The sequence below is a fragment of the Perognathus longimembris genome, chromosome 2 (genome assembly GCF_023159225.1).
Source record: "Perognathus longimembris pacificus isolate PPM17 chromosome 2, ASM2315922v1, whole genome shotgun sequence".
Lineage (NCBI taxonomy): Eukaryota > Metazoa > Chordata > Mammalia > Rodentia > Heteromyidae > Perognathus > Perognathus longimembris.
The window spans coordinates 153,266,804-153,410,982 of NC_063162.1; the positions used below are offsets into that span (position 1 = coordinate 153,266,804).

The window sequence follows — 144,179 nt, forward strand, 5'->3', positions numbered from 1 at the left end:
AACCGACGCATGGCGAGCACTGCCCAGGCGCCCTCGGTCCACTCCAGAGCGGGGTGGGAGCCGAGGCGGGCGAGGGCGGCCCTGGTGCCTCGCTGGGGGGGGGGGGGTCCCGCCGGGGTCGGCAGAGCCCCTCGGACGCCGCCCGGGCCCCGGCCCACCCCTCCCTCCCCGGCAGCCCGCGGCCCACCCGCCTCGCCCGGCCAGGGCCGCCGCGCGTGTCCCAGCCCCGGCCTCAGTCCTTGCGTGGACACCGGCGTTCAAATGAACAGAAACAGAGGCTGAAAAGTTCAATCGTTTACTAAAAATTTCCGGACCACATACAAAGGTTCAGGAGCCGTTTCTTGGGACGCGTCCTGCAAAGGGCGTGAGTTGGAGGTGGCGGGCTCACTCCCGGGCTGCGCTCGCCCGTGGCGGGGCCGCTCCGTTACTGCTACGGCGGGCATGGCGGACAGCGGCAGCGACGGCCGCCGACTCCCCTGCGTTAGGGAGGGGTCCGCAGGGAGATCACAGACCAAGAACCCGCCACGGGGCTGGCGTGGGTGCCAGGCGGCGCTCAGAACCAAAACCTGAATGAATGTTCATTTAAAATGAGCTGCGCTTTCATAAAGAAGCCCAGAAGGAAATGCAGAGGTGCAGAGAAATCAGGGGAAGACAGACTCAGCAGAGCTCAGAAGTAGACTCGGTTTGGGTTTTTTTTTTTCCTATTTTGCTTCTAAGTAGAAATTGTATACCAAATAGACACAGGCTATTTTTATAAGTTTCTTCTCCCCCTAAAAATAAAGACCTCTATCTTCAACGATGCGGATGTGGAGGACACGTCTCACGCCCGTCTGAGCACAGACGGTCATGGCCGCACACGGGGCGTGGAGACAGACCCACGGGTGGCCGTGCCCCGTGCTGGGGTGCTGGCGGTCACCACCTACCGCCCAGCTCCCCCCCCCCCCACACACAGCCCATTGTTGGGTTCTGAGCGCCGGCCTCCGCGTGGCAGTGCAGGCCATCGGCCGTCTTGGGACTGAGCGATCACCTACCACCCAGCCCGCCCCCCTCCCCCTCCCCCCCCCCCCCCCCCCCCCCCGCAGCCCATTCGCCGGCCTCGGCCTCTGGGGCTGAGCTGATGCTTCAACTGTCAAATCGAGACGCAGCTGGAGCCTAAAGCAGGGAGGGGAGGGGGGTTTCTACCACTCGCGGCTTGTGTTTGTCATGGGCACCGCGGAAGCGTGGGGACTTGGGTCATCTTTGCAATCCGTAGAGCCTAGAAGGCAACATCTGAGTTGCCAGGGCACCAAACGGCGGCCAGTGTTAGGAGAGGTCGGCTGGGTGACGCGCCCTGGACCCCAGGTCCCCACCTCGCATCCGGAGGCCTCCCCGGGCTCTCCTCCAAGGCCCAGGTCCTAAACAATTAGTAGTTTCCCCATGGCTCAGTCTACTGACTATTATCTAAGGAAATAAAAAATATCCTTTCTATTCATTCAGCTTCACTGCGGTAGTGACCTGTCCGTGCAGTCTCTAGAGAAGGAACGCGCGACTCCCAGGAGAGGCTTCCGGGGGTGCGGCTCTCCCCCGTGGGCTTCCCCCCGCAGAGCGGAGCCCCGCGAGGTCTCGGGCGTGCGCGTCTAACCTTCCGCCGCGCATCTGCCGTGGGCTTCCCCGTGGTCGCTAGGGATCTTGGGTGCGACTGGAGGCCGTGAGGTCTATCCAGAAGTTCACCTTGAACCGTCAGGTCGGCAGCGGCCCATCCTCAGCGGCCGGGGCAGGCCCAGGCTCCGCGCGGGGCGGCCGGGCCCGCAGGGGCCTCGGCGCGTGCTTCCGGGCGGTGCCGGCTGCGGTCTCAGAGCGCTTTCTGGTGGCCGTTTGCGGAAGGCTTCGTGGTTTCCGAATCCCGTGAGGCGTTGGACAGGTGAAGTTTATGGAGCCCTGGAAGAACACGAGGAGGCTGGTGAGGGGGCGGCCTCGCTGAGTGCCGGGCGGAGGGCCGGGGCGTGGGACGAACAGGCAGCGGCTTTTCATGGGCGAGGTGGCACGCTGCTCAAACGCCCTCGGGAGTGGGAACCCCCCCCCCCCCCGGGCAGCTGACTCAGGCAGGAGGCCATGTCCCTTCCTGGACCACAGCCTCCCGGGGTTGGGAGGTGGCGGGGTCCTCTCCACTCTGGGGCAGTGCGGAGGGGTGGCCCTCCCTCTCCGCAGCCCCTCCTTCCTGGCACACAGTCAACACCAAAACGCGCTGTCCAGGTCCTGAACCCCGGGCAGAAACGCCTGCATTGGTTTCACGACACACACACACACACACACACACACACACGAGACAACGCAGGAAAAGTACAGCACACTAAAATATTAAGCGTGTAACTTAAAAAGAAAAGCAGTAACCCAAAACACCAAGGACGAAGTGAACATAAAGTTACTCCGAGCGATGTTACTGAGGAAAAAACAGAACTGTCGTTTCCAGTTACGCTGCGGCCCCGAGACATGGTCCAGCCGACGGGGAGCCCGGTCCCCCCCAGGAAGAAAGAGGACGGCGGGCGGGAAGAAGGCAAGCTCAGTGGAGGGGGCACGGAAGCTTCGCACAGTTAACCCAAATGAAACGGTGCTATAAGGGAACGCGTGAGCCGCCCCCAGCAGGGGAGACGCTCAAGAGATGGGCTCTGCGAGGCTTTCCGACACCTCAAAGCTGAGCTGGAAAACGTCCATGCCTCCGACAGTCCCCGACAGCAGCCACTCCTAAACCAGCGCAGTACTCCACAATTTAAATTTTCTGTCACTGGCGTACCTGAACAAAACCAGACTTCTCTATGATTACATGGGAAGAAAGAAAAAAAAATCAACCGAAAGAACAGTCCTGGCCTCGGGAGCAGCGAGTGACGGGGGAGCCGGGCGCCGGCATCGGAGCGCACTGCCGTGAGAAGAGCCGGGCCGCAGCCGGACGCCAGCTCGCTGCGTGAAAGGCAAACACCTCTCCCTCTCTCTCTCCCTCTCTCTGCTTTCTTCCCTCCCTCCTCTTCCTTCCTTTCCTGCTCTCTTTACCCAGGCTCCCTTCCTTCTTTTCCTCCTCCTCTCCCTCCTCCTTCCCTTTGCTTTTTGCTTTTTTGAGGTGCTGGAGGTCGGAGCCGGGGCCTTGCGCTGGGAAAGTGCCCCGCCCCTGAGCGACCTCCCCCGGCCTAGGACTGCGGAGAGGAGGAAGCGAGCGCCAGCTGCCAGGCACTCCGCGGCACTGAAACGCGGACGGCTCTAGCGCATCACCGTCACCGTGGCTACCAGACACCGACTGCTCTACACAGACACCGTCAGCAGCAGCAGGGGAGGGGACGAGGACTACCGAAAGGAAAAGGAAACGCGTCTCTTCACTGAGGGCTTAGTGGATTCATACTCCTCATACACCGCCTGTTCTTAAAGAGGACCTTTCTCCCCACACCAACTGCCCTCGCCTGATCCTGGAAGACATCTGGAAAGAAAAGTAAGACACTCAGCTGGGCACGCTGGCTCAAGCCTTGAACCCTCGCTCCTTCTGGGGTGAAGATTAGGAGATGTGCGGACAAAACGGGAGGTTCAGAGACCCCACCTCAGCCAGTGGCGGAGTGCGGTGCCACACACCTGCCACCCCCGTGACGTGGGGAGCACAAGGAGGAGAACTGACCTAGCTGGGCTAGGACACCGCGCTCGAAAATAACCAGCACGAAAGGGGGCTGGAGGCATGGCTCCAGGGGTAGAGCCCCTGCCCAGCAAGCACGAGACCCCGCACAGCAAAAAAGCTTATGGTACGGTTTCCCGTAGGTTTTCTTCCTGAGTCTGATGCGACAGCTTGAACCCAGGGCTTCGCACGTGCTACGCGGGCAGCCTTGAGCGTGCTCCCCTCCCCCGTTCCCAGGACTGACTGGCTGGCTGAGTTCTCCTAGGGCTGGAGCTCGGGGCCCGACACTGCCCCGGGCCCCTTCCGGTGGTCAGCACGCTCCCGGGCTTTCCTGCCTGGGCTGGCTTTGGCCCGCGCGCCGCAGATCTCGGCCTCGGAAGCTAGGATCGCAGGCGTGAGACTCCGGCGCCCGGTTTTCTAGGACTCTTTTTGGGGCAGGGCCTCACTGCTTGCCCATTTTACACTTCCCACCATCTCTGCGATGGCGGGCGTATGCATCATGTCCATCTTTTCCTGTGTTTGCTTGGATTGGAGCTGCGGTCCTCCCAATCTTAGCTTCTCCCGTGGCTGGGATGACTGGCACCCGTCCAGCTATTGGGTGAAGCGGGGTCTCAATCTGTCCTGGAACCCTGATTCCCCCTCTCAGCCTCCTGGACGGCGAGAGTCATACATAAGAGCCACCAGTGCCCAGCTAGCTGTATACAACTCTTGACAAGAACATTGCTTCTGATGGCTAAAACTAACACAACACATAAGACCTTTACCTCAATTGAGGTAATATTTATTACTCTAATAAAGGTTTCCAAAGCCAACCTTTAGGTATATCCAGACCACCAAAGGCAACTCATTTACGGGTGCCTGAGTTGGTACTTGGCTAGTGGGAACTGGTTTGAAATCATGCTATCTAGTCTTACTGCCATTGCAACAGGCTCGAATTAGGGCTTAACTGTACATTTGAGTGAAAAGGTTTTGATTTGACCAGCATCATAAAGTCAAAGCAGGAAAATTCACACATTATCGGGTGCTTTGCTTAAATAATAAATAAGATGTAGCTTTTTCCTTCCAGGTTATCACTTCCATCAGCCATCCCCTCAAAGGGCATATACAAAGCAAGGTACACACAGATCAATAATCCCAAAGGCCCTCTCCTTCAAAGCCCAAGACCGGGAAGGCCAGCAACATGGGAAGCATCATTGCTGCTCATGCAGTTTACGTTACCTGACAACCGGGCCAGCACTAGCTTGAGATGGCTGAAACCGTTGTGGAGTAGGGACTGCAAACGTGCAACGGGTGTTAGGACTCTGTGTGATGTTTTACAATAAATCACTGACTCTCCCTTCTTGCTATAAAAGTGACATGCCTCAAAGACTGTGCACGCTGTCCTGCTAGCCCTGAAGTTCGTTGAAACCTGAAATACTTTGAGCACTAATGTGGACATAAACATGAAAAACACACATCGCTTACAACAGCTTGTAATGTCATCCCAATGCACATGAACCAGAGGACATGACCATGAGTCTCCTCTTTCCTGTCAGTGCCAAGAACGCTAACTTTTCATCCTGATTTGGCTTTTTGAAGAGAATTTTCCGTTATCTGGACACTTGTTTTTGAGCCAAGCCGCAAAACCAAAAAACTTTAGCTAGAAAATAGTAAAAGGCACCACTGAAGACAAAACCGATCAGAACCTGCTCTCTGCACAAGCGGGAGGGAGCTCTTGGGGAAGCCCGCCCCGCCCCGCGCGGAGGCGCTCGGCACAACCGCCAAGCAGCGGGAGCACCGGCGACGGCCCAAATCACACGTGACAAGGGGCGGGTCCAGAATTGAAACTCTGCGGTTGTACGGATTTAGAAACTGGATAGACTCAAAATGAACTTAACTACAGACAAGGAGAAGCATCAAAAGCCACGGGTTACCTAGGGCCTTGAAGAGTTCTTCTCGCACGGCAGAGGTGAATTTTCTGACTAAGCACAACGTCGTAACAATGGCAAAGAGCAAATTGTAGGATAATACGATATAGAAATTTCCCAGCCAGTTAAACCTTCCGAAGTCTCCAAGTAGATCAAATCTAGTGATTCCTGTTAAAAAACGAAAAAAAATAAAAGAGTCCTTAATAAAAATCAGGCAAGACATATTCACATCTGTGACAAAATACAGCAAGCGTGAGACCTGACTCCGAGAGACACTCTGGCACCTTGGGAAACACGAGGAACAAGTGTCCCGGCTACCGGGCTGGTGCCCCGGGCCGGCCCAGGTCTACTCCATAGCCGGGCCAGTCACTGGTGCGGGAGGAGCAGGAGGCCGGAGCAGGAGGCCGGAGCAGGAGGCGGGAACCAGCCCAGAGCTGCTGCCAGCACCTCAGGCGGCTGCCCGGGGGACAGGAGGTCTCCGCCCCGCCCAGGGCCGCCGAGGCCCCTCCTCGCAGATGAGGGCGGCCCCCCTTCCCAAAGCATCCTCTGTCCCAGCCACCCCACCTTTATTATTGGTGTGTTTGTCGTCTGTTTTTTCCCACTCACTCTCTAGGGAGAGAAACACGTCAGGCAGTCCTAATATTTAATACAAGAATGAATAAGCAGGATCACTTCCTTGTACACACAACGGGGTTCGGAGAAGGGAACAAGGAGCTTCTCAGCCGGACCCTTCGATGCCATGGCAATGCAGGAATGAATTTAAAATGCTCATGTTTGTGGAGGGGGATGGGAGGGAGAAAAACAAATAAATGAAAATGCTGATGTGAAAGGGAGGATAATTTGTAAATCATGTGGCTGTAAGACTTAAGGTAATTTAAAAAATATATATAGTGTGAAACCAGGGGGAAACTACCACACATATAATAATTAAGCGACTTAAATTCACCCACACATATTTTTAACCTTTTCTTTTGGGCATTTAAAAATAATTGAAAGCCAGGTGCCAGTGGCTCATGCTTAGAATCGTAGCTACTTTAGAGGCTGAGATCTGAGTATTACGGTTCAAAGCCAGCCCAGGCAGGAAAGTCCCTGAGAACTAGAGCCGTGGCTCAAGTGAAATATTTTCCTTGTCTCGAGTTCTAAGACAGTTCAATCACAAACCATATTAATTTTCACCGCTGGGGATAAGTTATTATAAGTTAAAAGGAGTTTTGATGTTTTCTCAACTAGTGCTAACCTTGGGCAAAAAAGCTCAGGGGGCACCCAGGCCCCGAGTTCAAGCCCCAGGATCGGCACACACACAAAAAGAAAAGAACCTACAACAGTTATAAGAAATAGTACAGGGGCTGGGGATATGGCCTAGCGGCAAGAGTGCTTGTGTCCTATACATGAATCCCTGGGTTCGATTCCCCAGCACCGCATAAACAGAAAATGGCCAGAGGTGGCACTGTGGCTCAGGTGGCAGAGTGCTAGCCTTGAGCAAAAAAGAAGCCAGGGACGGTACTCAGGCCCTGAGTCCAAGCCCAGGACTGGCCAAAAAAAAAAAAAGAAATAGTAGACTTCCAGTAGGACTGTATGAACACAACTGTGTACGTCATGCGATGGGTAATGGCAGGACTTCTGGGTGATCTTGAGGACCTCTCTGACTCAATCGCACATCACCAGCTGGTGCTCAGCCCCCCACTTCCACCATCTCCTCTGGAGAGCTCACGGAGCAGCTTGTGCGGGGAAGGGCTGTCACCGTGTGACAGGGACCTACGCGCAAGGCTTTCAACAGGGCGCTGTGGTTGCTACTACCTGGCGCCGGTGGGCGTAGATTTGAAAGACAATACCAAAGTATCTGTATAAGATCAGTGAAAACATGGGGTGAAACACCCCCCACAAAGGTGAGAGCCGGCTGGGCGCCGGTGGCTCGCATCTGTGGTCCTAGCTACTCAGGAGGCTGAGACCTGAGGATCGTGGTTCAAAGCCAGACTCTTATCTCCAACGAGCCACCAGAAAACCAGAAGCGCTGTGGCTCACATCGGTAGGGAGGCAGCCTTGAGCAAGAGAGCTCAGGGACCGTGCCCAAGCCCCGAGTTCAAGCTCCACGACTGACAAAAAACCAACGGGTGGAAAGGCAGGCAGCAGAGGCCTGGGAAGCCCTCGTGGCTCTGGGCCGCCACGGCCGTGGACTCCGGGCTGGAAGACTGAGAAGCCTTCCTTCCCACCTGTCGCAGCACTTAGTAACCACACGAGGTTATCTATAGAGACAGTGCTATGAAAACCGTCTCCAAAGTTCCATCCCGGAGACCCCAGACGGGCAGCTTGCTTGATCCTTTGAGGATGGGGTGAGGCAACTGTACACCCGTGTTCCGTGCGCCTCACGTGAGGCTGGCGAACGGGGGAGCTGGAACGCCAGGACGGCGGCCCGTCTGACGCGCCGGAGTCTCCTGCTCCCAGACACTTGGGTCATAAACTGCCATCGGTGAAGACAAGGAGCGGACACGTGCACGTGTGTAATACGCGTATTTACCGCGTGCTTATGTACGTAACCAGGTGTGGTGAACAGGCGGGTTCAGGTATTCCTGAGCTCTGCATGCACCGTTTACTGACCGAGTCACAACACCACCTCAGCCGGGGCGGGAAGATGCTGTGCTTTACCTCCCGGGGCGGAGCCGGCACCACGGGACGAGGTGGGATGGGAAGGAATGGACCCCAACTCCTCGGGTGCAGAAGCCGCATGCCGGGCCACGGGGAAAGGGCCGCGGGGCTCCACGGGCGGAGGGCCAGAAGCCCAGCACGGAGAATGTCTGCCTGCCGCTGTGGCGCCACCGCCTCGACGCCCCCGGGGGAGGTCCGACGGCAGCCGAGGAGAGCGCGGCCTGGCCTGGGACCTGGCCTGGGACCTGGCCTGCGCCTCGGCAGCCCGGCAGTGTGTGAGGCCCCCAGGGAGTGAGCTGGGGTTTCGTGGACCTCCACAAAGCACGCGGAGAGCCAGCCTGGAGCTGGCAGGCTGGGAGTCGCTGGCTGCGGAGAGACAAGCGGGACAGCTACTTGCCCGGCTTCGACGGCACTTTCTGTCCGTCCGCTCCACTGTACATCAGACTGAGGCTCTTCTTACAAGTGCTGGGTGGGGACTCGGTCACTAAGCTAAATCCCCAAGCGAGACAATCTCCTTTTGTCTAACCTGCTGGACTTGAGAGAAAAAGTGCCAGAGCAGGGATTCTGTTTGCCTCTTCCACAGGGAAGAAATAAGGGGCTGGGTTTTTGTTTGTTTGGTTTTTTTTATAGCTTTCTTTCTTCCTTTCTTCACTGTTAAAGCTCTTAGTGTTGATGTGCTTTTATCTTTTCTGATGCTTCTTTCTCTGCGCATGCCTTAGCATATTCCTTCCCATTGTGATTAACAATAACATCACACATCTTCCTTCTCTATTCTCTCTCATCCTCCTCCCTTTTCCTGTGCTAGACCTGGAGCTTGAATTCGGGGCCTAGTTGCTCTCCCTGAGCTTTTCTGCGCAAGGTTAGCAGTCTACCACTTGAGCCACAGTGCCACTTCAGGCTTTCTGGCAGTTAACTGGAGATAAGAGTCTCAAGGATTTTCCTGCCTAGGCTGGCTATGAACTGAAATCCTCAGACTTCAGCCTCCAAAGTAGGTAGGATTACAGGTGTGAGCCACTGGTGCCTGACTCTCCCCTCCTTTTAAATTACATAGTATACTATTCATCTAAACCTTTCACATTTTTTTGTACGGTTACTTTATCCTACAAGTATCCTTGGTTCCTCTCTTTCAGAGACTTATTGGAGGACTAATTGTTGTCAGTAATTGGTTTTTGCTGCATCTAAAAAATAGGTTTGTTTTTGAACTGTTATGTTCTGCACAGTAGTAAAAGCAATATCCAACCTAACAGATGCACAAATCCCAAGAAAAACACAGTAACAAAAGACAGTGTGGCTCCTCCCAAAGCTTAAAACTCTGCAATAAACGAATCCAAAGACACTGAAATTACTGAAATGCAGACAAAGAATTCAAAAGTTTACTTTTATAAATGAACAGCTGAATGAACTCAAGATGTAGACCAGAAGATTGGCAACATAAATGACACACACAGCAAGGGAACCAAGATTCTGGAGGGGGAAAAAAACAGGTACAGACTTGGCAACAAAAAAGCTCAAGAAATAAAAAGTACAGTTTAAAAAACATCACCATTACACCAGACCAATAAGAAGAAAGAACACTACAGACTGAAAACAAGGATGAGGAAATATTACACTTAGCAATAAAGAAAAAAAATAAAACCTTAAAGAACTCTATAACACGATTAAGACATGAAACTTAAAACTCCTGGGGTAGAACAATAGTTGAAGACATAAAAAATGCATTCAGTGAGCTGGGAATATGGCCCAGTGGTACAGTGTTTGCCTTGCATACATGAAGCCCTGGGTTCGATTCCTCAGTACCACATAAACAAAAAACACTGGAAGTGGCGCCGTGGCTCAAGTGGTAGAGTGCTAGCTTTGAGCAAAAGGAAGCTCAGGGACAGTGCTCAGGCCCTGAGTTCAAGCCCCAGGACTGGCAAAAAAAGAAAGGAAAAAGAAAGAGGGAGGGAGGGAGGGAGGGAGGGAGGGAGGGAGGGAGGGAAGGGAGGGAGGGAGGGATCTGTTCTAGACTACATAATAATTTTTTAAATGGCAGGAAAGAATATTGAACTGCAGGAGAAAAATGCCAACTTACACAGGTGCACATCATAGTTACCTCAGACCTCTCAGCAGAAGAGCTAAAAGCCAGGAAAGTATGGGATCATCTTATTTCTTCTTAGAAAGAAAGTGACAACACACGGAAAGGGAGGGACAAAGGTGAACAAACGCAGCAGTGGTCCTCACCAGACACTATCCTGAAGACGAACCACACCACTTGTGGGTGAGAATGGGAGGGGAAAACTGGGAGAGAGCGAGGGAGGGGTGACACTGTCCCAAAAGAAACTCACTCCTTACCTGACCTAGGTGACCACAATCCCTCTATGCATCACCTTTATTATAATGGCGCTTTAAAAAAGAGAAAGGACAAGGAAACAAACTAAAATCACCACGTCCAGCAAGATTAAAAGCCAGTGGAGAAACGAGGCCTTTTAGTCTAAGCATCAGGTACAGTAATCCAGACCACCGAGCCAGCAGTGAAGAACACGACCACACATCACGACGCGCGCGGCCCCCGGCTGGCCCGGCCACCGTGCCCTCCCTCCACCTCTGCGTCCCAACGGGCTGTGCTTACAGGGATACGCCACCCCACAAAACCCTCTCACTGTGGGATTCCTAAATGCCCTCTCAAGTTTCCTCCTGGCTAAACAGTCCTAGCCGGAATCATTTTCACAAGAAATTTGTTTTATGATGTAAGGTATCTGGACATCCACGGGTGACTACATTTGGGCTCGAGTAACATTTTCTCCCAGGCCTTATCTCGCTGGGACAAGCGTAGTTGCAGAACAGTGCCAGGCCTCTGGGGTGTGGTGGGTGCCCAGCCATCGTGAGCTGCTGTCCTGACCACCTTAGACATCTGACACGCAACATTCAGGAATTCCTTACCCTTAAAACTCCTACACGCAAATTTATTGTTCAGATTCAAGAGTCATCAGTAATTCAGAATCAGCAAGTCAGAAAAATCAGTAAATTCATTCAGTCATTCAGATTCAAGAACATCAGTAATTAACCACTTGTTTATTATTTCTGTAATGTACGTGTCTTGTAAAAAATTAAAATACAGGGGCTGGGAATGTGGCTCAGTGGTAGAGTGCTTGCCTAGCATGCATGAAGCCCAGGGTTCGATTTCCCCAGCACCACATAAACAGAAAAAGCAGGAAGTGGTGCTGTGGCTCAAATGGCAGAGTGCTACCCTTGAGCAAAAGGAAGCCAGGGACAGTGCTCAGGCCCTGAGTTCAAGGCCCAGGACTGGCAAGAAAAAGAAAGGAAAGGAAAGGAAAGGAAAGGAAGGAAGGAAGGAAGGAAGGAAGGAAGGAAGGAAGGAAGGAAGGAAGGAAGGAAAGAAGGCAGGCACTCATATACATAAAGCCCAGGGTTCGATTCCCCAGCACCACATATATAGAAAACGGCCAGAAGTGGCGCTGTGGCTCAAGTGGCAGAGTGCTAGCCTTGAGCAAAAGGAAGCCAGGGACAGTGCTCAGGCCCTGAGTCCAAGCCCCAGGACTGGCCAAAAAAAAAAAAAAAAAAGAATTAAAATACATTGCTGGGAAACTTTCAACACAGGTTTGTAAACTTCTTTTATATTAGCATCATAATCAGAAATACGGCTTATACTTCACTGCACACCTGCCAGTGTGTCAAGAGTTGTGAAAATATCATTTTCCAGAAAGAAACAAGAAAAGGCAAGACAAGAAGTATCTATGAAACCCTAAGGAAAGGCCTCTTCAACAGGAGGTCGGTTTTTCCCTAAGCTCCCTCCTTCGTGGGGTTCAAAGCGTCCCCCACCCCTGCAAGGTGTCAGAGCACACAGCACAGACCGGACAGGTGGGGATAAGAAGGCTGAAGGGCCACGTTGGTTTTAACACAATGAACACTTTTTTAAATCTAAATGTGGGCCTTGTGTAGCTGATAAGCTGTAGAAAGAACTTCCAGAATGAAAAAATAAATCAGTTAGCTATAAAAGCTATTTTAAAACAGAAACTAGCAAAAGCATTTCAAAACGTTGGATATGAAAACAAAAAAAAAACAAAAAACAAATTCTCCCCTGGTTAAGGAGATTTCAAATGAAGAATGAGGAAAAAAATGCCAAACTCTCCTTTGTTTTCTTCATGAGCCATAACGAAGCGCATGCGGTGTAAGATCAAATCTGCTCCTTCAGCATACGCTGCGTCATTTACAACATTTCACTACGAAACCAGCTGCAGAGCAACAGTTGGGCCTTGTTCCGTTAGTAAAGTGCTCAGCAAAACGCAGACCTCCGACCTGCCTACGGTTTAGATTTTTAAAAACTAAAGTCTGAATATTCAAGCAAAAGGACATTTTGGAGCAGAAAAGCAGATGGAATTTCTTTTTAACACATAATTTTAAGTATCAGTTGTGTTTTTCTATATGCAGTAAAGCTACAATCTACATTCATTATATTTGACTAAAATACCTGGTCATGGTTTTCCTCACAACTTATTTCTTTGCAGTAAGTGAAATTCTTATTAAATTAATGTTGGGGTCATATTCCAATTAATACAGAGTTTTCCACATTCACTTAAAGGAATTCCTCAATTAATGTGCATTATTACGGCACACGCTTACCCCAAAGCCACAGCTCCCGAGGCCCGGGGTACAGCACGAGTAGTTGGCAAATTTTAAAAAGGAAAAAGCCATAGCACACTTCCATTCCTAAAGCAAAAATATCAGCAAATTAAATATCTTATACTGGCTGGACAAGTTATATTTTAAAGTTAGACTAAAATGATTATCTTCACTAAAAAACTCTTGGAACAAAAATGAAACTGCGCCCGTGCGACTGGACTGTTTGTTTCAGCGGCCGCGCTGGCTGGGTGCGGCTGGCTGAGCTCAGCGGCGGACGAGCCCACGCTGGGGTCGGATCTCCCTGTGAGAAGCGAGGAGAAAGAGTGAGGAATTCCACAGCGAGGAATTTGGTTGCTAAATACATCCTCTATTCTAGTCTCACAAGCTTTGCAGCTAGGAGATCGAAATCCTACTATCCACGGGATAATGTTCGCGACCATTCTCTACACTTTACCTTCTTAAAAATCAAAGGCTCAATTCTAAAGGGTTAATAGAGGAATTACAAAGTAACTTTCTAGTTTGCATTTCCCATAATACGAAAATAAAGCTTTATCTTTTAGTCTAGAAACGTGCTTTTTTAGTACTGCGAAAAGCCTCTATGAATCTGTTTAACGTATTTATTTCTTTTCATCTATTCAGCGGCCCTGGGCATGACAGGTACTGCAGTGCATGTTGATATTTTGCAAAGCACCACATGACTCACTGTACCTAATGCACCCCATTAATCCTGTTTGGACAGCTGGGTCCAGGCATTTGTTAGCTGCATTTTAATTGTTCCATCTTTCTTTCTTTTTTTTCCCCCCTCTTTTTATTTATCTCTATGGCAAGCTACTCAGGAATGTAGTTTGTCAGTCTTCAAAAAGTACATTTTGCCACTAATTTGTCTTCTTTGTATTACATCTATACTTGGCGTGTAATTTTTCCCCATAAAATCAGTATACATTAGCGATTAGCAATCAGTCTTCAACAACAAAGCACAGTCAGTAAATGAGAAATGCTGGCGTGGCAGAAGGGCTACCGTATCACTGGAATTATTTGATGAGCAGTCATACATGGTAACACTTAGCTTTAAAACAAGTTATTAACAGGCACATGTTTGGAGTTTTCAAGATTAGCACACGATAAGCAGATGTTGAAACAGTAACAAGTCCTCTAAAGCAAACACCAAAGAAATAAGACTAACAGCCTGCGAAAGAGTAGTCTCTTTTCATACTGCACTTTAATCCCCCTTCCTGTTAAAACATTGAATTATCTACTTAATTGTGAAGGGAAGGATGAAGCTGAGGGCAGGGCCAGCTCAGTGCCCTCCCACAGCCAGCAAGGTGCTAGAGTTAACGGAAAGAACTTCTGTGATCACTTTTCTAATCACCGATTTTTTTTTTTTAATCTAAGTCTATACACGGAGAACTGCGGAGTGGAGATGGTCGTTTGAAGTAAGGCTCTGTCAGCGACTAAATCAACCGTCTTCAAGAGCACTTCCTAGTGATGAAGGATGCCAAGTGACGATCGTCTCAGGCGTTCCAGTGGAAACCTGTTTTCCTTTCAAAAGATGCCCACCCCCCTCCGTACCCGGGGAGGGGACGGGGCGCTGACTGCCCGCCGGCGGACGCGGCAGCGCCGGGGGCGTCCAATCGCCTGGGCCCTGCTCCACAGCCTGCAGCTCCCCTCCGGGACGCAGAGCAGCTGCGATGAACTTACAGACGTCCAGCACTTGAAGGCACACACCGCACTGCACTCTCAAAAGGACCTTTCGTGTAAGAACGACGACCGTTCTCTAGACACTGAACACTTGTTCCGAAGTCAGTTTCCTCGCGGGAAGATTCAAAAGCCTGACTTGTGAATGTGACGGGGAAGGGGTCTATTGTGAGAAGGAATGTTTTAAGTGGGAAGAATCAATGGTCTCTATGTGATTAAAAAAAAAAAAAAAACCACATACTTGTCTGGAAAGGCCCCATACATAACTGAAGTACAGAACGGAATGTATAAAACGACGTGGAGTAAAGCGCACACTTAAAGGCGATCTTCCTGAAAGTTTAGAGAGTAAAGCACAAGAGTTTAGCAAGCACATATTTAGAGGGGAGTGCTTTAAATGAACGTTTCCCCAACTTACCCAGTGTTCTCGACATCACCGGCAAAGCAGAGCTCAAGATCAGGACGGACACACAATTCCCAATGATCTGTTGAGTCAGAAGGAACAATGGTAGTTCAACAGTGGGTGATGACCGTCCCACCGACACGCGGGCTTCCTAGGATTTTTGGCCACCTTCTTAGCGATATTATCATTTAGTACAGAATTTTAAAAGAAGAATCAACTTTTCCTATAAGTATCTAAAGTTATCTGTTATAGTACTTGGCACAAATATAAACACTTGGAATTACTTTACATGCATTCTGCGGTTAACAATGTCAAAAAGTTCTGCCTGTCAAGTAAAACAAACACATTCAGTATTTCTTGCTATACTTTTAAGCCGAATTACAGCTCAAGTTCACTTATATAATACCTACTCCTCATGTGCTTACTGATTAAGACCTAATTTTAAAAGCATCAAATTCCACACCTGAACTCAAGTAATTCACATTAAGTAAGAGCAGCTGAAAATACTGACTAATACTGCCACCACTTAAACTACACAATGGATACCACGACCACTTACTCGGTTTAAATAAGTCACGTTATTAGATATGTATAAGCATAAATATGTATATGTGTGAGTGTATGTAACCAATTGCTCCCCTTTAGCTAAACTTAAAGTTTAGGGCACATAATGAAGAGAAAACAAGCCAGCGGCCCTTATCAGCCTCTTCTCTATCCGACTGTGGGGATATCTTACAAAGATCCAGTCATTACATAACAGCCTCTATTATTCTGAAGCCAATGACATATTGTAGAAAGTCAAATTAGCCTCAAACTGCAAAATGTTTCTGAATGGGACTCTTCCTTCTTACTTTAATTATTCAAATTTAAAATACTTTGTCTCTCCTACTAGCAGCAAGGAAGTTCTCCAGATTCAGAGCCGTGTGAGGCACGGTCAGAGTCACTCATGAGCGGCGGGCTCTCTCTGGCTGAGAAGGGCCTTTCAGGAGCCGCCTTTCACGGCTGCTCGGTGAGCGCGGCAGACCCGTGCATTGACAAGGGAATGGCTGCCGTCCAAATTAAACAGAGCACATCCTTCCCGGCTCATGCCGACTGACAAACACCTGTCTGTCGCTGCTGCAGGTGAGCCACGCAGGGTGCCTACCAACAAAACATCCATCTAAGAAGGCAAAAGAAAGGCTTTAGCTCACCTTTGTCATGGTTGTGTCGTCCTTCTTGGGTGTAAAGTTTTCAAAAAATCGGAGGCTATAGAAACCGACAACAGAAGACACCATGAGATAGCTGTGAGAATCAAGGAAAACGCCTGGAGAGGGGTGCGGGGTGCGGGCTCCCCCCCCCCCCCCCCACCCCCGCCAGCTCTCAGCAGCCTCGCCAAGCCTTCGGGCCACAGGAGACACAAAACAAAACAAAGGGCGGCTCTGAGCACTCAGGGAGGACAGGCCTCTTGTCCCTGCGAGACAAGTGTCTCAGTAAATTAGCACTGTCCCAGAAACCAGACAGGAAGCTTGTTAACAGATGGAATATTCATGTAACGCAAGGATACAAAATCAAAATGATTTCAAGTGCAGCTCCCATAAAACCAAAAGTGGAGAGAGAGGCATTTCCTATTCCAGGTCCCTGCGGGGGGGAAAAGACACTTCTCAGCCTTGGGTGACACCATTGTTTGTGTTCCTAAGGTTGCTGGTTCCTAAGTGGGGAATGTGGAACACCTCTAATACGCAGCACCTCTCACAGGCTGACAAAACGTGACACTGGATTGGCCTCCTCCACTAATCCAACTGCCATGTTAATTAACAACTGCAGCAAGCTCCAATGTGATTCTAACTTTCCGATCAAAATCATAGTATGCCTATGTTACAAAATGGAATGATTCGCTACTTGAGAAAAACACTTAAATGTTTTGGGGAGAACTTTTTGTAAAGTAAACTAGTTGAAAAGGAGCAGAACATATGCCTGTCTGAATGAAGGCTGAGGCAACATGCAAAGATGATCTGCAGTATGCCAAATCTAAGCTGTGCTTCAACAGAAAGTAACTGTATTCCCTTTCCCTCTCCCTATTCTTGCTCAGTGCTCAAGGACAAAAGATGGAACTGCTAACACACTTTTAAGAAGGAAAAACATAAACTTTTCCTAAACATTATACCAATCTCAAAAGCTATCTTTACCTAAAACTTTTTAAAAATGAAAAAACAAAAGGCATTATTTATAAAATAAGAACCAACAGGCAAACTATTCTCGACTAAAGTAGGAACAGTATTTCAAAGCTTATTCATGAATGATTGAAAGAACTCTCTGAATATGAAGTACTGTCCCATTAGCCAGCTTAAGTGATAATACCAAAGATAAATATGTAGCTTTACTAATAAGAAATAACCAATAAATAATATCATATACACTAAATGTATATATGTATATATATATTAATTTTAACATAAAAAAGTAAGAATAGCCAGGGAAATTCCATATATGAACAAAGTAAGGGCACGGAGTCTATCAACTTCTTGTCAACAGTTGGAAGAGGAAATGGACTATGCTAGCGGAGAGTGGTAGAGTTCAGGACGCACCCACCCCAAACCTGGCACATCAGCATTGGGGACAGCCTAGCAAGGCCACCCTGACCTCCCGACGTCTTCTGAAGCAGCCAGAGAACTCACTGGAAGGATACCCGGCCTAACTCGAGGGAAGGAGCACTTCCTGTGCAGGACACAAAGGCTCCAGGCAGCCCCGCCCTGCCCACCTGCGCTGCCCACCACTGCCCTGCCCACATCAAGCATAAACACACACACACGCTTCCAAAGAGCTGTGTCATACAAAACTAACATTAAGTAAACCTGTCCTCTGTTTCCTTTTGATTCTGCCTTTTGATGGAACAGCTGCTACTGTGAACTTTCTATAGGGTAAGGAAAAGATGCTATTTTTTTTCTTCCCTACAAATGCATATTGGCCAGAATAGAAAATATGCTGGAGTACTCTGTCCCTTCAAGAGAAGCCCATAGCAAGATTACGATGATCTCATCTATTTCCACAAGCACAGGACGCCCCTGGATGTACAGGTTACTCTGCTGGGCGCTAGGAGGGATGGTATAAAAGGTACCTATCACATAGGGCAGACTCAGTAAGAGGTCAGCGCGGACGTGACTTCAGGGTCCATCTGTGGATCAGGGTATAAAGAAGGTTAGGGCTACTGGTGCAGGAGGAATGTCATAGGTCTGTCGGATGAGATGCCTGGGAGGCCAGTAGGCTCTCGTGGCTGAGGCAGGGCGATGGCAGATGGGGCAAGGTCCCACGCGGGTTGTTGGCCAGCTGAGTCTAGATAATGGCTGAAGGTACAGTGGATCTTCCACTCAGACCAAAGGGAGGAAATTAAGACAGAATTCTCACTTTTTTTCCATGACAGAGAAAGACACACTGTCTGACTCTTGGAAGAAGTGATACAACTCTTCCGTTCCAAAGTCATCCCTAAGTGGGAGAGTAAAGCTGCTGACTTAGAAAAATATCATTAAATGTCAAAATTCAAACACCAGAACGTGACAGAGACATGTAGAAAATGTGTGTCAAGCCAAGTACATCCACAAACCCAGCCCTCGGAAAGCTACAGCGGAAGAATGAGGCTGAGGCCAGCCCAGGCTACATGGGCAGAACCTTTCTCAAAACAAAGTCAAAACCAAGCATGTCAAATACAAAGACTTAGTGGCAACTACTCTCCAAATGGAAAATGAACTCAAACAGGCTCAGTGAATGGATTTAACACATTCTTAAATAAGAAATCGTGCGTCTGACTGCCCTCCGAGATCCACATATGCTGCTGCCATTCACAGAACATTAGACCCTGCAGCTATACCCTTGATCATTTACAAACTCATGGGTCTTCCTAATATGCTCTTCGTGGATCACTGTGAGAGCCTGCATGTTCTTAAAGAATGACAAAGACAGCCGGGCACTGGTAGCTCAACGCCTGTAATCCTAGCGACCCAGGAGGCTGAGAGCTGAAGATCGCAGTTTGAAGCCAGGCAGGGCAGAAAAGTCCCCGTATCCTCGTGAAACTATTATCTCCAATTAACCACTCAAAACCCAGAAATGGCAGTGTGGCTCAAGTGGTGTGGTAGAGAGCCAGCCTTGAACACAAAGAGGCTCAGGGAAAGTGCCCAAGCCCTGGGTTCAAACCCCACCGCCAACAAAAAAAAAAAAGAGAATTATGAAGACAAGTTTCAATAAAACCAAGATCCACTCTGCCAACTAGGTAATCCAAAAGAAAAGAATAACAACAAAAACATAGTTCATACATACTATGAAAGATCTTCCCAGAAAGACATTCACAGATCCTGAAGCACTTACATGCAGAAAGGTGAATGTCTTCACTACAGGGACACACACTTTTGCAAATGAAAGGCATCGAAAGCATTTACTTTACCCTCGCTCCCTTTGGCATGGCTGTTTCATCAACCAACAGGCAGAGAATATTGCAAGCCACCAAGAGGACCGAGATGGACTGCAATACAAAAAGGAAGCTGTCACAAGTTGTTTTGCCAACATACAGTATTACTTACCGTCTAAGTGACCAAATGCATGTCTCAAGATAGAGGAAAAGTAGACAAGATCAAAATTCTACATATAAAACCAAGCCTACCATAAACAAAATCCCTAGAGTGAGTTCAAAGTGACTTTGAAAATTATTACTATTTTTCTGTGTGTGTTTGCCAGTCCTAGGGCTTGAACTCATGGCCTGGGTGCTGTCCCTGAACTTCTGTGCTCAGGACGATCATTCTACCACTTGAGCCACAGCTCCGCTGCCAGCATTTTGGGTGATTCGTTGGTGATTAGAGTCGCAACAGACTGCTGCCTGGGCTAGCTCTGAACCACAATCCTTAGATCTCAGCTTCCTGAGTAGTTAGGATGAGAAGCCTGAGCCACCAGGGCCTGGCATGCAAATTACTGTCATTATTATTACTATGACTATTTTTAAAGACAGTAAAATAGATCTATTTACTAAGTGGTCTCCCCAACTGGCAACCCACAACCCGACAGACTTCAAAGGTATAACATTATCAGAATTTATTTCAGAGTGTAATTTATTATCTTGCCACAGAGTCTCTGTTCTAATTTTCAGTAAGACACAAGCCTGAAGTTCTTGCTTCCCCAGGAAATACTTCATCTTGATGACGTTTTCTAACTACCATCCATTTCCAGTTTGTACTACTAAATTTTCACAAATAAAGATGTGGACAGGTGTATTTTAATCCTGTGGACAGAAAATCACCTTTCTAGGAACTACTTAAATGAGGAAGCGGCTATATTCAACCACTAAAGTAAATAAAATGTAAGGCTTTGGTTAAGCAGTCGCGTAAGTTCTTACGGTCTCAATGAGGAGGAGAACCATAACAGCGGGATACACCAGGTTTCTCTCCCAGGCTGAGGCCTTTTTGCGTCTCTCTGTGTGAAAGAAAAACGAAATTAAACAAAAACCTCAGCAGGTTCCACAACTTCACTCCAGACAAATTCGTTCCATTGTGGTATAAGCAGTGTGCATTATTTTTTCTCTCATGAAAAATGTATTTTTTTCCTCTGCAAACTATTAAAAATCAGAATTTAAAATCATTTTGCTGAATTAAACCAGCTCAATCCCATGAGGCTTCAAATTTCAGCTATACACACACAAAAAAATTCAGCAGCAGTAATTCATGTCTGAGGTCTAGAGGAGCTCACTTCCAAGCCAGCCCAAGAAGCAAAGTCCTCAAGGTGCCACCTGCAAAACAAGCAGCAAAAAGCCCAGCGTGGCGGCGGCGTGGCCTGAGTGCCAGTACCAGTCAAACAAGCCAGCCCCGGGAGCACGAGGCTGCAAGTTCAAGCCTCAGTGCTGGTTTAAAAAAATCCATTTTTAAGGAAATATAGTCTTAATACATAGGTTAGTTCAAAAATCTAGATACATTGCATTTTGTGTAGATATACCTCTTTATATTAACCTATATCTGAGTGAATAAAATAGCATGAATTCAAATCTCCTCGAGACCCAATTCCCAGGGATGAACACCAGGTTTCTAAGGCCGGAAGGGGACATCAGCTTGCAATTACCATGGGTGGCCGTACACCACCCCAGCCCCCATGCTCACAGAAAAAGAGGAGCCAAAACTGTTTCTGTCAATTGTTGGCTTGAGCTTTCTTTTCATTCAAGGTTGGCACTCTACCCCATTAACCACAGCTCCACTCCTGGTTTTCTGGTGGTTACTTGTAGGTAAGAGTCTCATGGACTTTCCTGCCCCAGGCTGGCTTCAAACCGCGATCCTCGGATCTCAGCCTCCTGAGTAGCTAGGATTACAGGTGCGAACCGCGAGTGCCCAGCTGAGTCAAACTTTTACACAGGCAACCCGTATTACTATACCGGAGAGTGACCGGGCGGCAGCCATTGAGGAGCCGACCCGAGACGGGCAGAGCGTCGCCCACCCGCGTGCGTAACACCTCACCCTGCCGGCACTGTCCATAGGCCGTCAGCGCGGACCTGGGGGTCTGTGATTGAGGACAGCCGTGGTCTAGCCAACTGTGCAGCGAGGCATCCAGATCTGAGGCACATTAACTACAGACAGAAGACGCAGACATGAACCTGACACTCAGACTGCTTGCCCCTCAGCAGCTAAGCGGGTGTGGAGAGGAACGGAAAAGACACAGTAAAGCTCTACCAGGGCCAAGTCTCTTCAGAGGCAAAAATTCGAACTTACTAAACTGCACATCTACGTCAAGTGAGACTCTCCCACAAGTGTTTTTCAAGCAGAGGCTAAATAAGCACTAGGAACACAAACCAGAAATATATCCATCCACACACCAGTAATCTAGCACTGCTGGCTCACACCTTTAATCTCATGAGGCTGAGATCTGAGGACCATGGACAGAGCCAACCCTGGAGGACAAATCCCAGAGACTGTTGTCTCCAAGTAATCAGCAAAAAGCGGGAAATGGGGGTGTGGCTCAAGTGTATCAGTCGTGAGTAGAAAAGCCAAAGGGAGTGTAAGACCCTGAGTTCAAGCCCTAGAACTGGCACGCGTGTGCACGCACACACACGCACACACACACACACACACACACACACACACACAGAAAAAGAGTGGAACATTATTTCTCATTCACTAAACTGGTAAAAATTTAAAATCCCAACAGTAACAATGTCAAGACAAATGCGGGACAGTAAGGAACTCTACTTCTGCTGAGCAGGAGTAGAAATGCTGCAGACATTAGGGAAAGGAGTTCGGTGTTAGCCTAAAAAGTTGTACATGTACATATACAACAATCCTTGAATTTGATTTTAGTATGTACCCCGAAGAAAACCTATACTAAGAGATACATTCAGAATGTGTATAGCAACATTGTATTCATAAGAGCAAAAGACTAAAAACATGCCGAAAATTCATTAATAGGAGAATGACTAAAACAACCTTGGGCAATATGTTATTTACAGAAATGAAAGTAACTTGAACATATGACTTTTAAAAAACATAATTATGGGGGCTGGGAATATGAGTCCTAGTGGTAGAGTGCTCGCCTCATATACATGAAGCCCTGGGTTCAATTCCTCAGCACCACCTAAATAGAAAAAGCTAGAAGTGGCTCTGTGGCTCAAGTGGTGGAATGCTGGCCTTGAGCAGAAAGAAGCCGAGCACAGTGCTCAGGCCCTGAGTTCAAGCCCCAGGACTGGCAAAAAAAAAAAAAGGACAAAATTATGGCTTCCACTTCTGAATATGGAACAATAACAATAAACAGACTTATCAACTGGCCTGTAACAATTAAGAAGCAAGGCTGGCGTGGCTCAGCACCTGTGGCTCATGCCTGTAATCTTAGCTACTCTGGAGGCTGAGATCTGAAGATCTCAGTTCGAAGCTAATCTAGGCAGGAAAGTCTGTGAGGCTCTTATCTGCAGTTAGCCACCAAACTGCCAGAAGTGGAGCTGTGGCTCAAGTGGTGGAGTGCTAGCTTTACGCAAAGGAGCCAAGAGGGCAAAGGCCTAAGCTCAAGCCCCAGGCCTGGCACAAGAAAAAAAAAAAGAAAAAAGAAAAGAAAGAAAGCAAAGCACCTATAAGTGAAACAACAACTGGCAGGTCACAAGACACTGGACAGCTGGAGTATAATGACCCCCGAGGGACAGGACATCAATACTACAAGTCTTGTTTGACTAGCTTCCCATCTGGAACAAGAGAGAAACTCAAGCAGCCCAACTCATTCCTCAACTGAGGACGTGAATGGGAGTTTGAGACAAAATTAACTGGAAGTAACCAAAGTCTGCAGAAACGAAACGCCAGAGAGAGAGAAAGGAGCCTCGAAGACCTACCAAGGGCCGCCCTCAGGCATCTGTGATGGACACTCGGGCGTGAGAAGGAACAGCCCATAGGTGAAGAGAAAAACACAAAAGCCTGAGGGACGGTGTGCAGCAGCCGGGAAGGCCCCGGTGAGTGGCCGTTCGGCCGTGGGCCAGCAGGCCTGGGAGGCAGCGCCGCTCAGGCCCCGCCGGCCAACCTTCAAAGCAACACGCAGCCATGCCAGCTCCAGCTAAATGACCTGCACTCCACAACAACGCTCCCCACTTACAGACTACAGAAACGCCAACTCCGACAAGGGTGATCTTCCAACCAGAACTTGCCAGGCACTCAAAGAAGCTCAACACACAAAAACAATAAAGAAGAGCACCCAACAAACACTTCTTACAGACATCAGAACTAGCAGACAAAAATATATTTCAAGGTTATAGTAACTGTAGCTTCTATTTTCATAAAGGTGGAGGACACATACTAAGCCTATCGATTAGGGCCTAAGTAGAACTTCAGGCTACCAAGACAAAAACTTGAGCGTCTATGAAAAAAATACACTAGCTAAAGATCAGACAGGAGCAAAATAAAAAAAGTCCATACAAATGAAGACTCAACGAATCCAAAATGAGGCACAGAGACAAAAGGAACTGAAAGTCAAAGAATTATCTTTAAGTGACAGCTAATATAGGGACCCAGAAGGGAAAAGAAAAAAATATGTGCAGAAGTTAATGGACAAAAATTCTCTGAACTACAAGTCCCCGGATCCCAAACTCAATGAACCTAAAGAACATTGTGAAAAACATTCTAAGGCACATCATAATCATATCGCTCCCAACTGATATCGAGGACATCTTAGTAGGAAGTACAAAAAAAAAAAAGACAGATGAATAGAAAAACTTAACAATATTTGCCAGAAACAATGCAAGTGAAAATAAAGTTAGAATATCTTTGAACAAAGATGTTAATGAACATTAGTATCTTTGAACATTAACATCTTTGGAAAGTTATTTTGTATTTGTACAAAAAAAATGAATGAGTATATACATAATTATCCTCGCCCCAAAGGGAAAAGTTTCTAATGTAAACTAAAAACTTCACAAATTTTTGGTTTTTAGACTACAGTAAATTCTTTAGTAACAAACCAAGACAATACACAAATACACAATACAAAAAATACAGTACCTAATTTTGCCTTAAGAGTCTTTACATTATCAAGTTCTTGTTTCAACTCCATTATGCTGTATTCCACCGCTGACGACAGCCCTACCCAAAACAAAACAAAACAAAAAATTAGAAGCATAACAACAGAACTTCTAGCATTCTAGAATGGATACTTATTTAATTAAAATATAAAATGTCACTGTAAAATCTGATAGCTGGGAGTAAAACACATGTTGCTATGTCTCACAGAAAAGTGCATTCACGTCTTTGCTATTACAACATCCATGTCCTTGCTGATTAAAAATCACATTTTCTAGGAAATTTCTTACCTCAGGTATAAAAACCCTTGCTGAATTGACTCAATTGTCTTTTCTTAATTACATAAGAGTGACACGCTAGGTGTAGCAAGCACAAAAGTTCTATACTCCAGAGGCTGGGGATATGGCCCAGTGGCAAGAGTGCTTGCCTTGCATACATGAAGCCCTGGGTTCGATTCCCAAGCACCACATATACAGAAAACTGCCAGAAGTGGCGCTGTGACTCAAGTGGCAGAGTGCTAGCCTTGAGCAAAAGGAAGCCAGGGACAGTGCTCAGGCCCTGAGTTCAAGGCCCAGAGCTGGGGGGAAAAAAAAAGTTCTATACTCCATCCTGCCCTCCTCGTGTGACAACATTCTATATTCCTCTTCAATTAATGCTTAATGTTTGTGTCTGTTGGTTTAGTATACATTTTCTATAAAGGAGGTCGAACAAGGTGTGTTACTTTCTGTCCTCCGACAGAGACAGCTCTGAGCTGGCTGAACCATCCCTAGGATGGGTGAACTGCAATTTTACTCCAAATCATTACACTTATGAACATTCTGGTTTTCCTCAATTTTTGCCACTATAAATGATGTGATAAACATTATTAACATGCTGCATAGCCAAGGCGTTCTCATTCTATTATTTCTGAAAGGCAGATTCTCAAAATTCACAATGCTGAGTCACACGATGTGAGAATTTATCATTTTAAGACATAAAGGTTACAGGGGTGGGAATATGGCCTAGTGGCAAGAGTGATTGCCTCCTACACATGAAGCTCTGGGTTCAATTCCCCAGCACCACATATATGGAAAACGGCCAGAAGTGGCGCGGTGGCTCAGGTTGGCAGAGTGCTAGCCTTGAGCAAGAAGAAGCCAGGGACAGTGCTCAGGCCCTGAGTCCAAGGCCCAGGACTGACAAAAAAAAAAAAAAAAGGTTACAGTCCCAAAATGTTACCATCTACTGTAATAACTCAAATTACTACAATAATTTATATTTCCATCAAGAGCTTTTGAAGGGCATTTTCAAAATCTTCCCTTGCACTGCGCTTTTGCTAGGTAATGGGCACAAGGACTCTTCCTGTTACTTCACCGTGCATTTCCCTAATCATGAGTGGTCAGGCCTACTTTCTGGCCCTCTTGGTAATCTGGATACAGCATCTTCCTATTCTTCCTGTTTTAGCTGTTGGTCTGAAAGTCAAAAATTCTCCCAAAACAAACGTGCTTTCATTAGGATTCTTTAGGATTTAAGACAGTTCCTGTTTTCATTACGAATGTATATCTAGCTGCCGAAATCTTGCTTCATCGTTGTGCCCCTAAAATTAATACATCTTTATGAATATCTTTTTTCATGATGGTTTCCTCAATCTTTAATTCTTTACAACTGATATTCTGTCTTACAAACCGTAAATTACTTCCACTTTTGGTTGTTGTGTGTTGTAACTGTTTCCCTTGCTTACTAGTTGCGTACACTCACATCTCTCTGGATCAATCTTTTTGTCTATCAAAATATGAAGTTTAAGCAGTTGTACAAAGGGCTTAGTTACCATTCAAAACACCAGTGTATAAGTACAATGCACCTTGATTGAGGCTGCCCCCTCCCCCAGGTCTCTCCCCCCCAGACTCCTCCCCTCGGCTCCCTCAACCTCACAGGCTATACAGTGAATAGTAGGACAGTATTCACCCCCTCCCTCTCTTCATTGGTCTATTCCCTCCCCTCCATCCTTTCCAGTACTAGTTTCCTAGTATTCATTTTGTTGTGCTGTGAGTTCGTTTTTCTAAGGACTACTATACCATTTGAATTCTCCCCGGAAAATGCCCTATTTTTAGTGAATACGTTTGTATGCATTTGCGCGTGGCCGTACGTTTTCCTGTACATTTATAAATTAGCTCTAGCTTCCACATATGAGAGAAAACATGCATCCTTTGTCTCTCTGGGTCTGACCTACTTCACTTAACATAATTTTTTTTCCCGGTTCATCCATTTCTTTGCAAATGGTTTAACATCATTTTCCAAATGGGTGAGTAAAATTCCATTGTATACCATTTTCTTGACCCACTAAATCTTGTGATAGTTTTAAGCTGTATCACAGGTCACTGGTGACAAGCAACTGAAGCTCACTATTTAATACCAAAGAGAAATCCATGAGCTCCATGGACAGCACAAAACTTCCCAGGGAAGAAGGGAGAAAAGCAGGCGCTGGGATGCCCACCACCTCTACCGTCATGGCGGGAAAGAACGCAGCCCCGCGGGACTTGGACCTCACACTGCGAGGGTCAAGACTGACAGCGGCGTCCAGGCAGGAAGAGCTTTCGTTTCCAAGTCAGGGAAAGCAGAGAACTTTTTGTTTTGTTTTTTGCCAGTCCTGGGCCTTGAACTCAGGGCCTGAGCACTGTCCCTGGCTTCTTTTTGCTCAAGGCTAGCACTCTACCACTTGAGCCACAGTGCCACTTCTGGCTTTTTCTATCTAGGTGGTGCTGGGGAATCAAACCCGGGGCTTCATGTATACGAGGCGAGCACTCTACCACTAGGCCACATTCCCAGCCCCAGAAGCAGAGAACTTTTGACGAGCACTTCCACAGAACTTCTCCAAGAGGAACACTGCAAAGATTTTGGCTGCACTGGAGGAAAGAGCAAACAGTGCCACCTGTAGCAAAAATTATGAATGTGAAGCAACCCATTGATTAGTTCTGTTCTTTAATAGTCCATTTATGCAGAGTGAAATATAGTGCTTGCACTAAGCATAACAGCTAATAGACTTCACTTTATACCTTCCATGCTATTTGCCTTAATGATCAGTGATTCTTTTTAAAGTTCTATCCTTATCAGAACAGAGTGTGCACAGAGCTCAACATCAAACGCTTGTTCAGACTTGCTTCGTGCCTGCCACCTTCCTAGTCCTGCCCTGCCAGGGATGGCTGCCTCGCAGCTGTTTGCTGATCCTCTGGGTTCTCGCATCACTATGTCTGGGTTCCCAGGAATAAGCTTTGCCTCCATCCCTCCACCCTTCCTCCCAAGAGGACACACTGGTAATTCTGGTCAGACTGCTACTCTATGTCTACACTATTCCATAACAACACAAACTATCCAGTGCTTGCCCACAAGACAAAGTATAACCCATCTTTCTTCCTTCCTCAATATTCTACCCAGCTGTACTAGAATGAGAAATTGTTTTTAACTGACTTATTTTCCTGTGTACTCAAACTCAAACTCCAGTTAGCTCTACTTTCTCTTGGTTATACTGTGAATTTTATTCCCTTCAAGAAGTACCTCCAGGGCTGGGGATATGGCCTAGTGGCAAGAGTGCCTGCCTCATATACATGAGGCCCCGGGTTCGATTCCCCAGCACCACATATACAGAAAATGGCCAGAAGTGGCGCTGTGGCTCAAGTGGCAGAGTGCTAGCCTTGAGCAAAAAGAAGCCAGGGACAGTGCTCAGGCCCTGAGTCCAAGCCCCAGGACTGGCAAAAAAAAAAAAAAAAGTACCTGCAGCTGGGCGCTGGTGTCTCACGCCTGTAATCCTATCATGTGAGGAGGCTGAGCTCTGAGGATCATGGTTTGAAACCAGAGTGGGCAGAACAGTCCCTGTGAGACCCTCATCTCCAATTAACCACTCAAAAACCACAAGTGGACCTGTGGCTCAAAGTGGTAGCCTTGAGCAAAAGAGCTCAGGGACAGTGCCCAGGCCCGGAATTCAAGTCCCACAATCAGCAACAACAACGGGGTCCACTCCAGAGACCACTGCTCGTGCCTGGTGCATGAGGTCCGGGACCCCTGCTCCTCAGAGCCCCTCCCCAGCTCTTCCTGCACGGCTCTTTTTCCTAGTTTTAGGTGGCAACTGTCTCCAGTGACTTGCTAAGAAAAGATGACTAGGAGAAAGTCACTTAAGATTACACTCATATGAATACCTTTTTACAGTTCTGGTAAATACCTAAGTACAATAGATCACATAAAAACTAATTTTGGGGGGGTTGAGGCATGGCTCCGTTTGTAAGAGTGCTAGCCAATGAGTGAACGCATCAGGTACCAAGTTCAAGTCCCAATTTTGGACTTTAAAAAAAAAAACCACCTAGATTTTCAGAATCCAGTTGTGTTCGTTTCTTTGGCACTGTGACAAATACCTGGAGGAACTACTTGAAGGAAGATCTGTTTGGGCGCATACATTCGGAGCTGGATCCATTGCGACGGCCTGCCACGGGGAAGGCGTGGCCGTGGAAGCTTAGGGCGGAGCTACGCACCTCCTGGCAGCCAGGAAGCTGAGAGGCAGGGAGGAAGCGAGGGACAGGAGGCCACCGCCATGACCTGCTCCACCAGCACGGCCTCGCCTCCTGAAGCTGGAAACCAAGCCTTCCACACCACACTTCTGGGGAACTGTGTCACGTGAACACTATCGCGCAACTCTACTACCTTCCGCTTGGGGAGCTGCTTTTGAGAATTCTGCAGAAATTCCTGTTCCGTGAATATCTGCTACTCAGTCCTACTGTGTCGTCGCCCGGGAATCTGTGTTCATGAGCTGGATTGGACACGCGGGATGCTTCCAGTCCCCAAATTCACGCTGGCCCTCACTGCCACGTTCTCCTCCAGACTCTTTGCCCCTATCTGGAGTTCCTGTTAGGTGGGTGCCGCGTATCACAATGTAGTTCTCTAGCATTCCTAACTCTCCTCACCTATTTTCCCTGTGTGGTTTTTTTTTTGTTTTGTCATTTTAATCTATTTTCTGAAAGAATTATTCTTTATCTTCCAGTATTTTAGACGGTATTATATCTAAATTCCAAGAATTCCTTTCTGCTCACCAGCTATCTTAGCCACGATGTGACCTCTGACGGTACCAGAATACAAACAAGTTCACCGTCAGGTGTTCTCCCATGCATAAGGGAGCCCTCGTGCGTAGTCTTGTTAGGTTGTCCGTGTTGGAAGGCTCCAGTTGTCTACTGTGTTTATGAAGGAAGCAACAGGAATGCTGCTTTGGAACTCAAGCCTGTGTGGCTGGAGCTTGACAAGAAACTTCCTGTCGGAGAATCTCACATCCTGTAATTAGCCCTGTCGAGCTTTCCTCTCGGGCTGGACAGATGCCCAACGAAGACCCTCCTCACGCGTTTCCTTCTTGCAGGACTAAAGCCCACCTGTCCACTCAAGGGGGATGGGACCTGTACGTTTTGTCCACTTGCACTCTCACACTGCTGTACCAAGTCCCGGATCTGCTGTGTGTGACGGCGATCCTCGCCGAGCTGCTGAGCTGGGGCAGGCAGGCGTCCGGCACCTTGAGTGGAGAGAAAGGATGAGGCCCGGAGCCCAGTTCACAGCAGGGTTTCCAGCCGCCCGCCCGGGCCCAGCTCCCACCACTTCGCCTAGAGGCACCCTCTGGAGGCCTGGGGGCTCTCAGGAATAACGTGAGCACAGACGACTTAGGATTCAGCTTTACTGGGTCCGCTAAACTGACGACTTCCAAACTTTTCTCATCTGCTAAATTCCCAAATTGCATGGTGTTTTTCTCCTCCAAAATGTCCGTGCTTTCAGGCTTCACGTCTCTCAAACAAGCTCCCAAGAGGGTTTTCCAGCAGCTTAACAGTGACATTGAGGGACCGGACTGTGACTCCCACCTGCTGACGCGACCTAAGACCGGCATTCCTTCTCCATGCAAGTAACTCTGGAATATTCCTATTTGATGCACCTTGTTCCTTAGTTCTTCTTTTTCTTCTTTATTTATCTAGTCGAATTGTGATTTGTTCTTTACCTCAGGTTAACAGACATTTAAATAGTTACCGTCTCGTTCCTAGGACTCACACTGAGAACTGCACACTTCTCACTGTAGCATCAGTGTTACACAGCCCCACTCGTGCGCCAAGACGCCCCTCTGGCTAACACACCTGTGCCACGGTGAAAAAGGACAATTCTAGCTAATCATCCTCTCGCTCTTTCCCACCCGCTCCTTCAACTCTGGATCGTCATAAGGCTGTTTTTCAAGTATGTAGCTCAAAGCTATTGCTCAACAGTTCTGCCATGCACGAGTCAGGTACTAAGTACACCGATGTAAGATTAAAACAAGAACAGTGCTCGTTTTGCCCTGGTAGATAAGTGACATCTTTGGGAACCTGTGATTTCTGGCAAAAGTCTCATCCCCTGCTCACAAATGCAGACTACTCAGTGATCCTCAGCAAGTCATAATGGGAAACAGGATAGTGATCTTTTTCCTGTGCAAGTGATCTTTCTTTGTGAAAGTTTGCGTTTCCACAGGTTCTCGGCATTTTCTATTATTTTTGGAACTCAAGAATCATATAGGATAAATCCTAATCTTTAAAACTTTAGGGTTAGAAGTTTAGGCCATTTGCAAAGCATGTGCAAGGCTGTGGATTCAATCCTTATCACCACAGAGTACATACACATACACACACACACACGTATGTGCATACATCTACACAATTTCCCTTTTAATCTCACCTAGGACTCTCTGACCTTTTAATCTTCATCAAGGTCTTTCTTCAGCTTATTGAATTTTTCTCCTATTTCTATTACCTTCTTCTACCTATCCTTTTTCTTCCTTCTAGATGTCTATTATTTACATTAGATGTCTTACTTCTGTAGTCAATGTCTTGTATTTAATATGATTTCCTGGTCTTTGTGCTTTTGGTCTGTGACATAAATAGCTCTTCCACTTGATCTACCAAGTAATTAATTCAATTTTCAGAAGGACTGTACTACGTTTCCTACTGCTGCTGTAACAAATCATCATGAGGCTTGAGGGCTGAAACGAGAGGGGTTTGAGGATTGTTTTCCTCTCGGTGGCTGAGGTCCGTGGGACTGCGTTCCTGCGGCCACTCCAGGGGAGAGCTGTCTGGGCGGCTCTCCCAGCTGCCGGTCTCTGCCAGCTGGCCCTCCCAGCTGCGTCTTTCACCGTGCGGTCTGTCCCCAGGCTGTCCACGTGAGCCCTGCCCCCACTGTAGCCACACCTACAAAGCCCTTTCTCAGCCACGGATGTGACTCACCCACAGGTTCTGGGCACTAGAACCAGATGTCTTTAGAGGATCACTCTTCTCTTCTGTCAACCTTGAGCACTATCTCATGGTCTCTCTGTTGAGCTTTTGATGTTTTTATTTCCTAGGCAGTCTTGTCCAGTGCTGCTTACATCTTAATGTTACTACTTTGGCAAGCTAAATACAAATTCTTAGTTGCCTTTCCTATTAATCAGTAACTTAAGTGGGAACCATTTGTTCCAGATAACCATTCTGGTCTTCCTCACTCAGCACTAAACGAGAGCAGTTTTCCTCTGTCATTCCCTTCACACCTTGTCCAATAGTCCTCAAAGCAAGGACCCGCCAGCCAAAGGTCTCAGCAATTCTTGGTCTTGGGGACTAGGGACAATCGAATGGAAGAACTGGCTCAGGGAGGAAGCCCGATAGGTCGTCCTTTCTTCAAGGAAGATTCAGCCCAACAATTCAAGGTCAACAGTGCCAGGCAGACCTGTCGCAAGATACCTGCAATCCCAGCAAGGGAATATATTCAAAAGCCCTGGAATTCACAAAGCTTCAGTCCATGTTTCTAGAAATAAAGCCTGCATCGTCTGCATCCGCTTCCTCACTTCTGCCATCACTAAACAGAGAAATCCTACATACTGCCTTTTGTAGAACCTATGATCTCAACTGCACTGAAATGCACCCAATCTTTTTTTTTAGGGGGGGGGGGGGCCAGTCCCGGGGCTTGGACTCAGGGCCTGAGCACTGTCCCTGGCTTCTTTTTGCTCAGGGCTAGCGCTCTACCTCGTGAGCCACAGCGCCACTTCCAACTTATTCTGTTTATGTGGTGCTGAGGAATCGAACCCAGGGCTTTGTGCATGCTAGGCAAGCACTCTACTGCTAAGCCACATTCCCAGACCCTGCACCCAATCATTTTGCTTGTAACTATATAACATATATTTTTAAGAGACACAGACACTCAGGTACTGTGACCCAAAGCTACTGTAGTATAGCTACAAACTAAGTTTTGAGTTTCTGGCAGCCAAAGCAAAAACAGAAGCAATTAAGTTACAGAATTAATAAACATTTCCATTTAACAAGAAGATTTATAAAAGATGGTATAGTAGTTTTCAAATGTCTCTGGCCAAAATTTAAACAATGTCTTTCCAGTATGTATATTTTACTCGTTATCACAATTATTTATGAATTATTCCATACGTATTTGCAATTAGCTCATTTAACTTCTATATATCACCAATTAGAAATGTAATTCTAAACTACGTTTCATTCCCTATACCTGTAAAGAAGTACAGTCCCAATAACTTGTTCAGGGCTAGAAAAAATAATCTAATAAATATTCAGAATTTGAAAGGAAAGGACATCAGAATAGACAGTGCAACTCCTGCCAACAATACAGCCATAAAATTTCACTGGGGAAGACTGATGAAAGGGGTAACACCAATCAAGAAGCAATGTATTCATAAACTGATGTGTTCGGTGGTAACGCCTTTGTAATCTACCTAAATGATAATTTTTTAATTTAAAAATAAAAAATTTTACAAAAAGAAATCAAGAGGGCTGGGGATATGGCCTAGTGGCAAGAGTGCCTGCCTCGGATACACGAGGCCCTAGGTTCGATTCCCCAGCACCACATATACAGAAAACGGCCAGAAGCGGCGCTGTGGCTCAAGTGGCAGAGTGCTAGCCTTGAGCAGGAAGAAGCCAGGGACAGTGCTCAGGCCCTGAGTCCAAGGCCCAGGACTGGCCAAAAAAAAAAAAAAAAAAGAAATCAAGAGGGCTGGGGATATGGCCTAGTGGCAAGAGCGCTTGCCTCCTATACATGAAGCCCTGGGTTTGATTCCCCAGCACCACATATACAGAAAATGGCCAGAAGTGGCGCTGTGGCTCAAATGGCAGAGGGCTAGCCTTGAGCAAAAAGAAGCCAGGGACAGTGCTCAGACCCTGAGTCCAAGGCCCAGGACTGGCAAAAAAAAAAAAAAGAAATCAAGAGGCAAGGGCCTCCTTGTGGAGCTGTCCACACAGCGCCTCCTTGTGGAGCTGTCCGCACTGCACCGACTTCGGAGTGTCTACACAGTGCACAAATGTCTAGACCAGTGTTTGAGTTCAAGGAAAACAGCAAGCACCGTTTCTGAAATGTTGTGCTTGATTTCAGATGATGAAGCTCTACGCCCACAGTAGGTGAATACTGGTGAATGCTGGCTTCCACAGAAAAATCAAGAACAGGTTTTATTGCCCTCAATTAAGTCATTCTTTCATTAAATGACTATATTCATCTAAACCAACACAGTTTTCAAGGATATTACCATACTTTATTACATGGTAATATAATACCTAAATAAGAATGTTTTTTTCAGAATAGTCTCTTACAAATGACCAGAGGAAACGGTGGCTATTGTGTAGAATCATGATGCTCTACACACAAACACTGAAACCACGTGGCCTTACGTTGCACTAAAAAATGAAAAATACCTTTAAAACTGTATTATCATTACTTTATTTCAAAATAAATCTAAAATGTTTAATGTCGGCATTGTCTAGTCAATAAGTCAAATTGGTAGACAAAACCTGTTTGGACAAGTCATGAAAAATAAAAAGGGATTCTCCAAGAAAACCACAAAGCAGCTCATTTAAGGTCAATTTAACGGTATTATTCTGTTTTTCTTCCAGCCCCGACATAAGATTTCACTACCTCAAAGGAAATTGTAAGAGTATCTATTTGCATTCCCCCCAGGTGATTGGCAGTTCAACACCAATTAGTTCAAAATTACACTGTTACTAGCATGCAATAAAAACAACACCTTTCATCTTTCTTAACAGGTAAGAATACCTTCAGAGCCAATAACTTTGATCAAATAAGTATTTTTGATCCTGCCCCACCCGTCTCTTTGGATTCAGGAAAACTAATAGCTGAAGGCAAATTTTCCCAGCTTTATTCTTAAGCTGAAAAACTAATGTAGTATTGAAAACATTTTGCTCCCAAGATAACAGAATTTCCCAAACTCCAGCATTCTCCAGTAATTAAGCTGTCCCCTGCCTTTCCTAATGTGAAAAGCAGACTCAATGCATAGTAAAGCAGCGTTCGTGTTAAAAGGCTATGGTGTCTTCACAGACGCCTGAACTCGATTTAGCTGTCAAGAGCAGGATCCAGTGCTGAGGCCAGGCTGGACCTGCCTGAGGGTCACCGAGCCGAGGCCGGGGACGGGGTTGTGCAGGGCATGGCTTGCTGTGCCCAGTCCCTTCACTTTTCAGAATACGGAGGTATTCAAATTCAGGAAAAGTGAGAAACAACTACCTCTGCTGTGCTCTTAAGAATAATGAATTCGTACAGGTTTCAGTGGGAAAGGCTTTGTTCAAAGATTAGAATCAGGCAGAAACGTAACTGCTACCAAAAAAAAAAAGGGTACACAAACTTTTTATCATGAAGATGAAAATAGTATCTAACAAAATTGAATTGAATTATTCAGTTCAAAGGCTACAATATTTTAAATAAATTACATGAAAAGAACTGTGAAGGTTTTGAACTTAAATAGCAAATAATAATTTCTATTCATTATGATACTTCTAAAGTTACCCAGTACACCCATGGGCTATATGCACACGAAAGCTAATTATTTCAATTAATGCTGTTGCATTACTTAAACATTTAAGCATGTTAATGATATATGTATCCTTACTGGGAAGAATTACAAAAGATCATCTACCACAATTAATGTAATGGGACTTTCTGTTGAGCCCCACTTCAGGGGTCGTGGGGCAGAAGTGGTGGGTGATTGCTCATATTCTGTGGGTACAATGGCAGGGTAATCGCCTCATTTCTGTCCCTCTATCTGCCTGTCTGTCATAGGCCCACCGTGGCCCCACCAGTCCTTCCTCCACATTCTCCAAGAGATCCTGTCTTTAATCCTCTCACCAAATGTGCCTTCTCCTTCCTTCTCCACGGATATAGTGAAACAACAACTCTCTTGGTCTTGCATTTGTCACCATTTCCTCTAGTAATGTGGGACCAGGAGCATGGTGTGGAGAAAGCTCACCAAATCCCCATTCCTATGGAACCTATGCGAAGGTGAAGCATGAGGAGGCTAAAGAGAAGTCCAAGAGAGTGAGTGAGCAGGTTGCAGGGGGGAGGCCAGTGGAAGCAGAGCTCAACATCTGATCAGCGTGCACAAGGCTCACCAAAGGTGTGGGAAGTCCCACAGCGAGAGAGCTTGGAGGCCAAGACCTGGAAGAAAGAAGCAGAAGGGAAACTGCACCAATGCCTCAAGGGAAGAAGCTCTCCAGAGGGGTGTGGGGAGATTGTAGGCGATGCTGTCAGCGATAAGAAGAGCCAGTCTCATTTACAAAGACAGACACGTGGAGGCCAACTAGGAAGCTACTGCCAAAATTAATCTCACCACAGAGCCATGGTGCTCATTCCAGAGTGGGGGCAGTACTGTGGGGGGGAGGGGAACACAGTCAGATTCCAGGACTCTTCTAAAGCTAGAGCCAACAGCTTTGTGGACAGATCTTCATGGAACTAAGAGAGACTGGAAGGACTCAGTCTGAGCACCTTAGAATACACTGGACATGATGTTTAAGGTGCTTATTGGACATCCAGGTGGAAATGTCTACTGGCAGCTGGAACCTACCACCAGTTAGCAGACGGTGTATAAAACTAGAGGATGGGGATGGGAGTGTGGCCTAGTGGCAAGAGTGCTTGCCTCATATACATGAAGCCCTGGGTTCGATTCCCAAGCACTACATATATAGAAAAGGCCAGAAGTGGCGCTGTGGCTCAAGTGGCAGAGTGCTAGCCTTGAGCAAAAAGAAGCCAGGGACAGTGCTCAGGACCTGAGTTCAAGGCCCAGGATGGGCCAAAAAAAACTGGAGGATGGGCCAGGTACGAATGGTTCACACCTATAATCCTAACTACTCAGGAGGCTGAAATCTGAGAATGGCGGTTCAAAGCCAGCCCAGGCATGAAAGTCCGTGAGACTTGTATCTACAGTTAACTACCATAAAACGGGAAGTGGCACTGTGGCTTAAGTGGCAGAGCGCTAACCTAGAGCTGAAGAGCTCAGGGATAGCACCTAAGCCCAGAGTTCAAGCCCCATGACCAACAAAAAAAAAAAGAAAGAAAAAATACTAGAGGATGGGATGGGATTGCAATCTGGTAAGTGTAAATAAAGAAGTGGAAGGGGGAAAAGGCATTTCAAGGTGACATTCTGAGCATGCGGGGGGGGGGGGCAAAGAAGATCATTAAGTTATTAGGCAAAGTTATTGGATAAGTGGCCTGTTACATTTCTAAAAACAGGGCATGGTTGTACATGCCTACAATCCCAGCTATTCAGGAGGTAAAGAAAGTCCTCCATGAGACTCTCAAGTTTATCTGAAGAGTTCAGATCCTAGCTCTATGCTTGAAGAAGGCCAGGCAGCAAGATCAGGAATACATGCAGAGAGCAGAAGGTAGAGAAAACCACAGCCCAGACCAAAGGCTACTACAATAAATTCATAAAGCTGAATTGTCTATTCAAGTTTATAATTCTGAAAGGCAAAGATATACGTAATTTAAGTTCAAAATCTGGCCTACACCAAAGTGTATAATGACACCAGCAAAAATCCTCTAGAATACACACAAACCAAAAGTTTTTTACGTGAAAATAAATTTACAAACATTATCAACAAGTTTTGGTTGACAACTTAAGCTTATTATTTGTAGTTGAAGAGCATAGGTGTGTTTCTTAGTGTTTTTCAATATTTCACCAAGTACTTACCCACTCTTGAATTATGATTCACAAATATAATTAAGATATTGATAATGTGATCTGGGAGGAGGCAGTTCAGATAAAACTGCAGAAAATTTACCGAAACAACATTATTACTCTTTTATTGATTGGTTCCTCCTTAGAGGCCAAGTAGGAACAGTAACGTAAGCCTCAGAGGGTCTGAGCCGCTTATGTGGTTGGCAGCTGAAAGCTAGTCAAACCCCCAAATGGCAGGGTTTTCCATGTCCAAGAGACATGCCGTCTCCCCTGTGCAGGAGGGGTACGAAGCGAGGCCCGGAGCGCTGGCCCGGAGCAGCTGAGGTGGCGCTGCCGTGCACGTCTGCTGCCCCCCGCCCCCGGGAGGGGGGCTGGCAAGAGCCCCAGCTCACCTCCACCGCCCCCTGGTGAACCCCCACCACCATGAAGCTCCTCAGTGACTCTTAAAAGGTTTATGTTTTTGTCCCTTCAGTTATCTGTCTTTGTCAAGTTCAATAGCTGTAAAGACATAATACACAAGTACCATTCAGTCGTCTCTGGAGGGCTTCCTCTTCCAGGGTAATGATATAAATTTGCTCATCCAGGTCTTCAAGAATCTAAATTTAAAGATAAAACTACTCAATAATGCAACATTACAAAACTCATACTTATCAGGATGCTTAGGCCTTGGGTCTAGTTCTTCTGTTTTGTGTTTTTTTTTCAGGCAGAAAAGAGTTTACTGCAGGAGAGCAAACTGCGGTGTGCACAAGATGGAGGCATGGGGAGACAGGGGAATGAAGAAAAGAAAAGAGAGAAAAGGGGGAAGGAAGAAGAAAAAGAGGGAAAGGAGAAAGAGAAAGAGAAAAACACAAAGAGAGCAAGCTTCCGGGACTTGAACTCAGCCTCAGTGCTATCCCTGAGCATTTTTGGTAAAAGTTGATGCTCTACCACTTAAGTCACAACTTCACTTCCAATATTTTGGAGGTTAATTGGAGATAAGAGCTTCACAGGCTGGGGATATGGCCTAGTGCCAAGAGTGCTCGCCTCGTATACATGAAGCCCTGGGTTTGATTCCTCAGCACCACATCTACAGAAAAAGCCAGAGGTGGCGCTGTGGCTCAAGTGGCAGAGTGCTAGCCTGGAGCAAAAAGAAGCCAGGGACAGTGCTCAGGCCCTGAGTCCAAGCCCAGGACTGGCCAAAAAGAAGACTTTCCCAGACGTTCCTACCTGGGCTGTCTGTGAACCATGATCCTCCGATCTCAGCCTCCTGAGTAGCTGGGATGACAGGCGTGAGCCACACACACTCGGCTGGTCTATTATTGTATATAATGAATTCGCTCAAATAACAGAAACTCCCCCCAAAACTGTCTAAACTACTTCGTGTATTTTAGTATCTGAGTAAATCAAAACCTCATTACAAAATCAACGTATTTAAATTGGATAGTTTCAAAGTTTAAAGGAACAAACTAAGAACTCTGCACTGTCTCAATGGCAAAAAAGTGCACGAATTTTAAGTAAACAAGAATGTATGTGTGTATGCCCAAGCCATTATTTTAGAGCTAGAAAGCATAGGTCACCTAGGCCAACATTTGTTCTTTCATTTGTATTTGTGTACATAATATGTAAATCAAGAAATCTATACAGTACATTAGAGGTGTGTACAACATTCCATTTATGTCATCTTCATAAACAACATTTTAATACTGCAATATTTCTTTATTTCAATATTTCATGAATATTCAAAACTGGTACTATAAAATTCATGCCACAGACAGAACACTGGGAAATGGTATGTTTACAGATAAGCCACTCATCACAGAAACAGAAAAAAAAACACAAAAAATAAGAAACTTCACTAACCCATCGCCAGTTAGGTGAGGTATTACCTACAGTCTTCAAAAATGATGAAACCTAAAATTTAGTTTAATTCTATGTTTGCTACCATAGCTATTCTTCAGTGAGCTTCTACCTCCCTACTGCTAGAGGAAAGTCAAAGACGCCCAGAGCTGACACTCATGTTCTCTATCATTCAAACCCAAACTTCCAGCAAAATAAATAGTGTGGGATGGGTAGGCTGAGGGCAAGGGCTTTGTGTGTGTGCACCCTATCAGCACCAAAACCACACCGTCCTTCTCTGGAAGTGTACGTGCGATCGCGAGATAACTCCGGTCTTCCCGCCGGTGTGTACGGCCCCCACGGCCTATCACTGAATTATTCACTGGGCAGACGAACCGTCATCATCGCTACCCTTAGAGAGCCTCCACGGGAGAGAGAAACAAAGAGACGACGACTTTGTAATAGGAGGGGTAAGGGATGGGGTGGAGGGAGAGGGGAGACAGGATGTAAGCGGAGAAGGGGGATGCCCGCTAGAATGTGCCATGGTCCCGACGCACAAAGGGAGGGCTCCATGGACAGGACCTCAGGGGCAGGGGAAAAAGAAAGGTGCTCCTCACCTGACTTCCATAACTGCAACCTCTCCGTGCATCACCATTACACTAACTGACAGCAGACATTTTGTTCCATTTGAAGCAAGGGCGATGAACTGGAACTCAAACTGTTCTACAGCACTAGGGAAGGAACCCAGGGCCCTGCCCTGCCACCTCTGCCACGCCTGGAACCCAGGGCCCTGCCCTGCCACCTCTGCCACGCCTGGAACCCAGGGCCCTGCCCTGCCACCTCTGCCACGCCTGGAACCCAGGGCCCTGCCCTGCCACCTCTGCCACGCCTGGAACCCAGGGCCCTGCCCTGCCACCTCTGCCACGCCTGGAACCCTGGATTGTTTTGTTTTGTTTTTTTTTAAGTTGTAAGCTCCAAAGTGAGACAAGCTTTTCCCGAGGGCTTTCCCTCAGGGAGCCACACACAGGGAGCCGGAGCTGAGCGCCCCGGCCGGGGTGGGGCGGCAGGGACCCCGGGGCTGCTGGAGCCGGTACCAGGTGCCCAGGCAGGAGGCGGAGGGCGGGCGGGGAGCGGCGGCCGCACAGGACAGGCTGCGGAAACCCGGCATGGAGCGCGCGGCTCGGGCCCGGGCTGGCCGGCAGGGGAAACCCATGGAAATCACGTAAATGGCTAGTTCTTCAGTAACTAAAAAACATCTGACGCTACAGCCAGTGGCCAAAGAAATTAGAACCTCGACAAGCTGAAGCTCACTTAAAGGACGAGGCGAGGCGAGGCGCAGAGGGTCACGCGGGCCACCCCGGCTCCTCGGCTGAGCCGCACCGGCCGAGCTCCAGCCAGCCCAAACAAGAAAGCCTGCGAGGCGCCGACCTCCAACCAGCCACCGAAAGGCTACCAAGTGAAGCTGCGACTCAGTCTAGGGTAGAGAACTAGCCTCCAGCAGAAATAGCTCAGGGATAGCACCCAGCCAGAGGACTGGCAAAAAAGAAAACAATCGTTATTTAATAATAATAATAATAATGATGATATAATTTAGCTGGCTGTGGTGCTCATGCCTGTAATCCTAGCCACCGGGAGAACGAAGCCGGGGAGACGGCATCAAGGCAGCCTAGGCCTAGCAGTTTAAAAGCCTCCATCTCCCTCGATGGCTTGGTGGGCGTTTGTGTCTCCATCGTTCCCAACAATGCCAGGAAGCACAAGCAGGAAGATCAGGCCAGGCCAGCCTAAAGCAAGAGCCTCAAAGAAAACCTCGGCAAAACCAGACGGCAGACGTGACGCCGCTGATAAAATGCCCGCACCACAGTCATGAGGGCTCAAGCGCAACCCCAGCACTGCCAGAATAGAACAACAAATAAAATATGTTAACAATATAAAGGGAAATAATAATGTGTAATCGTTATTGTGTAAGCAACAAGCCTGCAAGAAGATTCTCATTACGCTTCCAAATGATAATTCACAACCTATGAGATGTTTCCAAGCAACTTTGTAAACCCATTTATCAAGTAAACTAAGTAACGTCTAGGGAATACTCACGGTTGGCTTCACCAGCAACTGCCCCATCACTGTGAACACGCGGGAGAGACCGACCGGTGTGCACACTGCAGAGAGGAGAAAATGACCGACAGACAGACAGACAGAAAACCACTTCAGGACTCCGAGAGAAAAATAAGGCAACCCAACAGTGATCACTTTAAATACAGTCCTGTCCCCGAATCCATGTGTCATTGGGGGATTCTTCAACTCAGAAAAAAAAAAAAGAGAAGAAAAGCTAGTGGCGTTGGGGAGCAGAGGGGCATTACCACCCCAAGTGCAGGGGAAAGAGGGGGCAGAGGGGCATTATCACCCCAGGTACGGGGGTGGGGGGGGCAGAGGGGCATTACTACTCTTAATGAGAATATTTGAGGACAAAAGGCCGCCTTCTGTCAAGATTCCAGCAGTTGAATAAAGATGAATACTTTGGTTTAAAAGAAATTAAATAAAACAAGACAAAGGAACTGATTAAATCGTATGTACTTGCAGACTGGAGAAACCAGAAAACAGTAAAAGTGTCAACTCTAGCCACGAATCCTTTGAGCTACTCATAACAACTTAGAATATCTCTGAGTTAGGTTGTGACACCTGAAGTCAAACCAAAGAGATTTTAAAATAAAGATCACAAATTCGCCATACAGAATCCTTCCATTTCTATTTAAAAGCATACAATGGAAAGGGAACAAAAGTTCTAACGAGGAAGGGAAATGGAGAAGAGCATATGTAATCACTGAGTGTGTGAGTGTGTGTGTGTGTGTGTGCACGCGCGTCTGTCTGCAATCCAGTGGGAAATACTGTCCTCCAACAAACTCAAAACTGATTATTTCAAGGGTTCTGTTATTTATCCGGAATAGCAACAAAAGCTAGAGCCAACTCAACAATATTGACAAATGGTTAAGAAATCTTAGAATACTTCCCATAACTTTTCGGAATGCAGAACAACTATACTTTCTATCAATATCAAGTCAGAGAAATACTTACAGAGAAGTAACAAACATCCCATCAATGATATACAGGAATATAAATAGGGCAGGTAGAACTCCCAGAGATCTATGAAAAAATGTAAAATGCATTTTAATAAACCTAAACTGCCGCGCATTTCAACCATGTTTTACCTTAATAAACTAGACCTACACATACAATAAACATTGTAAGCGTGTACTGAATCATGTCATTTCTAGGTTGTGGGATAAAGTACGAGGAATAAGAAATAATCATTTGTAAGATCCCTTTCAAAGGAAGGAAGAAAGCTTCCATAGAAGTTTGAGAATAAAGCCAATTATTTGAGAAAAACTGCCTACTGTCTGGCAGTTCTGAAACCACCACCCAATGGTTTCTTTTCTTCACTCGCCACCTCTAAAGGCTCGGTGCCGCACGGAAGGCTGACGGCGTGCATGCAACCAGGACGGCCTTGTACCGTATAAGGACTCCATGCTGGCCGCGTCTTGGTCGATGAGGGCCGACGCCACCCACACTATCCCCAGGATCAGGAGCGCAAGAAGCACCAACATGACCAGGGTCTCCAGAATGCGGGCTCGGATTCCCTGCAAAACACAACACGCACAGCTTCAAGATTGTATGGAAGTCATGAGGTTAGGGCTTTTGTCCATATGAAAGCGTAAATAATACTGAGGGAGGGAAAGAAATTTGTTTATACTTATTAAATTTATGTTATAAATGATTATTACATGTCAATTGATATTTACTGGGGGAAAAACACTCAATGCTTACAGTTTTTAATGTTTAGGGGTTTTGGGGGGTGTTTTTTGGTGCTGCTCATGAAGCTTGAACTCAGGGCTCAGGGCTAGCACTCCACTACTTGAGGCACAGCTCACTTACGGCATTTTTGGTAATTAACTGGAGATGAGTCTCATCGTCTTCTCTACCTGGGCTGGTTTAGGATCACCATTCTCAGATCTCAGCCTCCTGAGTAGCTAGGTGCGAGCCACCAATACCTGGCTAGACCGATTTTTCAAAACATAAAAAGTACTATCCAACTTAGATTAAAGCTGAGCACTGGTGGCTCACACCTGTAATCCTAGCTACTCAGAGGTCTGAGAACTGAGGATCCCAGTTCAAAGTCAGCCCAAGCCCAAACATTCACGAGACTCCGATCTCTAATCACGCACAAAAAGCCAGAGGAGAGCTCAAGTGATAGAGAGCACCAGCCTTGGACAAAACAAGTTCGGGGGCAGTGCCCAGGCCCGGAGGGTGAGCCCCAGGACCAGCACACACTTGGATTAAAGCATATTATTTATACAGACATTTGACTGAACCCTTTCTAACACTTTCACAAACAAAGTGGGTCCCTCAACTTCTACCCGAGATTCTGACAGAGAGAATACTGGCCTACCTGTGGCACTGGGCCTGCCCTGGTACTGACGGGACGCCCTTCTCCCCACCCCACCCCCCCCCCCCCACCGGGCACAAAGCTCAGGGAACCTCGGGGTGGGCTCCCGGCACTGCTCAGCCTCCAGAGCCCTCTAGTGGGCATCTGAAGAACTGTTACTGGAATCCAATATGAACTCCAGGGACATGACAGAAATTATACACAATTCCTTTTTCATATTAGAATTTTCATTAATTCCTGAGACTTCAATATAGTAAAAAAAAAAATCAATCATACACAGCTTTAAAACATAAAATAAATTCTGACCTCAAGGCTAAAGGCCAGTCTTAAAACTTGAAAATTGTTTGACAAGGCCAAAAGAGAAACTTGCTTATACTAAAAACTCACAATGATATTTTTCTGTACCTAAATTTAAATACTTACACCGATATCAGACCTACAACATCTAACTGCAACAAGAATATAAGCATATTCGTGTTCCTCAATGTAATCTTTCATATCACACTTGAAAAGTCTCAGGTAGGTTATAAAATCAAAACATCCACTTCAATTTTGCTGAATATCCATCCCTGTCTAATATCTGAATTACAGAAATGGAATCACAACATTAGTCTTTCAGATTCGATACTGAGAAGAAATAGTCCTACAATGATGAAGAGACCTAGCCTGGCATAATGATCTCAGATGTGAGGTGGCTTTGGTAGCTTTTCCTTACTGCTCCTTCAGTAGTATTTCAGTCATGCCATATATTGCCATAGCTGGAAGTGTGTGCTCAAATGTGTTAGCTAACTTGAAGGGACACAATGAGGGAGGACAGGGAGGCAGAAGGGTTGGATCTGAGTCAACATATTAGCTCTAATGGTGAGGAGCTATGATCCAAGTGAGAAGCAAAACAGATAAAACACACGGTGACCAAAGTCTCTACCATCAACCATACTATGACTAATACTCTGTGATCAAAACACTCTATGACCAAATACCCTGTGACTAACAATCTATGGCCAAACACTCTGTGACTAACACTCTATGACCAAATACCCTGTGACTAACACTCTATGACCAAATACCCTGTGACTAACACTCTATGACCAAATACTCTGTGACTAACACTCTATGACCAAACACTCTGTGACTAACACTCTATGATCAAATACTCTGTGACTAACACTCTATGATCAAACACCCTGTGACTAACACTCTATGACCAAATACCCTGTGATTAACACTCTATGATCAAATACTCTGTGACTAACACTCCATGACCAAATACCCTGAGACTAACAACTCTATCAAGTACCCTGTGACTAACACTCTATGATCAAATACCCTGTGACTAACACTCCATGACCAAATACCCCGTGACTAACACTCTATGACCAAACACTCTGTGACTAACAATCTATGATCAAACACCCTGTGACTAACACTCTATGACCAAATACCCTGTGACTAACACTCTATGATCAAATACCCTGTGACTAACAATCTATGATCAAATACCCTGTGACTAACACTCTATGACCAAATACCCTGTGACTAACACTCCATGACCAAATACCCTGTGACTAACACTCTATGATCAAGTACCCTGTGACTAACACTCTATGACCAAACACTCTGTGACTAACACTCTATGATCAAATACCCTTGACTAACACTCTATGATCAAATACCCTGTGACTAACAATCTATGATCAAATACCCTGTGACTAACACTCTATGATCAAATACCCTGTGACTAACACTCCATGACCAAATACCCTGTGACTAACACTCTATGATCAAGTACCCTGTGACTAACACTCTATGACCAAACACTCTGTAACTAACACTCTATGATCAAGTACCCTGTGACTAACACTCTATGACCAAACACTCTGTAACTAACACTCTATGGCCAAACACCCTGTGACTAACACTCCATGACCAAATACCCTGTGACTAACACTCTATGACCAAATACTCTGTGACTAACATTCTATGATCAAATACCCTTGACTAACACTCTATGATCAAATACCCTGTGACTAACAATCTATGATCAAATACCCTGTGACTAACACTCTATGATCAAACACCCTGTGACTAACACTCTATGACCAAATACCCTGTGATTAACACTCTATGATCAAATACTCTGTGACTAACACTCCATGACCAAATACCCTGAGACTAACAACTCTATCAAGTACCCTGTGACTAACACTCTATGATCAAATACCCTGTGACTAACACTCCATGACCAAATACCCCGTGACTAACACTCTTTGACCAAACACTCTGTGGCTAACACTCTATGATCAAATACCCTGTGACTAACACTATGATCAAATACCCTGTGACTAACACTCTATGACCAAACACCCTGTGACTAACACTCTATGATCAAATACCCTGTGACTAACTCTATGATCAAATACTCTGTGACTAACACTCTATGATCAAATACTCTGTGACTAACAATCTATGACCAAATACCCTGTGACTAACACTCTATGATCAAATACCCTGTGACTAACACTCTATGATCAAATACCCTGTGACTAACACTCTATGACCAAATACCCTGTGACTAACACTCTATGATCAAACACTCTGTGACTAACACTCTATGATCAAATACCCTGTGACTAACACTCTATGACCAAACACTCAGTAACTAATACTCTATGACCAAACACTCTAAAACTAACACTCTAGAACCAAACACTCTAGAACCAAATACTCTGTAACTAACACTCTATGACCAAACACTCTAAAACTAACACTCTAGGACCAAACATTCTGTAACTAACACTCTATAACCAAACACTCTAAAACTAACACTCTATGACCAAACACTCTAGAGCCAAATACTCTGTAACTAACACTCTATGACCAAACACTCTGTGATTAATAGTCTGTGACAAAACATTCTATGACCAAACACTCTTACACCTAACACTCCATGACTCTATGACAAAATACTGTATGACTAACAATCTATGACCAAACATTCTATGACTAAAACTCCATGACTAAATACTTTATGACACTCTGTGACAAAACACTCTATGACCAAATACTCTTAGGACCAACAACACTCTATGACCAAACACTATGATAAAACACTCTATAACAAAACACTCTATGGCAAAATACTCTGTAACCAAACCCTCTATGATCAAACACTCTATGACTAACACTCTGTGACAAAACACTCTATGACCAAATATAACAAAATGCTCTTTGACAAAACACTCCATGACCAAATACTATTATGACAAAACACACTATGACCAAACATTCTATGACCAAACACTCTATGACTAAACACACTACAACCAAATACTCTATGAACAAACACTATGACCAAACACTCTATGACTAACACTCTTTAGCCCAACACTCTATGACTAACACTCTATGTCCAAACACTCTATGACTAATACTCTATGGCCAAACACACTATGACCAAACATTCTATGACCAAACACTCTATGACCAAACACTCTATGACTAACACTCTGTGACAAAACACTCTATGACTAACACTCTATGGCCAAACACACTATGACCAAACATTCTATGACCAAACACTCTATGACTGAACACTTTATGAATACTCTATGAACAAACACTATGAACACTCTATGAACAAACACTCTATGAACACTCTCTGAACAAGCACTTGATGAATACTCTATGAACACTCGATAACAAAACACTCTATGACCAAACATTTTATGAACAAACACTCTATGACCAAACACGCTATGATCAAACTTTCTATGATCCAACACACTTTGACCAAACACTATATGAACAAACACTCTATGGCTAAATACAGTATGATCAAACATTCTATGACTAAACAAATACACTATGACCAAACACAAGGACCAAGCAGGCAATGACCAAACACATATGCTACCAGAGATATACTACTACTTTGCCTGATAACCTTCAACCTATTAGGGTACCCAAACATGATGGCCACCTTTCTTTTTTTTTAATGTCTTAATTATTACAAAGGTATTTTACAGAGAGGTTAGTTTCATGTGAAGACTACATTTCTTTTTAGACAATGTCATCCCTTCCCTCGCTCTCAGCTTCCCTACCTGTTCCCACCCACAAGGTATATATAGTTTATTTTCAAGTGTCTAATGAGTGCCACTATGCTGCATCTGTTCACCCTTTGTTTCTCCATTTCTGTGCCCCTCCTTACTCTCCCAAAGACAGATAAACAAGAAAGGCAGAAATCAGGGACTGGGGATATGGCCTAGTGGCAAGAGTGCTTGCCTCGTATACATGAGGTCCCGGGTTCAATTCCCCAGCACCCCATATACAGAAAATGGCCAGAAGTGGCGCTGTGGGGCCAGAAGTGGCGCTGTGGCTCAAGTGGCGGAGTGTGAGCCTTGAGCAAAAAGAAGCCAGGGACAGTGCTCAGGCCCTGAGTTCAAGGCCCAGGACTGGCAAAAAAAAAAAAAAGAAAGAAAGAAAGGCAGAAATCAAAAACAGCAACAAAGAAAAAGACACCTCATTTCCATTTTCTGGCGTTCATTTGAGTATGACTTCAAGTCATCGGATGCGCACAGGCATCGTGCTTTGGGTCCCTCTCCTGAGTGTCCCGCTTTGACGAGCAGCTTCCGGTCACCATTTTACCCTTCCCCTGCTCCCTTTCCCCTCATGACAGGACGAGAGGAGGGAGGTGCTCTGGTGGGGTGTGTTACACTCTCCTAGCTTCTCTGCTACCTCCAGCTGGCTCCTCGTAGCCAGGTGAGCTCCCAACTCACAACCATGAGTATCCTGTCAGGACGGGTGAGCTAAACAGCCGAATGACATGGCAATGTAATATAAAAACTCAACAGCGAGGTTCCTGGGAACCTGCTGGAAAAGCACAATTAAATACTGTGGCAAGTCTAAGTGCTGTAACAGGAAGTGTACGCTAGGAAAAGCTCTGAGTGCCAGGTGCTCCTTCATTAAAGCTGTCATGGAGCCCCTCCTCCTGGATGTTTCCCTACAAGCACAGAAATATTACCAAGGAAATGTCCAGCCAAAGATGCTACAGGACAGCACTGTCCAGTGAACCCGTTGAAGTCACGGGGCGTGGGGTATGCCCACTCTTGTCTCCACTCCACTCCTCTCCTCTCACCATGAGATGCCAGCATTCACAACGAGCCCCGGACCTGACCAGCAGGGCCCCGTTCTCTCCTCTCCACCACCGCATCCCACTGCCTGACTGCTGGGTCTGGGCTGTGGTTCCTATTCCCCCCACCCCCTGTAAATGGACTCAACGGCTGCTGTAGCACAGATGCTGGAGAACCCCCTGCTCTCATTGGAAATGAGCGCTCCATTCCTACAGGAACAGCAAGCCCAGCACCCATGTTCCCACTCCTGGAGGATCTATGCCCTGTGCACACACAGCAAGGCCGTTCCGGGAGCCAGAGGCAGACAGGACCTCAACCTGAGAGGGCCCAGCAGAGGCAGGCAGGTAGGAATGCAGGGACCACGGCAGACAGTCCCCAGAACACACGCCCCATCCGTGGGTAAGTGACCAAAATGAGAAAAATAGTCACAAGGAGACACAGAAGTCGACAACAACTTACAAGGCAGAGTTAAGAAATTTAATAATGACTTATAGGTAATATACAACCATTTCAATTACTTAAAGAAAACTTACAAACTCGAGCCAAGGACCAGTGGCTCACTCTTATAATCCTAGCTACTAAGGAGGCTTAGATCTGAGGTTTGCAATTCAAAGCCAGCCAAGGCAGGGCTGATTATCTGGTGATTATCTCTAATCACCAAAAGGCCAGAAATGGAGCTGTGGCTCCAGTGGTAGAGCACCAGCCTTAAAAGCTAAAGGACAGCAACCAGGCCCTAAGTTCAAGCCCCAATGCCAGTGTGAGCGTGCACATGCGCACGCGCACACACACACACAAAGAATTAAAAATTAAGTTATAAAAATATATCAAATAAGAGCTGAGTGCTGGTGGCTCATGCCTATACTCTTAGCTACTTAGGAGGCTGAGGATTGTGGTTCAAAGCCAACTTGGACAAGAAAAGTCCATGAGATTCCTATCTCCAATTAATCACAGAAGAAGCCCGAAGTGGCGCTGTGACTCAAGTGGCAGAGTGCTAGCCTTAGCAAAAGGAGCTCGGGGACAGTGCCCAGGCCCTGAGTTCAGCCCCAGAATGGCAAAAAACAAAAAACAAAACAAAAAAAAAAAAACCTAAAGGAAAACATCCATCAAATTCCAAACTACAAATGTTCCATATATCTGTAGATCAGCACAACCTACCACAAACCACAGACACAATGGCAGTTCCCTGAGATCTAGTGATACCGTAGCTGCTCAGTCTGTATAAGCACTCTTCAATCCAAAGATCTTCAATCCAAGAACCAGCACCAAAAATAACAGTAATAAGTTACTTAATTTAAATTTCACAAGTAAATCAACATTCAATATTACAAATAAGCCGTGAGTATCACACTTCCAAAAACGGCTGCAAGCCACCAAAATTATTTAGTATGATTTCTGCCTGTCCGATATGATGTTGACATCATAAGAAGTGTTATTCTGAATCTACTAAGAGGCTGAAACAGCATATTTTCCTGCTCACATTTTTTTATGATTAAATAAGAAAACCAACCCAACCTGAAATCAATTAAATATTGTATTCATAAACTTTAGACCAACTAATAGAAAAAAGATGACACGCTAATTAAATGCAATGTGGCAGATTTCTACCTTCAAAAACTTTAATATAGAGAAGTAGATAATGGGACTATAAATAATCAGGCCTCATTGATCAACTCAGCAAGGAGTGATTAACACAAATGCCCCAAACCTATAAACTGATATCACCAACTCTTCTGAGATCATAAAAATAAAGCAAGCCTCCGGGCTGGGCGGCTTCTGGATGCTGTGCTGTCTACAGAGTAATGAAAAGAGCCCTGAGAGAAAGGGTCTGCCCTCCTCTTCTAAGAGAAATCAGCACCAGAGGGACGGACGGACACACACACACACACACACACACACACACACGACACACACACACACACACACACACACAGGTAAGCCGCCTAGAGTTCCCCCTGCACACACACACACACACACACACACACACACACACACACACACCAGGTAAGCCGCCTAGAGTTCCCTCTGGATGCTGTGCTGTCTACAGAGTAATGAAAGAAAGGGACACACACACACACACACACACACACACACACACCAGGTAAGCCGCCTAGAGTTCCCCCTGCACACACACACACACACACACCAGGTAAGCCGCCTAGAGTTCCCCCTGCTCGAGGCCGCACCGCACATTACCAGGTGTTCAGGAACTGCGTAGCACTTCTATGGCCAAAGTCACTGTGATACATTTTCTTGCCTTTTATCAAAATCACGGCACAATAAAAGTACTAAGCATACTATTTTTAAACACCATTTAAATAAGTCCTTTCTTTCCACCAGTGAAATGCTATATAGTTTTTAAGAAAGCTAGGCCACGTAGCTTATTGCATGTTTCGTGCTAGTATTATTTCAAAAAAATCACCATGGCCGCAAAAATCTTAAGTTAAATTAGATAAAATAGGTTAATATGGACTAAGCAGATGCAAATGCAAAGATTTTAGATTTAAGTCGGTACTGAAGAGATGTCTACAGCACTGAAATGTTCTAGTTGCTTCTTGGAATTTTTATGTTAGTCAATGACACACTTACTAATTCCTCTACAATGAACCTCAGCCAAGTGAAAACTGCAGTGTCCTTAACGGGCACTCTACACAGACACGGGGGTGTTTTGCGGTGATGTTGTTCCTTCTAGAAAGCACAGTGAGAGCTTCACCCCCTAGCAACACCTGCAAAACTTCCACGACGCACATCTAAAATAAACACCAAGTAACTGTTCTCATTTAGCAAAGGGTCTCAGTAGCATGAAAGCCTGCTCGGCACAGCAATACAACTGCCCCCGACACGCCCACGGTCGCTGGGGGAGGCTGACCGGGGCACTGATAACCAACGAGGAGGACAGCAGATAACTATCTTTAAACCATAAAACATCCTAACAAGCATCTCTATCTATAGAGCACCAAGTATTTCCCCTCTTCTCTAGAGCAATCGCTCTAGTATATGCAAATGAGCTTTGGTTGGTTTTGTGGGGTTTTTTAACTGTATTTTTTGGGGGGTCTTTTCTTTTTCTGGTACTGGGGATCAAACCCAGGACGCTCCACTTGCCAGGCGAGCGCTTTGCCACTGAGCTACACCCCAGCCCTGCAAACGAGCTTTGATCCTATGTCCAAGGAAACAGCATTTATAAAAAGCTTGAAGTCCTACAGGGAATATTTTGAATCTTAAGATGCTAAGCAGTCTATTTTAGAAACATATATAATACTCTGACATGTCCTATATAAGACAGAGAAATTAAAACTGTTAGATATCACAACTACTAAAACTTCATAAGAAGTATTTTATGTAAGTTAAGATTAAAAAAAAATACTAATATTGCTAGTTCACTAAACTAAGATGTTCACGGTATTAAAGTTTATGAGTAGAAATGTCCATGCTATGAGACAAACCAAAGTCCTCCAGACTGTAAGCTTGGAAATGTAAATAAAGAACTAAACTGTAAAGATTGTGAAATTCTAAATCTGGGGAAATATATTTCTCAGTATGCTACATCCCATCAAAACAATGTATTAGTCAGTAAGGCTTTTTTCTTCTATTTCTGTTGTAATCATTCTTTAGTTATCCGTTCATGTTTTTAAAAATAAAAAAGGAGGGGGGACTAACACTGCCCGTCCCCTACTCACAATGAACCAGAGAGCAAGTTTTATTGCGCGTGAGCAAGTTCACGGTCAAGAGGTAAGCAGGTTGCCTGCGGTCAGGCTTTCAATGCAACCGGGGCTGGCATTCGGTTCAGCCCGGCAGGCGGCAGCGCGCCGGGCTTTCCCCCTCAGCCCTCCGGCATTCGTGTCCCTGCTTTCGCTGGGGTCTCCCACGGAGCACAGCCGGGAATCTACAGGGGTTCTCACCGGACAGTGTGGATTCAGAGGCCTCACGGCTCACGCGCCCCTCCAAGCGGACAGCGCTGGAGCTGGCCTGCCCTTCCGCCCCCAGCCCTGAGGGACAGAGCGGTGCCCAGCTCTTACGCTGCTCCCTGCACAAGCACTCACGCTAGCGCACACCAATGACCGTTCGTGAGGAAACCCCACTTGTGAGGACAGAGCGGTGACAGTTACCAAAGTCCACAGGACGGGTCAGGATCACCAGAGGTGACGCTCCGGAGTACGGTTCCCACAGGCAGAGGGAACAATGTTCAAAGACATGGAACTGGGGCTGGCAATGTGGCCTAGGGGTAGAGCGCTCGCCTAGCATGCATGAAGCCCTGGGTTCGATTCCTCAGCACCACATACACAGAAAAGGCCGGAAGTGGTGCTGTGGCTCAAGTGGCAGAGTGCTAGCCTTGAGCAAAAAGAAGCCAGGGACAGTGCCTAAGCTCTGAGTTCAAGTCCCCAGGACCAACAACAACAACAACACACCCACACATAAAGACATGCGACTGTGAAAGGGAAGGGTGTGGACTGGACGGGGGGAGAGTTCAGTAAGAACACAGTGCGGCGTAGGCAGGACAGCGCACTGAAAAATGTGACATGAAGAGACGGGAGCCAAATTTCCCAAGCTTTTACATGCAATGCTCTAGGTTTTTAAATTACTGGAGGGAGGGTGCTTACTGGGATTTGAACCCTAGGCCAAATACCTGAACCCCTTTTTGCTTTTGTAATGTTTCGTCTATGGTCTCCAAGTTGTGCCCCGTCTGTCCTGGCGTGTTTTCTGTCCCGCCTCGCGCAGAGCTGGGGCGGTGGGCTGAGATGCCCGCGCCCGGCGCTCACTGACTGGCTCCAGTGGGGTCTTAGGAGGCCGCGCCCAGGCTGGTCTCCAATCGCACCCTCCCCGGTCCCCACCTCCCACGCAGGCCCCAGTGCAAGGCGTGAGTCACACAGCACCTGGCTTAGATTATTTTACTAACCATTAGAGGAGCCTTTAAAGAGACTTCGTGGACCCAAGCAATACATCTCCCAAAGGCCTCCTCTCCAAAATACACCAGGGGCGCAAGAAAATTAACCCTTCCCCAGAGTAATAACCCCATCAATAAATGGGCAACAGAGATAAAGACAGACTTCTCAGAAGACGAAGGATGGCGAGTAAACATGCCATAAAAGAAATGCCAATCGAAACAACTTTGAGACTCCACCTCACCCCAGTTAGATTGGCCAACGACAAGAAATCAAACCAAAAAGGCTGGCGGGCGGGGGGGGGGGAAGGAATCCCACGGCACTGCTGGCGGGAATGCCAATTAGCACCCCACTCTGGAGGGAGGTCTGGAGATTCCTCCAAAACCGAAACGCGGGACTCCCCTGAGACCCAGCCGCGCCAGGCTTGGGCATCTACCCGGATCATTCCGAGTCAGGATCCCCGACAGACACCGGTGCGTCCGCGTGCGCTGCCACACTGTCCCCCAGAGCCAGTGTCTGGAAACAGCCCAGTGCCCTACCGCAGGTGAGTGGATCCAGAACATGCGCTATTTATACGCGATGGCATTCTACTCATTAGAAAGATGTGAGGCCGCCGGTAGGGCAACGGACGGACCCGGAACGCATCACGCTACGTAAGCTGAGCCACGCTCACAGGGACAAACGGGGCGTGCTTCATCCCACCGGTGGAAGCTGGGCCTAAAACGTAACTGGACGCGCCACCGGGGGCCCCAGGCATCCATTCCCGCACCGGCCGTCAGGCGAGAGGAGGCGAGGGAACCGAGGGGAGGAGCTCGACGTCTCGGAAACGATCTACAGAAGCCAATTCCAGGAAATGGAAACATGGGTTTGTGTCACTGCTGCTGGTGGTGGTGGTGGTGTTTGCCTTTATTTTGTTCTTTTTTGCTGTCTTTTGAGAGGGACCAATGGGATTTAGAAATGGAGGGAGGAAGAGTAAACGAATGCAGGAAGAGTACTCCGTCGACACAAACATAGAGAACCAACAATCCAAGTGCAGACGGAGCCAGGACGAGGAAAGTGGGGGAATGAGAAGAAGGGGCGACGTTATCCAGAAAGGAATGTACTCGTTGCCTGACTTACGAGACAGGAGTCCCTTTGTGTAACACTTCAATAACAACAGTACAATTACATTTAAAAAAGTTTTAATGGATCCAGGCACCCGATTCATGCCTGTAATACAAGCCACTCAGGATTACAGTAACTATAATCCTAGCTACTGAGATCTGAGGTTTGTGGTTCAAAGCCAGCCCAGGCAGAGAAATCTGTGAGACTCTTGTCTCCAATTAACCACTAAAAAGCCCGAAGCAGAACTGTGGCTCAAGTAGTAGAACACCTGCCTTGAGCAAAGAAAAACTTGCTTATAAAATTTAGTTGCAATTATGTAATAAGAATTTTAAATGTGCAATCCAATCAAAATAAGGAAGTATAAAGCACTTGAATCTATCTCAACAAAATAATTATTTAGGGACTGGGAATGTGGCTGAGCAGTAGAGTGCTTGCCTAGCATGCACGAAGCCCTGGGTGTGATTCCTCAGCACCACATAGGCAGAAAAAGACGGAAGCGGTGCTGTGGCTCAAGTGGTAGAGCGCCAGCCTTGAGCAAAAAGAAGCCAGGGACAGTGCTCAGGCCCTGAGTCAAAAAGCCTCAGGACAAACAAAAAAAATTATTTAAAATTTCTTCTATCTTGGTACAACAAGTAAAAACAGGAAATACTTGCAATAAAACTGATTATTTCAATGTTGCAAGGGGGAGGGTTGTCCCAGTAATGGGGCTCAAACTCAGGGCCTAACTGACTTTCTTGTTCAGCTTTCTTGCTCAAAGTTATCACTCTACCACTTGAGCCAGGTCACCATTTTGGCATTTCAGTAGATAACTGGAGATGGAAGTCTCATGGACTTTTCTGCCCAGATTGGCTTCAAATCACAAACCAATCTCTACTATCTTCCTGAGTAGCTAGAATTACAGGGATGAGTTACCAGCATCTAGACACTTTATTCTTTTTTTACTATTAAGGAAACACTGCCTTCTGGTTTTGTCGTTGCTTTGTTCTTTTTTGCTATGTTTTCAGTTTTTATCTGGTAATCTCATTTTAACCAGTAAAGTTTAATCACTCTAAAACAATTTGACCTTCTCCTTCTTGACTAGAATTTCCTTTCTTTAGAAGAAAATGTGTAAATAAATAGTACCACACATTGTCAGTGACTTAAGCAGACATATCACAACCTGAAACATTACCTAAGTCAAACAATCGTACCGTCTTTTATGTCTATGAGTGCACAACTTCTACTTTTAGCATACTAACAAGTTAAATAAATGGACTATAAACTAACAGGCTGTGCCAAGTTTCAGCTACATATTGGCAAACATTTCATGGAGATCAAAGATTACTATTGTGACATGCTGAACAAATGATTTCATAGACAAATATGAGTTTCAATGTCAAATAAATGTAAGATTTTAACAACCCAAACACTAGTGCTTTAGTATTTGTCTGGCAGGCATGTATTATAATTACCTAAGAAGTATCTCCAGTAGCCTTAAAACTGACATCTAACTTCACTTTCAAATAAAATTCATTACACCCAAGGGTAAGATTCTCAATTTCCACAGAAAAGTTTCAGAGAAGATCCTAACAATGACTATTTCTAGAAAATTGTGTCGTGAATACCAGAAGCACTGAGGACACTATAATTGAAAGTATAATTACTTTAAAATCTGAACCTGCTGACTTTTTATATCTTCCCTACCACCCCCCAAAAAAAAACTTTTCCTCATTTAACAGAGGGCTGAACTATGAGACATTAAACATAGTTGTTTTTTAAAGATATTAGTAATTTAATCATCAAATAAAATAAACTTCAAAGTTTAGTTCCCTATTAAATGGAAAAGCTATTGTTTTTACAACCTGTACCATTCTGAGAAAAAAAAAAAAAAACAGATCCTTATTTCCAAAGGTACATTGGCTGTGTCCAAAGTAACTTCTACTTTTGAAAGCGAGAAAGGAGGTGGTCTCCAAAATGGCCATCTTCCTGCCTAAGCCTCCCAAGGGCCAGGGCTGCAGGCGTGGACAGTCGTGTGTGGCTCGAGCCAACGTCGAGTCCTTGCGTCGTTACGCTGCGAAATAAGAAAGCGGCCCCACGTTTGCATGTTTTGCCCACCGGAGCTCCTGAGGGGACTTTCCCAGCGCCCCAGGTGAGCGGGGGGAGCCCCGGGAAGGAAGGGAAGGAAGCCCCACATGGCACTGATGGGGCAGTGCAGCATCTTGAGAGTTTTTTGCCACTACATTATTATGCTCACCTAGAGGGATAATCTGGCTTAAAGTGTGAAATCCTTCGCTTTTTTGGTTGGTTGAAAGCGTCATGGCCCAATCTAGCAGACTGTACTACTACCAAGTACATGAGAGTTGAGTGATTAAAATAAAAACAACCCCCCTGCTCTTCAACAATCCCAGGCCCCGTAACCGAAGCTGTAACTTAGCTCCCTGCCGCAGGCAACAATGCACCGCACTGAGCAGACAGACAAGTCCGACGTCACTGAGGCGCTAAGTGGTTCTGAACCCAGAACCTTCCTAGGCTCAACTCGGTGTTCAATGGAATGAATGAGGTGGGGTTCTTCCTCAAGGTGAGGCTTCTGTATTTCCTGGGCTCCCCAATGCAGGCCAGCAGGTCCCAAGAGCTCACTGAGGCCCACACGGGTCCCCTCCCCCCCATCCCACCCCGGGGTCCTAGGTGGGTCCTGTAGGAAAGCACGTTTTGAAAATAACCATTCTTATCTGTGCTACTTCTATTTCTGAGAAGAAACGAGTGGCCAAGCGGAAGAGGGTCAGAGAATTCTATGAATACGTGACTCTACGGTTTTTTGCTTGCAGGTGTTGGGAGAGTCAAATTAACACGTAGCAACCGTTAGTGAGATATGACTTCATGTTCTGTAATAAACAAGATCAAAACATGCCCGAGTTACATTTCCTTGCAGGGCTCCCAGCAGGAGCCTTCCTCTTGTCTGTGATTTCCTCTCACCCACCAGAGCCACGCCACATATGCGCATGTGCCACTAACACTAAGCAGCACTTCCTTAATCACTCATTTCCAACAATTTATGGATCATCAGTGGCAAAAAAAAAAAAAAACGAGCAAAAATAATGAAAGAATGCAATGAAAGCTCGCGGAGACAGAGGCTGGACTTCCTACTCGCTTCTCTTTAAGATGGAGGCCTGAGACAAATTAGCCACCGAGGGAAAAAGTCATCTGGTCATAAAATACAGTACAAGGTCGCTTTTATGTAAGTTTGCCAAAAGGGACATAAACCAGGACAATCTCAAACTGTGACACAGGATAGAGACACATTAAAGCAATCTTTGTTCCTCCTCTATTGTGCTGTCATGTCGGTGGGCTTTATGGACATTCCGAGCACCAGCACAGAACGCTGCGCTTCCACCTGGCCGGTCTAATTAATTAAGAAAGGAAGTTACTGCAAATTTTGTACTTTTTGCTTTTATTATTCAGCACTTTGTTTGAAGTTACAGGAGTTAACCTCTTAATCCCAGAGATGGTGTGCGAGGTTCTGGACATTCTGAGATGTCTGCATGGCTTGGATAATTGGTCAGGATGTTGCTGTGGCGTACGTTAACTTTAATGCCAGGGCTTCAAATCAAACATTGTCATTAAGGTGAAGTACAATATAAATCGACTGCCCAAAACTCAGGGCTTAAATGTAGATGACAATCATATTGTGGCGTATTTTTCCCACTTTCATTGATTTGCTCATTTTTCCTTAGAATATATGAATTCAAAATAAGACATTAAAATACAATGGGAAACAAACATATTTCCAAGTCTCAAAGAAACACTTGGCTGGAGTAAAGTTGACCGTGAAATGAGAAAACGCCTCCTCGGGTGAATGCAGAGAACTTTCCTGAAGTAGAGACACAGAGAAAAATCACGCTATTTACCGGAGGTGTGCCAGCAACGGCCACACTGCCTGCCCTGAGGTGACCCCAGTCCCAAGCCCCACAACACAACACCCCAAGACCCACAACACAACACCCCGAGCTCACCACACACCCCAAGACCTACAACACAACACCCCAAGACCCACAACATAACACCCCGCGCTCACCACACACCCCAAGCCCCACAACACAACACCCCGAGCTCACCACACACCCCAAGACCCACAACACAACACCCCAAGACCCACAACACAACACCCCAAGACCCACAACACAACACCCCGCGCTCACCACACACCCCAAGACCCACAACACAACACCCCGCGCTCACCACACACCCAGGACAGCACTGCACACCCCAAGACCCACAACACAACACCCCGCGCTCACCACACACCCCAAGACCCACAACACAACACCCCGAGCTCACCACACACCCCAAGACCCACAACATAACACCCCGCGCTCACCACACACCCCAAGACCCACAACACAACACCCCGCGCTCACCACACACCCAGGACAGCACTGCACACCCCAAGACCCACAACACAACACCCCGCGCTCACCACACACCCCAAGACCCACAACACAACACCCCGAGCTCACCACACACCCCAAGACCCACAACATAACACCCCGCTCACCACACACCCCAAGCTCACCACACACCCCCAAGACCCACAACACAACACCCCGCGCTCACCACACACCCAGGACAGCACTGCAGAGGACACCTTGAGCCCAAACAAAACAACCTGAACAAACCATGGGCTCGGGCTCAAACACACACTATGTTTTATGCGGTACAAGTAAGTGACATTTATAATGATCTGCATTTGATAAACTGCTAACAGTAATTTTCAATTCCAAAATAAAAGCTAGCATCTTATTTTTTTTAAAAAATGACTTCACCAAAACCATTTATATTCTCTTAAACTTCAGAATTAATAAAGAAAGGGGGATAGCTAGGAGATGGTACTAATAAAATAGAAACACACTCCAGAGCAAGGAGAGAGAAGAAAGACCACTCACGGCCTTTAAAAGGACACGGTCCACCCCGGGGCCTAAAATGTCCTGTTTGAATTAACAAAGTGGTTTAATTAAAAACCAAGTCGAGAATTCCGCTTCATTTGATTTTCAATTCAAGCTCTGCACCCACCCGTGGCCAGTGGCCAATTTCCGCCTCCCTGCGTAGTATGTAGGAGCCCAGGGGAATCCATGTGCCACTCGGGGAGTACGGCAGACGTAACCAGACGTAGACACAGGAAAACATCACCGGGAGGGGGGTCAAAGGGAGCAGGAAGCCTGACTTACCACGCCACAAGTCTGTCCCTACTCACATCCCCGGGCTGCGGCCCCCACTCACTACAAGGGCTCCTGGCCTCTTGAGCATCCGTCAGAAACTGAGGTGGCAGGGGAAACTGATGGACGAATGGCTTTACAGGAGCACTCATGAAGAGCCACGCTAGCAGCCAACGCTCTTCAACACTTTAATGACTACGGCCAATGCTAGCATTAACGTCGATAAAAGGGTGAAGTTTATCATTCTTATATAGCCTATTCTCTGAACAGAGAACTGCGTAGCTTATAAAACATCATTTAGAACCTGCACAGGCAAATGCAAAATGATGCTGCATTACAGAAAGACACGGCAAAGCCTCCAAAAAAATACTTTCTTTTTTTTTTGTTTGTTTGTCACTTGTGGGGCTTAAACTCAGGGCCTGAGCACTGCCCCTGGGCCTCTTCGTGCTCAAGGCCAGCACTCTACCACTTGAGCCACAGTGTCATTTCCAGTTTTTGAGTGACTAACTGGAAACGAGTCTCGGGGGGACTCTCCTGCCCAGGGGAATCCCTGAACCAGAATCCTCAGCTCTCAGCCTCCTGAGTAGCTAGGATTAGGTGTGAACCATGGGCGCCTGACTTTTTTCTTTTCTGTGGGGCAGACTAGAATGCTGGGCTTCACATTCTCACTCAGCTTTTTCATTCACAGCTGGTGCTCTACTATGTTTTTTTATTTAATGTATTTTTGGTGCTCTACTATTTAAACCATACCTCCAATCCAGTTTGGGGTTTTTTTGCTGGTTAACTGGAGACAGTGTTACAGATTTTTGCACCCAGACTAGCTTCGAACCACAATCCTCAGCTCTCAGCCTCCTGAGAAGCTAGAATTACAAGCATGATCCATTGGTGCCATGCTCAACATTTTTTATATAATTTCATTGTTATTGTTAAGGTATTTTACAGGGAGGTTATCATTTCATATGTCAAGTAATGAGTGCATGTTTTTTGGACAATGTCACCCTTTCTTTTGCTCTCTCCAAGTTTCCCCTTCCCATCCCTGCCCTCAAGTTGCATACTCCATTTTCAAACATCTTCTTTACAAATTCAGACCTAACTCTACAATGCTAACCATGTTTCCAACCTTCATGTAAAATTGATTTTAAAACTGAAAAAATACACAAGTACTTTAAAATAGCATATGCCTTGATCACTTAATTCTAAAGCTTTCTGAAGTATGATAATGGGTCTAAAATGCACTTTATCTTTAAGCAGGTGATCTGCAACGTCGGCTACCTTTAATAATAAAACTGGTTTATTCTACTTGAGTACAGGCCATTTCAAATGCAAAATTTAATCTGTAATTTTAAAACCTCCTGAGATGGCACTATGTAATTAAGAGCCAGCACTGTGTTCAGTTGTTTTCTGAGTCCCACAACATGAATATAAATATTAATAAATAATAAAAATATTTATTAGTTGAACGCATTTACTCAGGCCAGTAGCTAAGATGAACGAGGTTGGGGACTGTGCACTTGACATGGTGATCACTGAGCACCAACCTAACAGAGCAAGGCAACTATCATTACCGTTGGGCTGAAAAGAACGCCTGAGGTTCAAGGAAAGCAACCCACCTGGGCAGCCCAACTCTAACGTCCAATGCTCTCACCTTTGTATCTTCAGTCTCCCTTCCCCGCCTCCCGGTCCTGTGTCGACGTACTCGGCCCTCTTACGTTTAAAACCATTCTCCCTCCTCTACCTTTGAACCACAACTCTTATTCCTACCCCTCCTGATTAGCACTAAAATGCAAATCCTTGCCTGGTGCCAATGGCCCAAGCCCATCACCCTAGCTACTCAGGAGGCTGAGGGTTGCCTGAGGTTCAAAGCCAGCCCGGGTGGGAAAGTTCATAAGACTCTTACCTCCAATAAACTATCGAAAAGCCAGAAATGGAGCTCTTGGCTCAAGTGCTAGTGAAAAAGTACTCCGCGACACTCCTTGCTTTACTGACACGTGTGGAAACTCCAGGCTCCGCTTTTCTCTACACTTAAATGAAATGGTAAGCATCGAGATTCTTTCTGGAAAATCTTTTGCCAGCTCCCTACTGTCTCCAGTCAAAATCCAAACTGTCTGGCAGGGGCCGGGGGCCTCCAGCATCCGATCCTGAGGCAACTGGGGCACCTGAACCTTCAAGGCAGTCCTAAGCTCCAGCCATTCCCGGATCCAATCAGAACTCTAGACCTGACCTCAATACAGGCCCAACTGCCACGCTCTGTGACCCCCGTGTGCCCACCGAGCCCTAGCTCCGTCCACGCTGGCCCCTCCCGGGCAGCCTTCCTTTCCCCAGGGACCCCGGATGCATCAAAGACCCATCTCTCAGTGTCTCCCCTAGCACCTCAGCATGGAACAGGACGCATCCTATTCATCTGCATCTCTAATTTCTCCCACCGTCCAACCGTGAATGCAGTAGCCCTTCCTCTTAATCTGCATCGCCAGCAAGCTCCTACAGGAGCCTAACAATGGGTAATCATGACTGCTTGACAAAACTGTGGGATAAAGATCCAGTAGACACTTTGCCTCCCCAAGTTCTATAGAAACTACAGCACGAATCTCTCCTAGCCTCCTTCCTTCTGGCTGTTTTTTTAGCCCTTCTATAACACTAAAGAATTTCCAGTCCTTTTCCTAGGAACCTTGTGTCCTTAGCTCTCCTTCTCACTCACACCCCTGAGAGCACAGCTCCCGCCTGCCCGCTGCGCCGCGGCTCGGGCCTCTTGCCTGTCCTTCCACGCACTGCCTTGCCCGTCCAGTCTTTCTCACTGGCTCTCCACAGCCGTACCACGCGAAAAATCACAACCCTTGGGGAACCCCAGCCTCGAGTCCTAGTTCTGCTCATTTACATACGTAGTTGTTAAACAAGATAATACCAATCCATGTCTTTGGATCGCAAGGAGATCCGTGGAAGAGTTTAAACTAAACTCTCTCAGCAATGATCTCTTCAAGAAACTACACACAGATAAACACAGCGGTACACACCGCTCATCATGGCACGTGAGAGAGTGAGGTATGGGGATCGCAAGTTCAAGGCCAGCTTGGGCTACATAGCAAGAACCTGCCTCCAAAATAAGCCATCAAGTCAAATCACTTCCTAAATTGAAACTGTACCATGTGTGACCGTCAGACACACTCACCCGTTTGGATTTTACTACATCCACTACATGGGAGGCTAGCTGCTAGTTTTCAGCTTCAGACTGCCCCTACGCGAAATAATCAGGAAAGAGAAAGTGGCGTCCGCAGACAAAGCGCTCTAGCCACACCTCACCTCACAGTGATTCTCCCAGCTTATCCCTCAATGTGTGTGCTTAAGCTGTGTGGCCATTAAGGCTCAAATCAGAAGAGCTGGCAGAGCACTAAACAATTTCATTATCACAGTCCCTTGTATCAGGAAATTGTGCTTATTACTTCATTAGCCAGTGGGAATAATACAAACTACCATGGCCACCCCACAGGGATGACATGAGAATTCATGAAGCACTGTGTGTTTTATTTTGTAAAAGCTATATGAAATAAAAAGGACTAGGAGCATGGCCCAAGTAACTTGTACAGCACCTAACAAGTGGAAGGCCAAGAGTTCAAACCCTAGTACCACCAAAAAGTAACAAACAATAAAAATAAAAATTAACAATGCACATACAGTTTACAACTTCCCATGCCACATTTATTTAATTGGCATCATAGTATTATTCAATAAAAAAAGTATATGGGTACACCAGGCACTAGTGGCTCATGCCTGTAATCTTAGCTACTCAGGAGGCTGAGATCTGAAGATCACAGTTCAAAGCTAATCTAGGCAGGAAAGTCCATGAGAATCTTTTCTCCAATTAACCACCAGAAAACCGGAAGTAGCGCTGTGGCTCAAAGTGGTAGAGCACTAGCCCTATATCACATGAAAGGAAGTAAAAATAAAAAATAAAAAAGGCAGAATACCTTTGTCAAGTTTAAAAGTCAATGGCAAAGAGGTACACAGGCTATAAAGAGAACTTTCTTTTGCTTCAAATCAGTATTCAATAACAGATTGTTATTGGCTCTTGTAAGGCCTTGATTCGTGTGATATCTCTCAGCTGACTCACGGGAAATCAGCTTGTCTCAGTATCCGGGGAGTTCTACCTAACTGTGAATATCTGATTCCATAATGCGCTACTAACCTAAAAATATTAGATGTGACATGGCTTTTCATCAAGAGTATTTTTAAGGTTTTTGAGATTTCGCACATGCTCTAACTGAGATATCCTATGAAACGGTAGCAGGCATATTCCCTCCACAAAAGATTTCTCACTAGATTGAAGCCTACTATGGTTTTAAAAAGATGATTCCAGCTGAGTGCCAGGGGCTCATGCCTTTAATCCCAGCTATCAGGAGGCTGAGATCTGAGGATTGTGGTTCAAAGCCAGCCTGAGCAGGAAAGTCATGGGATTTTTCATCTCTAATTAACCAGCAAAAAACCAGAAGTGGAGCTGTGGCTCAAGCAGTAGAGTGCTAGCCTTGAGCACAAAAGCTCAGAGACAGCATCCAGGCTCTGAGTTCAAGCCTCAGAACCAGCAGGAAAAAATGATTCCCCCCATGAACATACAAAACAATTTAACAGACAACACTATTAACAACTATTAACACTATTAACAGGCAACAATATTAATATTATTGTGAACAGTGTGTTGCTAATATTTTAGATTCAACTTCTCATGTTCTATTCAAAGGGTGTTGAGCCTACTTCTTCTAGATAACTACGAATGATATTTTTACTTCTAAATTTAACAAACAGAAGTCCAAACCTAATTTACTTACCTTCTTGAGGCCAGCAAAACCTTCTGATTCCAGAAAGAAAAAAGCAAAGGGCATCAACACAAATAAACAAAGGTTGGAAAAGAGTGAAGCAAGATTCCACAGACCTACAAAAAGAAGAAAAACAAGGGCAAATATCACAGGTCTTTTCGATGTTCTCTGAATTGTGAGGTCAATCAAGATCCATGCTTTCTAATAACAAAAACAAACATATACCTGAAATGACAAGTAGCCTAAACTTAGAAATTAGAAAATAACTATATATTTATTTTCAATGTTTTTAATTTTGCAGTTTGTTACTACTGGGGAAAGCCAATATAGAAACTATTTACCTTTTCTTCATGCCCTAGAATAAATGAACTAACTATATGGCTTATGCAAAAATCCAAGGGCAACGCTTTTCAGAATTACATGAATATTTAAATCAGAACCACTAACATTTATTGAGTACTTATTAAATGCCAGACACTCTGTTCAACATTACATATATGCATAATCCCATTTAATTTAAGCCTCATTTAAAAGCTAACCACGAGTGTTTACTAAGTCTACGCGGCCCTCCCTCGGTGGTCGGCAGGCCTTCCCTGACTCCGAGCCCCTGCACGGCCTGGCTGTCTCTCGCAAAGGCCACAGAGCAGGGACGTGGAGGCGCTGACTCCGCACGACTCCCAGCAATGCTAATCAACAACTCCTAGTGGGAAAGAAAAAGTGAAAGAGGCAGGCAAGTTCACACAGCCATCCACTTCCCTTCGGGGTCATTCCGTGCTCCTTTGCAACGCGGCGGTAAGTGGACAGCTAAACTAAGAACAGAGTTAGAGGAGGCTGTAGGTATGTCACTGGCAATCTATGTAGACAAACTCCTGGCTTACGTTTACAGGTGGAGCACGTACATTTAAAACTATATTTCAGAAAGATGGCTGTAATCTTTCAAGCAGTGTATAATCAAGAGTCAGAGGTAAAAGTCACGCTAAGTATAAGTTCACTGCCCATGTAATTCCAACTTGATGTCTTTAAAAACAGGCCACTGTGTTCTCTCTCACCTTACTTGACGGGCACAATACAGGAGCACCGGGCCTCTGCTCGCAGCCCTGGCATCGGACGCGAGCGGCCCCCGCGCGCTCCCCACCAGAGTCAGTACCCTTGCCCTGGCCCCCTCCTACCGTCTGGAACTGTGCAGGGCCAAACAAACAAATGGAGCACTCGTACAGCTTATCTTAGGAGACTTGCTCCTTTCAGTGGAATAGGCAAGTCACAAGATCAACTTAGAGTCCCTTTGTCAAAACTCCAGATCGTCTTAATGAATTCACAATATATGTTTATCCTTCCAAGAAATAAAATGTTTTACGAAACTTCTAGGAAACAATGTCCTAACCTCTTTTAGTGGAAAACTAATGTGAACATGTTAAAGTAACAATTGACCTAAAAATACTTTTATACCAAAAAAAAAAAAAAAGCAATCCCAGCCAACAGCAGGCACAGTGGTACACACTAGCAATCCCAGCTAACCAGGCACAGTGGTACACACTAGCAATCCCAGCCAACACCACGCACAGTGGTACACACTAGCAATCCCAGCCAACACCACGCACAGTGGTACACACTAGCAATCCCAGCTATTCAGGAGGCACAGCGGTACACACTAGCAATCCCAGCCAACACCATGCACAGTGGTACACACTAGCAATCCCAGCCAACACCATGCACAGTGGTACACACTAGCAATCCCAGCCAACACCACGCACAGTGGTACACACTAGCAATCCCAGCTATTCAGGAGGCACAGCGGTACACACTAGCAATCCCAGCCAACACCATGCACAGTGGTACACACTAGCAATCCCAGCCAACACCACGCACAGTGGTACACACTAGCAATCCCAGCCAACACCACGCACAGTGGTACACACTAGCAATCCCAGCCAACACCACGCACAGTGGTACACACTAGCAATCCCAGCTATTCAGGAGGCACAGCGGTACACACTAGCAATCCCAGCCAACACCATGCACAGTGGTACACACTAGCAATCCCAGCCAACACCATGCACAGTGGTACACACTAGCAATCCCAGCCAACACCATGCACAGTGGTACACACTAGCAATCCCAGCCAACACCACGCACAGTGGTACACACTAGCAATCCCAGCTAACCAGGCACAGTGGTACACACTAGCAATCCCAGCTATTCAGGAGGCCAGAGTAAGAAAACCCCAGAGAGGCCGAGTTTAACACCAGCATAGACAACATCGTAAGACCCCGTCTAAAACACAAAACCAAACTGAAAGCTAACGACTTCAATCCTACTAGCTACAGGGTTGCTGGAGGTGGTCATTTTATTGTGCCACTGCACAGGAAGGTTGACAAGGCTAAGAATCAGAGATGTGGTTCAGGCCCCGTCTGCACTTCCCAGGGAGAACCACGCATCACAGGATTTTCTGTGAAATGAGGCTGGATGACACGTCATAGCTGCTGCTCAGTGTCAAATAAAATAACACACCTAGTACAACCACTCCATGCCCATCACAAAACAAGCACTGGATGACAGTGCACTAACAGTCACTTCACCAAAGGCAACTAGCGTACGGCGCCACTAGCGCGCTACCCGAGTGCTACCATTCCAAGTCCCCAGGCTTACTTTGTGGCTTTTCCTTTCCTCTCCCTTTCAGTCAGGTGTATCAGCTCCTGGTTTTGGTCGCTAGCATCTTCATGTGTCATTTCACAGTCTCCCCAAACCCCGATAGGCTCCGGGCCAAAGTGCCGCAGACACGGCCTTACAGAGAGAATAAACGGGTCTGGATCAAAGCTGTGCTCCCCAGGCCCCCAACTTGAATGCTGGCCTCCAGCCAGTCTTTGGACTGCCTGACTGCCTCACTGTCTTGGGAGTTCCCAAGTGTGTTACTTCCAGAGGCATGAGCTATGACAGCCATTACTACTGGTCATTCATAATGGAGAACGGTGACTCCCTACTTCTTTCTTCAAGCAGGGTAGGAAACAGAAATGCCGCGGTTGGAAGCATGGCTCGGTTGGCAGGGCACTACCAATAAGCAAAAGCATCGGGTACTGAGTTCAAGTCCCAGACTTGGACCAAAAAAAAAAAAAAAACAGAGAAATGAGTCAGGTACCAGTGGCTTATGCCTATCATTTTTAGTTATTCATGAGGCTGAGATGTGAGAAGCATAATTCAAAGCCAGACTAAAAAAGCCAGAAGTAGAGGCAGTCCAGTGACAGAGCTCTAGACTTCAGCAAAAAAGCTAAGTGACAGTGCCCGGGCCCTCAGTTCAAGCCCCAGGACTGGCACAAAACAAAAAGAAAGGAATAGAGAAGCGCCAGTCTTAAAGCATTTGTGTGTTTGGGGGGGAGGGTTGTTGTTTTGGGGGGTTTTTTGCCAGTCCTGGGCTTGAACTCAGGGCCTGAGCACTGTCCCTGGCTTCTTTCTCAAGGCTAGCACTCTGCCACTTGAGCCACAGCGCCACTTCCGGCCATTTTCTATATATGTGGTGCTGGGGAATCGAACCCAGGGTTGCATGTATTCGAGGCCAGCACTCTACCACTAGGCCATATTCCCAGCCCAAGCATTTGTGATAAAAAAAAGACAAAGGTCATTATGTCAAGGATTATAGTCAATTTACCCAAGATAGTTTTAATCCAGCTAAATGTCTCTGTCCTTCCACAAAACCACAGAACCTGAGACCTACTGTTTAAGTACCTAACATAGAAGATACTGTGCTAGGTGTATTAGCGTACTAGCCAGTCCCTCACAAGATGGGCTTCCACAGACAGCCTGCAATGTACCGGTCCCCAACTCCTAAGATGTTTTTAGGCAAAATAAATCACATTTCTAAACTTCTCATGTTATTTATAGATGTCTCTATCATACATTCCTCTTGGTCATTTCTGATTTCACAATGTGGCTTTTGGTGCTGAGAAATACATAAAACAGGGTGAGGACCCTGTACATGGGATTCTGTTCTACATAGATACCTGTTAACAAGAAATACCCTCTAAGGAAAAGCTCCAAACTAAAGGAAGAGTCTTAAAATTCTCAATTGTCGGTGCAAAAGGAACAAAATCACAATAAATGCAAAATAATAAAACACGAATTTCAGTAGCTTCCTTGAACTAAGATTACCATACGCGTTACATAAAGCGGTAAGTGGTATGGCGTAGGTACCGTCTGAGTGCACCTCTCCCCTCCCCAGAGCCTCGTGTACTAACAAGGACTCTGGCTCTGCATCTTAGGAGGTAATCCGATTGGGTGGGGCAGGGGAAGGGAGACTGCCTTTGTGAAAGGATTCCATCATTTTTTTTTTTAATTTGGCCCCCTGTTGTTTTAGGGGGGATGGGAAGGAGGGCTGGGGGGGGGGGGGACTGTGCATGTGCTGGTCTGAAGGCTTGAACTCAGAGCCTGGACATTCTCCCCGAGTTTCCTGGCCGTCTCAAGGGTGGCACTACCATTTGAGCCATGGCTCAAATGGAGCTGAGGTGACAGCCTCACCCACTGCCCCGCCCATCCTCAGAGCTCCGCCTCCCGCCAGCTCAGTTTGCAGGCCCAAGCCACCGGCACCCAGCTGGCCCCTCACTATACTGCCAGTTCCTCTCTGCTTCCCCGCTGTTGTGATGCAGGGGTTTGAGCAGATGCAGACAGGGGAATCATGAACCTCCAGACTGTGAGCTAATTGCTCTGATTTCTAAAGTATAAAACTTGGGTACGGTTCAGCAATGTTATATTCCATTGAAAAAGCTTCATTTGCTGCAAGGTTTTTTTCCTATCAAAAATGGATGCTGAATTTTGTCATATGCTTTCTCTGTATGTTTAGCATGTGACTACGGCAAATTACATTGATTGGTTTTTCAAAAGTCACAATGCATTATCCTTTCACATCATATTATATTTGATTTGTTGAGTTTTTCTTTAGGATGCATGCATTTGTGCTCAGGCCTGTTGCTGGTCTGTAGTTTTCATATCATATCTTTGTCTAGCTATGGCTCCAGGATAATGCTGGCCTTAATGAATTGGCAAGTACTCCCACATCTTCAATTTTCTAGGAAAGTCCATATATACTTGGTATTATTTCTCCATGACTATCTGGTCGAACTGACAGTGAGATGCTCTTGGTGTAGTTGGTTTTTGAGAACATTTGTAGCATTCTCACTGCATTTAAGGAGGCATTAATAGGTTTTAGCCTTCCAACTATTTATCCATTTCCCTAAGCTGACATAAGGTGATCATAGTATGATGTCTTTATTTTCCAATAACTGAAAAGTCGTGGTGTTATCAACTCTCAGAAAGTCTATTTGGTCTACATTTTTTCATTTATCTGTCCAGCATCATTTATCAACTACATTGATCTTCTCATTGATTTTGTATTCTATTGTATTAATTTATCTTCTCATCTTTTTTTCTTTCTTCTTACTTTGGGATTCATTTTCTCTCCTTTTTCTATTAATATATAAAATATTGCTTATTATTATGCAAAATACAATCTCTTAAGGTACAATCAGTGGAAACTGATTTGAAACCTTTTCTCTGTTGTAATGCAAATATTTAGAGCTATAAATTGACCTTAAAATACTGGATGCTCTTACGATTTCCTCTTCGTTATGACTTTGAGCAATTTGTTGAGGTACGTTGCTGTAGGCTTATGTTTCTTGTATATTTCTTCATATTTCTTTTTTTCTGAATGATTACTTATTTATTGTCAACGTGATGTACGGAGGGGCTACAGTTTCATACGTAAGGCAGTGGGTACATTTCTCATTGTTACCTCCTCCCTCATTCCCTCCCCTTCCCCCTCCCATTTCTTCATATTTCTCATTGAGCCCAGGAAGCATGGGATAAAGAAATGCTGCTCCCCTCGTGCCTGGGACATGAAAGAAGGGCTTTCCCAGGGCCTCACTGCCCGTTCCCTGCACACCCTGGGGGCGTGAGGACAGCGCATGAAGCCCGCCTCTAGAGTTTCCAATAGTATCAAGCGGACGGCCGAGCCTTCACTTAACACAGGGGCCTTTAGATCAAAACTACAGCTAGCGGGCCAGGTGCTAATGGCCCATGCCTATAACCGTAGCTACTCAGGAAGCCGAGACCTGAGAATGACAACTGGAAGCCAGCCTGGGCAGACCTATTTCAGAGACTCTATCTCTAGTTAAGTAGCCAACTGACAGAAGTGGAAGCATGACTCAAATGGTAAGCACCAGCCATGAGCAGAAAAGGCCTAGCAAGAATTCAAGTCCTAGTATCAGTATACACACACACACACACACACACACACACACATACATATACATATACACACACACACATCGCAAAAATAATAACTACAAAAGCAAAAATGGCTCTGACCATAGCTCAAATGGTAGAGTACTTGCTACAAACCCCAGGACAAACCTCCCTCTAAAAAAATAAAGAAATACACAAACATATAAACAATATAAAGATAGCAGAAGTATATATTTTTCTGCAGATTCTAAGTAGAAGACTTAAGGAACACCATAAGTACTTTAAAGTCATGAATTTGTGAAGTGCATAGTTCTCTATGTCCATACATCCTATCACTTCCCCTAGAAGATGCATAAGCAGGGCAGAGAACACCAAAGCTGAACTGAGATGGAGATGCTTAGCTAGGTTCACTCTATTTACAAGTTTCACCACCTACACAATTCATATTTTAGCCTCAGCAAAATTGTCCATCATGGCGTATTATAGACATTAAAGCTGTCCTCAATTGGCTACATCGTAACTATAAATCCTTGGATGCTAAGGGTGTGTGTGTGTGTGTGTGTGTGTGTGTGTGTGTGTGTGTGTGTGTGTGTGTGTGTGTGTGTGTGTGTGTGTGTGTGTGTGTGTGTGTGTGTGTGTGTGTGTGTGTGTGTGTGTGTGTGTGTGTGTGTGTGTGTGTGTGTGTGTGTGTGTGTGTGTGTGTGTGTGTGTGTGTGTGTGTGTGTGTGTGTGTGTGTGTGTGTGTCCTGGTCCTAGACTTGGAATCAGGGTCTGGACACTGTCCTAAGCTGATTCTCTCAAGGCTAGCTCTCTACCACTTCACAGCTCCACTTTTTGTTTTGTTTTGTTTCGGGCCAGACCTGGGGCTTGAATTCAAGGCCTGGGTGTTGTCCTTGGGCTTCTTTGTGCTCAAGGCTAGCACGCTACCACTTGAGCCACAGTTCTACTTCTAGGTTTTTTTTGGGTTTTTTTCATCAGAACCAGTTTTTATTTCTGAATTTTTTTTTTAGAATAGTTGCATTTTTTTCTCTTATTTATTGTCAAAGTGATGTACAGCGAGGTTACAGTTGCATACGTTAGGCATTGGGTACATTTCTTGTATGTTTGTTACCTCCTCCCTCATTTCCCCCTCCCCCTCCCCCTTTCCCTGTCCCCTCCATGAGTTGTTCAGTTGGTTTACACCAAACAGTTTTGCAAGTATTGCTTTTGTAGCCATTTGTCTTTTTATCCTGTGTCTCTAGATTTTAGTATTCCCTTTCACTTTCCTAGTTCTAATACCAGTATATACAGTATCCAGTGTACTCAGATGAGATACAGTGATAGTGCAGGTTGTTTTGCCAGTCCTGGGTCTTGGACTCAGGGCCTGAGCACTGTCCCTGGCTTCTTCCCGCTCAAGGCTAGCACTCTGCCACTTGAGCCACAGCGCCGCTTCTGGCCGTTTTCTATATATGTGGTGCTGGGGAATCGAACCTAGGGCCTCGTGTATCCGAGGCAGGCACTCTTGCCACTAGGCTATATCCCCAGCCCTCTACTTGTAGTTTTTTTGAAGATTAATTGGAGATAAGAGTCTCAAAGATTTTCCTGCTAATGCTGGCTTCAAACTGTGATCCTTGGATCTCTCAGCTTCCTCCTGAGTAGCTAGGATTACAAGTGTGAACCACCAGCCAGTGCCCAATATACTATACTTTTATAATTAGAAAAAAATACTACCATTTATGGCACACAAGGAGACTTTTTGTTATTATTCATCTTAAATACACCTACTTCCTAAATTTATGTACCTTTCATTCAATGAGAACTACCAATTCTTCTTTAGAAGTCAAAAGGTAAAAAAATAAAATTTTCCATGAGACTGAGATCTGAGGATCACAGTTCAAAGGCAGCCCAAGCAGGAAAGTCCGTGAGACTCTTATCCCCAATTAACCACCAGAAACCCCATAGTAGTGCTGTGGCTCAAAGTGGCAGAGCACTAGCCTTGAGCTGAAGAGCTCAGGGACAGCACCCAGTTCCAATGTTCAAGCCCCATGACTGACAATTAAAAAAGAAAATTTCCTTGGGCAAAAATTCACAAATCACCAAAGTATTTATTCTGACCAATGCACTTACTTAAAAGCTGGCAGCTCACACCTACGATACTAAATACTCAGGAGGTTGAGCTCTGAGAATAATGGTCTGAAGCCAGCCTGGACAGGAAAATCTGTAAGATTCTTATCTACAATAAACTACTCTGAAAAAGTCAGAAGTAGTGCTGTGGCTCAAGTGGCAGAGCACTAGCCTTGGGAAAAAAATAATCTCGAGGACAGTACCCAGGCCCTGAGTTCAAACCCCAGGGCACCACACACACATATACCAAAAAACTAAGATAGTTATCAAAAGCTAAATAAGGAAATCTTCACCAACAATTCAGAACAATGCCCACAGGACAACTAGAGAAAATGATAGGATTATCAGAAAAATTCTACATACCAATTAACTTTGTCATAAAATAAAATGCCTTTTTCTCAAGTATAATCTACCCAATCTGTTAGTCTCAATAATTAAATGTACTAAATAAGATTTATTAGATAGAAAAAACAAATATGAAAGTTTCAGAATAAACTTCTTACAAGAAAATTAGAATGAGAGCAAGAGACATGGGTCTAGGCACAGGCCCTGAGGTCAATCCCCAGCACCACCCGCAAAAGGTGCTAAAGTTACTGTACAAATAACATACAGATTTGATCATATGCCCAACGCATTGTTAACATAGTATTATATGCTTGGCAGATTCACAAGAAACTTAGTAAGTTTCTAAGTCTTCTTTACTAATATACACGGTATGTATATACCAATATCTCTGAACAGTATTCTATAATTCTGACATACTATTCTTAAATTTAAGTCATGGGTTTCAGCATGGATATTTTGTTATTTGTTATTGTAAAGGTGATATACAGAGGGGCTCCAGTTACATATGTCAGAGTACATTTCTTTTTGAACAGTGTCGCCCCCTTCCCGCAGTCTCTTCCATTTTTTTCCCCTCCTGTCCCTACTCACAAGTTGTACAGTCCATTTTCAACCTAGTGTCTAGTGAGCATCACTGGTGCATTTGCTCACCCTTTGTCCCACCATTTCTGGACCCCTGATTACCCTCCCAAACACAGATGAAGGAGCCAAGACAAAAGGAAGAGAAAACAAAAAGTAACAAAGAAAAAAATACTCGTTTCCATTTCCTGAAGTTCACTTCAATAAATAGTATTTTATATGATCACATAGCTATTAGTATGCATATTTTATATTATTCCATTTAATACGTGAAATAAAGAGATGGTCATAACTGTTTCATAAAGGTAAAATTATATGCCTCTATATGGTAATAACTCTAAACATTCAGAAATGTAGTTTGTCTAACACAGCATTGATGCCAATCTATTTGAAAGATATTCAAGAGGTTCATCCCCAAGAGGTTTGAAAAGTTATTTAATAATTCCAGTGCTGGGGGGCTGGGTTAGACTGCCCAGCACCACATATATAGAAAAGGCCAGAAGTGGCACTGTGGCTCAAGTGGCAGAGTGCTAGCCTTGAGCATAAAAAGGCCGGGACAGTGCTCAGGCCCTGAGTCCAAGCCCAAGGACTGGCAAAAAATAATAATAATTCCAGGGCTGGGAATATGGCCTAGTGGTGGAGTGTTTGCCTTCTATACATGAAGCCCTGCGTTTGATTCCTCAGCACCACATATATAGAAAAAGCCAGAAGTGGCGCTGTGGCTCAAGAGGTAGAGTGCTAGCCTTGAGCAAAAAGAAGCCAGGGGCAGTGCTCAGGCCCTGAGTCCAAGCCCCAGGACTGGACAAACAATAATAATTACTATTATTATTATTCTAGAATACTTAGTTCAACACAGAGCAAGGCTGAATTGCCAGACCACCATAGAATTCATTAAGTTCTAGCTCCACCTGCTGGAGTCACAAAATATCTTAAAATACAACACCGTTCTTTAGGGAATACATTGTTTTTCCTCATGTAAATTTTTAAAAAATCATTAATTTCAATTAGAAAATTATCAGAATTACGCTTTATTCATCCACTCCCAAGATGACAAAATTATATTAAGTCTAGCACGGGTGGCTCACACCTATAAATCCTATCTACTGGGGAAGCGGAGATCTGAGGATCAAAGCCAGTCTGGGCGGGAAACTCCATGAGACTCCTATCTCCGATTAAGCACCCAAACGCCAGAAGTGGAGCTGCAGCTCAAGCGGTAGAGCACCATCATCCTTGGGCACAAAGAAGCTCTGGGATAGCACCTAGGACCTGAGTTCAAGCCCCAGGACCAGCACAGGGCGGGGGGGGGGGCGGGTGTGAACTAAGCTAAAACCACTGTTAAAGTAGAATTGAAGAATCCAATTGTCAAAAAGTAAAACTTCTTCTCCCAAGAAAGCACAATTTGGGGAGGGCCTCGCTGAGGAGGTCAGAATCAGAATAGTCTCTTACTTTGTTATAAGAAAAGCAAAAAGATAGTTAACTATTTCAGCAATGACCCACAGAACTTGACCTTAATTCAACTCTTTTCATGTAAGACAATGCCCTGTCCGTAAAAATATTATGCAATGCAAACAAGAGGTAATTTATCACACAACCCTACCACTCTGAGGAAGACATTAGCAAATGCAGCACTGATCCTCCAAGATCCCTTCCGGTTCCTCCATCCTCTACACCATCCCTTCTCTCAACAGGGCGGCAGCAGCAGCAGCAGCGCACAGGAAGCCCACCGGGAGAACCCTCCCGTGGAGGGCAACCTGGGCTACACAGGGAGACTCTGCCTCAAACAAGAATAGACCAAGGGCGGGGACGTGGTCATGAATCATCACTGGAGTATCAAGGGCAAGGGTGGCGGGGGGGGGGGGGGGGGGGCAGCCCAGGAAGACGCACCAAAATGCACACGTGCTTTTCTCTTAACATTTTTATATACTAAGATACGCATCTGTATCACCTATAGTGGACAAAAAATATCTACTTGATTTTGGATCTACCAATATTTTGCTGTTTTCCTACTCTAAGTAATCATTCTTTTTTATTTTTAAGATCACAAAATTATCTCAATATCCAGCAAATTCATTAGTGAACATTATGATAAATGACTAAATAGCTAGTAATATAACTTACCTAATAATGGTACAGAAAACGTTAAGAATTCTTTGACAATAATTCCTAAGCAAATGTACATTCCCAAGTTTTATTGTTTCTAACCTAAAATTTTATTTTGACCTTATCTGGAATTTAAAAATGGATGGGGGGGTGGGAGGTGCACTGGTACTTAGGCTTGAACTGGGGGCCTGGGTACTATCACTTAGCGTTTTTGCTCAAGGTTGGCTCTCTACCACTTGAGCCACAGCCACACTTCCAGCTTCTTGCTAGTTAATTGGAAGTTAGAGTCTCAAGGACTTTGGTGTCCTGGCTGGCTTCAAACCACAATCCTCAGATCTCAGCCTGAGTATCTAGGATTACAGGCATGCACTACTGGCATCCAGCTTAAAATGGTGTGTTTTGTTTTTTTAAAGATGTTGTTTGATTCCTTCATGACATCTGGAACAACATATGCTCTATTCCTAATCATGAATCAAAACACAGTCCTTGCAAGGACTAGTTGCATTCATTGTAGTTAACGTTTTCAGAAGTTAATGTCACTTTATTCAACATGGTTTGAAATGTATGTTTTAACTTAATAAAAACATTTACCACTCATGAGTTTTAAAAAGATTAATAGTTTTCTAGGTCGAATTAAAGTATAATATTTATAAGACTTTTCAAGTTTTGCTGGGGAAAACACTTACACAGGGCTGGGAATATGGCCTAGTGGTAGAGTGCTTGCCTTGCATACATGAAGCTCTGGGTTCGATTCCTCAGCACTACATACATAGAAAAAGCCAGAAGTGGCGCTGTGGCTCAAGTGGTAGAGTGCTAGCCTTGAGCAAAAAGAAGCCAGGGACAGTACTCAGGCCCTGAGTTCAAGCCCCAGGACTGGCAAAACACACACACACACACACACACACACACACACACACACACACACACACACACACACATCTGCACTACCCAAAACTAAGATGAGATATAGCAGAAAGAAGTATTCCAGTTGTGGGGGTTTTTAATTGTTACTCTAAAGGTGATAGAGGGGTTACATAAATCAGGTAAAGAGAACATTTCTTTTTGGACAGTGTCACTCTTTCTCTTGCTCTCTCCCAGTTTTTCCTTACCAGCCCCCTCAAACAAGTTGTGTAGTTCATTTTCAACACAGTGTCTAGTGAGTCCCACTGCTGCATTTATTCACCCTTTATCCCTACATTTCTGCGCCCCCCACCATAACCAGTTCTCACAGCAATCACTTGTTTGTTTTACCTTAACAAGTGTCAAATAGGCAAATCTGAAGGAAATGACCAAGTACAATAATTTAGATAAAATCATAATGAAAGGATTTATGGCTTGCAAAGCAATTGGCAAGCAGAAGTTTCAATTTGTGAATTTTTCAATCTTCTGGGTCATATTTGGACCCCAAAAGCTATGATTTATCAAATTTTGCCTCACATTTAACTTTTCAGGGACACATGATCTAAGGACAAGGAGACATCAGAGAGCAGCAACTTTGCTGCATTCCTTGTAACAATCCCCTTCCTGGGGACGAAATGGAAATGGGTCCAGGGCCACAAAATCAATGCATCACAACAGTGCCATGTCCTGTCTGACAAACACCCCTTTTTCTTCAGTGATATGAAAATGGACATTCTTCTTGGACTGCAGAATCTGGACTTCCACCCCACCCCAACCACTGAAGCTAGCCTTTGGAGAAGAGGACAGTGATGGTCTACATAGCTTCTGCCCAGCTGCTGGCTTTCAGCATATTAGACTTCACTGCACAAGTGATGAGAGGCTGGCAATTCCTACAATATGAGGGTTCTGATGCTTTTTATTGTATCCTTTTTGTAGAAATGGAAGCATTCAATGAGTTGCTGAAACTGCTTCATTCCTCTGAAGAAGAATCTGGCCCTGGGGACGCCAGGTCTGGATGTACTTGGCAGATACGGGGGAAATTCAGTTCCTTCTTGAAGTAATTGAGAGACAGAGATGTCCATGTAGAACATGAATGTTCAGAACATGGACTGACAGAGGTAAAAATCTTGCTTGCAAATTCAGGCTGGGCGCCAGTGGCTCACACCTGTAATCCTAGCTGCTCAGGAGGCTAAGATCTGAAGATTCCAGTTCAAAGCCAGCCCTTGCAGGAAAGTCCACAAGACTCTCAATCTTCAATTAACCACCAGAAAACTGGAAGTGGCACCATGGCTCAAAGTGGTAAAGTGCTAGCATTGAGTGAAAAAGCTCGGGAACCATGCCGAGGCCCTGAGTTCAAGCTCCGTGACAGACAGACAGACAGAGACACACACACACACACACACACACACAAAGGAAAGACAGAGAGAAGGAAGGAAGGAAGGAAGGAAGGAAGGAAGGAAGGAAGGAAGGAAGGAAGGAAGGAAGGAAGGAAGGAAAGAAGGAGCAAACAAACCTAGGCTCAATCTCCAAAGCTAGATGCTTCAGGTTCTCTGTTGCTGTCTCTTCCTCCACACTGATGACATGGCCACCACTCTCCTCAGTACTCATTTCCCTATCACCTGCAATGCTGTTTTCTTCTTCCTCCTCCTCATCTTCCTCAGAAATTTTCTTTCATGTACCAAGTAGTTAATGGTGGTTCACTGATTCGCTTTCAGAATTTGAAGTATCTGAGTCTGAACTCTCGACAGGTGATATTATCTGTGGTTTTGCTTCCTCTTTGGAAATTTCAGAAAAACGATGCTCCCCACTGTAACTCCAAAGAAGCTACTTCAGCTTTTCAGTCAGGATACTGAAGCTGCCTCTAGCTCCTTCTCCCACTGTTGCACAGTCGTAAATCACATCTGCCCACCTCCAGGCATCAAGGTTTTTGCCAGAAAGTTGTTGTATCAAGTCAGGCACACAGACTTCCGTTGTGGGTTGTGGTTTTTGCCAATATAGAGGCTTGACCTCAGGGCCTCGTCCCTGATCAGTTGACACTCTACTATTTGGGCCTTACTTCTAAGCCCTGATTTTTGCTGGTTATTTTGGAGATGGGCATCTCTTGAGTTTTTCTGTCTGGATTGGCCTCAAACCCAAGTCTTCCAGATCTCAGTCTCCTCATCAGGTGATCCACAGGCATGAACCACAAGTAGCCAGCTCCACTGTGGTTAACAGACTAAATCTCAAGCTCCTAATATGTATAACTGTGTATAACACAGTATAACAGCGTATAACAGCATATAACATGTATAACAGTGTATAACTGTGTGCCTGGCCATCGGTGAACGGCACCATGGAAGGGAAGTAACTCAAAGATACCTAAAGAATCATTTCTCAAATTTAAAGCTACAATTTAAATCCATTGTTCTCTTATCTCCCAAAATATCATTATTATTTTCACTTGAATTTTGAATACAGTTTAAGCCCAGTGGCTCATACCTATAATTCTAGCGACTCAGGAGATTGAGATCTAAGGATCAAGGTTCAAAACTAGCCATGGGGGAAGGGGGAGGGGGGAATGAGGGAGGAGGTAACAATCAGTACAAGAAATGTATCCAATGCCTAACGTATGAAACTGTAACCTCTCTGTACATCAGTTTGACAATAAAATTAAAAAAAAAAAAACTAGCCATGAGCAAGAAAACTGAGAGGACAGGATTCTGACTTCAAGCCCCAAGCAAGAAGAAGAGGAAGGAGGAGGAGGAGGAGAGGGGAGGGAGGAAGGAGGAAGAAAGGAAGAGGAGGAGGACGAGGAGGAAAGGAGGAAGGAGGAAGCTGCCATCTTAAAGTGAACGTCTCTCTAGTTCCGGAACATTATCCCATCCCAGGGATGCTTTTCCATTCGTGGAAATAATGATTATGAATCATGAATAATATTATGTTTTCTACTATTTCTTTTTAACAAGTACAGGAAGTGTACGCACTTTTTACCCATTTTTCCTATCTCAATTGTAATAATACAAGCTTTCACCGCCACCTTGTCGCCTCCGCCTCTTTTGTTCCGTCCTACATTCAGCTGCAGCTGCTGGCATGTGTGGCCCACACTAGAGACAGACAAGGCCTCACAGACTCAGCTACCGGGTGATGGAGGACGGCACGCGGACTGCTCCCTGACCAGATGGCCGCCCGCGGTCCGTCCACTCCTACATGCCATCATTCTTTTTTTTTGCCAGTCCTGGGCTTGGCCTCAGGGCCTGAGCACTGTCCCTGGCTTCTTTTTGCTCAAGGCTAGCACTCTGCCACTTGAGCCACAGCGCCACTTCTGGCCGTTTTCTGTATATGTAGTGCTAGGGAATCGAACCCAGGGCTTCATGTATACGAGGCAAGTGCTCTTGCCACTAGGCCATATCCCCAGCCCCACGCCATCATTCTTCACACCATGCTTTAACCACTTTCTTCTTGCGGACAGGCACACGTCTTGTCACATGATACAGAGTTTCAGAACTAAAGTTACTAAATTCTGGCACAAAGAAGTGGCATTCCCAAGAAACATGACTCACATTAACAGACCTATATGTCCAAAATGTAAACAGTGTTTAAGCCAAAGTAAATATGCATACAGAGTATTAATACATATTATCCTTTAATCCATGACTAACACATTAAACAAACACTCATGCTGACGATTTTGTAAGTCATTATATTCTTTTCAAATTAAATCGTTTTACCAAAGTATTCCTAATGGGAAGATTAATACTTCCAATCCTTTAATCAATAAATAATAAATATTTATTGGGCGTTTTAAGTATGTAAAAAAGAAGCGCCATCAGATATTAATGGAACTTGAGAATTTCTTGAGTCCTCGAAGAGCCCAACAAAGTCATTGCTGTAAATGATTGACAAATGACTATGGATGACAAACTGTGCACAGACCTTTCCGGGGCTGCTGGACAGCTGTGTGACACTGGTCCCAGGAGACCCAAAACACCAGTGCAGCCTCCTAGCCAAAGCAAAGACTGAAGAAGTCAGGTGGGAAATGGAGCATTAGTTCACTCCAGATTCACAGGGGCCCATTCTATGGTAATTTTCTAACACTAGTACACATAACCAGGGTACCATACTCAGCACTCGCAGAATCTCCCGGATGGTTCCCTGACACGTGAGGAAAGGCTACAACACGGGAAACGGTCAGGTAAAAGCCACAAGAACTTTATCTACCAAGGAAAACAGCGAACAGAAGCAACACTGAAGTCCTGGAAGGACTTCTTAGATTACTGCCTCCATAAAAGACACAGCACTGAATTGTACACTTTAAGCAAATGGGGCATAAGATAAACATATAAACTGTATCTCAATAAATCAGCTTTTTAAAAAGACAGGTGCTGGTGGTTCACATCTGTAATTCTAGCTACTCAGAATGCTGAGATCTGAGGATCACTGTTTAAAGCCAGCCAGGCAAGAAAGCTTGTGAGATGCTCATCTCCAATTAACCACCAGAAAACCGGAAGCAGTGCTGTGGCTCAAAGTGGTAGAGCGCTAGCTTTGAGCAAAAGAGTTCAGGGGCAGTGCCCAGGCCCTGGGTTCAAGCTTTACAACCAACAACAACAACAAAAAGTACTTAAAATACATAAGGGTTGTGACTCCTCCCACATGTTTGTTTAATTCAGCTTGACCAAAAGACAAATCTTCGAGAATGACAATGCATAAACTTAGGCAGTAACTGCAATTGCAGCTGTTGTGTCAGATGTGGTTCTAAGGCGTGGGAAGATCAACACATCCTTGGTACTAGATGTGCAGATACTGCCCTAGCCAACGCTTTCTCTCCATCCCGGTCAATCAGGCCCACCAGGCTACCTCTCCTAGCCAACGTCAGGAGTGCAGCAATCTCCAGCCTGTGTCATGAGTACCTTTCCCTTTCGTAAGATGCCCCTAACTGGCCCATTATACTGATGGCATTGTGCCAAGCGGACAGAGTGAGCATGAAGCTACAACCACTCTGAACTTCAAGACAGTTTTGTGTCAGTGGGTGAGAAATAAATCCTGTAGTTCAGAGACTTTTCTACCTCAGTGCAACTTCTACACTCCAATGTTGTTGGGCATGACAACACACTCCTTCTATGGTAAAGGGTAAATTGTTATACCGTGTCCCTTGTTCACGAAAAGAAAAGCACAATATCTTGCGAGCCTCTTTGGATTTTGGAGCCAGCACGCTTCTCCTCCGTTCCCTCTCCTGGATTGTCTGAGAGACTGCTTGCTCTGAACAGCACCCACACAGGAAAACCCCTGCAGCAGGCCAGGCCACTGCCCAGGCTGCTCTGCCACCTGGTCCTGACGACCCAGCAGGGCCAACGAGTCCATGTTGGACAAGGATGCTGGCTCGAGTCTCTGGCAAGTGAACTGCACTAGAGCCCCTTAGGTGGCGGGAGTAGCGCCTGCCCTGCCACCATCTTCAGATAACTCTTGGCCTGGTGGATGTTAGTAGAGATTAAATGTTTAACAACAGACTGCCAAGTTACCACGCACCCTGAGATGGCCACAATAAACTGAGTATTTTATGACTCCCTACATCCAAAAAGTTGGGCAAAGACAGCAGCGCTCATAATCAAATGGAAGTGAGCAGGTGCTGAAGGCTGTGAGTTTGTGGAAAGACGGCCCCAGCGTCCACGCTCCCACTCCTGGGAGCCGTGCCTCCTCGCTCCTGCTCTGTCTATTCCCTCGTGGTAGTTGATGTCCACGGCTCCCACTCCTCGTCTTTGTCTATTCCCTCGTGTTAGCTGATGTCCATGGCTCCCACTGGGAGCCATGCCTCCTCGCTCCTGGTCTTTGTCTATTCCCTCGTGTTAGCTGATGTCCATGGCTCCCACTGGGAGCCGTGCCTCCTCGCTCCTGGTCTTTGTCTATTCCCTCGTGGTAGTTGACAGAGGAACAGGAGGCCTGGGCTGGTTTACAGATGCTCTGTACCAGACGCCAGCCTCACCCGCCACAGCACCACACCCCACTCGCAGGCAACCCTGGAGGAAAAATCTCCTAAGCGGACAGAATAATGGACAGCAGACTTGATTATTTCACTTAGAATAAGGAATAATCAAATGTACAATTGCATCCCAGTTGATGGGCTGCAGCCAGAGGTTTAAATAGATCATCAGAGCCTTGGGAGAAAGACGAGGAAGAGAAAATTGGTGACAAGGAAGTTCAGAGGAGAGGTGCGTGGACGTGGGACCTGTGTCTGAAGGGGGGAGTGGTGAAGACCTGCGTCGCCTGTGAATGCCCACCAACCAGTCACCCAGCAGAGGTGGAAAGGACGACCCACGCGGATTGGATGACTGTGGATACCTGCAACTCCGTGCAGTAAAAACTCAATAGCAAATACACTCTATCTAGGGGGAAGAGGTAAACAAATGAAGCAGAGAAGAGGGGAGAAATGGAGTCAAGAACCCAATGGACATCCTACAAAATTAAGAGGGAGGGAGGGGCAGGTAGAGAAGGGCGGAATGAAAATGTTGAGAGGGGCGAAATACATCAAGATATATTGCCTTCATGCTACTCTGTTCAAGGGCAACACAGTAACTAGAAACAGAAATTTACAAATGGGCAGAAAGAGCAAGCTAGATATCAAAATCTTCAACAGCTATAATCAATTTATCAGACTATAAAAAAATTATACCAACATGCTATAGGAGAGAAAAAAGTTCAGTATACACACATTAATACTCTTTTTTTTTTTTGGCCAGTCCTGGGCCTTGGACTCAGGGCCTGAGCACTGTCCCTGGCTTCTTTTTGCTCAAGGCTAGCACTCTGCCACTTAAGCCACAGCACCACTTCTGGCCGTTTTCTGTATATGTGGTGCTGGGGAATTGAACCTAGGGCCTCATGTATAGGAGGCAAGCACTCTACCACTAGGCCATATCCCCAGCCCATTAATACTCATTTTTTAAAAGTGTAATTCTTCAAAAAGAAGAAAAAATTTACTTCACAGTATAAGTAGCTGGAATAGCTTCTAAAATATTAAATGCCTATTAGGAGATGGGTATTTTCCACTGGGGATATTACATACAACCAGCCTATTAAGTACATTTTATTTACTATTCTAATTAGAAAAACAAAAACTTGAAGTCAGAGAATAACAGTCATTTGCCTAAAGTCTGCTAGAGAATGGCTGAGCCAGCATTGGAATACAGATCTACTTTTCTTTAACAAAACATACTTTGTTATCTATATTAAATCCATCATTATTTATTTAGATCACATTAAAATTTGTACTTGACAGAGTGGGGTTTTTTCCCATCCTGTTATGTGTTTTGAAATGACTAAAAAATGAAAACAAAATTAAAACTATGAGGGGCTGGGGATATAGCCTAGTGGCAAGAGTGCCTGCCTCATATACACGAGGCCCTAGGTTCGATTCCCCAGCACCACATATACAGAAAACGGCCAGAAGCGGCGCTGTGGCTCAAGTGGCAGAGTGCTAGCCTTGAGCAGGAAGAAGCCAGGGACAGTGCTCAGGCTCAAGGCCCAGGACTGGCCAAAAAATAAATAAATAAATAAATCTCAGTAACACACACACACACACACACACACACACACACACACACACACACGATAACCATTGCAAACATTTAAAAAAAAATTAAAACTATGAAATTTTCTAATAATCAGACAAACCAAAGTGCTCCTCCTAAATATTCACATGAAAACGTATCATCAAAATCATAGTAAATATAAAGACTGCCTCTTGATTATCAAGTGAAGAGAAAAACCTTTCACAACTAAGAACAGGAATGCTAAGTAAAATCCAGGTTTCTGACTTGAGCAAGAACTCCAAGATTTACAGAAAAGAAAGTGCAAAATAAGAAGGTAACTTAGGAAAGAAAATTCTAAAATTACATTGAAGTAAAAACTTAAAACATTGGTCATGATTGTATTAAGCAATATGTACTTACCATGGATCAGGGAGCCATTTAGCCACTGAATATAGTAGTTTTGGGGAAAAGAAAGCAGGATTTCATTGCTGATGATTGAGAAGGGTAACAGCAAAACAGTCCCAGCTGAAACTGCTAGGGTGAAGGTGCTCAGAAACAATCTGAAAGAGGAGAATCAGCATTGCAGGTGATTCGGAAAAGCAACAAATATGGAAGCAAAGTAGCAACGAACATAATAAGCTCTTCAATTTTCTTTTTGTGTGTGTATGCCAGTCTTAAGGCTTAAAGTTGGGCCTGGACACTTTCACTGAGACTAAGGCTTTGCCATTCGTCACAGCTGCACTTCTAGCTTACTTGGAAATAACTGAAGAATCTCACCAACTTTCCTGCCCATGCTGGCTTTGAACTGCAACCCTAAAATATCAGCTCAGAAGTCAACCTCCTGAGTAGCTAGGATTACAGGCATGAGCCATCCCTGGCAAACTCTTTAATATTTTACAAAACAAGCATTACCTAAGAACTTAGTTCATTATTTCTCATTGGGACACAAATTATATACATTTGATCCTGAAAGTTAGATGAACACCCCACCTCTCTACTCAATAAAAACACCAGTCTAACACACACTCCTAAAAAATACATATACTGAAGACAGTATTCCTTCACACCTTTTACAACAGTAGTTCATTCCTCTTTTAAAGATAAGTATTTATTTCACAGCTACATTTAATTAACAACCTTGACAACATATGCTAACAGCAATGCAACAACTGTTTCACATGAAGAAAGACTTGTGAACATAGGATCGAAATGAATTCATTTTAAATGGTTACTTCATGATAGAGAAATGCCAGTTACTCTAACTTGCACAATGAACCCTATTAATATGCACATCAATACCCTTGTTTTTATTGCCAGTCCTGGGACTTGAACTCAGGGTCAAGGCTCTGTACCTGAGCCTCTCTCTGTGTTCAAGGCTACCACTCTACTACTTGAGTCACAGTGCCACTTCTGGCCTTTTTGGGGTAGTTTATTGGAGATAAGAGTCGCATGGGCTTTCCTGCCCAGGCTGGGTTGGATCTCAGCCTCCTGAGAAGCTAGAATTATAGGCATGGACCACCAGTAACTGGCAACATGTCTTAAAATGAATAAAAGTTAAATAAATTGTATCAATAAACGCTGAGGAACTAGTAAATGTAAGGTTCACCAGAAAGGAAACACACTACATGGTTCAGGAGTTTACAGGGGGAAAGCAAACTTCCAGCCCACACAAGATGGAGGTACGGGAAGCCAGAGGAGAAGGGAAAAAGAGAGAAAGGTAAAGAGTGGGGAGTGTGTTGGGCCGGATTATATAGGAAAGGGCAGGAGATACGGCCAGGTGGATTGGATGTGACTTCAGAGAAGGAGGTAGCTGCCTCCAGGTGTGCCAGTTACCTAGGTAACTCAGGTACTGGGTGCAGACTTGAACAGGTGGGGGGGCATCTGCATGGAGCCCTCCCGGGGGGTGGACCTTACAGTAAATATTACTGTACAGCCTGACAATATCTTCAATATTACTTTATCATTAAAATTAGATAGCCAGGTTGGGGCATGGTTCAAGTGGTAGAGCACGCACCTTGTAATCACGTGCCTTGACTTCAAACCTCAGTACCAAAAAATACTTAAAACAAAATTAAAATATATAAGTCAACAAAACAAACTGAAGGAAAGTAGAGACAAAGTATAGTGCATGCTTTTCCTACTCCATTGTGACACTCACCTAAAAACACATCTATCCAATCAGGAGTTACTAAAAAAAAAAATCCCAAATAGGGCTGAGAGCTGGTGGCTCACACCTGTAATCCTAGCTACTCAGGAGGCTGAGATCTGAGGATGGAGGTTCAGAGCCAGTCCAGGGAGGCAAGTCCGTGAGACTCTCATCTCCAATCTCCAATGAACCCCTCAAAAACTGGAAGTGACACTGTGGCTCAAAATGGTAGCGCACTGGCCTTGAGCAGAAGAGCTCAAGGACAGGGCTTAAGCCCTGAGTTCAAGCCTCATGACTGATAAAAAAAAAAATCCCAAATAATGTACAACAATCCCAAAAAAGAGAAATATGAAGACTTTCTTGCCTGTACCCTCCTGGAATTTAAAATTTCTGTAACAATTTTGAAAAGTTGAGAGGGGCAGTTGTTGGGATTGTTGTTTTCTGGTCTTGGGGCTTGAACTCAGGGCCTGAGCACTGTCCTTGACCTTTTTTGCTCAAGGCTAGCACTCTGTCACTTAAGCCACAGCTTCACTTCCAGCTTTTTTGGTAGCTAAGTGGAGATAGGAATCTTACGGGCTTTTTCCCCTGAGCTGGCTCTGAGCTGTGATCCTCAGATCTCAGCCTCTTCAGTATCTAGGATTACAGGCATGAGTCAAAAGCAGTGCCCTGCTTTAAAAAGAAAGAAATGGGGACTGGGAAGGTGGCTGTTGTAGAGCTGACTCCATCTTGATTAGGGAAACATGGTAGGAAATGTTGGGGGTAATAGAGCTGACTCCATCTTTATTAGGTCAACCTGACCCCGAAATTCTGCTTCTGTAAATGGCTTGCTTAACTTGTTACTTGCTCTACCCCGTGTCAACTTCCTACATCTGTGCCACGCTTGCTTTGCTGCGTGTTCTACCCCCTGCGTAAAGCCCCTACGTCTGTGAACTTATTGCGCACTCTACCTCCCTGCGTCAACCTCCTACATCTGTGAACTTATTGCGTGCTCTACCTCCTGGGTCAACCTCCTACATCTGTGAACTTATTGCGTGCTCTACCTCCTGCGTAAAGCCCCTACGTCCGTGAACTTATTGCGTGCTCTACCTCCTGCGTCAACCTCCTACATCTGTGAACTTATTGCGTGCTCTACCTCCTGGGTCAACCTCCTACATCTGTGAACTTATTGCGTGCTCTACCTCCTGGGTCAACCTCCTACATCTGTGAACTTATTGCGTGCTCTACCTCCTGGGTCAACCTCCTACATCTGTGAACTTATTGCGTGCTCTACCTCCTGGGTCAACCTCCTACATCTGTGAACTTATTGCGTGCTCTACCCCCTGCATCAAGCCCCTACATCTGTGCTGCGCTTTTACCTTTATAAACCCCAATTTGAGGACTGCTTGGGGGGCACGGTGGCAGCTCCCGAGTCTGTGCTGTGTCCCTGGCTGGTCAATCCGCTTTCCAGGGGTGTAGTCTCAGCTCCCAAGTCTGTGCTGCGTCCCTGGCCGGGCAGTTGCTGTTTGCTTCCCCAATAAACCCATATTTTTGCTTGAGACTGTCTCTGAGTGGTGGACTCTTAGGTGGACGTGGAACCTCCTCCCGCCCCCCAGGCCCTGTAACAGTAGCTTAGCGGTATAGTGCTTGCCCAGCATGCATGAAACCCTTCGTTCAATTCCTTGGTACCACAAAAACAGAAAAGGCTGGAAGTGGCGCTGTGGCTCAAGTGGCAGAGTGCTAGCCTTGAGCAAAAGAAGCTCAGGTACAATGCCCAGGCCCTGAGTTCAAGCCCCAGGACTGGCAAAAAAAAAAAAAGAAAAGAAATGGTAAAGGAAAAGGAAACTTCACTAGCATAGACAGAAATTTTATATCCACTTTACTGAAGTTGATATTAGAAAAATGTATAGATGAGTGCAAATATAAGTAGTAGTAAAGAGTGACACAGTATTGCTCTCAATACACATTTAGCAGAGTGAATTTGAGGCCAAGGCCACCTTGTGGCCACAGACAGAAATGTATGTCTACTTCGCCCAAAGCACCCAGGAAACCATGGGTCACTTTTCTGCGTCTGGACCATGACACATACCCATCGCGTAATTCAAATCAAACCTAGAAATAGTGCCGTGAGGTGGCTCCGTTTGATAGACCAGAGTCTGGCAAGGCATCTGAACAGGTCTCCATCTTAAGGTAGACGGCCAGCGCAGCGCCCCCTCCAGCCAGTCTGCAGACGGGCGGGGCTCTGCACAGCTGTCCCAGCACAGCTCCTAGGCTGCCCTCACGGGGACACATGTTGGCACTCCCTTGGGCTTCCCTACCCTCGAAGGGGTCCTCAGGCTCCACATCTCCCTGTACCAGCTTCTCTCCCTAGCGAGGTGCTCCCCAGACTCCGGCGGACAAACGCAAGCAGGGATCCCAAGGCCACCTTCAAACATCATCTGTCCTCACGCATCCCTCCGACTCCACCACCTGGCTCCTCTCAGTAAAATTAGCGCCTCGCTCCTCTTGGCTCCTGTAAGACTTTGACACACCTGGCCAACACAGTTTCCAATCAAACATGAACCCAACGTCCTGACAAAAGGAATTAGCTTATGGGGCAAACACAAAGTGTTGAAAGTCACGTAGTATTCAAAGTGACCTGGAAAGCCCTGAATGTAGGTCTTCATCGCTTTAATGCTTGCTCTTTCAACAAACGATCAGAACATACTACACTTCATAGTTTGAGGCCCTAAAATCAACAAAAGGATTGGAAACTCGTCCCTTTGGCCCTTAAGAGGCTACAGTAGGAGCTATTCAAAAATAGATGTAATGGGCTGGGGCCTGGTGGCTCACGCCTATAATCCTAACTACTCAGGAGGCTGAGATCCAGGGTTCATGGTTTGAAGGCAGCCAGGGCAGCAAAGTCCATGAGACTCTTATCTACAACTAACCAACAGAAAACCGGAAGTGGTGCTGTGTCTCAAAGTGGTAGAGCAATAGCCTTGAGCAGAAAAAGCTCAGTGACAGCACCCAGGCCCTGAGTTCAACTTCCACACCAACCAAAAAAAAAAAAAAGGATGTAATGTATCAGAGCTGTCAGGGGAGCCTCAAAACAAAGCTTGAGTTGAAAAAAACTATGTAGAAATGTTGCTTCTGTTATGATACAAAAGTGCCCTTTCAGATTTGAAGGATAGTTTCAGAAACGTCAAGATGGAGCAGTGTAGAAACACTGCACCTCCAGAGCACTGTCTTTCGTGACAGTGGCAGCAGTAAGAAGGGTGTTTCCCCATGTATCTGGCATTTCTAACTCTCCTAATCCAACCCAGCAAGGCAAAGCCCCTCCTCTTCTCCATAAAGTAAATGTGTGCTGCGTGAATGAGGTTGCCTAGTTCGTACCAGCACCGCATGGTGTGAGTCTCTGGTATGTGTGACCCTGCTGCTGCTACTATTCGGTTCTCCTTGAGTAGTCCTGACGGTAGCCCTGGGTACTCCGCAGGTGACCCTGATGGGATGTGGGAGTCCCTCACTGTTTTATTTATTTATTTTTTGGCTGGTCCTGGGGCTTGAACTCACGGCCTGGGTGCTATCCCTAAACTTCCTTAGCTCAAAGCTAGCCCTCTACCATGTTGAGCCATAGTGCCACTTCCAGTTTTCTGGTGGTTAACTGGTGATGAGAGTCTCATGGACTTTCCTGCCTGGGCTGGCTTTGAGCAGTGACCCTCAGCTCTCAGCTTCCTGAGTAGCCGGGGCACAAGCGTGAGCCGGTCCCTCACTCTAAATCAGTGGCTCCTGACTGGTGAAACTGTACCATGGATACAATTCCAATGGCACCATGGGGTCACTCGTAGGCCTTCTGTTAGCACACGTACCAGAGACTCAATCTGTGAGTCTTCTGGTGATGCTCAGTCACTAGGTGATACTTTTGGAGTGTTTGGCTCTGTGCCCAGACAGGCTTGGGCACAACTCCATTTGCCTTCATAGGGTTTAGAGGGCAGTAAGACTCAGACAAGAGACAAGAGACAAAAAGACAAAAAAAAGAGTCGGTCATGGGGCTTGAACTCTGGGCCTAGGCACTGTCCCTGAGCTCTTTTTGCTCAAGAATAATGCTCTACCACTTTGAGCCAAGCACCACTTGCAGTTTTCTGGTGATTAGTTGGAGACAAGACTCTTCACCGCCTTTCCTGCTGGGGCTGGCTTTAAACCACCCTCCTCAGACCTCAGCCTCCTGAGTAGCTAGGACGACAGGCCTGAGCCGCCAGGGCCTGGTGGCCGTGCCGTCCGACTGCCCTGCAGGACAGGTGGAGCAGGTGGAGACCACGGAGCCGCCCCCAGGCCCTGGGGTACAGCCATGTTCTCATTAAACACACAAAGGGTAAAGGAGAGGACGCGCTTACATGTGACTGACCTGCAGGTCTACTTCAGTGGATCACAACCCAGGGAGCTGGGGAGACACGCTCACCTGTCCTGCACACCTAGCAGGCTTCACACAGAACGAGCAGCTGCCCTTCACTCCATCTGTGACTCGCGGTGATCTTTTTTTGAATGAGAGAAGCGAATTCCTGTTGTGCTTTATTCTTTTGTCTTAGGGCACTCAGGACTGAACGCAAGGCCCTGCACATGCTAGACGAGCACTCGACCACTGGAGCCATAGCCTCGCGTGTTCTGCTTTGTATATTCCCAGGCGGGCCCCAAACTCACAATCCTCCTGTACTCCTAGCGCCCCAGTGTAAGGAGTACAGGCACAGGCCACCACACCTGGCTACCAACAGCAACTGAGACAGAGAAAACGCGATGGTTTGCTCAAGGACTAGGAATAAAACTAAAAACTCTCCAATTCTATAAACGTACAATATCAAGCTTCACTAAGGCACCTAAAATAATGTCAATTGCCAAATCCATTTGTATTTGTTTCTCAGTTTTGAATCTAATCAGGCCTATTCAAGTCAGTCAAGGAAATACTGAAGAAGTGTTTCCATTTGAGGGAGACAAAAGGGACATGACATCTAAACATGCGTGTGAATCTGAAGCAGAGCCTTTGATTACAATGACACTACTGGGACAACTCAGAAAACTGCAGTGGGGACTGAACGGAACCACATCAATATTAACTTCATTATTTTAATGGCTGCAAGGTAGATACCCAGGAGAAGGTACCATTTATAGGAATTACACATGAGGAAATGGAACAAGAGATCAAAGAGTTCAAAGGAAAAATCACTTTGCATTTATTTGTAACCTTTCTATAAATCTGAGCTTTTTTTAACTCAAAGTATCCATTTTTAAGTCCTGGAATATTGATAATCCCCCACGTACGTATGTGTGTGTTATGTCACATACCTGAGAAAAATCTAGTAATAAAGAAATCACTTTTCCTCCAGTTTGAGAGCTCAAAAAAGTTATAGTTCCATGTTCACTCACATGCTTTGATTATCCCTTCTGAATTATAGGCCACGTCTTGTTGTTGTAAGAGAAGATATATCCAGTAATTTCTTCTGAGGTATGGAACTACATTCATAACTTATAGGTTAGCTAGAATATAACTGGTTAAACGTCTCTTATTTACCCCTGAACGATCTTCACCAATATTGAGTTCTCTGTAAACTCTACTCTTGTTTGAATGGTGAACTTTTGTTTCTAAAGTTTAATTTTAAATGTTTGAATGTTCTGTTTATGTATTTGAACTACAATAAGCCACCCCTTTTTATTAAAAAAATAAGATTAATATTGATAAATCTAAAAAATACTTTAGGTGTTTCCATATTTCTGTCCAAAAACTAGAATTAAACTTTCAGAATTGACTTCAGAACTAGAGCAATTAAATTTTAGAATACATACGAGATCCTGTTGACTATAGCATCTTCATCTTCTTGTTCATCTGCAAAAATACGTAAAGTATTAGTAATCTTATCCTCTGATAAAATGTTTTATCAACTTACTTAAAGCATGTACTTAAAAAGCCATTGCTGAGTAAGGAGAGCTTGCCATTACTGAAGCCATGATTCAACTTTATGCCTCACTGCGTCAGATATGAAAGCATATAACAGAGAATGAAGTCTCCTGACTTCCTAACAAGCGCTGGTTAACTACCCTAGGAACTGCATATGCCTGCCCTCCTCGAGTCCCGCCCCTCGGTAACGACCTATCACCAGGTCTTTCAGTACGGAACACATCTCCCGGAAGAGACTGGCTGTTATGTGTACGCCTCATTCCCTTCACTTCAGTCATGATTAGAGGTCAACTCATTAGACTGCAATGTAGGACCCCAGCGTTGTTCCATAATGGGGCCCAGAACCTCACCACCATCCAACTGTATAGCATTGCCAGGGTCTCGGTAGACTGTTCCCAGTTTTCCCAATCTGGAGCGATGGTCTCCAGCCCCAGGCTGGTGCAGGTCCCACTTACACAACAAAAATATCTAGGTATTACAAAGCATGGCTATTTCCCCCAAGGAACTTTTGTTACACACTTGCCGGCATGCCACTGATTTAGTAAGTCTCATCAACTTTTATTTGTACTTGGTTGCATATCTGTTTGTATACCTTCTGGATTACAGAGTAGACTCAAGTCGGCTTCCCATCTCTACACAATCCTCCACACGTCTGTACGGCTAGGATGAGTTCAAGACCCTTTATGGCAACTGGCAAGCATTTATCTTCTCTCTCACTTCTTCACAGCCTAACTGGCTCTTAAAGTAGACAGTACCCACGGAGAGTCTGGGATATGCTCACTGCACCAGCACTCCTGAGGGTGGGGAAGGGGACATGGATGCCAACAGGAAATTCTCACTAGCAAGTCCCTGTGCCGCGACTTCAGCGGGGCCTTGGCACAATCTCACAATGTTCCCACTGCTTGACCTGCCTTAGTTCTCACTCCTTATCTAGGCCGGTGCAAGATGAGCCCAGAACATGTTATTGTGTTGAAAAGTTACATTTTTTTACATTGGCATTGGCATCCATTATTGGCGCCTATCATTTTTATATGTCCACACAGCAGCAAAGTCCCTTATCAGACATACTCCTCCATCACTCCCTCTCTGGTCCCCTTTTCCCAAGTCATTCCCACAGGCTTCACTGTGCCCTGCACGCTCTCCTCCTCTCTCAGCGATAGCGCCATCCCAGATAGGAACTGCCTTCCATTCCTGTACTTCATTTTCTTTTTGGTGTATGCTTACTGTCCAAAGAGGTTTCACCATGGTGTTTCACACATACAGGTCAATATTCGAATCAGAGCCATCCAGCCTCCCACTCTCTACCATCCAACAGCTTCTATGTTTCCATCTACATTCACAGACGCAACGTACGTCAGTATTAATCACCTACAGTATTCTCTCCTTGTTCCAAAACACCACTTGAAAGAGGTGGGGAGGGAGAGAAGAATACGGTGCAAGAGGTAAAGTTGTTCCAAGTATGCTGTGTGCCTGTATAAAAACATGACAATGAAACTCTTTCATGCTCCAAATGTATGCTAACTCAAAAGGGGAAAAAATAAAGTAGCCTATACCCTAAAGTGTGGTGGCATTGCACTTGGAAGGCTAAGGCAGGAGGATCATGAATTTGAGGCTAGACTGCGCTACATAGTAAGACCTCTCTTTAAAAAAATGAAAAATGCAAATAACAAATAAAAAGCACATCTTTAAAAATTTGTAATTCTCAAATTCCACTATACAAAGCTCTTACAACTTTCTTTAGCAACATAATTAACTGAGATCACCCAATATTTTACTTTGTACTCTGCTTTCAATTTCATCAAAACTGTATCAGAAACCATGTCTGGACAACTCATTCATTTCACCCACTAATACTGTCAGCTCCTTCTATTCCATTAAGATATAGGCATTTAATTTCTGAAATAGAGGTGAAAAGCTGGACAACTTATTGTGATTTAAATGTGTACATGGAGATGCCAAATGCTGTTGTTTGCCTCCCCGTCACGGTTGGGTCTAGAGAGTTCTGGGTGGGAGACGAGAGCTGAGGGGAAGGGTCGGGGCAACTTTTCAGGTGTCTCTGACACTCCACAGCTATACTTTCCGTTAGCCTTCTAAAGTTAGCCTATCACTTTGCTCCTGACAGCAAGGCCTCTCCCAGAATGCTCCCTGGGAGAGAAAGAGACAATGCAACTGCAGAAGTAGCAGTTGCTTCAGAGAGCAGACTTGTTCTGCAAGTCACCCTAAGCATAGCTGGAGATTTTGTGGGGAGTGAAACATGGAACTAGTTAGTGCTTATTACTTAACAGGAGAAAACTGGCAATTGTGAATAAATGGAATTAAAGAAAATGGATATTCAGAATACGTAGAAAACCTCTGGAGAAAAAAAAAAAAAACAGCTGCAATTCTGCTTACAGCTGTTGACTTTAACTGTACCCTGTAGGCCGTGTGTGCTACGTGAAAACCACAGCTAGTCTTGGAGCACTGTCTGCATATTCTCATAAAGAGAGTGACACAGTCTCCTCTTAACCTACTGTACTACTTAGTCTTCGTACACACCTAGGAAAAACTATTGTCTTCCCTGCACTTGTGCAGCTGTGTGACATTTCTCACATTCCGGCATCTGCCCATCTTCATCGCTGGTTGTCAGTAGATAAGGTCACCACTTACTGTGTCACAACGTATTGCCGTTTAGGGTCTATGTGCTTTTCTGATCAACTTCCCAATTGTATTTATGTTTTTAAGGCTAACCTACAGGCTCTATCTGCATTCCAGCAGTTTTCCCGGAGTGTCTTTCTGTGTGGTTTTTGTGGTACTGAGGTTTGAACTCAGAGCCTTGTGACTGTGGGGTAAGAGCTCTATTACTTGAGCCAACCCCCCCACTTTTGCCCTCTTTGATGATTCAATCTAGTGTACCACATTACATGCAGTCACGTCACTTACTATTTTGTTTTTAATTTAGGGCTTTTTATTGTTAGTATGAAGGTGATGTACAGAGGGGTTACGGTTACATAAGTCAGGTAAAGAGTACATTCCTTTTTGGACAGTGTCACCCCTTCCATCTCTCCTACTCGGTTTTTCCCTCCCATCCCCACCCACAAGTTGTATAGTTCATTCTCAACATAATGTCTAGTGAATATCACTGCCACATTTGTTCACCCTTTGCCCCTCCAGTTCTGTGCCCTCCACTTTACCTTCCAAAAGACAGATAAACGAACAAACAAGACAAAAAGAAATGAAAACAAAAACAGGAACAAAGAAAAAAACTCATTTCCATTCCTAGAGTTCATTTAGATAAATATTCTGTATGATCAGAAGCACAGAGACATTGTGCCTCTGTCTTCCTCTCCTAATAATATCCTCCCCTTCGGTCTCACTATGTGTGAATGTCTAGAGTCCTGTATAATTTACCCTGTTTCAGTGTATATTATATCTAGCTTCTGCATATGAGAGAGAGCATGTGCCAACTGTCTCTCTGAGCTTGGCTTACCTCTCTTAACATGATTTGTTCTAAAGTCCATCCATTTCCTTGCAAATGACATATATTATTCTTTCCAATGGCTGTGCAAAATTCCATTGTGTATAGATACCACATTTTTTTAATCCTCTCATCTCTTAATTTATAGGTTTTTATAGCAAAAGTTATATAATCATTATAAAAACTCAAATAATCCAGTGATACAGAAAACAAAATAAAATTGATTCTGCTGAGATTTAACAGAGGTAGTTCATACTTAGGCATTTCTAAAACTTAGGCACTTTTAAAACTCTGACTTAGAAACCTGTAATTAACCAATACAACATGCACTAAAGAATAAAAACAGTCAGGCACTGGTGGCTCACACCTAAAAATCCTAGGTACTCAGGAGGCTAAGATCTGAGGATCATGTTCTAAATCTAACCCAGGGAGCAAAGTCCAGGAACCTCTTATCTCCAATTAACCACCAAAAAAGCCAGAAGCAGAGCTGTGACTAAAGTGGTAGAGTGCTAGCCTTTAGCAAAAAAGCTGAGGGCCTTAGTTCAAGCCCAAAGACAGCACAAAAAATAAATAATAATTATCTGCCTCTGCCTAAGTAAGAATGAGATAGTAAAAGGATACTACCATTGACTACCAATGATATTAGGAAGTCTCTAAATTCCACATTGCTTTAGAGAAAGAAAAGATACTTCTAGTAGTCAGAAAAGGGTTGGAAGGTGTGTCGAACATGTCACAGCCAGTCACAAGGAAATACGTAGACTCATAAACGCTGGAATTTCCCAGATTGTAAATAGCTCAGTACTAATCTTAGTTGGATATAAGAATTGTGATAAACAAGGACAGTGGTCTAAGAGGTGATCCTAAGAGTAGTCAGATTCCCTGGAGGTTATTTTTAGTGCTCTTCGTACCAGTCAACTGTTTACTTCAGCCAGGAGTGAATTCACCACTGAAAGTGGAAGACATATCCTATACACCATGCCCAGACAATGGTGCATGTAATAAAAGTTTAATTAAGACATTTCTACTTGCCTGATTTTCTCTTGTATCTGGTGATGATGAAATAGGAAACAACGTAGAGAATGGCAAAAATAAGGAAACATATCTGAAACAAAACAAATTTAACAGATTATTTACATCTTTAGCTGAATTATTCTAACTAATAAATGACACATCTTTTGGATGTATAGGATAAAAGAGATTTAAATTATTTAAAAGCAAAAATTATGGATATTTCACTGAGATAAAGTTTTGATGAAAATATTCATTTATGTGTAGTCAATTAATGAGTCCAGTTTAATACTATTTGGGAGGGAAAGCCCAGTGGATATTTTCCTTTTCATATCTTGATTAAATTTTGCAAAACAACATGGAAGAATAACAATCTAGACCATCAGCAACGTTTTTGAAAAACAACATCAAAGAGCGACCACTACCCGGTTAAATATTGAAAAGTACTAAAAGCTTCAGAAATGCGTAAGAAAATGTGCTGGCACCATAAAAAAGAAAAGAAAAAAATATTTTTAAACATAAGTAAATTTTGCTCACCTTTTTATTTTAACTGATAAATAAAAGCCACATTTCTTTGTTTTATGCAGCATGTTTTGAACTGTGCATCATACATTGTGGTGTGGCTCAATTATCACATACTTATTACCATATGTACAATTGTTATACAATTATTGCATACTTACATATACAATTATCTCATACTTATTAATGTTTGCGATGAGAATGCTTGAAATCTGATGAGAATGCTTAAAATTCTTTTGGTGATTTTCAAAATACAATATGGACTGGGAATGTGGCTTAGTGGTAGAGTGCTTGCCTAGCATGAACGAGGCCTTGAGTTCAAATCCTTAGGCCATATAAACAAAAAATAAATGAAACTAACAAAATTAAAAGCAAAAAAAATAGCTATTAAAAAAAAGTCATTGTGGGGGAAAAATGCGGTGCAATTTACTAGAGTCAGTATGTGGAACTCATATCCTTACTGAAATTTTGCACCTATTAACCAGCATCTGAATCCTTTATCTCAGTCCCTAGTAATTATCATTCTACTCACTACTTCTGTGGGCTCAACATGTAAATGAGATGCAGCACTAGTCCTGTGTGCCTGGCTTGTTTTTCCGCACATTCAGGTTCGTCCTTGTTTTCACAAGTGACAAGATGCATGCCTTTTCAAGGCTGAGCAGCAGTCCCTTGTGCACATTCATCCCAAGACAGGGTGCCACGGGTGTTCCTGTGAGCTGGCTACCGTGAGCAGCACCACGGAAGCCTGGGAGCGCGGGGGACTTCCACGGACAGAATCTACATCAGCTTCCCTTTTCTCCACATCTTTGCCAGCACTTTGAAATCCTCTCCCAGGAGACGATTCTGACAGTGACCTAAGAGCCAACACACCCAAGACCACCTATGTAGGAAACCTAGAGGCCTGGCAGGAACCCTGACTAGACCGGAGAACATTAGGGGTCACCATCTCCTCTATGTCCTTTGGGGAATAAGAGCTGGGTGAAAAGGAAAGCCAGTGGTTGGTGAACATCTTGCAAAAACAAACTGGTCTACAATGTAATGAAAGTCTGAATGGAGCTCCAAAAGCAAGAGAGTAACCGGGCGGCAAAACAGCAGAGACATTAGCTGACAAAGGGGATTTACAAGAGATTGAGTGAAGGGGCTGGGAATATGGCCTAGTGGTAAAAGGGCTTGCCTCCTCTACATGAAGCCCTGGGTTCGATTCCTCAGCACCACATATATAGAAAACAGCCAGAAGTGGCGCTGTGGCTCAAGTGGCAGAGGCTCAAGTGGCAGAGTGCTAGCCTTGAGCAACAAGAAGCCAGGGACAGTGCTCAGGCCCTGAGTCCAAGCCCCAGGGCCTGTTAAATTCCAGTCTTCAAGAAATCTTCCTTTAAAAAAAAAAAGAGAGAGAGAGACTGAGTGAAGTCACTCATTCCGCCGTCATTTGCTGCTGGCTGACCACCCCAGATGCTGTTCTAAGAACTGGGACGTGGCAGTGGGTAAAGCTGTGCTCCCGGAACTCTCCAGTGAGGGAGATGGCCATACACAACACGTGAGCAGGCAACAAGCAATCCAACTGCAGTGTGTTCATGAGTGACAGCAGGAGAGTAAGACACAGCTGGGGGGGGGGGAAGGAGCTATGGGAGAGGAGGGGCCAAGGTGTGCAAACCCCCGGGGGAAGCTAGTGAGAGGGAGGAACAGCCAAGCCAGTGGCTCAGAGGCAGGCATGCCTCAGGTAGGTTCATCTAAGGGGGATGTATTAGCTGAGGTGTAAGTAAATGAGAGTAATTCACGTCCAGGTCACACAGGCCCTTTACCAAGTCTAAATTCTTTTTTTTTTTTTTTTTTTTTTGGCCAGTCCTAGGCCATGAACTCAGGGACTGAGCACTGTCCCTGGCTTCTTTTTTGCTCAAGGCTAGCACTCTGCCAACTTGAGCCACAGCGCCACTTCTGGCCATTTTCTGTATATGTGGTGCTGAGGAATCGAACCCAGGGCCTCATGTATACGAGGCAAGCACTCTTGCCACTAGGCCATATTCCTAGCCCCAAGTCTAAATTTTTATGGGGTATCTTACGTGTTGACTCTGACCCTGAGTGACATGGGCATCCGGTGATTCTGTATGGAAATCAGATTCTGAACAGAGGGGTAATACGATCAAACAGATCAAACACAGTGACAAATTTTCACTCTAGTCGCTATGTAGAAGAACAGAAGAAGAGAGATCAAAAAATAGCTTGCTTCAATAACCCCAAAGAGGGGCCCTCAGACCTGCAAAGTCAAGTGGAAAGTCCTGGATGTGCTTTGAAAAGAGATGTAATAGGACTTAGGAGAAAAAGCACAGGTCCTGGGGCTGATAAACTGGAAAAACAGTTGCTATTTCCTGAGTTAGGAAAGACTACAAGAGGAGTGGGAATGTGGGAGAGAGATAAATATGGTTGAACTTGAAATGAAAAGGATTGTCAGAAACTGGGAATCTGTTAGAATCATCAGGCTTCTGACAATTTTTGAGGTATCACGCTGCACTATCTCAGCTGCTAAGAATCAAGCTGCAATGTTTTATGGCATTGGGCTGCAAGTGCTGCTGGGAGCTTTAACTTGTGCCTGCATAGAACTTTAATCTCACCTTACCTCCTTTCTAATATAGATAGATAGGTAGGTAGGTAGGTAGATAGATAGATAGATAGATAGATAGATAGATAGACAGATAGACAGATAGACAGATAGATAGACATGCCAGCCCTGGGGCTTGAATTCAGGGACTGTGCGCTGTCCCTGAGCTTCTTTTTGCTCAAGGCTAGCACTCTACCACTTGAGCCACAGCGCCACTTCTGGCTTTTTATGTTTATGGTTATGTGGCAGTCTACCACTAAGCCACATTCCCAGTCCCTCTAATATACTTTTGCTCCTGTTTCTTCTTCCATATGAGTTCTACTGTAAAGAATGACCTAACAACCAAACTAGACTTAATAACTTTACTTGCCCACTAAGCAGCCACTATACACAATACACGTCCTTCTGATTGTTCCTCCTGTGCCAGTCCCTTGCTTCCCTTCTCCTGACAGCCTTTAAACATAGGATTCTTGGACCAAGTAGACTCCTCCTAGACTCATTCCACAAACTTTAGAAGTAACATCTCCTCCCACTTTTAACCTCTACCTCTCAGAATGCCTGACCACGGTGTGAGAAGCACTGGTTTAAGGTAGTAGCAAGACAAAGTGAAATGACTGCCAGTGAAAGCCAAAATGAGAAGAAGAAAAGTGAAACCAAGGACAAGCTGATGGGCAAGAGAGTGCCGATGTCAATCAACCGCCTTCCCAACGGAGAAGTGGCTGCTATCACATTCTTGGCGAAGGAGGTGGGAAAATAGGTTTTGATGAAAAGAGGTTGTAAGGTTTTTAAATTAGCATCTAAAGGTAGATGTTAGCAACTTCAGAAATTCAGAGTTCATGTGGAATTCAGTTTAAGTGGGAGATGGTAAAGCATCAAAAACTAATGATCAAAAAGAAATCAAGAAAAAATACATGGAGGCAAGCAAAACTAGTGGAAAGCTACTAATTTAAGTCAATCCACAAATTAAAAAACAAAGTTAAGTGTTATTCACCTGAAAATAAAACCTACACAGTACGAAAACCAAAATAAGAGATTGTGACACCAATCACAGACTGGTGAGCTATCTGTGTAATTCAAAGGTGAAGTAGGAGTCTGTTCCAGGATCAAACCCACAGGGATGGGTGAAATAAAGCAACTGTGCGGATGCCTCCGGTTCTCCCTGGGTGTCCATGGGGACAAAGGAAAGTTCCCAACCAGAAAGGAGGGGAGGAGGAAGAAAGCCCGCAGCAACTGCCACTCAGGGTGGGGACCAGCTGGCACCGGTAGGACTTTGGAACCGCTGAGCTTGTCTCTCTGGCCAGAGGAGGTGCGCCCACGCTATCTACGCTCTCACACGATGCTCACTAATTTGGCCCTCAGGGGGAACACATACCTTTAGTCCTGATTGTGACCAGGACTGGACAGACACCAGAGAGCTGAGTGACCCAGCCACAGTGCCTTCCATTTAATACACATTATTAAAACCTTAAGATCTAGCTGTAACTCTGAACTTAAATTCAAACGGTTCATTAGAACCAAATTTTACCACTCCTCATCTAAGGCCTATGAGCTTCAGCTAGCTGGAGTGACTGAAAGTGAAAGGCTTGCAACCACCTCCCAAGTTACATGGGAGGCTGAGACTGGGAGGACTGCAGTTCCAGGCCAGCCCCGACAGGAAACCTCCAGGACTCCATCTCAATGAAGGGAAACTGGAAGCAGTGCACACACCGAGCACCCCAGCACTGCCAGGAGGCCTACAGCATCACGGTCCAGGCCCATCCTAGCAGGAAGCAAGACCCTATCTCCAAAAACAGTAACCGGCAAAAATCAAGCTGCTGGCATGGGCCAGAATTCAAGAAAGCACCTGCCTAGCAAGCCCGAGGCACGGAATCCAAACCCCAGAACCACCCAGGAGGCTCCAAGAGACACTGCTCTGATGCTGACTAAACCAAAAGTAAACAAGTACCCCTTAATAATCACCAACATAACCAAAACTAACGCTATGCCTCTTTGAAATTATCCCAAGGAAAAGTAAAACTCAAATAAAAAGTCAAACTAGTAGAAGACATGAGGACTCAAATGGTTATTAAAAAAACAGTAATAAATTACTGATGATTCACACAGAGGGTGCCTGACTTAAGATGGTTTGGCTCATTTTTCAACTTTACAGTTGTGCAAATGATGTCCAGTAAACCACTGTTTGTTTGTTTTTCCTTTCAGAATGGTATTCAACAAACTACGTAAGACATTCAATGCTCTACTGCAGGTTTTATGTTAGATGATTTTACCCAGTGGTAGGCTAATGTAAGTGTTCTAAGCATGTTTAAAGCAAGCAAGGCTAAGTTCTGATGTTTGGCAGGCTGAGTGTGTTTTCAACATATAATACTTTCAACTGGACTTCTCAACACATAACTTCACTGTAAATTAAGGAATGTCTGTATTTTTTATTATTATAAAAGAAAGTTACTATGTAATGAGGTATAGCCAAAATAAAGTGATAAGAAAGTTCAAATTGAGATAATCAGAGATATGTTAATGATGATAACAAAGTTGAGTTTCGATTGCTTCTCTAAGGATGGGCTACCAGCAAAAAGTACAAATTAGGAAAAATATGTCCTCTTGTTGAATAGTAACCTATTTGTTCAACTACTTAAAAGAATAAAAATGTAATTTTTTATAGTACATCCTCAAACTATATTCTATAAAGCATGAAAAGCTGGAATCATTTTAAGATCAGGACTAAGACAAGAACGTCCTCTTTCGTCACCCTTACTTAGTTCATGTGATACTGCAGGTCCATCCAAAGCAATAAATTAATAAATAAAGGGCTACTAGAAAAGCCACAAGGAGCTGTGGCTCAAGTGGTAGAACACTACTAGCCTCAGAGAGAAGGAAGAAAAAAAAGAAAACTCAGCCCTGAGTTCAAGTCCCAGGACCAGCACAATCAATCAATCAATCAGGTCAGCATTATTACTACTACCCACAAGGACAGGCTCTTTCAGATACAGCTCTAGGAATAAACTGATGTAACAAGAAATGGAGGTTTCACTCTGTGTTAAAGAGGGTAACCAGGAGAACGAAGAATAGTAATGTAACTATAAACACCTGAGGAACTAGAAAAGGCAGTGAATATCCTCATCTGAAAGCTAGCAGCTAAGTCCTCAACACCTCTTGGGAAGTCAATACATATTTGATATCCAAAACAACTTACCTAAAAAAGGACTTCCTCTCCTTACTGTGGAAGTAATCAGGAAAAACTAGAATAAGAGACTGCCAGGACAAGAAAATTACTTCTTTCAGGTCTTCTACACAATTCCATTTACCACATGTACACACAACTCTGACATAATTTTTCAAGTAACCCTTTAGATAATTTTCTCCTTCACTTAGAGGTCAGCATAATCTGAAAACCTAATAGCATGTAACAAAAACTATGCATGCTTCCCTGCTTCCATAGTTGGCCAATACTTATTAGCCCATGGTTCTCACCTGGGAGGTGGGTATTTGAAGGCTAACAGAAAGCTGGCACATTTCAGAATGGTTATTTTCCTCTCCCTCTGCTGGAAGCATGAAGGGATTCCATCCTCCTCTTACCTGGAACCTAGTATTTTGGGAGATAAAGCTCGCTGTGGGAACCCTCTAACTCTAGACTTCCCAGCCAGCAGGTCCAGCAGTAGTTCATCAGAGATGGCTGGGGTACCCCTGCCAGTAATAGCTGCTGCAGCCTCTGCACAAGGCTTGTGTCCTGAGCTGATTCTAGGTATTCACCATTCCAGTCTGCATGTGGCAGATTGCCCTGGGATCTCAACTCTCTGAGGACACTTTAGTTGTTACAACTACGACAACTATGCTAGAGGAAACTGGTGGGTAGAGGGCAGAGAAGCTGCTAAGATGTCGTGATTCACAGTTCTCAATAACAAAGAACTACGCAGTCAAGAGTGTTACGTGCTAAGGTTGAGAAACTGAGTTAGTCCCCTATTCAAGTTCATATCTGTCCGTTGGCTTGTATTTATAGATTTTTTTTTTTTTTTGCGCCAGTCCTGGGCCTTGGACTCAGGGCCTGAGCACTGTCCCTGGCTTCTTTTTGCTCAAGGCTAGCACTCTGCCACTTGAGCCACAGCACCACTTCTGGCCATTTTCTGTATATGTGGTGCTGGGGAATTGAACCCAGGGCCTCATGTATATGAGGCAGGCACTCTTGCCACTAGGCCATATCCCCAGCCCCGTATTTATAGATTTTTATTCTGGTCATGGGAGAAATCATGCGGTGCTTGTTCCCCTGAATCTGGCTTGTTTCATTTAACATGATGGTCTTCAGTTCCATCCATTTTCCTGCAATTGGCGTAACTCCATTCTTCTTTATAGTTGAATAATACTGTTGTGTTAAGTGCCACATTTTCTCTAACCATTCTCCAGTTGATGGCCTATTCCAAACCTAGGCAATGATCGGTAATGTTGCAATAAACACTGGTAGGCAGACGGCTTGTATGCTTACTTTCATTCCTTCAGGTATATGCCCAGGATTGGCATAGTAAGACCATATGACAATGCTAATTTTAGTTTTTTGAGGAACTTCCATATTCATCTCCACAGGGACTGCACTAATTTGCACTTCCACCAACAATGAATGAAGGAGCCTTTTCATTTACTTCATCACCAACATTTGTAGTTGTTTGTTACTAACAGCCATTCTGACTGGGATGATGCCGAATCTCATTGATGTTTTTTTTTGGCCAGTCCTGGGCCTTGGACTCAGGGCCTGAGCACTGTCCCTGGCTTCTTCCCGCTCAAGGCTAGCACTCTGCCACTTGAGCCACAGCGCCGCTTCTGGCCGTTTTCTGTATATGTGGTGCTGGGGAATCGAACCTAGGGCCTCGTGTATCCGAGGCAGGCACTCTTGCCACTAGGCTATATCCCCAGCCCCCTCATTGATGTTTTGATTTACATTTCTTCATGGCTAAAGATAAACATTTCTCCAAGGGCTTACTGGCCATTAGTACTTCTCCTTTTGGAAACTATTCATTTTTGTCCTGTCATTAATTGGATTATCTGGGTTTTCTGATATTTGAGCTCTTTATGTATTTTGGATAGTAGTTCCTTCTTGTTGAACTACTGTCAAAGATTTCTCACCTATCCTCTTGATGATCTATCTCATGGCTGTTTCTCTTGATGTACAGAAGCTGTGTAATCTCATTCATCAACACGAGCTATTGGCTATGGGTATTCTCACACATTTGTGTGTCTATGTGCGTGTTCTATGCACACACGTATGTTTTACCTGTTGTTTGATGGAAGTTTCAAAACCTCAGATCTTGAAGTAGTTGTCCCTTTTCAAACTGACTTCTGTAGAGAATGAGAGGTAATAGTCTGCCTTCAGTCTTCAACATAGGGGAGATCTAGTTTTCACAGCACCATTTGTTGAAGAAGCTATCTTTTCTCCAACTTATGGTTTTGGCACCTTTGTCAAGAATAATAAGCTATAGCCAAGTGCCAGTGGCTCATGCCTGTAATCCTACTCAAGAGGCTGAGATCTGAAGGATAATGGTTCAAAAGGTAAAAGAAAAGTCTGAAAGACTCCATCTCCAAATAACCAGCAAAATGCTGGGCTAGAGGCATAACTCAAGTGATGGTATGTCAGTTGAGCAAGCAAACCAAGGACAAAGCCTTGAGTTCAAATCCCACAACAGCCAATTTTTTTTAAAGGAATCAGGTGACTATAGCTGTGTAGACTTACTTCTGGGTCATCTATTCTATTCCACTACTCTACATTCTGCTTTTGTGCCAGTACCATGCATTTTTATTTTCTTTTTTAACTATGACTCTGTGACATAATTTGAAATTATATTGTACTCAAAATTAACTTTTTAAATCGTTTAAATAAACTAAGGGTCTGAATAGACATTGCTCCAAAGAAAACATACAAATGGATAATAAACACATAAAAAGACATTTAACACTATGACTTATCAGGGAAATAAATATGAAATGACAATGAGGTAATCAAAATAGCACACAGAAATGAGGACGTGAAGGAATTACAATGAATTCTCATACATTGGTGGTAAAAATGTGACATGGTGCCACAACTTTTGAGTATGAATTAATTATTCAAAATACTAACTACAGGGTCCGGAAATATGGCCTAATGGTAAAGTGCTCGCCTCGTATACATGAAGCCCTGTGTTCGATTCCTCAGCACCACATATATAGAAAAAGCCAGAAGTGGCGCTGTGGCTCAAGTGGCAGAGTGCTAGCCTTGAGCAAAAAGAAGCCAGGGACAGTGCTCAGGCCCTGAGTCCAAGGCCCAGGACTGGCTTAAAAAATAATAAATAAATAAATAAAAATACAAATCAGTAATACAAATAAAAATTAACTTTGAAATGAAGACATGCAGACACTTCACAAAAGATCCCTAATGTAGGATAAACATAGAAGCAAGTGTTCAAATTCACTTGTCATCAGAAAATGCACATTAAGATCCTTTATATGGCCTAACAGGGTGCTTCAAACCTACAATCCTAGCTACTCAGGAAACTGAGATCTGAAGATCGCAATTCAAAGCCAACCCAGGCAGGAGAACCTATGAGACTCCTTATGTCCAATTAACCAGCAAAAAGCTGGAAATGGAGGTGTGACTCCAGTAGTAGGGCACTAGCCTGAGCACAAAAGCTCAGGGACTTCACCTAGGCCCTGAGTTCAAGCCTCAGGGCCGGCACAAATAAATAAATAAGATAAATAAATACCCTCTAACCTAGAGATCCTATCTCAAGGTCTACACTGGACACAAGACAGTATTCATAGACACGGCCTATAAACTACCACGGGTGCCAATCAAAGTGAAATGGAAAAACAAAACTAAAAGTTGTGCTACGGTTACACAACTACTAAATTGGAAACAGGGAAATTTCACAAGCTTTGTTGAGTGTCTGAAACTCAGCAATGACAAAAGTAGACAAAAAAGAATGCATATTGCAAAGTTTTACTTGCATCAAGTTCAAAACTAAGCAGAAGCTAGTCTGTGTTTGGAGGCAGTGGCTTGGTGGAGCCAAGGGTAACAGGCAAAGGCAAAGGGGGGGCCCTGAAATGCTAAGCTGGATCCACATGTTTCATAAGTGCATTTAGCATGAAATGCACTGAAGGTACACCTATGATTATATTGAAGGTACACCACTCTGTGTATTTACCCCTCAATTACAAATTAAAACTAATTATCCCGTACCAGATCTGCATTTCTCCAGTCTGCATTTCCTCTTATCCCAAGGTATGGCCTAGCAAGCAGATTCCCAATGTTCAACATGGGAAAGAATACAAACTAGCAATTCTAAAACCAGAACTGTTCGCCCCAAACCAAACATGTGAATGAATCTGAGAGAAGGTGGTTAGAAGGGAGAGGTAGACAGCAGTATACATAACAGTTGGGGACACACACACCCACTTGACATGTATTCTAGTACACGGTGAGGAGGTAAGTCAGAGCAGACCTGCAGTGAGACCAGCAAGCAGGCCTCCCACCTGCCCCAGGAGGCTGCACCCAGAGTTCAGGGGGGCTTTTGTTCCGGCCCTGCCTGGGGGGGCGGGGGCGGGGGAGGGGGAAAGGATGAAGAACCTTCCACTGGGCAAAGTTTCCAACCGGGAGCCGCTGGGTTGGGGGGTGGGGGTGGGGGCAGGGGGGGGAGGCTGGGAGGGCAAGGGAGAGGAGGCAGCCGGGACCAGTTCCCACCTCAGGTGGGGCCGGGGCTGAGAGGGATGGGAGGCGGGGGGCGCGGGGGGCGCGGGGTGGGGCGCGGGGTGGGGTCGGCCCGCCCGCCCCGCCGGGGACGCGGTGCGCAGGTCGGGCGGCCGGGGGGCCTCGGGTGGGGCCGGCAACGGAGGGCCGAGGGCGAGCGGGGAGCCCGCGGGCGGTGGGGGGGGGTGAGGGCGGGAGGAGGTCGGGGCGCGCAGGCCCCCGGGGGCCCCGGCCCCGCCACGCACCGTGGACTCCCGCACTTGGCTGTGGAAGTGCTGCTCCCGCGCCGACACCTCGTCCTGCCCTTCCATCCTCCTTCATGCCCGCCGCCGAGCCGCCCGCGTCCGCGCGCCGCGCCGCACCATCGCCCGCCCGCCCGTCCGCCCGCCCGCGCGCTGGGGGCGCCGCCGGAGCCGCGCCGCCGACCCGGGGCCGCCGCCGCAGGTGCCGCCTCCGCGGGGGGCCAAGCCGCAGGAGCAGCCGGGCGGAGGGCGGGCGCCGGCCGGGGCGGGGCCTGGGCGGAGCCTGGGCGGCGGCCGCGCGTCACTCGCAGGCGCCGCGCGTCAGAGGAGCGCGTCCGCTTTCCCGACACTAGCTGGTGGGGCCCGGGCTCTGGGTGGGCGGAGCTTAGCCTCGGGCGGCGCCGCGTTCCCAGGCCTCCGGGCGTGGGGCGTGGCCTCTGCGTGGGCGGGGCCTCAGCCCTCGGCCGCGCTCCCCGGCTCGGCGGCTGGGGGCGGGGCCGCGTTGTGGGCGGGGCCGCGTTGTGGGCGGGGCCTGGCACCGCGCCGGGCCGAGCCCTGGAGGGCGCGCTTCGCGGTGCCGCCCGCGGGGTCGCTGCGGTCCCGGCCGCCTGGGCGCTCGCGCCGGGGCGCCTCCGTGGTGCCCGTGGCTCGCGCTGGGGTCTCCCCACGGAAGGGAGGCCGCGGTGGGTCTGGGCCCGGAGCCCGGCCTCGGGGCGGGCAGCCGGGGTGCCTGGCCGGGGTCATGACCTCCGAGGCCCCTGAACGCCGGTCCCGCCCAGGTCGGCCTGTCTTCTCCTCGTGTTATAAAGCCGGAACTTGAAGGCAGGTAACTTTGCTTCGGGGTTATCTGTGGAGTCATGTCAGTTGTGGCCGGGGAGCCACAGGACAGGCCCCGGCCTCGGCCCCGAGTTCAAACCCCAGAAGAGGCCGTTGGGGGCCGGGAGGAGGGCTTGCCCGGCCGCCATGGAGAGACGGCCTCCAGCTGCCTGAGTCCAGTGTCATCCGCGGGCTTCTTTGTAATGTCTCAGTCCCCAGGACCTAGGGAAAGACAAAGAAGCCCCCCCGCCCCCCGTCTGCTTCTCTGGACGTCTGGATGTGCTGAGGACTGAGTTAAGTACTTACCTAAACCGACCGAGACCGTATCTAGGTTAATCTACCCAAACCAGAGAGTAAGCGGATCCGATGTTAAGAAGCTGTCTGGCATTTAGACACAAATCCCAGAAGGGGGGTGTGTGTGTGTGTGTGTGTGTGTGTGTGTGTGTGTGTACGCTCCTTCACATCTTTCTAATCAGACTTCACCACCGTCTAAGCCCTTAACGTTTCTCCTGTGCAGCTGCTAGAGGGTTCGCCCATCTTTTGTGCGAGTTGGTTCCCTGTCTTTGGAGCTTGTAACACTTAATCCGGGATGGTAGACCCAAAATGGCCATGGATTCACCACTCCCTAGCCCCTTTTCACTCCTCCCTCTACCATCTACCTTTGCGTCTCTCCCACTGGCCCATCCTTGCCTTGAATCTAGCTTCCCACTGTGTGGCTAATTAGCCACTGCGAGCCTATTGGCAGTGCCCCCTGGAACTGTCCAGCAGCTGCTGTAAATGAGCCGCTAGCAGACCGGACTCAAGCGACCCAATCACCTCTGCTGTCCCTGCCAACATCTCCCATATCCCTCTCCAAGATCCTCTTCCTAAATATGCTTGTCCTGCAAGATTTTGGGGGCCAAATAGCCCTGTATGGCTGTGATGGTCAGATAAGATCTGACTGCTGGGGACCGGACAGCAGGTGAGCACGGTGCAGGAAGACTTGCTGCAGTAATTCAAGTCTGTGTCTTGGGTGTAGAATGAGGCCGCACAAGTGGTGAGTGGTCCCATAACGGTTCCCTGTCACACGGGTGTGTGAAGAAAAAGGACTAGGGAAAGCCCTCGTTCTCTGACCTTAGCGACTGCGGGAGAAATGTGGTAGAGACCCTCTGTCTACCAAGGCAGAGCGTACAGACCCTTTCACTTCACAAGAGCAGGAACACGAGCGGCAATATACATTGTCAAGGATATCTGTCTCCTTACCACCAAGAGCACGCAAGGTGAACCTAAATGAAGTAACACGTTCCTCAGCTGTGTTGTTATTCTTTGTACCTTACGCATTTTGAATAATGCATAAATGGTATCTACTTAATATTTAATAAAGCTGTTGATTTAAAAAGCACCACTCTCTGGTAACCTAAATTGTAGGTTCTATACCACAACTTGGCCCTTGCTAAACCAGAAAAAAAAAATGATTTTAGACTAAAGTAAAGTATGCAATGATTTGATACACCAGGATTCAATTCTACAGTGAATCAGCAGGGTGACCTTCTGGGCCTTGGTTAATCATGCCAAGCGTTCCTTCCAGCTCTGACATTCTGTCTGTGGATCAAGTTAGTCTATTTTCTGTTGCTAGTGGAGTACATGAGACTGAACGAGTTCAGGGCATTGCACTTACTAGGCAAGCACTCCAGCACTTGAGCAGTTCTTTTGCTTTCAGTTTGATTGCCGTGCACGTTTGCCCTGGGCTGACTTGGGCTGGGATCTGCCTGCCTCTGCCTCCCCTGTAGCTGGGAGTGCAGGTCTGTTCCATTGTGCCAAGCTTGTTTAACTTTGTTCTTGGATGGTTTTGTTTGCCTGTACTGGAGTTTGAATTAATACTCAACTGGTACACTATCACTTGAACCCTACCTCCAGCCCAGATTTTGCTGATTATTGTAGAGATCTCTAAAATAAAAATCTCTAAAAGTCTCGCAGACTCTTCTCCCTAGGCTGCCTTTGAACCAAGAGCCTCCTAATTTCAGCTTCCTGAGTAGCTAGGATTGCGGGCATGTGCCACTAGCGCCTGCCTCCAAACTTGTTTTTTCAGATAGTGTCTTAATCCTTTTCACCCAATTGGACTCCAACTTCAGTCAGCCTGTCTCTGCCTCCGGCGCGCAGCTGGGGTTTCAGGCAGGCGTCATCATCCTTGGGCCTGGCCGTGCTGGAGGCCGGGAAGTCACACAGCAGGCCTCCAGCGCGGGCCCTGGCTGCCTCGGCTCATGGCGGAAAGCAGGACAAGTGGCGCACACTGAAGAGAGATCAAGGAAAAGCCGAGGAGGCCAAAGCAGCTTTTATAACCAGCCAGCCTTGTGCTAACCAGCGCCGGTCTCTGAGGGCCCCGCGCTTTCCCTCGCGGTCCCTCCCAGTCCACCAGCAAGCATTGTGGACTCCACCACAGCGTGGCTGCACCGAAGGCCCAACTCGCACTTGGCTCCCAACCCTCTCTGCTGTGCTGGCCCGGGCCACCTCGGCCCACGGTGGCCTCTGGGCCAGTGCCCAAGGCCCTGTACTGCGTCTGTCCCCGAGTAGATCCCTCGCGAGAAGTAAACCAGAGGCCCTGCCCTGCACCTTCCCATCCCACTTAAAACTCCGGTCGCAGAGACCCCAGGACCTGCTCTGCCCGCCTCCCCTCCGGCCTTATTTCCTGCCATGCCCACACACCATTTTCACACTGGGCCTGGGGTTGAAGCTGTCTCCCTCTCCTCCCCTCTCCTCATACTTTAGGGTCAGGGTTGGCACATGAGAGATTTGATGGCAGACTCCATAGCTGACTCCAAAGCACATGGCAAACTCCAAAGCACAATCTGAACCCAGAACAGAGACGTCCCCTCCACCGGCCTTGATTTTCTCCAAAACGGGACCATTGAAGTTACTGACTGACAGATGGGTTTGTTTTTCCGCCTGCACATAACAAAAACTGCTGTGCTCTTGTTCCACCCGCAAGCACAGTCCAAAGCCTGGCACACAATAGGAGCTCCATAGGTGTTGGATAAATAAGATTAAACATGCAGATGACAAGCTCACTGCCTTTAAAAATGTGCCTTGCGGGAGATGAGGAAGCGGGCAGCCGGCTCTGTGGATAGCTGCTGTGTCCCAGCGCGTCACCACCGGGAAACTGGAAGAGGCACTATGGCTCAAAGTGCTAGAGCACTTGAGCGAAAAGGCTCAGGGACAGCGCCCTGGCCCCGAGTTCAAGCCCTAGGGTGGGAGTGGGGGGTGGGGGGGGGTGGGGTGGGGGGGTGGACAAAGAGGCAGAGCACCAGTGGATAAAGAGCCTGAGAGCCTGAGTTCACGCCCCAGTATTGTCACACACACGCGCACTCACACTACTGCTGCCTTAAGTACCCAGGGAGCTTATGATATATGTGCAATAGCAGACTTCTTCTAAAGAGTGAGATGTGGAAACTATAAGGACCTTGGCTTTTCAAAGTTGGTATCAGAGGCAGATGCCGGCGGCTCGTGCCTGTGATCGATCCCAGCTACACCGGAGGCAAAGCCAGCCCGGGCAGGAAATCCCTGAGACTCTTACCTCCAGTTAACCACCAGAAAACTGAAAGGGGTGCTATGGCTCAAAGTGGCAGCGTGCTAGCCTTGAGCTTTAAAAACGCTCAGGGACAGCCCCCAGGCCCTGAGTTCAAGCCCCAAAACAGACAAAAAACAGTCCAACTGGATTCAGCCAGCTCATTAGCACCCAAACCTTCCTCACACAGTACAAAAGCAAGCTCCAGGGAGCTCCACCAGGGACTCTGCACTAAGCACTCCCTTCCCTCTCCCCCGCCAGCTCTTCTGCATCTGTGGTATGCTTCAGCAAGAGACCACGCTCACACATACACGCTCACACATACACACGCACACATACACGCGCAGACAAACTCCCCTCTGCCCCTTGAGATCCAAGAACCGTGTAGGAGGGCACTTCAGAAGAAAAGATCAATAAAGTGTGAATGTGTTGTGGGTGTGCGTGGGTGGGTGTGGACACACAGGCACACACACGAGGGCACGTGTGCACGTGGAGCGAGACAGAGGCGTTTATCGTCGGGAGTTTTAGCTCATGCAGCTGCGGAGGCTTGAGTCCTGGCGTGTGAGCTTGCAGGCTGGGGTGTGGAACGCCCGAGAGGAGCCAGTGTCACAGTCCCAGGACAAAGGCAGCGCAGGACCAGCTCCTGCAGCCCGGCGACAGAGCGCGGGAGGAAGCCACCCCGTGAAGGAGCACTGTCCGCCTTGTTCTGCACACCAGACAAATGCTCATCTTCCCCAGAAGCATCTTCCTAGTGTGTGTAACCTCACGGGCACAACCACAGATGTGTGTGCGCATCGGACGGCCCGGGGGGGCCAGCCGCCCCAAGAGGCCTTCTGGTGCCACTCCCGACCCTTGATGGGTGAAATGGACCCCTGTCCTCAAGGCATGGTGTCTCGGGGCTGTTCCCTGCGTCTGGATCCCACCCCACGCGCCACTGTCCAGAGCATTGCCGTGCCTGCTGTTTGTCAGGCACAGAGCTCGTTGCCAGGTCATTGGGCTGCTCTTCAGTTTCGAGAACTTAGGTACAGACATGCAGGAAGTTGCTAAAGTACACCTAGTAAATCAATGGAAAATCCCAAACTGACACCCAGGCCGTCTATGCCGATACCACTTACTAGCACATGTTACCTCTTAGTGGCAAGCCCCGTGTCCCCGGAGCGATTTTTAACCAATGATTGGAGGCACATTACAAAGAAAAAAAATGACAGCAAGTAGATGTTAAAACCTGGATTGTGCCGGTAATCCTAGCTACTTGGGAGGCTGAGATCTGAAGATCTGAAGATTGTGAAGATTTTCTTGAATATCTTGACTGTTTTGAAGATTTTCTGGATTACAGGTGTGATCTACCAGGGCTTGACTGACATAAACTTTTAAAGCAAGGACGGATGTCAACTTTATACCCTGACATGCTTCATATCATAGCTCATTTGCAAGCTTACTAGGAAATTTTGTGTGTGTGCTGGTCCTGGGGCTCAAACGCAGGGCCTGGGCGCTGTCCCTCGAGCTTTTGTGCTCAAGGATGAATCTACCACTTGAGCCACAGCTCTACTTCCAGCTTTTAAATGGTTACTTGGATATAAGTGTCTCATGGCCTTTCCTGCCTGGGCTGGCTTCGAACCATGACTCTCAGATCTCAGCCCCCTGAGTAGCTCAGTTGTATGAGCCACTGGCACCCAGCTAGCATATCAGAATTTACACCCTGATTGGGGACTAAAGAACTGCTTCCCAGTTTGAAGTTTTATGACCTGAAAGGAGATAGAAAACTCATTTGCTGTGTGTCCAGGGCTGTCTCATTTCATAAGCTAGTTTTCTGAGAGAATTTCAATGATTTTAAAGACAAATGCAAACATACATAAAGACAGAAACGGAACAGTAGCCAGGGAACTTGTTTTGCTTTTTTTTTTTTTTTGGCTTCATGTGACATTGGACACTGGAGAAGTCCACGTTGACATTGTTTATCTTTATTTGGCAGCCTTGTCTACCAGAGTATGGCGGTGACTGTCTAAGGACAGGAGCTTTGCAGCTGTGATTTCTTCTTTCCAGCGATTTGCACGCTTCCCTCGGGGCCTCCGGAAGTGCCTGTGCATGGCTGAGAAGCAACACCCTCTCACTGGCACAGAAATCAACAGCCTAGCACACCTATGCAAGAAGTCTTGCAATGCAACTACTTCAAACCCAATGCAAGAGCCACCCACGCTAGCACCTGCTTGGGAAATGAAGCCTGAGTTTACCATACACTCCAGTGCAGCGGATGGTGTGTCGTGGCTTAATTTGGCAACAGTCTTGCTTATATAGTAATGATTAAAACATCATCTTACCAAAAAAAAAGTGTCAAATGCAATATGTGTCCATCCATGCAGTGTTAGAAAACAGTAGCAGGAAACTGGGTATCTCTCCCTGCACAAGATGGCGGGCGTGTCAGTGAAGAGTTTTACCCTGGCTCCTTGTCTGTCTGTCTGTCTGCCCGCCTGCCCGCCTGCCAGGTCTAGTGAAGGAATAGGCCTTGGGTATCTTGTAGCCCAGGACAAGACGCTCTGAGCCCTGAGGGGCACCAGGGGGCGCCATTGCCACAGGCAACGCAGGGGGATTCGGCCCCGGAGGCCCAGGCTGGGCAAGGTGTGAACCTGTCCACCCAGGAATTAGGATATTGGAATATTTTGGACCCAAGGGGACGCTAGGAATCCTACTTATCTTTACACTTAATTTCCCTTTAACTGTAGACTTTGACTTGGATTGGATCTTTTTTTTTCTCCTGACTCACTAATGTTGGATTGGATCTTAAGACCTGCGTTGTTAATGTAATCAAGTGACCATTATACAGGCCCAGGGATGGCTGAGCACCCACCCCCCCCCCCCCAGCCTTGCCCTAGCCTGAGTGTGGGCCTCCTCCTTCCTTCGGTGCCTCCTCTCTCCTGAACTGGATCTGTAAGAAATGGATGAGCTAATTGTGTGACTTTTGCGTGGTATTTTATAGTTCACAAAGCACGGGCTACCAATTATTAAACTCACAATGCAAAATGAGCAGGAACTATCATCTCTATTACCAGGTGTGGGAACCAAAACAAAGAGGTTAAATAGTATGCCCAGGACTGCAGAACTAATAAATAGTAGAGGCTCTGCCTGTACTCATCCTGGTTGTGGCACAGAGAGAAGCAAGCTGAGGGACAGGCGAACAAAACTAACACCAGCAAGGCTCCGAACATCCAGGGGTGTGTGTGTGTGTGTGTGAGAGAGAGAGAGAGAGAGAGAGAGAGAGAGAGAGAGAGAGAGACAGACAGACAGACAGACAGACAGACACAAGACACTTTGGTAAGTCACAGATACTGACGTAGATACAAATACAGTTCTAGATATGGATACAGACAGAAAGCTATAATAGTGGACACATATAGACATGGCTATGTAATTATTGTTGGGGATTTGACGTGGCTGTGGATAAATTACTTACAGACAGACGTGGATGCTGCTATTAATATGAACACAGAGGCAGACAGGTGCCCCTTTGAGCTGGCTAAAGAGAACTCTCTAGAGATGGAAAGGTCAGCTCCTGGGGCCTCTTTGGTGAGCAGATGGAGGTGCGGCCCTGGGAGTGGCCTCCGCAGAGCGCAGCTGGGGTGTGTGGTTGCTCGTGGACAAAGGGAAAACAGACATGGCCTTCATCCTGCCCATCAGAATCGACTTTCCACCTCAGCTCTCACGGTGGGGCTTCCTACATGTTACAACCGGGCAGGTTATAATTTATAACACGACTCACTTTTGTCTTTATCTACGTGGGGATAAGTGCTAAGACTCAAAGAAAAAAGTGAATAGTAAAAATGTCTTTATAGTTTTGCTGTTATAAAATTGTAATTTGAGGGCTGCAATACCCTTTGAACGGTGGTAGATTGGAGGTAATAGTATGTCTCTTCCATAATGTACTTGCTATCAGCTTATTGCATAAAAGGCTCGCTTGTGAATTCAGAATCGTTTGCAGATTTATAGCCCTTTCAAGTGAAAAGATTTCTTTTTCCAGAGGGACTTCCGATTTCCAATGTCTGGTGGAATTCCATTTGCCATCAATAATGCCACCTATAGAAATTTCCCTCCATATAAATCCAGCCTGACGTTCCTGTAATGCACAGAGCAAGGCAGGGCTCGGGGGCAGGAGGTAAGATCTGTGGGAAACCATTCAGCCGGCAGTGCTCCCGGAGCACGTGTTGGCATTCTGCAGAGTGTGGGTGTGATTCTAGTGGATTGCCCGGTCGATGCTTATCAAGAGCCCTGTGGAAACTGCTGACTGGAAGAAACGCTTTCTCGTCACATGTTCTTAGTCTGTCTCTTAGTGTTTGTGACTCACATTCGCCGAAATGCAGAGGCATCTTGGTTTGTGGTTTTTTTGTGCAAGGACTTGGTCACAGCATCACCAGTCACCCGAGCCTGCCTCACCGACACCTCAGTGACACCGAGCCGCCAGGGCTCGTCTGTCTAGGAAGGATTTGTGCGTCCACAAAGTTCCAATTAGAAACACTGTTACATTACAGCAGAATGGTATTTTACATTGTGCTGTTTTCTACTGTAACCTTATAGTTTCTGTGATTTGTATTATAGTGCCTGAGACTACAGTGTAACAGCTGCCATATAAGCAAAGCATATGCTGTTGAAAGTTGAGGATAGGGTATTCTGGCTGAATGATACCGACACGGGCAGCCATCTTCCCAACAGGACTCCCGAGCTCAGGAAACCAGAGCGGCGGTTGACAAATGGGTAAGCTATTCCGAGGGAAGAAACAGCCTGCCAAACGAGAGAAAAGTCTTTGCGTGCCATTGCTATAACTAGAGTTCACTGCCCAAATGTAGAGAGCACTCAGGAAATTAAACCTCCAAGGAACAAAAGAGCCACCCAGCGAATGGGTTTACAAATGACAACTGCGTGAAGAATCGTACAATGTCTCTAGCCGTGAAAGAAACGGATCAGAGCTACCCTGCGGTTCTGTCTCACCCCAGTCACCACCACGCCGTCATCGGCTCCCTGGGCACCGTTGGGGGGGCGTGCAAACCAGAGCTGCAGCCACTGCACACATCAGCCACTGGCAGTTCCTCCAGACACTAAACCCGCTGCCCTTCCTGCCACGCCTCCCGGGCGTCCATGTAAGGGACGCGGCCTCTGTGCGGGGGCACCGTTCTCAGGACGGCACCCGTCACGACAGCACGGTGGCCCAGGCTCCATCCGCGGATGAGGGGAATGAAGAAAAGAGCGTACATCGCTGTGAAGAATGGGACTGTGTCATTTGGAGGAAAATGAATGGAAGTGGAGATCAGTCTGTTCCACCGCCAGCCAAATCAGCCGGAAAGGCAAATAGCATACTTTCCCTCCCACGCAGAATCCAGATCTTGAGAGACAACCATAAGCAGGGATGGGGTGGGAGTTACTTAAGGGGGGGGAGCGCCACGGGGGAGGAGGAGGGGGTGGTAGGTAGTCTGTAAAGACGTGTTTTTAATGCCATCATGAGCAGGCCCTGGTCACTCACACGCGCGTCATCCCAGCTGAGATCTGAGGATCGCAGTTCAAAGCCATCCTGGGCAGGTAAGTCTGAAAGTCTCTTATCTCCAATTAAGCACCAAAAAGGCTGGAACTAGAGTTGTGGCACAAGTAGCAGAGTGTTGGCCTTGAGCCAAACGGTTCAGAGGCAGTGCCCAGGCCCAGAGTTCAAGTCCCAGGACCAACACACACACACACACGTCTTGAAGCTGAGTGTACGTGTGCATGCATGTGCGTGTGTGTGCAGCGTGTGCTTTGTTCTTGAGGCTCTTAGGGAAGGGATCCTACAGACCATGTGACACCAGATCCATGCTTTCCTCCCGAGGGCGTCGGGCTCCGTGGACACAAACGTCGATGCCCGCTTCTCCCTCGCAGCGTAGGGAACCCGGACGCCGTGTGCCGCCGGCGCGGGTTCGCGTCTCACCGACTCCCGCTGTGGCCGGAGACTCTATCTGAACTCTTTCTTTGTACGTGGGTCCTGGGGCTGGAACTAAAGGCCTGGGCTCTGTCCCTGAGCTTTTTTTTTTTTTTTTTTGCTCAAAGCTAGTGCTTTACCACTTGAGCCAGAGCTTCGTTAAAGCCCGGCTGGCTTTCACTTCGGTCCTCATCGCTCAGCCTCACCGAGCAGCTAATTGCAAAAAAAAAAAAATCATGCACAGAAACATGTAGCATGAAATAGGGACTTATTTTCTTAAGTCACAGAGTCCATTTCTTTTTTTTGTTTTATTGGCCAGTCCTGGGCCTTGGACTCAGGGCCTGAGCACTGTCCCTGGCTTCTTTTTGCTCAAGGCTAGCACTCCGCCACTTGAGCCACAGCGCCGCTTCTGGCCGTTTTCTGTATATGTGGTGCTGGGGAATCAAGCCTAGGGCCTCGTGTATCCGAGGCAGGCACTCTTGCCACTAGGCTATATCCCCAGCCCCACAGAGTCCATTTCTTTAGGTTATTGAGTGCTGGGCGCTGTCCTTGAGGGGTTTTTGTTTTCTGCTTATCAGTTTTTTGTTTGTTTTGTTGGTCGCGGGGCTTGAACTCAGGGGCTGGGAGCTGTCCCTGAGCTTTTTCACTCGAGGCTACTGCTCTGCCACTTTGAGCCACAGCACCACTTCCAAAATTTGTAAATCATTGAGAGGAAAAAAAACAACACAACAATATGCTCCTTTCTTTTTCTGAAAGATTAGTTTCAAAAGCATTGGAAATCCTCACGGGAATAAATCAGGTTAGTTTTCAGAATTAAATTTCAGAAATAGCAGGGATAAGCTTTATTCTGAAGTCATGGATGTCCTATTCTAATTAAATTCAAATGTGGTTAATTCCTCTTCAGCATGTAACAACAATAAATCGTGGACTTGGTGGTGGGAGGTGACTTTCCTAAGTCCTGAACAATAATTAAATTGGTTGGCTCACAAAGCATAGTGTCCAACATTGTAAAAATCCCAATCTTCTACTTCTGTCTCGTTAGGAAACATAAATCATGTTAGGTACACAGACCGAGGCTGTGAGGGAATGCAGGACAGTTCCAGGACGAGCCAGGGACGCTTGGGGCTCTTGCAAGAGGGTCACTGTCCGTCTATCTTAGCTCTCCTCTAACTGAAGAGCGAGGAAAGGTGGTGAGATTAACATCTCTCAGCCCCTGACTTCACTGGGTGACCTGGGCAGGGGTGGGGGGAGTGGGGGGGGGCAGTCCAGGTAGGAGCACTGGACTAAGTAGCTAGAATTACAGGTACGAGCCACTGACCCCTAGCCCTAACTCTTTGCCTGTGGTAGCCTAGAACCTCAGTTTCTGCCTCCTCGAGAGCAACTGAGGTTTACAGGCATGAGCCACTTGCCCAGCCACCCATTAAAAAAAAAGGTTTTGTTTCTTTTCTATATGAAACCTTAAACTCGGGGGCCTTTGCCTTGCCCAGCCTTCTTGCTCATTACTGGTGTTCTACCATTTGCGCCCCAGCTCTGGCCTGGCTTTTTGATAGTTAATAGGAGATAGAATCTCTCTGGGGCTTTCCTGCTTAGACTGACTTTGGACTTCTATTCTCCGAATCTCCGCCTTCCCCGTAGGCAGGAGCCTCGGGCACCTGGCAGGCCAGGTCTCTCGGGAGTGGCCGGCCAGCGTGGCTGTGTGGCTCTGGAAACCGCCGACCTCCTGCTGCAATGGGACTTGTAAACCTGGGATGCTAAGGGTCTGCTCTGGAGGAGCCGGCCTGCCAAAACACCCGAACTCTTCTGGAAAAGTAGAAGAGGCGACTGTAGAAGGATTAATGTTAGCATTGGATTCAGGTCATATTTCAGAATGTCAGGCTCATATGTGATTGTGAGATGGGGACAAACTGAGGAATTATTATAATTTTATCATAATTTACTACTTGGCCAACATAAACCACTAAGATAAATAAGTACCACGGCGTGTGCCCAATTGACTAATATGACCCGAAAAGAAATAAAATATTGGAGGGGAATGAAATGCCAAGATTCAAGTAGATTAGTGACAGAACCTCAGTGTACTGTTTGGATATAATTAAAGTTGTAATTTAATGTGTTCTTAGCTCAGAATGGTTATGAGTTGTTTTTCCCCCCCTGTAACAACGTAGAAACAAATCCACAGGGGTCCAGGCTGCGGAGGAATAAAAGGCCGTCATATTTCTGCGTCTTCCTGCCGGGGCCGCGGTCCCCATCCACCTCCCATCAGGGGCTGCGCGGGATGGTCTCCTCCTCATCCATCACAGGCATTATTAATGGAGGCCACAGCCACCGTCTGCATTCGTATCTCAACCTATGGCTCGCAGAGGCCTTGCTGACAAGGCCTGGTGACAGATGTGTGCCACAGGGCCGGGGACAGCCACCACCCGAAGCCCGGTCCTTGGGCAGCAGCAGCTCCAGGACAACCCGCACGGATGACAGCCAGCCTGGGGGAGAGAGGCACCCCAGCACCCCAGAAATGACTTCGGTGCTCTTTCAGGGGAGCTGATTTAGAGATAGACAGGCTATGCGTCCCGAGCTGTGGTGCACACCTCCAATCCCAGCACTGGAGAGGCAAGAGGACTGTGAACCCAAGGCCAGCCGGGGCAAGATGGTCACAACCCATCTCATCTCCAGGCAGTAACGACTGAAAACCCACCGGATGTAACCGTGGGGTGGGATGGTTTGCTTTCTCAGGTGGAATACAGTGGGCTTGCGTGTGGCGAAATGTCACGCCTTGTGTGGCACACGGACATCAGGAGAACAGAAAAGCGCACCCACGGTGCTCTTGTTTGCTTGGTGTTTGGATGTTAAGGGGTTCCCCTAATCCCCGGCTCCTGGCCTGGTCACCCAAGCAGACCCCACCCAGCCCCCTAGAATCAGAGCCACGGTGTCTTAGAGTCCCCGGCTCTGAGTTCTAGGTCTGCGGCCTTCTCCTTTATCCCCGAGAAGAAGTCAGAGCGCGGGCCTCTCCGCACCCCGCCAGCCCCGGGGCGCCGGGTGGGCACGGGCGCAGGGAGGGGGCGCAGGGCACCGGGTGGCCACGGGCGCAGGGAGGGGGCGCGGGGCGCAGGGTGGGCACGGGCGCAGGGAGGGGGCGCGGGGCGCCGGGTGGGGATGGAGGGGGGCCCGCGGGGCGCCGGGTGGGGCCGGGCGGAGGGTGGGGGCGCGGGGCCCCGCGTGGCTCTTTCCCTGGGGCGCATGGGCCGCGGGACCGGTGTGGGGAGCCGGCCCGGCCTCTGGGCTGACAGCCCCCCCGCCCCCCCGCAGTGCGGGTCTTGCACACCCCTTGGGTCCAGGGTCCCAGCGAGCCCGCCGCGCGGGGGTGACAGGAGCGCCGCGCCCTCCTGGGGACGCTGCGGTGCGAACGGAAGGAGGGCGTTCTCGGGGCGCGCACACACGGGACAGCGCCCTGCCGACCCTCCCACACCACCCCCCCCCCCCCCCGCAGCTCGTGCACCCGCACACCCTTCTCTGGGTTCCAGGGCGTCAGGCCACTCCCCAGGGGGCAGGCCTTATCTCTACTCACGAGGCATCTCCACCCCTTGTTTAACTGGCACCCAGCACAGGGACCCCAGGAGGGCACTCCAGGGCCAGGCCCTGAGCCAGCTTCCTGCTCCAGCGCCTGCCCTCCTCCCCTGGGGGGCCCTGGGCCAGCTTCTTCCCCTGGGGGGGCCCTGGGCCAGCTTCTTCCCCTGGGGGGCCCTGGGCCAGCTTCTTCCCCTGGGGGGGCCCGGGGCCAGCTTCTTCCCCTGGGGGGCCCTGGGCCAGCTTCTTCCCCTGGGGGGGCCCGGGGCCAGCTTCCCAGCGCCCTGCCCTTCACTGGCCGGCTGACCTTCAGTACAGCTTGCACCACCCCTCAGCTCATGCTTAAGTCTTTGTGGTTGTTGGTCGTGGGGCTTGAACTCTGGGCCTGGGCTCCGTGCTCCCTGAGCTCTTCAGCTCTAGGCTAGCCCGCTCTACCACTTGAGTGACAGCGCCGCTTTCAGTTGTCTGCTGGTTAATCGGAGATAAGAGTCTCACGGATTTTCCTGCCTGGCTGGCCTGGAACCGTGATCCCCAGATCTCAGACCCCTGAGTAGGTAGGATTACAGGCGTGAGCCCTTGTGCCAGCTTCATTCTGAAGTGTTTGGGTGCAAGTGCTGTCTTTACACAATTATACGTCGAGTTTGATGCCAGGCCGTTCCACCTGCTTGGATTTCTTTGGAGATGCTATGATAAAGGCAAACAGCAGGTTAAAAACTTCAGTTCTCTGCAGAAGCAATGGCGTCAATCCATAGATGCTTGCTGTCTCCAGCTCCATATGCCAGACCAAGATCAATAAATGAAGACTTCTCCATTATTCCATCCAGTCCTGCTGCACAGCACCAGACCAAGATCAATAAATGAAGACTTCTACATTATTCCATCCAGTCCTGCCGCACAGCACCAGCAGGTGCTGTAAACGGAGCGAGAAAGAATGTCCGCAGCTCCAGTAAAAGGGAGGCCATTTGGGGCAGAAGGATGCCTCGACTTGCCTTGTTCTCCAAGGCAAATTCGCCATCACCACTGCTGGCTTGCCCTGCTGTAGATCAGTCGATGCTGAAGACATTTATTTACTCCAGAAACACGTTGCTCTATCACCGCCACACCGGTATTTTCAGCTCACCAGGAAGAAGACAGCAAATGTGTTTTGTTGAATGTGTGCTGTAAATATGAATACAAAATGAGGCTCTGAGACGCACAAGGCTCCATGGCTCTCAGGCAGGGAGCGGACAACCGGGCCCACACACGGGTGAGCTGCGGTCCCCAAGGTGAGGGGACTTCAGACCCCCGCTGCTCAAGTCTCTCGACTCAAAGGATCTCTTTTCCAGCAGCAATGAGATTAGTCATGTGTTTCATGAAGGAAGCAGGAAGTTTAGTCATGCAAGACCTTGATTTACAATGGCCTCCTGATTTATTTTTGTGCGTTTTTAAATCATCCTATTTAGAACACGGCTAACTTAAAAGCTGGTGTTTAGGCACCACTTGATTACTGCTAAAGATTTACACTGTGCTAATAAGGAAAGTGTCCTGTCCACATATCCCAGGCCCCCATCCACCTCCCAACCTCAAAGAAAATCATTTGTCAGCTAATAGATACTGTTTTTATTTTCTGGGTGGTTGTTTTTGTGGCATGTTTGTTTTAAGTACAATTTAAATGTCACAGGAGCCCACATTAAAAACAATACTTAATAGTAACAGCCCTGCTGGGTGGATAGAAAGGGTATTTTTACTAGCTTATACTAAGCAAACAAAGTAATAGGTGCGTGCTTGCATGCATGCGTGTGTGTGTGTGTGTGTGTGTGTGTGTGTGTGTTGGTACTGGGGCTTGACCTCAAGTCTGGGGTGCTGTCCTTTAGCTTTTCCTATCAAGGCTGGTGCTCTACCACTTGAGCCACAGCTCCACTTTTGGCTTTTTGGTTGATTAGTGGGAGATAAGAGTCTCATGGACTTTCCTATCCAGGCTGGCTTTGAACCATGATCTTCAGACCTGGGGGACCTGAGTAGCTACAAGTACAGTCAGGAGCCACCATAATAAATTTGATTGTGGCACTTCCATATGTGTGTAATATATGCTTTGATACTATGTACTTCCTCTATTGCCTTCTCTTATTCTCTCTCCCTTCCCACATCCTTAGCAGTCTCCACCTAAATTCCACAAACATGGGGCTGGGAATATGGCCTAGTGGTAAAGTGCTCGCCTCACATACAAGAAGCCCTGGGTTCGATTCCTCATCACCACATATATACAAAAAAGCCAGAAGTGGCGCTGTGGCTCAAGAGGCAGAGTGCTAGCCTTGAGCAGAAAGAAGCCAGGGACAGTGCTCAGGCCCTGAGTTCAAGGCCCAGGACTGGCAAAAAAAAAAGAAAAAATAAATTGCACAAACATGAGAGAAGCCATGTGATTACGACCTGAGCCTGGCTTGACTTCACTTAATATAATGATTTCCACCTCATAGGGTGATTTGCAGGTCATCTTGCATTCTTTAGGACGGAGTACAACTCCATGTTGCATCTGCACTGCATTTCCTCTCTGCATTCAGCCACCGATGGTACGGAAGGCTGACTCCCTTGGCCACCATGAGTCGTCGGTGATGACGCTCTTACCTCCTAGCCCCTCGCCAGCCGCCAGCCCGGGCTCCTCCGAGGGGCAGCACCCTCTCAACCTACCCCGGCACAGGAAGCGCTCCGGAAATACAGTCTCGTTCAGAGATGAATCTCACCCCCCTCCAGAAAGCACCCGTGGGGGCCAGTGGCTCACACCTGTAGTCCCAGCCACTCAGGAGGCCGAAATCTGAGGACGGAGGTGCAAAGCCAGCCTGGGCAGGAAAGCCACGGTGAGACTCTTACTTCCAATTAACCACTCAAGAACTGCAAGTGGTGCTGGGGCTCACGTGGTAGAAGGCTACCTTTGGGCACCAAGAGGCCCAGGGACAGCGCCAGGTCCTGAGCTCAGCGCCCCCCTCCCCCCAAACAAAGCATCTGTGTGCAGGAGAATCCGACGCTGAGGAAACTGGAAATCGGACTTTGGGTCTGGCAAGGCAGAGACCTTGTATTTCATCGGCCACTTTCGGGTGGTGGCCCGGTGGCTTAGCCGGGCTTGGGGGTTGTTGTTCAGCTACTGTAGGTTCATTGCTTCTTCCAGAAGCAAGCTTGGAGACAGACGCTGCCATCCCAGTCTTTGCGGGAAGGGAGATAGAGGAGGAAAGACTCCAAGAAGACGTGGAAAGGCCAGGCCGCCAGGCTTGGGCTTCTGGGCCTCAGGGCCCTGGGGACCTGTCCAGGGGGCTAGGCCCCCCCCCCCGTGCCCAGCCACTCAGGGACACTGGCTGTGGACACCAAAACCGTGGGCCACGAGGAGACATCAGGCTCTTCTGCCGCTGCCACACTTCCGTCTGGGGAGCTCGCTTCGCTGACTACGACAAAATGAGGCGAATGCGGCCTGATGTTACCAGAATGGGGCAGGCTGAGGCCCCCCCCCGGCCCCCCCCCCCGCCCCGTCTCGGCATCTGGGAGGGCTGCGGCAGGCTCCACGGTGTTTCGTGCTTTTGAAAAATTAGCTTTGAAATACGGTTACTTTGTTCTAGGCCTAAACAAGACAGCCTCACAGAAAGACAAAGACGCGTCAACGTGTCAATGTGTAGGTGCGTAAACGCAGCGGACACCACCGGCCCAATGCTGGCTAACCTGACATTAAATACGGGCATTGGGATAGATTGGCTTGTGATCAAATAAATGTTAGTGGGATGCAACAACCTGGGTTTAAGTTTGACTTGCGTGAGCACAAAAACGATTGGCCGTAAAGCCTTGCATCGAAACAGCAGAACAAACAAAGTAAGGACATCTCACATAACTAACAAAATAGGTTTAACTTTATCAGGAAGGTAAAATGCACACATGCCCAAATCGCAGCTGCAAGGGCGGTGAGGTAACGTTTGCCACTAAGGAAGAAATTGTCTCTGGACAAGAGAAAACAGGAGCTCATGGGAAACACACACAGGAACTGCCGAAGGAGCTAATGAAAAATAAAGGTGTAGCTGAAATCCGGCCAGAAATAGCCACTTTCAGCTCCTTCGCTGCTGAAGACGTGGCCGGCCTCACAGTGCCAGGGAACAAAGGTTTTGCAAGGACTTTGGTAATCGAGGTGAAATTGATAACCATATTGGAAGCCTCAACATGAGCAATAAAGGGGTCAGTGACACTGACAAGTACATTTACAAATCACTTACTCAACTTGTGGCCTGCAAAGGCTCTGATGTATCACCACCTTCAAATTTATTTATAGATCAATGTCCTAATATGATAAACAGTTGGCCCCCAGGCTGAAAATCACAACATCGAACCACAGCTTCGTTTTCCTTTTCTTCACCGTGTCACCATGGCCTCGGGTCCAAGACAAGTCCTTACTCATCTGACGAATGGACGAATGTGTCAGAGGATGCGCTGCTGGCGGGCTCCTAACAAACAGCAAGCCAGAGCTCCGTAGACACACTCGGCCAAGACACCTGCTCACGCCTGCTCCGCCCGAGGCCGCTTCCACCCTCCAAGCCCAAGGCAGACACGGGGGCGGCTCGGCTGGGGCTGCCCAAGCTCCCCCAGATCCGTGAGAGCCATTCCACAGAACGTTCACCCCCGAGAGGGAAAGCAGGAGGAGGCAGGAGCCTCGGGGAGCCCATCCTCACCCTCGGTTGCTTTGCTTCTCTCAATTTTGTCCCTTCCTTCTTTCCTTCCTTCCTTCCTTCTTTCCTTCCTTCCTTCCTTCCTTCCTTCCTTTCTCCATAAACATAGAGACGTATGTTTTAATGGTGCATTTCAATAGCATAAGAATATAAGTGTGTTAAATGAATAGCCAGGGCACGTGAATCACACCACAACACTTCAAGGGAAGGCAAGCATAAAGGTGCACACCTGCCCCTCCCAGTGCTCCCGAGGCAGAGGTGGGGGGGGGGAGCTGTGAATTCTAGGCCAGCCAGGGCTATTCAGCGGGGACCCTGCCTCGGAAATGAGGAGGGGGAGGGAGGGAGGAATTATCTAGGAAAGACTTGTCTGGGTGTGTGGAGAGGAAGGCAGCCCAGGGCCAAAAGAGCAGTGTGTTTCTCACACCAGTGACCCAACCACCCATGACCCAACCCAGATCAGGAACAGAAACAAACCCAAATCTGCTCTTGTTGTCACAGGCTTGCTGTTGTGTGTGACATATTACTTCTCTTGTTGTTCCCACCTTCTTCGTTCTGGTTATTTAGTGTTTGGACTATTACTTATCTAGGTGTGTTGTTTCTCTTCTGATCTTGCAATTTGGTGTTTTGTAGGCCTACTCCAACTGGATGGTCTTTTTCTTTCTCAAGGTTGGGAATACTTTCTACTATAATTTTATTGAATAGGGCTGTTTAAGCCTTGAGTTTCTAGCTCTTCTTCTACACCTATGATGTGGTCTTTTGAAAGTCTTTTAAATTTCAGAACAATTTTCTTAGTGTTTTTACAATGTCTTTGATTGGTTGATCTAATTCCTCTGCTTTATCTTCAATTCCTGATACTCTATTTGTATTTTGTCTGGCTCTATTACCAAGGTTTCCTATTGAGTTTTAAAATTTGAGCTAATTAGCTCTTTCTTACCAAAATTTCACTGTTTTTTTTTCACAATTTCTCTATCATTACTAAATTTCTCTCCTATATCCTGAAGTTTTCTTTAACCCTTCTGTACATCTGAATTCTCTTTGAGCTCTGTACTCGTTTGTGTCTTCTTTTCGTTCACTTAGCTGCTTAGATATCTCGTTAATGTCCCCGATTATTCTTGTTTTCTTTCTTTTTAATTTGTTGTTTGGAATTGCTGCCCGTTTACTGACACTAAAAGGGCAGGTATTGGCTTTTAAGGGAGACATGCTGCGTTGGCTTCTCTCCTGAAAGATGATTCTTTCTCGTGCTCAGGGCTCAGGGTTCTTGCCTGTGGCCTCTCACTGCCAGCATGCTCGCCCTCGTCACTTGCTAAAACCTTAGTTGCTCACTTAGAGCTTGTCTGCCAGCCTCCCTGCCTCCCTCTCCTTCCTTCCTTCCTCCCTCCCTCTCTCCCTCCATCCTTCCTTCCTTCCTCCCTCCCCCTTCCTTCTTCCTTCCTTCCTTTGCTCCTTCCTTCTTTCCCTTCTTCCTTCCCTCCCTCCTTCTTTCCCTTCTTCCTTCCTTCCCTTCCTTCATTCTTCCCTCCCCTCCCTTCCTCCCTCCTTCCCTTCTTCCTTCCTTCCACCCTCCCCCTCTCTCCCTCCCTTCCCTCCCTCTCTTTTCTCCCTCCCTTCCCTCCCTCCCTCTTTCCCTCCCTCCCTCCTTCTCTCCCTCCCTCCTTCCCTCTTTTCCCTCCTCTTCTTTTCTTCCTCCCTCCCTTCCTTCCCTCCTTCCTTCCTCCCTCCCTTCCTCCCTTCCTTCCTTCCCTCCCTCCCTCCTTCCCTCCCTCCCTCCCTCCCTCCCTCTGGGCCCGCCCTCCCCCGCAGCCCTCCCTCCCGCTTGGGGGTGGAGTTCACTCCTGGTCTCACCCGCAACGCCCCCTCCGGCCAGCAGGGGCGCCGCGCGACCCTCGCTCCGTCCCAGCCGCCGCCCGCTCGTTCGGAAGGCTCGCCTTCGCCGGAAGTCCCGCCTCCGCCGGAAGTCGCGCGACGACGCGTCCCGGAAGATGGCGGCGTCCGTCGGCACGGGGGCGGCCGGCCGGGGCGGCTCTCGGGGCCGCGCGGCCCGCACCCAGCGCGGCAGCCGGCGCCCAGGCCTGGGCGGAGGCGGGGCGGGGGCCCTGAAGCGCCTCAAGCTGGCCGTGGCGGGCTTCGTGCGGGCCACCTCCGCGGGCGAGGCCCCCGCGGGCTCCGAGGGCCGCGGCGGCGCGGGGCGCGCCGGGCCGCCCGCCAGGAAGAGCCGCCGGGAGCTGCGCCGGGAGAAGCGGCGGCGGCGGAAGGCGCGCCGCCCGCGGGGCACGGCGGGGCCCGGGCCGGAGGGCGAGGGGGCCGGCGCCCGCCCGCCGCCCGCCCCGGCGCCCCCGGCCCGGGCCGACGCCGAGGCCCCGACGCCCCCGGCCCGGGCTCAGGCTCCACGGACCCCCGCCAACCAGGCCCAGGCCCAGGCCGCCCGGGCCACGACGCCCCCGGCCCGGGCTCAGGCTCCACGGACCCCCGCCAACCAGGCCCAGGCCCAGGCCGCCCGGGCCCCGACGCCCCCGGCCCGGGCTCAGGCTCCACGGACCCCCGCCAACCAGGCCCAGGCCCAGGCCGCCCGGGCCACGACGCCCCCGGCCCGGGCTCAGGCTCCACGGACCCACGCCAACCAGGCCCAGGCCGCCCGGGCCACGACGCCCCGCGCCAAGGCCCAGGCCCAGGCCACGACGCCCCGGGCCCACGCCAAGGCCCAGGCCGCCCCGGCGAAGGCCAGACCCTCGGCGGAAGCCGCCCGGAAGCGGGCCCTGCTGTTGGCCAACGAGGAGGAGGACCGAGAGATCCGAAAGCTGGAGCGATGCCTGGGCCTGAACAAGCGCAAGAAGAAGGGCGACGGCAGCTCCGTGCCTCTCAGCTTCGCGCGAGACGGGCTAGACTACATCCTGGGAGCCCTGGAGTCCCGGGGCGGCGGCGGCGGCGGCCTGTACGACAGCAGCAGCGGGGAGGAGGAGGGTGGGGAGGGGGAGGCTGGACACACCCTCCCCGAGAGTGACCCGGAGAGCTGCTCGGAGCTGGAGAGCGAGGAGGAGGAGGATGCTGCCGCGCAGCCGGAAGACCCGGAAAGCCGGGAGGAAGCAGCAGGGGAGGCACGGGAGAAGAGGAGACAGAAGACTGTCCGTTTTGCAGATGAAGAGAAGAGTCAGAGTTCTTCAGAAGATGAAGAAATGAAGCAGAGCTCCTCCGGAGAGGACGACCCGCCACGTCAGGTAACAGCGTGAACAACTCCTAGGTCCTGTGGGCTGTCCCTCGGGAGCGTGGGGCAGACAGTATTGACACACGCAGCCCGTCGAGGCAGGCCACACCAGGCTGGCTGTAGACACCGTGTTCAGCATACAGCCGTGGCCAGCAGAACTGGCTGCACCGAGTGTTTGGGAATTTAAATTTTCAATGTGCAAAAATACTAGGGTCTTCCAACCTGAGCTTTTGTTTTGCTTCTTTGCAATGTTTTCCCGTTTTCCAGGAGAGCCTTTGTGAGGGCGGTAGAAAGTATGTGCCGCCCCAGGTGAGGCAGGCAGAGGGGACAACGGATGTCCAGAAGAAGGAAGAACTAGAAAGGCTGAAGAAACAGGTTAAAGGCCTCATTAACAGGTAATCTTCCTGACTGCTGCATCCCATCTCCTAAGGTCCGTCCATTCCTTACAGTGAAGAGACTGTCTCAGGACTGAAGAACCACTTACAGCGTCGGGACTGTGACCATTTTGGGTCTCTGTAGTGTGACAGGGAGGAGGCCTAGCCGTTTGGTACTGGCCGGGTGTTTGAAGGCGATACGTGGCTCACACTGTCCCTTCAAAAAGTAGGAGAGAATGGGACAGGGAAACGTCTCTCAGGAAGGACAGACAAAGCCTTGTGAGGGGCGCTTTGCAGGAGCAAGCGCACTGGATAGGACAGTCTCTTTTGTCTTCTGGGTCACTGCTTGTCTCTACATTTCCTACCTCCCAATTTCAGAATAAAACAGGGCTGGGGGCCTGGCTCAAGTGTTAGGGCACTTTCCTATTTGCCTAGCAAGCCTGAGGCCCTGAGTTTAAGCGCTGCAGTAAATAAATAAAAATTAGCCACATAGATGGGACTTGATTGGTCACTTACACTCCCTCCTGGGCTCTAGTTTTGAAGACTGACTGAGACTTCCTGTGTGCTAGCATCTTTCTCCAGTTGTCCGTTCTCCTTACCCAGAGGCTCGCTCTCTCTCTCTCTCCAGCCCTCCTCTGAAAGTGGCCATGTCCTCACCTCTGGCACCTGAACCTACTTTTGCTAGGTTTCAGGTATGTTTTGCTTTTTGTTAAATATCCATTCAGAAATTACAGATTCACAGGGACTTGCAAAGGCAGCATGGGAAGTCTTACATACATACTCTCCAGAGTAATACTTCCCAAGCACCTGTGTGTGTGATTCTGCACTTTCATGGCGTGAAGATTGTGTAACCACCACCACAAGATACAGAACCTTTCCACCGCAGGACACGGAACTGTTGATCCCATCACAGGCCTCTTGTGCTGCCACCCTTTGTCTCACTCCCTTTCCTACATTGCTTCTGTTTCCAAGTAAAACTCAGATACTTTGTAAAGCATCTCCTCCAGTTTTACCGTAACATGGTGTTTTGATGCTTAGTGTTAGCACAGGTGCAAGGTGGGTAATCTGCATACACATGGTCTTTCTTCATCTCTGTTCAGATGCAACAGCCTGTTCTCAGTGCTGGAACCTCAGAGAAGGGCAAGGTAGTATTTCTTCCTTTTTGCCCCAAGATCAGGACTTGAACTCAGGGTCTGACCCTTTTACTCCAAGCCAAGCCTGGAACTCTACCACCTGAGCCATGCCTCTAGCCCCAGAGGTAGTGTTTTTCCTAGGTGTAAGGGCGTTCCCAGGTTTTTGGGATATCAGGTCTGGGTATGCATAGGCACGTCCTCCACCAAGGAGATCAGGGGGTGCTTCAGTGGCCACGCTTGAGCCAGAAAGTCTGTTACACTGGAGACAAGTGTGTGATGGTGAGCAGCACGCTGGATTACTGCGGCAAGGCCAGGGAGGAGTACGAGCAGGTGGAATAGGATGGCCAGGTAGTGTTGGTAATGCCTAGGTTTTTTGGTTGAACTGAAAAGTGGTCCATTGCTTTCTTTGTTTATTCTCTGCTGCTGCAGGCTGAGTGAGCCGAACATGGCCTCCATCAGTGGGCAGCTGGAGGAGCTGTACATGACCCACAGCAGGAAGGACATGAGCGACACCCTCACTGCAGCCCTCCTGGGCGCCTGCGTCACCACCTCGGCCATGCCCAGCAGGCTGATGATGGAGCACGTGCTCCTCGTCAGCATTCTTCACCACACGGTTGGGATCGAGGTACCGTGTCCCCGTCCCTCCCCTGGCATTGTCTCTGTCAGCGTGGCGGGGCTCCTCGCTGCCCTCCGTGGGGTGGGCGTGAGGTGGCCCAGTGGACTCACCATGGTAGTGGTGGAGGAGATGTTCCTACCGACCTATGTTCTCCCACTCTTCCTAGCTGGCTGCACCTGCAGGATTCATTGCTATCCCTAGGTCTTCTGACCTTGTTTTTCTTACATAGCAGTAGTCATGTTGGAAAGACGGAGGTTTTAAGACCTGTTGGGCACTGGGAGGCTGAGGATGGAGGAGGAAGTGTTCAGGCCCTGCATCTCAGTACAGCGCTCAACTACCTCATGATCGCTGCTGTGCAGAATTTGTTCTGGCTGCATTGGGAATTCATCTTTGGGAGTAACTTTTTGTTCCGAGAGTTAACTCATTCTCACACATAAGTGAGCCCATTTTCTTGCGATAACAAAGCAATAATGGAAGCCCGGCACACCTGTCCTTGCACCCTGGGATCACCCTAATTCCTGTGGTTCTGCGGCTGGCTTAGTGTGTCCCTGTCCTCCTGGGACATGCCGGTGTACTGCATTACGCTCAGCAGTCCAGGATTTCAGTGCACACAGGACCATCCACAGCACATCAGGAATCGAGTTAATTTGCAAACATGAGATCATTAGTCCTACTTCTCATTTAAACCTTTGCTAATAGCGAAAAGGACAATGGGATGACTTGTTCAAGGGGAAGTCATTTAGCTAATGGCATCCACTAAAACTTGTGCCAGAGATGTGATGAGCTTTTAAGAACCTGGTCCATTAAACTTGCTTCAGTGCTGTACGGAGAAGTGTCCTCACAGGAATTCATAGAAGGAAGAAAATATTAGAACCTGGTTTCAGCTACTGCATTGCTTCAACAAGTCATCTAAAATCAGACATATGCAGACTTGGCTAAAGTGCACACATCAGGGTCAGTACATATTTTTGCAATGTGAATCATATTCATGTTAAGTGTTAAAAAGATTATATTTAATTTTGAAGACAATAAAATTTAAGTTTTGACACATCTTTATGTAATTAAGTCTGCTTGTAATATTGAACACCTATCTGCATATATTTGGAGCCTAAGATTTTCTTCGTATCTGTGGAACTGGGATTGCTTTTTTTAAAATTGTGCATGAATATAAGAAGGTAGTTAGACAAGTAGAGAATGTTCTTCAGGTGTATCTTTAGTAAAGGACCTTGAAGTGGGATTTTGCAGGTTAAATTAAGTCATTCTTCAGTTTTGACTTCCAGAAATCACCCTTGCCTCCTGACAGTCTGTTGCCTTTCTCTGGATTCTTGCTTTTTGTTCTTTTAACCAGCAAGGCTGTGTGACTCTTTTCCTGTTGGGTTGTGAGCTAGGTCTCATCCTCCTCTGGGTGCTTCTCATACCTCAGCTTGTCCTGCCTGATGTCCTGCAGTGCGGCTCAGTAGGCCTTTGAAGGGTTTTATCCAGCCCCCTAACCTGCTTCTTGCATGTTTGTCACCCAGACTAAACCCTGGGGAATTGCAGAACCGTCCTCCTCATCACCAGCGATTTGCCTTGCTCTGTCAGTGGGGTCTCCGGTTGCTCTGTGCCCAGACCTTTGTCCCCAGTCCACCGGACTGCCTTATTCAGCCATTGTCTCCCCTCTGGGCTGTTTTCTTCACACCTTGTCACTGCCATGCCTGTTTCTGTTTCGTCTTTGCATTCTCAAATTCACTGAGCTGCGAAAACAAGGGCTTGGTACTGATGCTCTCAAAATACTGTCTGCATTTCTGCCTTCAGATTTCATTGTCCCAGTTGAAAACCACACAGATTCGAATCCAAGCCTTCCTCCTTCAGTACATGGAAGTAGAGTGTTCCAGAACAGCAAAAGGAAGGTGCTGCAGTAACGTCACCAAGCTTCATGGGGCACTGCTGGCTCCTGACTTGATTCCGTCTTTCAGCATGGCAGCCAGCGCCTCTTGGGCTCCTGAGGGGCTGCACATTGCGTCAGCCCAGTCCCCGGGAGTGGGCTGAGGCAGTGTCCACGTCCCACCACCCCACTGGGGCCTCTCCCAGGGCCACTGTCCTGCCTGCTCGGTGGCCCTCGATGTTCATGCATTGCTTCTACTTTCTTCCTTATAAGAAATTAACTTAGAGGAAATACCTGGAAAAGGTCTTCTGAGAAATGAGTGTTGCTAAGCAGTAGGACATTTTTAGAAGTGTGTGTGTATGCATATGTGTGCGTATGCACGCATGTGCTCACTGATGCTAGGGCTTGAACTTAGGGCCTTGCACTTAAGCTTTTTTTCTCAAGGCTAGTGCTCTGCCACTTGAGCCTCAGCTCCACTTGTAGGTTTTCGGTTGTTATTAGGGATTCGAGTTTTACAGACCTTGATCAGGCTGGCTTTTAACCACTGGGCTCTAATCACTGTGTCCTGAGCAGCTAGAGTTGCAGGCAGGAGCCACTGGCACCTGGCAAGAAATAGACGTGTTTTTTAACAAGTTTATTTTTCCACCAGAAATGCCCCCCAAAACGTTGATTTTTGAAGAAAAAAGAATGTTCTTACAGATCCCTGTGTGCTGCCCCTTACTGTGCAAGTATCGGCCGGAGTCCCGTGAGCACTGCGCAGGCGTGTGTGTTCATAGGGCTGTGCCTGGTGTGCTTGTAGTGTGTAACACAAAGCGTCCCAGTGCAGTCTGAAGATCACCACGACGACCTGGCTCTTCTTGTCTCGTTCAGGTTGGCGCTTGCTTTCTGGAGGCTGTGGTGAGGAAGTTTGATCATGTCTATAAAAGTGGAGGTGAAGACAAAGAATGCGATAACCTGTTCACCATTATTGCCCATTTGTACAACTTCCACGTGGTGCAGTCTCTCCTGGTCTTTGACATTTTGAAGAAACTTATTGGAACCTTCACAGAAAAAGACATTGAGCTGATCCTGTTAATGCTGAAGAATGTGGGCTCTGCCCTGAGGAAAGATGACCCCCTGTCACTGAAGGAGCTGATCACGGAAGCCCAGGCCCAGGCCAGCGGGGCGGGCGGCAGGTTTCAGGACCAGACTAGGGTACGAGTGCCACTCAGCTGCTTCTAAGTGCCCCAAAGCAAAGCACCCTAAAAGTATGTGGGGTAAATATCACACTTCATTTCCTATGAGTTCTGCTTTCTTCTGCCCTGTCACACTGTGACTTTATGTCTACTCTGCAAACCATCCTTGCTTCTTTAGTAAAAATTCAGATCAGTTCCCTCTGAACTTAAAAATCATCTTAACAAGCCAAGCACCGGTGATGCCTGTAATTTAATCCTAGTATTAAAGAGGCTGATATCTAAGGAACATAGCTCAACGCCAACCTGGACATTTTCTTGAGACTCTTACTTCCAGTTAACCACAAACAGTTCAGAAGTGTGGGTATGGTAGAGTGCTAGCCTTGAGCGAAAAGGTAGGGTGCTCAAGCCCCAGTACTGGCAACAACAAAAATCCATTCAGCAACTGCATACTAAGGAGGTCCTGTGGTATGAGTTCAAGTGCGATCATGGCTTGATGTGTGGCTCTGCTTCGACAGCAGCGAAGCCTGAATGAGCCTCCATTTCCCCATCTGCGAAGGGCCTTGTGCGAATCTGCGGGGAGGGGTAGAACAGCCCTGAGAGGCCCTCTGAGGAAGGAAGGAGGCTTACCCGAGTAAGCGCCAGTGTGGGGGTCCTGTGGAACTGGGAGGTGCAGGCGCCTTTACTGTGTCCTGACTAGCAGTCTGGACAATTTCCTAAGTGGCGTTGCTGCTTCACGGGTGGCTGTGCTTTCTGTTTTGTGAGTGACGGTCCTTCTGGTCTCCGTGGGCCGCCCTGGGCTGCATTCCCTGCACCCTAGTCAGCGTTCGTTGTTGATCGTACTCTTGATGACCATTCTGAGCGAGATACAACGTCAGTGTGGTTTCTATTTGTGCATCCTTTACGGTCAGAGATGTTGAGCATTTCCCCGTGTATCCCCATGTATTTATTGGCCATTGGTACTTTTTGGGTTTTTTTGGTGCCAATACTAGGGCTTGAACTTAGGGCCTGGGCTGCTGTCCCTTAGCTTTTTCTGCTCAAGGCTGGCACTCTACCACTTGAGCCACAGCTTGATTGCCACCTTTTTGGTGGTTAACTGGAGATAACTGGATTTTTTTTTTTTTTTGTTGGGCTGGCTTTGAACTTCTCTCCTCAAATCTCAGCCTCCCAAACAGCTAGTCCTACCACCATGAGTCACAGCTCCTGGCCATACTACTTCTGATAAGTGCCTATTAACTCCCTTGTCCCTTTATTGGGTTGAGGGAGTTGGCTTTTGGAGCACTATGTATAGTCTGGTAGTTAGACCTCTGACAGACGTTTAGCCAGCAAAGTCTTCTCCCGTTCTGTTGTTTTGGTGTAGTGACTTTCTCCCTCTCTGTGCCGAGGTTTCTTCACTTGGTGCAGTCCGGTTTGTAAGTTCTGTCTGCTTGCCACAGGCTCCTGATTTCTTACCTGTAGGGTTGACCCTGAGTGTCCACAGTCACCATGCAGACACCCAAACAGACCGTGTCATCTTCTTTCTTTTCCTTAAAGATACGGTTTATGCTGGAGACGATGTTGGCGCTAAAGAACAACGACATGCGCAAAATTCCGGGTTATGACCCTGAACCTGTGGAGAAACTGAGGAAATTACAGAGAGCTCTGGTAGGTCACTCCCCGTTCTGGTTTGTCTTCAGCCTCCCTGTCACTGGATCTGTTTGGTGGTGATGAAGACACCTGAGTGTCCAGGCCAGGCCTGCTACCGATCTCCCTCTAGGAAGATTCACAAAGTTGTTTGAGACTCTTATGATTTGCCCCAGAATACTAATGTTCTGTAGGGTCCTCTGGGGGCCCTTCTGCAGCCTGGTGCCCAGGGTCTCCTACGTACTGGGTCTAATGGTCATTGGCTTTTCAGAAGCCTGGCATGTGCTCCCATTCTCACTGGTGTTGAGACTGAGGCAGTAGCCTTCCCCTGTCACAACTGCTTTCCAAACACTGTATGGGAAAATGGCCAGAAGTGGCGCTGTGGCTCAAGTGGCAGAGTGCTAGCCTTGAGCAAAAAAGAAGCCAGGGACAGTGCTCAGGCCCTGAGTTCACGGCCTAGGACTGGCCAAAAACAAAACAAAACAAAACACTGGGATATGGGCCCAAATCCACCGTGTGTTTACTGTTCTTGACAACTGCCATAGCTATCAGCAGCTCGTCCCAAGAAAACGCCATTATGAGCAGGGAAACGTGCTGAAACCAGCCAGGGGCATCTCACAAGACCCTCTCCTCTCACCAGGTGCGCAGCGCTGGCTCAGGTTCTGAGACTCAACTTCGTGTCTCCTGGGATGGGGTCTTGAATGCAGAGCAGACCGGCCGCTGGTGGATTGTGGGGTCTGCGTGGAGTGGAGCCCCAATGATCGACAACAGTCATCATGCACACCTGCAGAAGCCCCTTGCTGGCAAGGTATGGAGACCCTGTGCTCGAGGCTGCCCGGTGCGTCTCATGCCACTGATAGTCAGAGCAGCCTTTGAGAAACACATCACAGAGAAGATACAGAAGGAAACACAAAAATCAAAACCCCGATTCCACAAATACCCACTGCTAAGACCTGGAAGTTCCAGCTCCATTGGCTTGGATTTCAAATTGTGAGCCCTTTTTGCATTCCTTTTTACTTACTGTTACTAACTAAGTCTGTAGTCGAGCCTGATTTCTTCATTTTCGTCCACGTCTTCTGTCTGGGATCCTTGTCATTGGGAGTTCTGGCTCCCAGGCTTGACAGCCACTGTGTCTCTGCCTCATGTCTGATGTGCATAACAGGGTCCTGTCCCCAGGAGACATTTCCCAAGCAAGTGCCTTGCTCCAGTAGCTTTTCCCCTGTTGTGTTTTCCCTTTCAGGGGTTAACGAAGAATAAATAACTTGTCTGCTTTCTTTCTTCCTCTTCCTTTCCTTCTTTCCTTTCTTGTCATGGTCTTGAACTCAGGGCCTAGGCACTGTTCCTGAGGTCTTTTGTTCAAGGCTAGCATTCTTCCATTTTGAGCCACAGCACCATATCCAGTTTTCTGGTTTAAAATTGGAGATGAGCATCTCAAAGGGACTTTTCTGCCCGGGCTGGCTTCGAACACCAATCCTCAGATCTCAGCCTCCTGTGCGCGTAGTTAGGACTACTCATGTGAGCCACTGACACCTGCTATTATCAAGAAAGTCAGGTTATGAGTACAGTGTTTCTTGACACGTGTGTGTGTGTGTGTGTGTGTGTGTGTGTGTGTGTGTGTGTGTGTCTGAAGCTTGAACTGGTCTGGGCACTATCCCTGAGCTTTTTTGTGTATGGGTCATGGGCTTGAACTTGGGGCCTGAGTGCTGTCCCTGAGCTCTTTTGCTCAAGGACAGCACTCTACCACTTTTAGCCACAGCCCTACTTTGTCTTCTGGTGCTTAATTGGAAATAAGAGTCTCACAGAATTTCCTGCCCAGGCTGGCTTTGAACCACGATCCTTAGATTTCAGCTTCCCGAGTAGCTAGGATTAAAGGCTTAAGCCACTGTTGCCTGACCATTGTTGACTCTTGTGCAAATATTCACGAGTAATTTACAACTATATTGAGCTCAAGCCTCAAAACTGAACAAATTACACTTTAGAAACTTGAGTCATGCTAAGCCAGAAGGTGGCATAATATTTCATGGAGACTTGTATGTGATTCATACACGAATCTTCTCTTTGCAGGTTAGCTCAAAGATGCTGGAGCTTGCCCGGAAACAGAGGATGAACACCGATGTCAGGAGGAACATATTCTGTACAATCATGATGAGTGAGGACTTCCTGGATGCTTTTGAAAAGCTGCTCAAGTAAGCATCTCTGTCAGCCTTTCCAAAGCCTGGTGCTCTTGCAATGTTGGCAGAGACATTAATTAATACGGTGTTTGCCTTTTGATTGACTGAATAACTGGGCTTTCTTGTGACTGTCCTCCTTGCTTGCCTGGGTGGTGCACGCGCAGAGGGAGCTCTCCCACTTGAGCCATGCCTCCAGTTCTGACCAGACTAATTGGAGAGAAGAGTCTCTCTCATTTGTCTGCCTGAGCTGGCTCTAAGTCTCAGTTCTCAGATCTCAGCCTTCTTGACCAGTGTCATCCTTCAGTCATTCTCCCCTGAGCCTCTGCGCAAGTGTGCAGGACTCGAGTTCAAGCACCAGAGGGAAGCAGGCTTCGTTGAGGGAGCCGATACTGTCCAAAGCTTGCCCTGCTGTTTGTGTTGGTTAGCTTTCCATGGCTGGGGTGAATACCTCAGCAAATGGACCTGAAGCAGGTTTCCGTCTGCGGTCATTTTGCCGTTGCTTTGGGCCTGTGGCAGCACAGCACATCCTGACGGGAACATGGGAGGATGCCGCTCGTGGCAAGGCACCTCGGAAGCCTGACAGGGAAGGGCTGGGGTTCCAGAATCTCCTCTCCTTCCCGCTTGCTCCCGTGACCTAGCTTCCACCTGACCCCTCTTCCTAAAGGGACCGCTACCTCCAGTAGTGCCACAGACCCTGGGATTGTGGGTTTGAGGCCACCTTTCAGATCTAAGGTGTACAGAAAAGAGCACACCAGCATACTTACCCAGCACGCTTAGCCAGCACACTTGCCCAGCACAGTTGGCAGACTCTTCTTATATGTTAAGCATATATTACATTATGTATAAATATGTATATGTGTTATGTATAATATACAATATATGATGTGTGAGAACAAAGAGAAAAAGAAGACAGACTCTTCTGGACAAGAAGAGTCGTCTCCAGGCCTGCTGTGAGCGCTGGCAGTGGTGTGGGCTTACGGGCTGTCTCTGTGCTGCAGGCTGGGGCTGAAGGAGCAGCAGGAGAGAGAAGTGGTGCATGTCCTCATGGACTGCTGCCTGCAAGAGAAAACATACAACCCCTTCTACGCCTTCCTGGCCAGCAAGTTCTGCAGCTATGAGCGGCGATTCCAGGTACCCAGAGAGACACCGACCTGTGCCCGTGGGGCAGGCTGCCCTTGGAATGCCCTGGGACACTGTGCCATCTTGAGAAGTGTCGTGGCCAGCATTGACACAGTCTCTTTTTTTGTATAATTTTTGAATAGTATCCATCAGTGACAGAGGAGTTTTGTTCTAATGATTTCACACAGATGTAGAGTGTACTTTGAACAAGTTTACCTCTTCCCTCCGTTGCATTCTCCTCCTCCCCTTCATCTTCACCCTTTTCAGAGTTTTGTGGGTTTCATTATGCTGTCTTCATGTGTTTCTATGCATGCACGTGTGTATTCATAACCATAGACATGTATGTAATATCCTTCAATCCTCATCACCATCATTAACCTTTCCCCCTTCTCCCAAACAGCCCCCCTCTAGCATTCATGTCCCATCATCATCATTTTAGGTCTTGTTTGTTCCACAAACAAGATCGTGACGTTTTTGGCTTTTGGGGCTTGGCTTACCTTTTTCCTGCAATGACTTTTTCCTTTGTGAGACACCATAGACTGTGTTTTTTGTTTGTTTATACATGCATTCATAGCTATAAGCTTCACTCTACTGCCTATATTATATCCCAAAGATTCTGATAGATTGTATTTTTATGTCCAATAGATCCTGGGAATTTCTGTGTTCCTCCTTTATTTCTTTAGTGACTCACTGGTATTCAACAATATGTTTCATTCTTCATTTGTTTGAATATTTTCTTTCTTCCTTTTTTTTCCCTTTTTCCCAGTCCTGGGGACTGAATCAGGGCCTGAGCACTGTCCCTGGCTTCTTTTTGCTCAAGGCTACCACTCTATCACTTGAGCTGCAGCACCACTTCCAGCTTTTTCTGCTTATGTGGTGCTGAGGAATCAAACCCAGGGCTTCATGCATGCTAGGCAAGCACTCTACTGCTAAGCCACATTCCCAGCCCCCATTTGTTTGAATTTTTTCTGTAGTTTCTTTCTTTTTTTTTTTTGGCCAGTCCTAGGCCTTGGACTCAGGGCCTGAGCACTGTCCCTGGCTTCTTTTTGCTCAAGGCTAGCTCTCTGCCACTTGAGCCACAGCACCACTTCTGGCCCTTTTCTGTATATGTGGTGCTGGGGAATTGAACCCAGGGCTTCATGTATATGAGGCAAGCACTCTTGCCACTAGGCCATATTCCCAGCCCCTCTGTAGTTTCTTTTGTAGTTCTAGTTTTGTTACATTATGATATGATAGAATGTAGAGAGTTACTTCAATCTTCTTCAGTGTGCTAAGACTTGGCTTTGTACCCTAAACTGTTTTGGAGAAAGTTCCATGGGCTGCTGAGAAGAATGTATGTAATTAGTTGCTAGCTGCATCTACTCTGTGGATGTCTCTCAATCCCCTTTGGTTTAAGAGTCACTTGCTCCTGAGGCTTCCTTATTGATTCTTTCATCTGCATGGCTTTGGTGCCTGTAAAGTAAGGTACTGAGTCCCCCATAATCTCATTGTGTTGCAGTCTTGTCTTTACCCCAAGTCCATAGTGCTCATTGGGTATGCTGATGTTTGGGGCATATGTGGTAACAGTTGTACTTCCTGTTGATGGGTTATGTATTAATACAAAGTAACCTTTTTTGTCTCTATCTAATTTCCACACATGTGGTGATTGAGGTTTCTCTGCTGGTTTGAAGGAAAGGGCTGTAGTATAAAGAATCCACTATGGCGCTGTGTCAACATTGTCTACAAAGCTGTGGTGCCAGTGCTCCTAAAATCCTTCATCTTTAGATCATTAAAAACAAGTGAAGCTGGGCACTGTTGCTCACGCCTGTAATCCTAGCTACGTGGGGGACTGAGATCTGGGGATCTCGGTTCAAAGCCAGCCCAGGCAGGAAAGTCCATGAGACTTACCTCCAATGAACCACCCCAAAAGCCAGAAATGGTGCTCTGTCTCAAAGTGGTAGAACACAAAGGCTCAGAGACACACCCAAAGTGAAGTGGAATGTGGTGGCTTACACCCGTAACACTAGTTGGTGAGGTGATGGAGATTGGCAAGTATCACAGTTTGAGATGGGTCATGACACAAAGTTGGCAAGGTCCCACCTCAGAAAAGATGGAGCTTGGTGGCAGATGTCTGTCATGAAGCTGTAGACTGTGTGTAGATAGGACTATGGTCCAAGCCAGCTAAAGGCATGAACAAAATCCTACTTAAAAAATAAGTAAACCAGAAAGGCCTGTGGCAAGGCTCCAGCGTAGGGCATGGCTAGCAAGAGAAATCCACAGGAAGAAAGGAGGGAGGCCTTTAGTTGATGTTCTTAGGGTACTTTCTGATTATGTTTCCCCTCACTGTTAATAGATGACTTTCCAGTTCAGCATATGGGACAAATTTCGGGACCTAGAAAACTTGCCGGCCACTAATTTCTCAAATTTGGTTCACCTGGTAGCACATTTGTTGAAGACAAAATCACTTCCACTCTCCATCTTGAAGGTTTGTATGATGAAGCAATGAAACTGATAGTGTAATGCTTGGTGTTTGGTACATAGAAAGTTGCATCTTCTGGGCTGGGAATATGGCCTAGTGGTAGAGTGCTCGCCTCATATACATGAAGCCCTGGGTTCGATTCCTCAGCACCACATATATAGGAAACGGCTAAAATTGGCCCTGTGGCTCAAGTTGGTAGAGTGCTAGCCTTGAGCAAAAAGAAGCCAGGGACAGTGTCAGGCCCTGAGTCCAAGCCCCAGGACTGGCCAAAAAAAAAAGCATCTTCCAATATGCTGAAAAGCATTTTCATTGACCCAGCTGTTAAATTAAGTAGACTAACCTACAATATAAATGGACTTTAGTAAACTTGTGCCCAGGTACAGGGGTATCCGGACTGTATAACCTGTCTGTTGAGGTTTGTGGTTAGTGCACCAGCTAGTTTAGAAACCCCTGATGTGGTCCTGCAAGCTGGGCCCGGGTGACGGCGCGTGGGACCGGCCCCTGGTGTCAGTCTCCATAGCGCTGTGAACTCCTCTACACCTGAAGCGCGGTGGGCTGGAGTTGTCTGGTTTTATTCCATCTCTGGTACTCTACTGTGTTTAGTACAGTTTTCCTGCTAAATGCTGAGAATATTTCTCGGGTTTTTTTGAGCATTTTCTCGAGAGAAATGCACCCTACATCTACGCAGAGTTGTGATCAGGATAGTCTGTTTGTGGAGTAGCCATTGTAGGTCTATTCACTGAAAGCTCTGCTTGCCCCCTGCACACTGCTTTCAGTGAAGGTGGCGCCGGCACCCTCCAGCACAGCCGAGGCCTTGCTGTGCGTGCACAGCTTCCTGGGCTGGAACCGCCTCTGAAATCGGGGCCTGGGAGGAAGGGAGCTGGGTTTACCAGTTGTGGGAACACTTGGATTAACTTGTCTAATGCTGCTTTTCTCTGTCTCCTGACCTCTAGGTAGTCGAATTCAGTGAGCTAGACAAGCCCAGAGTCCACTTCCTACGGAAAGTGCTGACTATTGTGCTAATGGAAACAGAAGTTGAAGACTTGGGTTTGATTTTTTCCAAGTAAGTGTCCAGCTTGTCCTCACTCTTGATTTAGAAGCCATTTTAATGTCTCGTAGCAAACAATAATTCTTTCGGTTTTGTGCTGGGGCTTAAACTCGGGGCTCATTTGTCCACCACTGAGCTTCTCCCTAGTTCTTTTCTTGTGGTGGTACTGGGCTTGAATTCAGGGCTTCAAGTTCTCATTCAGCATTTTTTGTGCAGGTCCTGGGGCTTAAAGGCCCGGGCAGTGTCCAGAACTCTTCAGCTCAAGGCTGGTGCTCTACTGCTTGAGCCATAGTTCATTTCTGGCTATTAGGTGGTTAATTGGAGATAAGACTCTCACAGACTTCACTGGCCAGGCTGGCGTGGAACCTCAATCTTCAGATCTCAGCCTCCTGAGTAGCTAGGAATACAGGCGTGAGCCACCAGCACTCATGACTGATACTCTACCATTTGAGCCACACCTCCACCTCCGGTTTTATACTGGTGTTAATTAAAGTCTCAGGTATTTACCCCATTGGCTTTAAACTGCAATCCTCATAAGGGGTTGTACATTAGAGCCACCAACTTGACTTCACAAGTTTGGGGGTTTGGGGGCCAGTGCTGGGGCTTGAACTCAGAGCCTGGATGCTGTCTCTGACCTTCTTTTGCTCAAGGCTAGCACTCCACCACGTGAGCCACAGCGCCACTTCTGGCTTTTTCTGTCTGTGTGGTGCTGAGGAATGGAACCCAGGGCTTCATGCATGCCAGGCGAGTGCTCTACCGCTAAGCCACATTCCCAGCCCCCACACGTTCTTAAGTAGCCATGCAAAGTGTCTCACTCCTGTAATCTTAGCTACTCAGGAGCCAGAAGTAGGGAA

At 46.9% G+C, this 144,179-nt stretch overlaps 2 protein-coding genes across 8 annotated transcripts in view; one reads left to right on the forward strand and one right to left on the reverse strand.

Moving 5' to 3' along the window:
• Positions 1–1,088: 1,088 nt before the first annotated feature.
• Lmbr1 (limb development membrane protein 1) lies at positions 1,089–108,162 on the reverse strand. Of its 7 annotated transcripts, none has more exons than XM_048340530.1 (17): positions 108,029–108,162; positions 96,985–97,057; positions 92,390–92,429; positions 84,874–85,013; positions 64,715–64,818; positions 42,669–42,795; positions 42,233–42,301; positions 41,255–41,283; positions 37,872–37,944; positions 24,364–24,444; positions 20,247–20,323; positions 19,305–19,382; positions 16,437–16,510; positions 16,084–16,174; positions 14,909–14,975; positions 5,542–5,703; positions 1,089–1,917 (listed from the first exon to the last, which is right to left on the reverse strand). In XM_048340530.1, exons 1-17 carry the CDS (start codon positions 108,092–108,094, stop codon positions 1,832–1,834), a joined length of 1,437 nt encoding a protein of 478 aa, XP_048196487.1. In that variant the 5' UTR covers positions 108,095–108,162; the 3' UTR covers positions 1,089–1,831. The 7 variants fall into 7 exon arrangements, with proteins under 7 accessions (XP_048196487.1, XP_048196486.1, XP_048196488.1 ...); XM_048340529.1 differs by having other exon boundaries at positions 41,255–41,319; XM_048340531.1 differs by lacking the exon at positions 5,542–5,703 and having other exon boundaries at positions 41,255–41,319.
• Positions 108,163–128,527: 20,365 nt separating this feature from the next.
• Nom1 (nucleolar protein with MIF4G domain 1) overlaps positions 128,528–144,179 on the forward strand; it is a 16,520-nt gene continuing 868 nt past the window's right edge. The window contains exons 1-11 of the mRNA XM_048340537.1: positions 128,528–128,944; positions 129,212–129,760; positions 130,015–130,142; positions 131,684–131,879; positions 134,605–134,928; positions 136,440–136,550; positions 137,170–137,337; positions 138,594–138,715; positions 139,699–139,831; positions 142,152–142,283; positions 143,231–143,340. Coding sequence (XP_048196494.1) covers positions 128,528–128,944; positions 129,212–129,760; positions 130,015–130,142; positions 131,684–131,879; positions 134,605–134,928; positions 136,440–136,550; positions 137,170–137,337; positions 138,594–138,715; positions 139,699–139,831; positions 142,152–142,283; positions 143,231–143,340 — 2,390 coding nt within the window. The remainder of the gene's footprint in view (positions 128,945–129,211; positions 129,761–130,014; positions 130,143–131,683; positions 131,880–134,604; positions 134,929–136,439; positions 136,551–137,169; positions 137,338–138,593; positions 138,716–139,698; positions 139,832–142,151; positions 142,284–143,230; positions 143,341–144,179) is intronic.

Excerpts from the sequence above, each read along its gene's own strand:
- Lmbr1 (XM_048340529.1), bottom strand. The coding sequence starts at position 108,094 with ATGGAAGGGCAGGACGAGGTGTCGGCGCGGGAGCAGCACTTCCACAGC. Across the intron at positions 85,014-92,389 it reads GCTATAGTCAACAGGATCTC|ATTGTTTCTGAGCACCTTCA; the intron begins GTATGTATTCTA and ends CTCCTCTTTCAG. Across the intron at positions 5,704-14,908 it reads GGTGATGTCGAGAACACTGG|GAATCACTAGATTTGATCTA; the intron begins GTAAGTTGGGGA and ends GTTTTTTAACAG.